At 40.8% G+C, this 144,179-nt stretch overlaps 2 protein-coding genes and 1 long non-coding RNA gene across 7 annotated transcripts; 2 read left to right on the forward strand and 1 right to left on the reverse strand.

Moving 5' to 3' along the window:
• The first annotated feature begins 1,063 nt into the window (after positions 1-1,063).
• dnm3b (dynamin 3b) lies at positions 1,064-25,541 on the forward strand. 2 transcript variants are annotated; one of them, XM_079648021.1, is made up of 21 exons: positions 1,064-1,364; positions 1,691-2,015; positions 4,291-4,364; positions 4,548-4,697; positions 5,550-5,753; positions 6,866-6,964; positions 7,138-7,298; positions 7,830-7,972; positions 8,141-8,276; positions 9,290-9,357; positions 10,376-10,514; positions 11,085-11,171; positions 12,173-12,243; positions 12,437-12,491; positions 13,996-14,109; positions 18,222-18,331; positions 20,139-20,253; positions 21,169-21,333; positions 21,786-22,018; positions 22,658-22,831; positions 23,974-25,541. In XM_079648021.1, exons 2-21 carry the CDS (start codon positions 1,855-1,857, stop codon positions 24,014-24,016), a joined length of 2,502 nt encoding a protein of 833 aa, XP_079504147.1. In that variant the 5' UTR covers positions 1,064-1,364; positions 1,691-1,854; the 3' UTR covers positions 24,017-25,541. The 2 variants fall into 2 exon arrangements, with proteins under 2 accessions (XP_079504147.1, XP_079504146.1); XM_079648020.1 differs by having other exon boundaries at positions 1,065-1,364; positions 22,655-22,831.
• A 1,483-nt stretch (positions 25,542-27,024) lies between these two features.
• On the forward strand, positions 27,025-54,576 carry LOC307018004 (SUN domain-containing ossification factor). 3 transcript variants are annotated; one of them, XM_079648016.1, is made up of 24 exons: positions 27,025-27,311; positions 30,996-31,110; positions 32,055-32,174; positions 32,739-32,971; positions 33,189-33,329; positions 36,274-36,415; positions 36,505-36,622; positions 36,713-36,837; positions 38,454-38,521; positions 38,617-38,724; positions 39,351-39,456; positions 40,378-40,398; positions 42,070-42,125; positions 44,483-44,565; positions 45,284-45,349; positions 45,435-45,500; positions 45,649-45,733; positions 46,163-47,356; positions 47,955-48,042; positions 49,520-49,624; positions 50,690-50,847; positions 53,115-53,191; positions 53,311-53,366; positions 53,921-54,576. In XM_079648016.1, the coding sequence occupies exons 1-24, from the start codon at positions 27,247-27,249 to the stop codon at positions 54,386-54,388; spliced, it is 3,864 nt and encodes a 1,287-aa protein (XP_079504142.1). In that variant the 5' UTR covers positions 27,025-27,246; the 3' UTR covers positions 54,389-54,576. The 3 variants fall into 3 exon arrangements, with proteins under 3 accessions (XP_079504142.1, XP_079504143.1, XP_079504144.1); XM_079648017.1 differs by having other exon boundaries at positions 36,277-36,415; XM_079648018.1 differs by lacking the exon at positions 40,378-40,398.
• An 18,944-nt stretch (positions 54,577-73,520) lies between these two features.
• LOC307018023 lies at positions 73,521-78,941 on the reverse strand. Of its 2 annotated transcripts, XR_013802324.1 has the most exons (8): positions 78,538-78,941; positions 77,770-77,844; positions 77,575-77,676; positions 77,299-77,397; positions 76,675-76,786; positions 76,326-76,493; positions 76,081-76,235; positions 73,521-74,842 (listed from the first exon to the last, which is right to left on the reverse strand). It is a non-coding gene; the product is annotated as an uncharacterized lncRNA (long non-coding RNA). The 2 variants fall into 2 exon arrangements; XR_013802325.1 differs by having other exon boundaries at positions 73,522-74,842; positions 76,081-76,493; positions 78,538-78,938.
• Positions 78,942-144,179: the final 65,238 nt, after the last annotated feature.

A 144,179-nucleotide genomic window follows, 5' to 3' on the forward strand; every position in this document is an offset into this window, starting at 1 on the left:
GTATTATGTAGTACATTGTAATCAGGCAAGTGTTCCAGGTTTAAAAAAAGGAATTTGATCTGTTATGTTATGAAACTGTAAGGGAATACAGTGACCTTTTTAGTGTCCTGATGATGTCATCCTGTTACATTTATTCTCCTTACCCAAGGATGGTTAAAAGTCAACAATCACTTCAAAGAATAATTTGTAAAGGGCTACTTTAGTTAATTAAACATTGTGTTTCCCTTTGCAATTGACATAGGCCTAATACACATTTGATAAGGCATTCCTTCTAATTCCGGGGTTGGTTTTATCCTAATGGCAGATAGGGCTGCAGTGGTAAAGTCGTTACTGCCACCTAGTGTCCCCCCAGCTCACTACACCATGATGCAGACTGGACCACTCTCCAGAGGCCTGGCCATAATGAAAAGGGCAAACAGGCCTACTGACTACATCGATCAGATTTGACAGTCACAGGAAGAGGGAGGCAGAGCTGTAATGTCTTCGATGCATGTCAAACCCCCATTCATTCAACATCTTTGCAGAAGAGCTGTATAATTAGATTTCTCATTATAGATCACTCAATGATAGGACATGTGGTGTGGAGGACACATTGTGAATCGGAACAGAGGTTGTCCTGGGAGAGGTTAAAGCAGAATGGCAGCGTCCATTCCACATGAGCGCCTCCATCAGCCCCCTGGCCTTTTTTTATCCAGTTAAAGCCCGTGGGCCTTTTGTTCAAACATGGATCGTGACAATGTCAAAGTCATCAAAAATATGCAGCTTAATATGGGACATGAAATGACTGCCATGTTCTGTAGCATGAATGAAACGCTAGGAACGACAGCTGTTTTTCTGCTCCTATACTGCAGGGGATCTGAAGGAGCGCGTCCACCTCTTCTGTTGCAGCGATGCGCAGCCGTGCCGCATGACTCACAACCAACGGCACGGATGTAAACAGGGGGCGGGCTCAGGTAGGCCAAACCTGTACCTGCTCAGCCAATGGGTGTGCCGCGTTGCCCCTCTTTCGTCTCAAAACCGGCGCTTCTCATTGGTCCGCCGCCGCGTCGATACGCTGTAGAGAGGAGCGAGGCTCAGCGTTGCAATTTACACCGCGGAACGCAAGGAAGAGGGGGGCGAGGAGAAAAAACAGAGAGATTAATCTGTCACATTTGTGTTCGGGATGAGACCGCTCTGACATTCAGCCGTGCGGAAAAACAGAAAGCCCACATGCGAAGACATTTTAATCACAGCAGTTGGGGATCAAGCTGATGCACCGCCATAGCAGGTGGTGCTTGTATAATCGTCCGGGGTCTCGTCTTTGCTGCCTGATCTGCGCGTCGCTTCAGCACTGGACAGCGACCATCGGAAAACACTGAGGCGGGGTAGGCTGCTCACAACACCAAACACCTTGTCATGATAACAGCTCACTGCATGCTATTGTCTTTTATTAAATATCAACCCGCATCTGCACGACGTTTGTTGTTGCCTTGGTTTCATGTCAATCGCGCGTGATTTGTGGATCCTTGTTTCAATATGGAGCCTCCACTCATCAAATGCCCTTGAAAGTAGAGGCTTCGTGTATGTTTGTGTTTGTGCGAAAGAGAGAGAGGTTATGGTGGTTCTGCTGAGCAACTGCGCAATTGTCTGTCCCTGTCTGTTCTCATCTCTCTCTTTTTTTTCTGCACCCCTCTCTTCTTTTGCTCCTCAGTCGGTGCGACCCTCGCTTGGCTCGGGGCAATGCGCGGCTAGATGACTTCACTCCACGAACAAGCACCGCGGTATCCTGGACTAATATAGCAGCGCCACAATCCCCCCCTCCATCCTCTCTATCTCTCTCTCTCTCCATTTATATTCTCTGATCCCAAAGGCACCATGGGAAACCGTGGCATGGAGGATCTGATCCCGCTGGTCAACAAGCTGCAGGATGCCTTCAGCTACATCGGCCAGGCGTGCAACCTGGACCTGCCGCAGATCGCGGTGGTCGGCGGGCAGAGTGCCGGGAAGAGCTCCGTGCTGGAGAACTTTGTAGGCAGGTAAAAATGACCACCACAAATAGGATAATCCCTTCGCCTGGTAACCTTGAGGATGACATAAGAGGCCTATGGGGCCAATCTCTCTCAGTGGAGAGTTCAAACCATCCAGCTTTAAGGCTGTTGTTGTGATGAGCAGAAACCTTCACGAGCAGAATATTATTTTATTATGGCTCCTGACAGAGTGGTATTTGGGTTACAGCAGCATCTTTGGGGATTTCACACTGCAGTCTTCCTCAGTCCTAGAAATATCAGTTCCCAAGCACCCTTTGCAAGGCATTAATCAGTTGACCCCCAAAAATATGATGTCATATGCTGTGTTGTATAAACTGCTGGTTGCAGAGATGCATCACTGCACGTGTTCATTTTAAAAACACCATCCATACTGTAGGCTATATGTCAGCTCCCACTCCTGAGAACACACATGAATATTCATCTTCTCGCTCTGGATTTTGGTCACTCGCAACAAATTAATTATGAGCAGGAGCTTTGTTTTTTTTAATTCAACGCAAGGATCAGGCAGCCAGGGGTGACATGATGTTGCTCACATCAAGTACAGTGTTAAATCAGTCCATTTGAAATACAGACACATCCCACAACAACTGCCCAACAATGTGGTTCCTTTCTGTGTTAGAGCACATGCATTCAAGAGGGTTGGATATATATATTTTCAGTAATTGTCCATTTCAGGATTTGCTGTAAAATGCACTTAAGTAATTAGTAGCAGTTCATGTGCTGTCGCAGTGTCTATGCAAATGTAATTCATGTTAAAAATTAAAGTGTCACTTCACCAGATTTCTACATAAAGGTCATTGACTCGCTATTGAGAGCACTATTAGGCCTCTGAAAGCAGCTGTATTATAATGTGGCTCTGGAGTTCGCTTTTCAAAATGTGTCACCTTGACAATGTCATCAGGGTCATTTATGATGATGTCATTAAGGTTGTTTGAATTTGGGCAAGCTCTTATTAGAAAACATTGGGAACTGGAGATGTTGAGGAACAGAAAACAGAGCAGGACATATAAGAAAAGATGCTGTTGAGTTGCATTATGGGAAGGATTGAATGCGTTTGAAGCCTGACCAATTGTAGGGAATTATCTTTGCTTCTGTTGCTGCAATTTCAAGCTTTTATTCATTCTGTCGCTCACAAGTCCCCCAATTTGTGGAAGTGCAACATGAGCTGGATTGTCTTCAGTGGCTTCTTTCTGTGCCGTTTTGAAATGCATGTGTGCAGCTCCAGATGGATGCATTGATTTGTCCAGTTCCAGCCCTCATTGAGAGTCATGCTGCTGAGTAATGGTCCATCTGTCCAGATCTGGCCCTGCACAGCGCTAAATGGACAAGTAGTGGGCTTGTCTTTATTTATTTTTAACCTCTTCCCACTTGAGGGAGCTCCGTGGGTCGGTATGTATTAATAAGGTTTTCTTGGAACAGACCTTTAGCACAGGATAGGGGTTTGAGGGCTGTGGTCAGGTGTGTGACATTGTAATCAGAATAAACATACAAGGAATTTGTTTTTGTGGTGCTTACATCCACACAATAACAAGAATTCAGTTGTCAAAAAGCAGGAAATATATAACTTTTTTTCAAAGGCTATTGTAAAATGACCAATTACAAATAAAAATAAAACAAGTGCAGTATATATAATTTAAAGTGGAACAGCAGTGCAATTTTAAGAGGTATTATTTTTAACACAAGTAGGGAAATCTAAAGCCAAATGTGCAAAGTGCACGGTATTTTATAAGAGAAAAGGATCACATGATGACAGTAAATGTAACACATCATGTCTATAAGGGAGTAAAGACAGTCTACATGTCAGTTGGGGTCACTGGCCTTGTAATGGACACATTATCCCACACACTCAAAACAAGTTGGTGTTGAACCTCTCCAAAAATGGAGACGTTATTGTTTAAATAGGAGGGCTCTTAATCAGGGACGCTGCTCTTTATTTAGACCTGTTGTTTATCAGGCCAGATTTTCCTCTTGTGTTGCAGCAGCAGCAGCTGAAAGCTTTAGGAGTTACTGTTTTATTTAAAAATGGCCTCCATTCCACTCATTGGACTGGTGCGAAGCAGATTAGTGACATTGAAGGGCCTACAGTGGCTGTCATTCCATTATATAAGGTATAATTATAATACATTTGCCCTTCAAAGGGAAAAGAAAGCCTCAAGATGAAGATACCATTAAGTCACAAATAGCCATGCCTGTAAACTCTTTGATGCATGTTTTATTGACTGTGGTTTGATGGAATGAGTTTTGATTGGCTGTCTTTCCTCAGGGACTTTCTGCCCCGTGGATCTGGCATTGTCACCCGCAGGCCCCTGGTTCTGCAGCTTATCAGCGCCACTGCAGGTGGGTGCGCACACCCCCACACATGCTAGCATTCACACTCAAACACAGCCTCCCCCTCTCCATTTAAAAAAAATGTCTGTGTTTTTTATGCTTTCTTTTTTTCCCTTCTCACACTGGCATCATGTTTGCTCTCTGCTGCCACCACTAATCCCAGTTATATATCTCAATGTTCCTCCCTCCTAGAATGGGCTGAATTCCTGCATTGCAAAGGAAAGAAGTTCACAGACTTCGATGAGGTCCGTCAGGAGATCGAAGCGGAGACGGATCGCGCCGTCGGGGCCAACAAAGGCATATCCCCCATCCCCATCAACCTGCGGGTGTACTCCCCTCACGGTGCGAAGACATAACTCAACTTACACTGTCAAGTATAGAGCTATTTCAGGGTCAACCTCATATGCATCCTGCAGGTAGCACCCACTATTATGACCTATTACTTCTTGAAAGGCTGAGATACAGATCGACGGTTATAATTGCTAATTATTAACAAGGCCTTTATGGGTTTTACACAAACATTTTCTTCTTAATGTTTACATTCTAAGAGGGAGATTCAGTATATCGTGCAGTCCTATAGGTAAAATTAAAATGGAGTGATAGTTCCCTGGTGATTCCCATAACATTTTCAGGTATTTCTATCCTGGAGGCCATTGCACCTAATGTTAGCAAGAGCAAATGCAGCCCAGATATAATGTAGTCTTTCATCAGTTTCATTAAAAACATACAGTTTTTTTTAAACAGAGACTAATTATATTTTGGTGATTTTGGGTCGGGGGTCTACTGTAACTAAACATATGGTTTTCATTTCAAATGAATTGTTCATGCTGAAGAGGACACTAGTAAAACATAAACCACTTAGCAAATAAATAAGTTAATTAAATAATGAATACCCTTTTTTGACTCACAATAGGCCACAGTAATGTTGAGCATCCATGTACACATTCAAGTACATGTTACAATGCACCTTTAAAACTGCGATTCAGCATTATTTATATACAAATATGTTTATTCTTTTTTATTAAAAACATTTTTGTACTGCTAATTATTACTTAAACATTAAATACAAATATTTTCTTGTGCACATTTGACTCTTAACTTAAATATTTTAATTTAATTTTTTAATTGATCTTTTATTTTATTCTAAAATGGAGCAACTGTAATATTTTAATTGTGATTCTTCCGTGTGTGCAGTGTTGAACCTGACCCTCATCGATCTGCCGGGGATCACCAAGGTGCCGGTTGGTGACCAGCCGGTGGACATCGAGCAGCAGATCAGAGACATGATCATGCAGTTCATCACCAGAGAGAGCTGCCTGATCCTGGCCGTCACCCCGGCCAACTCTGACCTGGCCAACTCCGACGCTCTCAAACTGGCAAAGGACGTCGATCCACAGGGTAAGGAGAGAGCGAAATGGAAATAAATGCAGCAGGTAAAAGGCGACCTTGTGGTTAGTGGGACTGACCTGAACAATACATTGATTCTCCGTCAGCTGTAGCGATGGTGCTTACCTTGTTCTCTGACCTCTCTGAATGTGGAAGCAGAATTGATCCACAGGGAGAGTCATTATTATTAGAAACACGGGGCTGAGAGAAAGGGAAAATGGAGGACAAGGAGAGCATCAAAAGATAGGAGAAAGAGGAAAATATGATAAGAGATTTCAATACACAAAAACTGAGGCTAAGGAGAAAGGAGAAAGGAGAAAGGTATTTGATACCCAAAGAGTTTGACCTTCAGACAGGAGGTGAGGACACAGGAATGGAAAATGAGTTAGCTTGGAAGAGGAGGACACATTCACCTTGTGGGTTGGGTGAATGATATCAGACTTGGAGAGTAAGGTAGAGGAATACAGGGGGAGCCAAGCCCAGAGGAAGCACATTGTCATAGTGGCCAAATGGAGTTACTATACCTCTGTGGCAGTGACAGAGCGGGATGTCATTTGGGCCCCAAAAATACTTTTAACCATTGGCTTACACTTAGAAAGAGACATCTGTGAATCAGTGGATAACAGTTGTAAGTGAATGACTCCAATCCGCTACGTGACGGGGCTTAAGGAAATGCGAGTGTGCATGCTCTACAGGCCCTATGGGTGCAGGAGATCGCTGGAAGATCCGGGTATTCTTTTTCCTGTGAGTCAGGCCATTTATGCTTCATGCACCACTGAGCAACTTTCATAGGAGTAAACGCCCCCCCCCCCCCCCCCAACATTTCATCCAGTTCTCTTCATACAGCCATGGGGGGGAAAGGAGGAAGGGATGCTAACGGAAAAAATTGCTTCAAAGGAAGAAGGAAGAAAGAAACATGGAAGAGGGAAAGACATAAAGGATATGGATGAAAAACTGCATTGGAAAAAAACCATCTGAAAACATTATTTTTTAAGAAGCTGGGTATATTTTCACTCTGTAAAGGTCACCCTAATGATGAATACAAAGACAGTGCCTTAAACTTCCAAACAGCATTTGATAAATTCTGTTACATCATCCCTGCCTATTTGTGATCCCTTTTCTAGGTCTAAGGACTATTGGAGTAATCACCAAACTGGATTTGATGGATGAGGGAACAGATGCCCGAGAAGTACTGGAGAACAAGTTGCTGCCGCTGCGAAGAGGTGTGTGTGTGTGTTTTACAGTAGATTGAGCTTTGCCAGGTCTTGTATTCTCTTTTCACTCTCAAATTCTCTCTGTGCACTTAATCACTGTATCCAAACACAGTCCTATCATGCCTTCTCTCTGTTTATCTCCACGTATTACCCCTGCCTTTACCTCTTTCATTCTTTTCCAGGTTATATTGGAGTGGTGAACCGCAGTCAGAAGGACATTGATGGAAAGAAAGACATCAAGGCAGCTCTGGAGGCCGAGAGGAAGTTCTTCTTGTCCCACCCGGGATACAGGCACATGGCTGAAAAAATGGGCACCCCTCGGCTGCAGAGAGTGCTCAACGAGGTGATCATAGATTTACTCGCAGTGCTTTTCCACAGTGCACTTTACATAATTAATAACTGGGCGGCTTTTTATTTCTTCACTTCCTTTGTACCGCACATCAGTGTGGGTGATGCGTGATTGTCAGTAGGTGGAAAATGCATTTGTTCTTTCTAGTTCGGCTCCGAATAATTTATCATTTCTCTCAGGCAGGCATTCCATATTTCCTTGCATTTTTATTGCATGAAAGTTATCTACAATTACTGCGAATGTAGAGACTAAATCTCCAATAACATAGTCGCTAAGAGGCTAAATCAAGCTTGTTACTTTTGGTACTCTTTGTCCCAGGAAGAAAACAGCAAACCTCTGAACAGATGGACTATGTATGTCATGATAAAAAATAAGGGCTAAAGAGCATTGAGGCTCCTACAGTGAAGAATAGTATTTTTATTGTTACATCACTGTACAGCCAAAATGCCAATGACATTTTTTTCCTCATCGATGCTCCCGTGTGATTGTATTTTGTTTAGTTTTGTCGGATTTGTGTCTCCACAGCAATTGACCAACCACATCCGGGACACCCTGCCAGCTTTCCGCAGCAAGCTGCAGTCCCAGCTGCTGGCTCTGGACAAGGAGGCAGAGGAATACCGGGGATACCGACCTGATGACCCGTCCCGCAAAACCAAGCAGCTGTTGCAGTCAGTGCCTACTTTTTCTCTGCATCAATTTAGTCATAAAGCTTGACTATCCTGCAATATATCTTACCTAATTCATTTCTCCCATGGCACCAATTTCCAATAGCAGGGTGTAATTTCTGGTCTTTTTTTGTATCATTATCATCTTATCTTTATTTGTGGTTGTTTCAGGATGGTGCAGCAGTTCTCTGTGGACTTTGAGAAAAGGATTGAAGGCTCAGGTGATCAGGTGGACACAGTGGAGCTGTCTGGTGGAGCCAAAATCAACCGCATATTCCACGAGCGTTTTCCCTTTGAGCTGGTCAAGGTGATATGTCGAACAAATTGTAGAAGAAGATGGCACTTAAAAAAAACAAGTGAAAACATCTGATGGGGTGTAGTTATTTTACACAACAAATTTGAAAAAACACCCATCCATCCATCTATTCTTCCCTGTTCTCCCTGTGTGGCAGCTACCAGCAGCAGGCGTTTAGCTTAGCACAGAGACTGGAAACGGGGAAACAGCTAGCTTGGCGAAGGCATCAACATCAACATCCCAAGGCCTCCAAAGCTCACTAACTCACGCTTTATAACTAGTTAGTTAAATCTTTACAAAGAAGTGAAATATATAAAAAAGGTTTTTGTTTTGATGTGCTGGATCAAGACAAGCTTGCTGTTTTCTCTTGACCAGAGTTCTAGGCTAAGCTAACCAGCTGCTAGCTTAAGGGGACACTCATCAACAGCAGAGTTTTGAATTTGCTCTTTTTCAGGGACTGATTAGAACCATATTTTATTAAACGTCATAAACAAAGGTAATATAGGACAAAAAACTAAGACCAGGCTTAGAATACTGAGCCTCTGAACTCGATATCTTTAATAGCTGTTGCTCTGAGTCCTTTGCCTTATTCTGTCTTGAGATAGTGAGGCTCATCTCTTGAATATTCCTGAAACAAAGGAAAGTGGATGGGGAACAGTTGAAATAATGACACCCCCAGTAGACTTCCTTTTTCTAATTTTAGGACAATTAAGTCTTGAAGGCTGAATATAAAACTAAATTAACCTTTTTGCAGAGTTTATTTCCTCCTTTAGTTTTCTTCTGTTTCCTCCCATACACATTTTATAATCTCTGTATCTTCTTACAGTCTCTCTTTAGTATACCCTCAGCATGATAGCTTCCATATGAATAATACATCTCCAAATGCATAGTGCAAATGCTGCTTTTTCCTCTCTTTTTTAGCCTTACAATTATTCTTTATCATCTCTGTCATCCTCTCTTTTGTCATGCCGTCATCTTTCAAATGTTTAAAGCTCATCTAAATTCCTCTTCTCTGTTCCCCTCAGATGGAGTGTGATGAGAAGGAGATGCGTCGCGAGATCAGTTATGCCATTAAGAACATCCATGGTATCAGGTAGGAATTTGTCCCCCAAAATATGAACATAGATTATCTTCAATAACCTCTGCTGTTGTTCCAGAGCATCTATTTGATATACCAACCAGTGATGCTATCACTACCCTTTGGCATTATAAAAACATTTATTCACAAGCTAAAGACAGACAAATATGTTGATTTTGAGCAGAAAACATCACAATAGAAATACAAATGCATGAATTTGGTTGATAATACATCCCTTTGATGGGAATTTATGAATAAGGGAGAAGCATGTCATTTATTTTTTAAATGTTCAGTCTAGCCGCTGTGTGTTTCTATATTGGCTCAGCACAGTGGCGTAACAAGGTTGTGATTGGCCCCGGTGCAAATATTGTTTTACAGTCTAATTTTGTCAGTTTAGCTGTTACATCTCCTTGTTCTCTCTTGTCCTTTCTCTTTTGGGCGCCGCTCTTGTGCTTTGGTTTGCTGTACATTATAAATGCAAGCTACTACATTTTTATAATGCTACCAAACTTGCTGCTGCTAGCTACAGTACAGTACAGGTTGATTAAACGGTTCGCTCGTCACGCAAGGTATCACATGACATGAAAGGGAGCAAGGTCATTGGACAGACAAATTACAAATTAATTTAGGTTGCTTGGTTACTTTGAAGACTGCGTGAACCGGTCAATGCCATTTTTTTTTTGTGGCATGGGCCCCTGGCCGGCTCTGGACCCCGGTGCGTTGCACCGGCTGCACCGTCAATAGTTACGCCACTGGCTCAGCAGTGGTTAGTCACCAAAACCAAAATAATAGCCACCCAAGCTAAAAAGCATTTGACATTTAAAGAAAACACCAAATTTAAGCATGAATTCCTTACAAATACAATAGCAGCTCCAATATCTATGCCTGGTTCTTGACACAACAAATTACAAATGTTTGCATTGAACCATTCTTTTACTTCGAAATGGACTGTATAGAGTACACAACCAAAATAAAGATTCACATAATTTCATCACAATTGTACTTGTTTTCCCTCCCTTTTTGTGTGTTTCAGGACTGGACTCTTCACCCCAGACATGGCGTTTGAGGCCATTGTGAAGAAGCAGGTCATGCAGCTGAAGGGGCCCTGCGTCAAGTGTGTGGACATGGTCATCCAGGAACTGATTAACACCGTGCGCCAGTGCTCCAACAAGGTAACTCACCTGCTTTATTTTCGGCATCGATGCAAATGTATATTTCTGCCATTGGGTTCTGAAAACAGTGCAATGCCCCACAACCACACTAAATTTAAACGTACTGCAATAAAAACAGCCTGCATGACTTGTTGCTTTGACATTTGGAAAATGAAAAAAGAAAAGTTGTCAAAAACCCAATTCAGCAGCAACGACCAACGCTTACAAACACAAATATTGATATATTTAGCTGACATACAAACCATGAAACGCATGGATATAATTGCCACCAGAATGACTTAGTTAAACTGCTCACGTGAACATAAATCATAGACGGAGTGCACAATCTGAACCACGTTGCTTTGAGACAAGTTACAGAGTTGAGATCTTTTATGGGAATTAGGCAGGAAACAAAGAAGGAATTAAGGAAGAAAGGGTAATTGATAGAGGATGGACAAATGAAAGAAACAGCAATGGAAAGATGAGCTCACATTTGAAAAATTCAGTTTTTTCGAAGTGTTTTATAATTTGTTCCACATTCCTCATTTTATGGAGTGAGTCATTTTAAGCTGTAAAATGTTTTTTTTTCAGCTGGAATGCTTCCCCATGCTGCAAGAGGAAACTGAGAGGATTGTGACTACTCATATTCGAGACAGAGAGGGTCGGGCCAAGGATCAGGTAACATCCTTAGTTGGTAATAACGGCCATAGATATTTGTTTACAAGGGAATGTCTGTGAAATGAATGCCAAGTAAACAGTTTCATATTAATATCTGTCATTGTATCCATACAAAACACATACTTTATGAGTAAAGCTTTGGTCTTTATGATAAAAATGAGGCTACAAGCAGCATTTTGTTAGCTTAGCTTAGCTCAAATACTGGAAACGTGGAAAACCAACATAGCAAGAGCTTTTAAGCTAACGTACTCACACATTATGTCTTGTTTGTTAAATCTTTATAAAAAGTCAAGTGTGAAAATAAAAAGTTGTGGTTTGATGTGCCAGACAATTTAGCTGTTTTCCCCTGCCTTGAGTCTTAATACTAGGCTAAGCTAACCAGCTGCTAGCTAGGCTCCACAACAGCAATGTTTTTTATGCTCTGGGAAATTGAAATAGTTAGTTACACATTTAAGTGTTTATTTTACTGATTTGTGTCTGTAGATTTCTACTTAATTTACCCATTTAGAATTAAATAACATCTTGTTTTCAAATGTAAACATTCAGTTTTAGAAAACTTCTAAGCTAGTGAAACAATCTTGGAAACAATATTGCCTTTATGTTAGTAATCAACTGGTTACGTTTAATGATGATATCTCTTATTTACAATTGTTGATTGTATAAGCCTATTGGTTTTCTCAAAATTCGTTTTTTAGTCAAAAGAATGGACAGTAATAGTATTAGTATAATTAATATTAATCGAGTGATTTTATGTAATATCTGAAATTCCCTCTTTAAAAACCTTTGACTGTTATATGTCTACAAAATGAAACGATTTTGAAAAACATTTTGAATCCTGTTCTGAAAAGTTATGCAAATTAGCAAATATTTAATAAGATGAGTATCAATTTTCTATGCCATCTCTTTGAAAGAAAGGGAATAGGAGTATTGAGGAAAACATCAAAGGACTGTATTTCTATAAAAATGACCTATTTCATGTTTAATATTTTGTGTTGTTACAGGTTCTGCTGCTGATAGACATCCAGCTCTCATACATCAACACTAACCACGAAGACTTCATTGGCTTTGCTAAGTAAAGACTCCATCTATCTGTTAGCATATCTCCACCATGATAGATTATTTATGAATAAACATGTCAGGCTGCTTAGAACAAATGTTTTGAAGATCCACTTAACCCTGTCATGTTTTTTTCTCCTCTTCATTCACCTCTCCCTCCCCTTCATCCACCCGTCCTCTCCCTCTGTGTTGTTGTTTGACCTCCACAGTGCGCAGCAGAGGACTAGTCAGAGTAATAAGAGCCAGAGTTCGGCTGTAAATCAGGTGAGCATCTGTCACGTCTCATACGACACACACAAACAGCGGAAGGTCAATGGAGTAAATGCACACCTACACAGCAGCAGGATGGCTACTGAAGAGAAAATACAACAAATGAAAGATCTGATCCTTTCATTTTAGTTAATCTTCACACACATTTTATGTTATGTACATTATACGTAGCCTTATGTTCTATTATATTTTATTATTATTTGATATGTTGCATCGTGTATTTTGCTTAGAGGCACCAATTTGTTTGTTTGGTCTTATGATTTGGGTTCTATTACTTTATGCCACCATCATCACTGGTGTTGTTGTTGAGACATTTCCCTTTGTTTGAACTCCCTTCCTGTGTCATCAAGGTGCCACTTTGCATTTCATCCCCATCCCTTAGTGAGAATCTCAGCTGCCCTGTTATGGGTGTCTGTTGGTGAGTATCACTCATTGTGGGTTATGGTTTTGCAATGTCATTTTGTGCCTGCAGTAACACTTCTGCCCATTGTGTGGTGTTCTCCGGCACCATGAACAAAAAAAGAGTCAGTTTTTCTCACTCTGGACGGGTTCAAGAAAGGCAAATTGGCTGTGTTAGCTACTTCTGGGCAGAGGCGTTTTTCTTTTAATTGCAGTAGAAAAGTTGCTTTTTTTCCCTAAAATCCCCAACATTCCTTCCTGTTGCAGGCCTCCTCTCCTCCCGCATCAGGCCTGATTGTAAGAGTTTCCTCTCTAAACGTTTACTCTCTAACACCCCCTCCACCCACCAGCGTCCGCAGACTACAAGGGGTTGCCAACCACAAATAGAAATCAAAAATGTCCTTGGTTTGGCTGTTAAATAATCATCTCTAAATCTGAAAAAGTGTTCTTTTAGTGACCAGGCACAAAACAGACCTCTTTTGTTGGCCAAAGACAGTAAGGCTTTGTAATGATTTGGGTAACCTCCTTAGTGAGTCTTAGGCGGTGCGAGACTGACAGTGATCTAACCTAATAATCACTTGGCACAGTGCCTGTTTGTGTAGGGCTTGTGGGGTTAATACCCAGTTGTCACACACACACTTTATTGTGTGCTTGAAGCACTTAACACAATGATCACTTAACCAGCTAACACTGGGCTCTGCTTGTGGCATTGTGGACACACAGTTCCTTGAATGAGACTGCACTGGCACACAGTCACATGCTAGGTCACAAACACACACCTAACCCCAACCTTCACACACATTTCATCGCAATTCATGCTTTGTTTTACCTGCACTGATGCATCTGGGCTAGCTCTAGCCATGATATGTTGTTTGGAGTTGATTTTTTAAAAGGCGAGTGAGTTGTTTTATCAGATTTATTAGGAAATATAATCAAAACAATGAGCTGAAAGACACTAGAACGCTTTGCAGTTCCACTTCAACTTTACAAAGCGTTTTATTGACTTTAAGCTCATTGTTTTCCAGTTATTATGGATGAAGAGCTCCTGTCATTTTTACTTTGGAGCAATTTCTGACTTTTGACCTTGCCCTCCCCTCAGGTCATTCGCAAAGGCTGGCTGACCATCAACAACATCAGCATCATGAAGGGAGGAGCCAAGGAGTACTGGTTTGTGCTGACTGCCGAGAGCCTCTCCTGGTTCAAGGATGATGAGGTGAGTTTAAGCTTTAAAGAAAAGAGACTAAAAATAAAAAGACACTTAAATGTTTAGTGTCTTTGAACTCATTTTTAATTTTTTCAAGGGTATTTGAGCAACAGAAGAGACAGATATTTCCTCTCTGGAGTCAGAGGGTGTAATATTTAATATTATTGATATTGAACACCTTAATGTTAAGATCAGGATGATGAGCCAATGAGATTTGGTCAGAATAAACTGATGTTCTATGGAAGAAGATTAGGGCTGAACGTGAACACTTTATTTGAGATCTGTGTTAATTGTCAGAATTTTGACGATAAAGTCAAAATTTGAAGATTTACAACGAAGACAGAAAATAAATAATGTAAAATACCAATACTTAAGACATACAGTACAATAAAACATTACAGGGAGGATTTGGGCAGAAAATAATAAATGAATGAAAAGAAACGTAACCCACATACAAGAAAACACAATCAAAGCAAAACAAAAGAAATGTGGAATGAATTGTTTATCATGCTTTCATCTTTTAATCCATCTGGTCTCTGACTTTAAACTCAGATTGAAAATACATTTTCCAGAAGTGACCCTAATCCTCCTCTGTAGTGGCCAGATGTTGTGCAGAATGGAGTCAGAAATGAACAATGAATTGATGAATAACACAGATCTGATGTTGAGTTTTTTTTTAAAGCAGAATTGTATTATTTTATTTTCATTATCATTGATAATACATCATTATATCTCACAACGCCATGCTGGTTTTGGAGAGAAGCACACTGGTTGCAGCTTTTGGTCCGTTCTTTAGGGCTCTTTGGCGGGCTGATGTCTATCTGCCTGTCTGTGCCTGCTGTACAGGTTGGAGGATATTCTGCACAGCAAGTGTAGATAGGCAGACACACTGCAACTCCTTCAGCCTGCTGCTGCTGCTGCTGCTGCTGCTGCTGCTGCTGCTGCTGCTGCTGCTGCTGCTGCTGCTGCTGCTGCTGCATTGTTAACCTTGTTGATGGTGCAGGTCCAAGAGAGATGCAATTTGGGAGAAAGGAGAAACTGATAGAGACAATCCAGTATCGATTGTTAGTCCACTTTAATATTTTCTAATTTCACTTATGAAGAGTTTTGATTCTTGTTTTCACTCCTTCCCATTCATCCTTCTCTTTGTCTCTGAGCTTGCCTTCCTTTTCTCTCTCTTTCTTCCCTCCCCACCTCTTTCCGCTGGGAGTTCAGGCATTCGCTTCTTCTCTCCACATGTAGAACAGTCCCAATCCAGAGCAAACGCTCACCCAAAATATATGAACACATGCTCAGCCCTCAAACGGCACCCAGGGGCCGCACAGCGCCGCGTGCACAGATTGTCATTCGATATGTTAGTGTGGTAATGTAGGAAATTATAGCCTGCGCTGGCTTCGCCTCGTATATTTCAGTTTTTACACCCCGTGAACTTTCTATAGTCACATGCACGTGTGAAAGTCCACGGCCCACCTATGCCAGAGCCAGCGGCCCACCGAAGGGAGCGGCTCACCGGGAAAAGTCCCGAATCTCCCGATGGCCAATCCGATTCTGCTCACACACATACACAACTGAAACCAAAATCATTTACAGACATATGTAAAAGTCTCTCACACACACACACACACACACACACACACACACACACACACACACACACACACACACACACGCACGCACACACACACACACACGCACGCACGCACACACACACGCACGCACGCACGCACGCACACACACACACATACACACACACACACACACACACACACACACACACACACACACACACACACACACACACACACACACACACACACACACACACACACACACACACACACCAACACCCTCCTTCTTCACTTGGTGTGGTTTGGAAGTGCTTGCATTCTTGGCAACAAAATTACACATTTCTAATCTAAAAATGTCGACAGAGAAACCCCTTTATTCAAAAATCAATATCCCTTGATTCTGTTTCTGACCTTCAACTTCATACGCAGCTATCACTTCAAGGTGCTGAGTCACTGTTTGGCTCTTTATAATGGGTAGTATTCAACAGTCCGCTATTTGACTTTTACTACTTTAACCACAAAGCAACAATAAAAAAGCTCACCTAAATGGACGAACACATCCTGTCTGTACATACTCTTTGTGCATATCCATCTGCAAACACTTTCCCTCACAGCTTTTTTGCAGTTATTTGACACCACAGCAATATAAATGTCCCTTTGCCTTAAAGTCTTTCCAACTCCATTTTGGCCACCCACTGAAATAAACTCACTGAAGGTGTCTGACTGTATTTTCAAACTCCTCTTTGATTGATTGGCCCAGGTTCCTTTTGGCCTGCGCTGGATGCTTCGCAGCCAAACACTCGCTCCTCCCTCCCCCCCTTCTAGTGGACCACATCTTCATCAGAGCACCAGGCTAGCAGCCTGCAAACGTACTCATTCATGCTATAAATTATGAGAGCTCGCCATTTTGTGCATCTAAACATCTTACAATTCTGAGGGGTTTTTTTCACAGCAAGTTATCAAATCGGCAGTTAGTGTTGAAAATGGTGATGTATGTTTATTCCAAGAACAGAAGTGAAAAGGAAGTGTTAGAATGAACAAAATACAGATGAATATAGTACATATATTAGCAGAAAGGGAAGGATTAAATAAAAAAATCACACACATCTCGGAGATCTGAAATGCCATCAGAGAGACAGAAGAGGGTCCGTGCCCAGTCTAACCAATGTGCAGACTACTGTACACCAGTATGATAATGAACAGGTAGTCTGAACACTGGGTAGACGGAGCCGGAGCTCAGAGCCGGGCCCTGAGCGCTGCGTTCTGCCGGTCCAGATGCTGCCGTGCGGCTCTGCCCTCCCTTCGCCCCCGCTCCATTTTGGCAGGTCCTTTCGGCACAAACCCCTCAAAATGTGCCTCATCCGCGTCTCCCAAAACTGTTTAGGTGTCTTGGCCATATTTGTTGGTTTTGGTAGACCTTTTTAAGCCCGGAGTCCCCTCGCGGTCCGTTTGGGTCACGCCGGCCATGAAGAGTATCCAGCCTTGACGTGGCACATTCGCTCAGACGACCGGGACAGACTGGCTGCACGTTCAGGGAGGGGATATTTCAAAAAAGAGGGAAAGAGAGAGATGGTGGGGGTGAGAAAAGGAGAGGAAGAGGGAGGGGACCCGTGTGACCATATATGGGCCGCGGTGACCCCTCGGGGAATACAACACAAGAAGAGTCTGCAGAGTTTTCCTGTCTTTCCTTCTTCTCATCCTCTTTAATCCTTACCTGCGACCATCTTCACGGACCTTCGGACCAGATGGGGGGCTTTCTTCTGCAAACCTTTGTGCAAATCCACTTTAGCGTTGCTTCTTCTCATCGCTCTCTCCTCCTCCTCCTTCACCCGCCGACTCTTTAACTTCTCCCTCCTTCCCTGGTTCTCTGTGTGCCGTTAAGCACTACCAGATGTTGAGTTTTAACGCCAGGCTGTCATTTAATCTCTCTCCCTCCTTCTCCTTCAAAAAAATCCGGCAGGAAGTGGGCCCCTCTGGAATGGAAAGAAAAAATATTGAGAAAATATAGAGGGGGGAGGGATAAAAGAAAAAAGACAGGGAGAGTTTAAAAAGATGGAGGCTAGGATGAAGTTAAAAACGTCTTAAAGTGTCCGTCAATGAACACATGTGTCATAGCCGTGCTTGAGCTTCTACCTCTGAGGTTGTGTTTGAGTGCCGGACCCCCAACCGCCGGACTTATCCCCATTACCCCCCCGACTTACTCGCTTTACTTAGGCTTTAGCTGCCAGCGTTCCCCCGGCAAAACGCGCCGTGAAGAACGACTGCATCTTGACCCACACTGTAATGACTTCCACATGTGCTCTCCTTCTCCCTTTTTTCTTTCTCTATCCTCCCCCCTCTCCCCCTTTCCCTACCTCCCACTCACATGTTCTCCCCCATTCCTTCTCCCTCCTGTCACCCCCTTTCTCTCTGCTCCCCTCCCTCTTTAAAAACCCCATTTCACCTTTCTCGTACGGCCACATTTTGTTGCACAAGAATCCATGGAAAACAACAAAATTGCATTAGTCATAAGAAGCGCTCACGATCCATACCGCCTGTTCTTCTCATTTGCAGGAGAAGGAGAAGAAGTACATGCTCCCTCTGGACAACCTGAAGGTCCGCGATGTGGAGAAGAGTTTCTTGTCCAGCAAGCACATATTCTGTATTTTCAACACGGAGTCCAGGTCAGCAGATCTTTCATTTCTGCACATAAAACCAGATTCCTTACAGCAATCACATGCAGTAGATGGAGTTAGAGAATACAGGGCCTGTGTGCTGCTGCGGCTGAAATATGTTTTAGATGTGTTTTGTACAGTATGCTTGCATGCACGTATGCAGGCTGGGAGAAGGTGAAACTATGTCTAAAAGATCTACAGCTTAGTTTATGAAGTTTGTCATTTGCATTTGTTTACAAAAGCAAACATTTTACAGTGATTTACTGCAACAGATAATAATACAAACTTGAAGGTCTTAAAGGTGGGGTAGGTAAGTTTGAGAAACCGTTTCGAGATACGCTTTTTGTTATATTCCATGGAATGCTCTTAACATCCCGATATCAATGAATATCTTAAGTGCTTTGACAAAAAATCCATAAAAAATGTAATTTGTGGAAGCCGTGGCGCTGTAAAATGCACGACCAATCATCTGAGCCGGCCCGGCTAAAATAACTGGATGGTCTACCTGCCTGTCAGCCTTCCATCTGTGCACAAACTTATCTCGTGCCCTCATTGGTCATGTGCACGTTCGTGTGTGTTGGAGGAGGGGCTCTGTAAGGAAGTGACAGATTTTTTCCGGTTGTGTATTTTCAAATTCTAGCGCACTCGAGCTGGTTTCTCCAACTTACATACCCCACCTTTAACGTGGTAATAGTAGGTTGATAATAGTTATTAATTCAAGGAAAATGTAGGAATTAACAAACAGGGAACTTTAATGATAACACATTTTATTCATTTGTAATAATCACAGTAAAGTGAGGTAAAAGATTAAATGTTTCATGGAGGTTAGCTTCACCTAAATTCCACATGCACAATACAAAAGAAAAAGAGATTCATACATATTCTCCCCTGCTGGAGATAATCAGAAGATTTTTCTATTTTATTTAAGCAATTAAATATTTAACTGTTATGACAAAATCTTAGTTTCACTTACATTCCAGAATCACAATTTAGAATTGAAATATACGTAAAATAAATGGAGACAAGCTACTAAACTAATTACAGGATTAAAAGCTAATTCATACATTAAACAAATGATAATGAGCTAAATTAGTACTTTACACAATTTAGACGATTAAAGTCTATACGCTTGTTCACAGAATATAAATCCACTTTTAGAAAAAGGAACTCTTTAGAATGACTATCCCACTCAAGTGTTTCTCTGAACAGAAACAATGTTCCCACTTTGTGCTGCAAAAGCATGGAAAGAGTTTCCAGAAGATGCAGTGCAGGCTCTTCGGTTTTTAAAAATAGATTGGTTCAATATGATGGTCAACCAATGATATTTTGGAAATGTGATAGCTGGTCTTTGATTATTTGTGGATTACAACATGTGGTGTGGAGATCTCTACAACCAGTAACCTATTCAATAAATGAAACGTATGAAAAAAAGCCAGGCCAGGACTGTAACCTATACATAACACGGTGAATCTGTATAAAAAGTCTGGATCAGGCCTGGACTCTGAGTAATCGGTGCAGAACGCTCTGTAAAAAGTTTGATGGTAATTCACTTTCTTCTTGGCTGAAGACCTAAGAAAGGGTTAAACAACAAAATACCCCAAATGGAAGGAAGCACATAACCTAATACTGTCAATACTTCCAGATGTCTGAGTTTCTATGCTGTTGTTGAACACTTCAACAACAGGGAACATTGTCCACATGTTTTCTAAAAAGATAATCATTCAAAGGGTAGTTAGTGTTGGTTATTAATATTTAATCATATGCACACACATGTGGTCTAAAATGGATGCATGTTCTCCTGTGTCATGGTGCTCAGGAATGTTTACAAGGACAATCGCACCCTGGAGCTGGCCTGTGACTCACAGGAGGACGTGGACAGCTGGAAATCCTCTCTCCTACGTGCCGGGGTCTATCCTGAGAAAGTCATGGCGGTTAGCAAACTCTTTAATTCTCTGATCAATGGCTCCTTTACCCACTAGGTTACACATTCCTACCTTTAGTTTCCATCTGTCTGTCTAGAGTGGGGATTAACTGTATGTATGTTAGGAGGCCGACCAGGAAGTTAACATCGCGAGGGTTCACTCGACAATAATCAATGCCATGGTTCCATTAGTATTTGGAGTATTTCAGAATATTCCAGATATTTTGACACGCATTTATTACTTACACATTTTGTTGAGCAGGATAATCGACACATATTAACACAACTCAGTTGAAGAGTGAATGCAATCACAAGAAGTAAAAATGCTAACATTAGCCTATAAACAAACGACATGGCGGTCTCATGGCTGTGTGTCACCACCGCTAAGCTAAAGGTCGCTAATTTCCGGTGTGGTGGATAAGTAGTTTATTTAGCCACTTGTTTGCAACCGCTAGCTAGACATTCACATGTGGTATGTTTACTGACATATTCTATGTTGTTGAACAAAACATAAAAATCTAGTAAGTTTGTATTAACCGCAGGCCTTTTTAGAGGCATCGAAGACCCGTTAAAAAAGAACGTTGACTTTGAGACAAGGGAAGCGGAAGTGGCAAAATGCTAACTCTTTCCTGGGCTTTAGGACTCATTCCCGCACCACTCTTTTCTTAATATATTCATATTTACTGTATTTACCTGTTCTTATTTAAATACATTTAGAACTCTTTCTATATTTATTTATTTTGTAGGGAAATACTGGGAATAAATACATTACATTTACATTTAAGATTTCATTTCAGAAAGAAGCCCTCTGTATCAAATAGTGATTGATACTATTAACCGACGTGTTTTGTAAACGTATGGCCCTCTTTTCTCATTTAGTTCTCTTTCATTGTTTGAAAAGTCTCTCTCCTTTCTCCCTCTGCAGGTTGAGAGTGAGACCACCGCAGCCACGGAGAACTTCTCCATGGACCCTCAGCTGGAGCGTAAAGTGGAAACCATTCGTAACCTGGTGGACTCCTACATGGCTATTGTTAACAAGTGCATCCGGGACCTCATGCCCAAAACCATCATGCATCTCATGATCAACAATGTGAGAAAAGATTACTCAGAAGTTCATTTCTATAGGACGTGTAGACATATTTCCTTTGCTGTTACTGTATAAAGGCAACACGCTACAGCCAACAACTAAACATTTTCGTGTACTGGCCCATTTTCTGAGATTCGTATACTTCGTAAACAATCCATTTAGGGGTGTATTTTACAAAGCCTATTTGCTTTTGTAGATCCTAAATTGTATTTATTTTACAATCAACTCAACTGTTAAATGGTAACATTTTATATTTGGTAATAAAACCAATTCTGATTATTAGTTAAAAGATATAACCTGTAATTACTTCTCTCTAAATATAACACTGTCATTAATGATCCCAATAGTAAAGTGTTAACCTTTGATGAGGAAAATGCCATTAGAAGGCATATGCTTTATTTATTCTATTTAACTATTTGAATACATCTCCCTGCACCGCCTCCTCCTGCCTCCAGGTGAAGGACTTCATCAACGCGGAGCTGCTGGCCCAGCTGTACTCTGCCGGGGACCAGAACACCCTGATGGACGAGTCCCAGGAGCAGGCCCAGAGGAGGGACGAGGTGCTGAGGACCCACCAGGCCCTAAAGGAGGCCCTGGCCATCATCGGGGACATCTCCACCACCACCTTCACCGTCCCCATGCCTCCGCCTGTTGATAACTCCTGGGTGGGAGGAGCAGGGGGTCGCAGGTAAAGTGGCTTTAGTTAAACTGATAACATTATGTGCTCTTTCTTTCCTGAACACAATTCATGGACATCTCCTTACGTGTATATATATATATATCCAAAATATATATATATATCTATATGAACATGACCTTAATATATTTTACGCTAAAGACACATAGACAAGCATTAATATTTTTCAAGTTAAAGTATCATCTAATGATATATGGACATGATCTCAATCATTTTTGCACTAAAGACTAATCGTATGATATATATAGGCACAACCTTGATTTTCTTTACTTTAAATACTTATGGAACAATATTTCAACATGACCTTAATCATCTTGCTGACTTAATTGCCGACATGATGCCAGCGTAACAAGCAGAGTTTTCCCTCACATTAGAGGACTTGGGCTAGGTCTGTGACAACCATTTGTCAAGGGTTGAATATTTGAAATCATTGTTAAATGAGCCTGTGACTCCATTTAATTTAATTTTGTTGGTACATTTTATTTATAATTATTCATCAAGGGTCTACATTACTATGTTATCATTATAACAGTGGTCTTAAAATGAAATTGCAGTTATTTCTGGAACAATAAGTTGTCCAACAAAATGAGTTATATTGCCATGCCTTCCTTTATCCTTTCCTTTCAGCAGGTCTCCTCCATCCAGCCCCACCTCCTCCAGGAGGATGTCTTCAGGCCAGCGCCCGGCTCCAAGAGGGGCCCCGCCACCACCAAACCGCCCAGGACCCCTGGGGCCCTTCAACAACACTGCTGAGAGCCCCCAGGCTCCCAGCCGCCCTAACAGGGCCCCTCCTAGCATCCCCAGGTAAACAAAGCCTTCACATAACTATTTGTCAGGATGACATCATGCTCTAACATACCTGATTGCTCTCTAAGTTGTGTAACAGTATGGTTAACATTGAACTCAAAATTATACAATTGGTTTGTCTTTTCAAGTATTGAAAGAAATGCTCAACATAAAAGCCTTTTTCGCAGAACACATTTTTACTTGTTGCAGAAGGATAAGAACAGGTGCAACTAATTAAAAGAACGACGGCTGAATTCAAATTAGCTGTTTTGATTTCAGGTTCCATCGTTAGTAACACCTGTGCTTTTCCTACTATGACAAGTCATACTGTGTGCTGTGATGAAGACCTGTTGTGTCTCAATATGAATACTTCTATATTTCAATGTGTTATTTTGAGTGCTAAAGTGTGTCCCAAAGCAAATCTATCGCAAAATGCTGTGCACTATAAGTACGTGGATGGGGCATTCAAAACAGTTAAACAGATGCGTGTGGAATGCTGGAAATGTATTGCACTCGACAATCACCATCTTGGCTACATAACCAAAGATCTTGATTGCTCTGGTGAACAAAGCACTATTGAAAATAACGTATACATGTGTTTTATTTTTCACAATTTATTAAACGTACCACTATACTGCTGTCCATAAGAAATGACCACAAACAACAACGTTAATAGCTAGCTAGCTAACAGTGCAAATGTCACTTCCATCAAGTAGCAGTGTGCAATTGAATAAAACAATATATGGTCAAAATTCACTCACTGTTCAAGTTTCCCCAGTATACTTAATGCACCATCGTTTGGAAAGTTTTTCCCTGAGTCGCTCTTCCCTGCCATTTCTAGTCTCTATAAGCTAAGCTAACAGGCATTTGGCGGTAGCTTCAGTAGCATGCAAACGTAGCAGTGGTGTCGATATTCTCATCTAACTGCTCATTTTTAGTATCTACAATCTTCACACTGATCATCTGGACTCTGTGTGAGAGACATTAGTACAATTTGCACTCTGAAACGTAGCAGTTCCTACATTTGTGTGAAGACTAATCTCGTCTCCTTTCTTGTCTCCTTTTGTCTTCCTTACTTTTTTCTTCTCACTCCTCTTTCGACTTCTCTTATCTGTCCGGTTCTCTCACACTTTTCCATTATCAATCACTCTCTACCCAAGCCGGCGGCCCCCTCCGTCTCCTACAAGACAAGCCCCACCATAAACATCTAAATGGGTTCCTCATACACTTATCTCCTCCCGTCATCCACTCCATCCTCTTCCTCCTTCTATTAGCCATGGCTCTGCCGACCTGGTCCCTCCTTTAGTGCAGACACTGACGTCTTTGACCCTCAATTTCCTGCCAGGTGACGATGTCCATATATCTATGTACAGTATGGTACTTGTCTTGTGGTGTATGTGTACGCGCGCTTGTTGCTCGCCTGTGGTCCAGGTTTGCTTAGCAGATCCACTACCCGGTATCAGTCCCTGGAAACCCCCCTTCTCCCCTCACAATCCCCCACTTGCTGCTTCTACATGACAATACGCTCAGCAGTCGTACTGCCCTACTCATTCCAAAATGCAGCATGGCACATGAGCTGCTTTTATTGCATGGGAGTGTGTGTATGTAGAGTGTGTGTGCGTGCGTTTCGTGTGTGTGTATACGGGGCAGGGACTAATTTGCCTATATGTAGGCTCGGGTATGATTTAGTATTGTATTAATTTATTGTATAACGCCCCACCCTTCAGTGTTAATTATCAGCTCAATGTTCTCTTAGGAACAGAAGGTAGTGTGTGTGCGTGTTTGTGCGCGAGTAATCCTGTGTATGAGTGTGTGTGAGGATGCATGTGCTGTCCGTCTGCACGTTCGTTGGCGTTTCAGTTGTATTCGTTCTCATGGTCAAAGCTGTTAAATGACGAATCATAAATGTAATGTTGGACTTTTGTGAGTTGTTCCTGTGTTGTAGTAGCAGCCATACATACATAGCAAGGCTGAGGAGCACCTTCAGTATTCTCTATATGGAAACAGCCTCAATAATGCATTTAACCTCGTCATAGGTGTCCACCTGTGCTGTATCAATGGTCAAGTTTTGACCCCTGCAGCCTTAAGCTCAGATTCAGACGCTGACTCGTGGGGAGGAAAAACGAACGAACATGCATTTACATGTTACAATTTAGCCTTATTCTCAGGTTTGAAACATGCAACTCCATGCCCATCACAAACTAGCACTCTTTCTCTTTCCTCAAATCTTCTAGCCTCTCTTATTTCCTTTTCTCTCACAGCCATCGAAAGCCAGTCAGCGTCTCAATCCGAGTTTAAGGTGGTGTCGTGCTTCTCTGTCAGTTTGTTATTGTGTATGTGGGCCTAAACTGTGTTCTGATGTAAATAGGTAATGATAAGGAGATACTGTACCTGTGGACTATTAAGACCTCATCAAGGATCCTAGCGCTTTAATCGTTCTCTGTGTCTCTACTCACTAAATGCTCTCTTCTCTCGAATTTAGACTGCCTTACCGGCATGAAATAAAATTCTATATTGCCAAAGCTAAATGTAGAAAGAGAATTGGATAGTTGAAAAAAAGAAGAAGAAGAAGAAGAATCTGCAGAAGACCAACATCGAAACGGTTCCAGTTGTAGAGAGTGTGATGGCTTTGTTTAGCAGAGGGCATAATGGTAAACTGGAGAATGCATCAGTTGTTCTTTTCTGTGTCTCTGTATCGCTCCTCAATAAACTTCTTCCTCATAATGTCTCACTTTGTCAAAGGGGCCTTTATTGTTGAAGCCACTAGGATTTATATTCAGGTAGAAAAGGGTGAAGCAAAAATAATAACTTACTCAAAACAATACGCTATGTCTTGCTTGCTTAATCATTGATACAAACATAAAATGAATGTATGTTTATAAAAGACAAATAGTCATTTTTAAGCATTCAGGATTTTTGTATTTTAAAAAAGCTATTTGTAACATTTTACAAATCCACAAATCTGGATGGTTCAATATTCCGTAGCTCTGACAGAACCATTTCTGACACATTTCACTTTTGAAATGTTAAAAATAAATTGAGAGAAGTTGCATTGCAATTGCAGCAATGCATTTGTTGTAAGTCTCTAATACATCTACAGTACACATCTTTACCGTAGGTTTCCGAAAAACAACTAAGAGTAATAATGACGGCTTCAATTTCATTTGATAGGATTATATTTTAGCCATCATTTTCATTGCGGCGAGGCAGTACTGCACACCTTGACAGCAAGTAAGTATTTATCTTTATTCCTGATTTAGAAACCAAATGAAATCAAAACCAATGCATGCAATGATGGCTTTCTTGCTCATTTGTTTGACTTTTGTGCATACTGCAAATTGTGGGAGAAAAAATACAAGAAATGGGATTACTGAGGAATAAATTCATATATTACTGCTAGCCACGTGATGGCAGCAGAGGCCCAGTTGAATCAAATCTGTCATGTGACATTATTTTTTGTTGCACATACATAGAGTTTTAATTTGCATCGAGCTAGATCAGAAATAAAACAGGAACTCCAGGGATGGATTTAACAACGGATGGCATGTTAGATGATGATAAGGTGTATGTTCTAAATGTCCAAATGTGTTTTGTCTCTTGCCCTCACTAAGGGGGTTTCACATCAGTTTTTTTTATGTGTAGATAGCTCCCTCTATTGACCTCAACATGCACGTGCATTATTGTCTCTAATCGGGTTTGGAGTTTGGAGCCTGCTGTACATCATGTAGCCTACTGTACAATTTCAGTTAAGCAAAGTGGCCGAATAAGAGAACATGACGATACTTTTTATTGCAGGTTGATAGGTTAACAAAAAGATATACATATATATTGCAATAAATGCTTTGATTTGCACATTATGGGTCGTTTTGAACAATATTTACAGATTTAAATAGTGCTAATTAACATCCTCTAACTTGATGCCACCGATTTTTCCACCGTTCAGCTAGGACTGCTCCTGCGTTATCCACCCACGAAATACCATATTACAGTGTCTCATGTATCAATGGTATTTATAATATTGTGGTCTTTTTTGTCATCATGAGCTATCATTTTCACAATTATGATATCATTTAAATGCAGGAACACTTCCTATAACCGTCCAAGTGTCCAACCGTCAAGTGTTGGCAGTGTTACGATAAGCACCACCCACTCGGGGCAACTGGTTCCATCAAAACGAGCGCTTCCAAACACACGCTCAGTTTGAACTGCGCAACTGCCCCTCTACTTTTTCATTGGACGGTTACACAGCAGGTTGTGTGCGTGGGCGACAGCGGCTAGCATCACATTCACACTTCACCCGTGAAAACAACCCCCATCAGCTAAGTTAACAGGAAACAACGGGTGCATTTGGCTTGTAAAAGTCCTCATAAGGGCGAAAAGGATAAACCGCGTTTTGTTAGTACGGTAAGGATGTCTGTCCCGGCAGGAGAGGGATGAAGATGACACCAATGTTATGGCGAGTTGTGTCAGTGTGGCTATGTGTAGCTGTGGTCTGTTGGTAAGTTGACTTAATATTCCCTATTTTCTCAAAATATGATAACCACAAGGTTAAACATACAAAGTAACATACTGCCAGACAAACGTGAGGGTTACATTTGCTACAGCACATTATGTTAGCCAGCTAGCTAGCATTAACATGGTGTTGTGATGTGGCACCTGGCTAACTCTTCACTTGTTGTCAATGTACGAGTTAGCTTGAGTTACTGAATGACTAGCTAGCCTGTTAGCTAGGTTTAAAAGCTATTTGACGTAGTAACCATCCACCTTAAGTCATTGTGGCTGATTAAACGTCGTTAGTAACATACGTTGTATAAGCTGCTAAAGTCTGTATCTCCTTTTAAGCACAGGTATTTGGTGAAGACTTGACCTAAACAACAGTACGCAATGTGTTAGACACACACTGCTGAGTCAATTGCTGATGCTTCCCACGACCCATCCTGTCACAGAGCTAACGTTAGCCTCAGATTTGCTCTTGACAGGATTACTGGCCTGTCACGTCAGTCCTTCTGAAAGCTGGAGGTTGTTAGGTCTATGTAATTCTGACAGAACACAGTAAAGCCAGCTGAGAGGGAGCTTATGGAGGAGGATTGTTGGCTGTAGCCATGATGTAAGAGGATAGTAACACAACACTTTAGATAGAGAGAGAAGGGAGGGGTATGATGTAATATGGTATTAACATCTATGTTAATGTTGACCTGACCTACTTTCACAAGCACTGCTTTGGCTTTCATTTCAGAGTGAAGCTGTGAGTTAGAAAAGCTTGTTATGACATTCAGTCACATGTAAACATTTTGAATATCTGGAATTGCGTCAGTTTATAGATTTTGTTGCATTTTTAAAGTTCTCAGACATGTCATAGCAGGCATAGCACAGGTGTAAATAACTACTGAAATGATGAACAGCTGTAGTATTCAGTTCAGGTTTAGCAGGCTGTTATTATGCAGGCTGGAACTAGAATAACTCCAATGTCAGACAAGGACGTATGCTTTGTACAGAACCCCTTAAAAATTTTTTTCCATAATATAAAAATGTATACTTATTATTATTATTATTATTATTATTATTATTACACATTTTTAAATCCTTCCAATATTTGAAAATCAAATTGCACTTGCAATATAAGTTGAAATAATTTGTATTTTCCCCAAATTGTGCAGCCTTCTGCTAAAATATTTGCTCATATTTTTTGTGGAACTATCTGAATTTGGCCAACATCGGAAGAAATGAATCACTATGAATGACTTTATCAAAATACAAAGTGTTTGTACTACCCATATAGCTGAATCTCTTCAGTGAATGAAGTCACCATAATGATAATCACCATTTGTGTGATGTCATATCATTGAATCAATCTTATCAGATTATTATAATTGGAGTAATCAATGATGCATCACGCCACGCAGCATTAATGTGATGGCATTTGAGAGTCACAGGTCAACTGTCAGTCAGAGGTGTGTCTCGGGACAAAATTGATGGCAGTGGACACATAAACCTTATCTTTGCCCTTGTGATATTTATTTATTGTATATGTTGCATAGTGAGCAGTCCATATGTCCAATCCAATCTGCTCTGTAAAATATTGTCTTTAAGTATTGCAAAGGGTCTGCTATCAACACTACTAAGGCTGTAACTATCATTTCATTGTCTCTTGATCTGCCAACTATTAGATCAATACTAAATTAATCTTTTGGTCTATAAAATGTCAAAAAGTAAAGAAATGTCCATTCTAATTTCTTTTTGTGAATAGTGATATCTTTAATCTCATGATTTTTCAGGCCAAACACAAACATATTTAGTTTAAAGGTCCCATGTCATGGCCATTTCTACTGATCATAATTCCATTGTTGAGGTCTACTAGAATAGATTTACATCAGTGGTTCTCAAACTTTTTCTGTCATTCCCCATTTTGAACAGGTGGGCCTTTTCAAGCCCCACCTGTTCCTCGTCGCTCCAATAAAATGGTAGGCCAAATTTAAAATTATCAAATGTATCGTTATATAACAGGGGTCCAACATTTTTTAGGATGAGAGCTACTTTTACTCCTCTTTTTTAGTTTCTTTGCAGTGTATATATTTAGCACATTTTAACATTATTATATCCTTACCTTTAAACTTTGTGTGCTGTTTGGGTCTGTGGGACCCGTTTTCAGTGTTTACTAAAAGAAAATGTATTCCATTTAATTATTTTAACCTGCTTTATTTGGGGGTGGACTTCACATCCTCTAGGGGGGCCCGGTTGCATGCACCCCCGGGCAGATTTGTTTTTAAATGTTGAAGTGAAATGCATCAATCTGGGGCACTTTGAGCACAACATGAATTTATGGACACAGCTCTCAGCACTCAGATGAAAGGGAGCTGTGTACTTTTCAATAATCCAAACATCTTTAGAATATGATCACAACCAATAACAAATCGTTTAAACTTGTTTATTCTTATCTTATGTTACCTAGTTAGCATTCTATCTTTTCATTTATGCATATTTTAAACTTTTTTCTTTTTTTTTTAGTGTCCTATAGTACACATTGGAATGATTTCTTACTTTATTTCTTACAACTAGGCTACATTAAATATATAAAGGTGTGCTCTCTCGCTTTCTGTCTCTCGCTCACAGAGGCTGTGTGCTCCTCGGTGGCGATGACGGCTTGCGTTAAAAAATAATAATAAACACAGGCCTATTTGTGAAGTGGGGGGACACAAACAGGATTTCGAAAAGTGTCACGGTTAAACTCCTTAGTGGCGAGTTGCTGCTCCACTGTGTGTGTGTGTGTGTGTGTGTGTGTGTGTGTGTGTGTGTGTGTGTGTGTGTGTGTGTGTGTGTGTGTGTGTGTGTGTGTGTGTGTGTGTGTGTGTGTGTGTGTGTGTGTGTGTGTGTGTGTGTGTGTGTGTGTGTGTGTGTGTGTGTGTGTGTGTGTGTGTGTGTGTGTGTGTGTGTGTGTGTGTGTGTGTGTGTGTGTGTGTGTGTGTGTGTGTGTGTGTCCGGTGGGCCGCTCCCTTCGGTGGGCCGCTGGCTCTGGCATAGGTGGGCCGTGGACTTTCACAGCGCCGCTGCGCTGGTACCGCACCCGCCGCTGCAAACACCCTTTGTGAGGCTCCGGCGAGTCCGGCGCTGTGAAAGCATACAGGTTCGATTCCGGCCTGAGGTCCAACATTTTTTAAATAAATAAAAAAATCTCCCGTTCATCGCGTCCATTCGCGACCAACCTATCACATCTCTGCGCCCCACTACTGGAGCGCGCCCCACACTTTGAGAAAAGCTGATTTACATTGTGCAATTTTCTAAACTCACATTGGTTTCTTATACAGCATCTCTGTATAGTATGTGTATTCACTCTCTGTCCTAAACGGCTTGTTGGAGCTCCTTCATACAGTCAGCTTGAGTAACACGCCACATGTTTGAGGTGTGTCTTCACTTTGACAACGTTCTCTGACTGCACGCAGATAAGATAAGTTGTGTCCGTTAGGATAGAGCCCCCTGGGACTCTCAGTGAGTCATACTGTGACATTGCACTGCAGCTTCCACTGTGTATGACTCACTGCAGTCAAATCCAGTGTTTAGGCTGCTCGATTCAAGAGTTCATACCCCTTCACAGTCCTGAACTTCTTCTCCAGATGGTATTTTCGCTTGTGCTTTAACAAGTGACCTACATTCATTATGGCACTGATGTCTTCTCTTTGTCTCTTAGGTACCCTAGTTGCTATGTCTGTTGCACGGAGATGCAGCAGGAGGCTCAGAGGCCCGTGTCCTCACAGGACCTCAGTTCCGAGGAAGAATCAGGGGAGGAGATTCATCCTCACAAGGTAGCAACTGCTGTAACACGACCATAGTGCAACCCACACTAAAGATTCAAAGGTGTTATTGTCATATTCACTCAAGCTACATTTGAGTTGTTGGCAATGGAAGTCCCATCTTAAGTTATGCCAGATCTTAATTCCCAGGCCCTACTAACAGTGCAACATAGGGCTGCTCAATTAAGCGTATTTTAATCGCAATTTAAGATTTTGGCTTGCAACGATTATGAGAACAACATAATCGAAATAAAACCATTATTTATTTTTATTAATTTTATTATTTCTTTAAAAATAAACATTTTTTTATTCTTTTTTGGTTTTTCAATTGAATTATACTTTAAGGTCAGGGTAATCAACTGTTAAAAACATACTACACATTTTCTTTCTCCAATAAATAAAAGATGTTTTCAAAGTAAATGGATAATCCATTTTAATAATCGTGATTATTGACCAAAATAATCGAGATTATGATTTTTGCCATAATCGCACAGCCCTAGTGCAACATACACTATACAAGAGAATGGTACTTTATTGTCAGGTCAAGTCTGACATTTTCCTTGCATCACAGCAGCTCCATTTAGAACAGGGACACATATTTAAGACAAGAAACAAGGAAACTGACTGTTAATATAAAATGTCAATCAGTAAGGATGTTTAAAACCCTGTTCAAGACATAAAGGAAGGGAATAGGAAGTAAAAAGTTCAATAAGAAATGTGCAAGTTATACAATGATGCAAGTAAACAGGTTGCCGTCTAACCTGAACTAACTCAAGTGATCATCAAGACTATTATATGTTTTTAAGCTCATTTAACCACACAGGAATCCTCCTGTAAAAAGTCCTCAAAAGTATCTGAATATATGGACTATAAAATCAATTTTTTTTAGTTTCTGTAACTCTGTGGTGTAAATAATATTTGTGTATGCGTTCATTTGTTTGTGTGTTTTTCTCTAGGTTGAGGAAAGCTTGATATTGCCTGCCCAGTCCCTGTCTGACAATGAGAAGTGGATGGAGGATGATCGGCAAAAAGAGGATGAGACGGCGCAAGAGGTGGACGAAAAACAATATTTAGAGGTACTGTCCAGTTGCAGCGGTTATGTAAATATAAAAGTGCAAATCAATTCTGTACCGTGATGTTTGCTTATGTCAGAGATCATTTCAAAGGTAAGATTTCATTATACTATGTGCTCCATATTAATGATTGTTCCTGGCACAGTTGAAGGTTTAAGTGCTATCATGCTAAATCCAGCTCTGGCTAATGGGTAGGGCAGAGCCATTCTGAGAAAAGATCTCCAATCATTATTTGGACTAATATTACAATTGTGATATGATTCACATATTTGAGGCAATTACCATTTTAACATAACTTTTCATTCTTATTTTCCTAGAAAAAAATAAAAAATAAAAATATTAAAATGGTTATCGTTTGTATTATGTGTGAGGATCTGTATAACATTTATTTTTATTAAAGAGGCCCTTTTATATTTGTAGTGTGTTGTATAGGTTTGTGTGCATGTAAATGGTCTGCAAAGGCTAGAATCCCTGTGTTCCCTCCAGAGGGAGATTCTCTGCCTACTAATAGGCAGATCACTTTCAACATCTTTCTCCACAGCTCAAACATCTCTGTTTATCCATCAGGCCTTTGGAGGGGAGGAGCTCACTGCAGACGAAGAATGGAAGCACGAAAAAGACATTTCACTACCTGAGACAGAACTTGAGCAAATCTCAGAAAATCCACCCCCTGAAACCTCTGCCACTCAAGACCAGGACTCAGCCCCCCCGCTGACTCCCTCTGACCCTGGCTCTGATATTACTGCTGAGCCCGAAGATAACTTCAACATCCTTAACCTTCAAGAAAGCACCCCAGACAGGCAAGATATTATTATATGGAGGCTTATTTCATGTTTTGTTTCCGCTGCGATCTACTTACTTTGCTGTGTCTCTTTCTGTTGTTCGGAAAATGCTCACTTCGATTTACGGTACCTTTTTATAAGAGCAAGTTGTTTTAAAGATCATTCGTTTTCTTTTTTTGTTTTACCGTGAGTAAAAAGGCTGCACGAGTGTAACATGGATGGTTGTTTCTTTCAGTGTTTCAGATGATGCAGCTGAAGTAGCTGACGTAGCTGCACCTGAGGTCATTGATTCGGACCCGCCTCCAGCTGACTGTGAAGAACTAGAGGAGGAAAAAGAGGGAGAAGGAGAAGAGGACAATCCATATGACAATGAAAGGTGGGTACAGGAAATCATGTGCCCTACTTAGTTAGACATAAAGCTATAAATAGCCTTTCTCTTGCATTTTTGAAAAGTTGGCTTTGAATGTAGGTCGTGAGCAAGGCCAAAACAAAATGTAAGTATAGTACAATTGTGTCATTTTCTTGACACAAGGGAACTTTCAATCAAAACAAAAGGCAGAATTTGGTGGTGTTGTGAAGTAGTGTTGGATCAAGGGGGTTTATTATTGCAGTCGGCTTCTCCCGCTGTACTTTCCTTGAGTTTTACCAAACATGTCTGCCTCTCAAGGAGCTTTTTTTTCTCTGACAATTGAAGATCCAGATCCAGAACTTTTCAGTGGATACAAATGTATCCACTGAGGTTTCCTTCTCTCCAAAAACTTAAAGCTCCTAAGATTTAAACCGGTGCAAACAGGCAGCTTCACGTTGAAAATCCTCCTATTGTTTGGCTGTCGCTAACATTTGCTTTGTTTGTCTCTCTGAGAGCCTTTATCCAGTTCAAATATATATTTAAAAACAACAAAGATCTAAAAAGTCTACCGTAAAAACGTAGCTTAAACTGCATAAAAGTAAACTTTGGGCAGACAACCACAACTCTTACACATGCTCTAAGACAGCGGTTCCCAACCTGTGGGCGGCGGCCCCCTAGTCGTCCGCGAAGGCATTGCAAGTGGGCCACCAAATAATTTTTAATTGTGTACAGCAGGGGTGCCCACACTTTTTGGGCTGTTGAGCTACTTTTGAAATGACCAGTTCACCGAGGTCTATCAACCAAAAATAAAATCCCAAATTGCAAGGGTTGCTGAATAACACGTTTTATTTATACATGGGATAACTACAATAGGGCTGCAACAAACGACTAATTTGATAATCGATTAATCTATCGATTAATTTAAACGATTAATCGACTATTCGGACTATTACTGTATGCCTTGCACAATTTCTCAAACGCTCTTATTTAGCCATCAACTTTTAGATTTAGCTTGAGGTTGTTTTAGGCATGTGGAAACTAACAATGAAGACAATAAAGATGAATACTTGATTCAAAAATACATATATTATTCAATTAACTTAACAAATTGTGAACAAAATTAAAATTGCTTTTTATTTAAATTAAATAAACAATATTTCACATCAAAAGAAACAACAATGTTTTAACAAATCGTATTAAATAATCTGAAGACAGAACTGTAAACAGAATAGCTGAAACTTTAACTAAATAAAGAGTATCTCTGTTACCTCTAATCATTAACCCATGTTTGTATCATTGAGTTAACTCCGTGTGTTGCTGCTAGCATACATAACACCTTACGTGGAAACGTTACTCGTGGATGGGGCTACAGAGCTGCTAGAAAGACAGTCGAACCCGGTGCATTCCTCCGTCTGAATGTGGTGCACTTTTGCTAAATGTTTAGACAAATTGCTCGTGTTACCGCCCTTACATGCTAAACACTCTTGGCAAGGAGCATTGTCCACCTCAAGACGGGTAAAGTTTAACCACACCTCGGAGCGCTTCTCTCCGCCATCTCCTCAGTGTGTTGCTGCATGTAGCAGCCGCGTGTGTGTAAACTGCCCCACCCCTCGCACACAGACGGGAGAGAGAGATCTCGTCTCGATTGGAAAGGTCGAAAATACACCATAGATGCATTTGTTTGTCTTTTTGCATGTTAGAAACGCGGGATAAGGTTTTTGTAGCAATAACATATGACCTTTCTCTTTCTAAACTCGCTACTCGGAGGGAAGTCGCTGTCATATGCCTTGTGAACACTCCGATAATGCCTCTCCACGTTACCTTTCTTTGGCAGAGGGACGTTTGCTTTACAAATAAGGCAAATAACCTTTGAATGTGACATCACAAACAAATATTCTTCCTCCCGTTCTGTGTGGAAGTGGTATGTCTTTAGCTTTTTGCTCAGTCCCGCTCTCATTTTGTTGTTTGTCTCTTGTTTGTCTCTTTAACTTAATTTGAGTTTTCCCTGCACTCTTTTTTTTAATGAATGACTCGCGATCTAATCGACCGCGGTCGACGTACTGGGCACCTCTGGTGTACAGGCTAAAGACACAAACATGGACATAACAATAACATATAGGAGATGACATTCCCATCTCAAACAAAAACGGAAGAAACAAAGATACAGTCAGTAGGACCACTTCAACATTTCACAAACAAAAATAGGTTGATAACCAAATACCACCAAAAACACAACATGGCAAGCATATTTCCCATTTCATGGCTTGTCGAGCCACCCTTTGATTTTTTTGGGGCAATAATTTTTTCCAAAAGAGATTGTATTTATAATCCACTCTTCAAACACCTTAAATTAAGATTACTCCTTGATTGACTTTTAAAATATGTATTTTAGCCAGAAGAATAGTTGTATTTATTAACTGTGTGCGTTCTTCATCTAAAAGCCCAAATACAATTTTAAAGGGTGTAAATTCAATATTTGCCGCCAAATAATTTTGCAAAACACTATAATATGTGTGGAAAGATTTTTGTTATTAAGATTTTTTTTTTATTTGAACCGCTTTTCCTTTCTCTTTCTCGATCCTCCTTAGCAACGGTCATTACAGTCCTTGACAGCGGTCTGTTCTACTGGATTTACGACATGTCACATGTTCTGAATTGACCAATCATAACTTTATGTAGCCTCTGTATTCTTTATGGTTGAATGTGGGCCGCTGCTCTAAGGGGATACGTTGGTGACTATGGGCAGCCAAATAACATTGACTTTATCCTTGATTGAATGTCTCTAGGTTTTGAAATTGATATTTTTGGAAGCCAATGGAATATTAGTAGTACCCAATTCAACAAATATATTGCCAAGTTCATGTCATTTAAGACATTTTATTGTGGACATTTTAAATATTAAACCTTCAAAAGACAAATTAGAATTTGTGACCCCTGAACAAACATCAAAATGTTTCTTTTGTTCCCACAGCAGTCCTCCAATCGTTCTGGAGAACACTTCCAATGTTCACACTGCAGGTACTAATACCCAAACTGACCCAGCTCTGAGTCCTCCTGCTGCTCACGGCACAGAGCATCTGGAGACCAACACGTCGCACGAGCTGGAAGAGCAGGTGAGGCTCTCAGATAACACGTGAACTACTTTCCTTTTGTCTACCTAGAGAGGTGACCCAGTGCTAATTGTTCTCATTATCTTTGACAGGATCCCAGCCCCCCTGCCATCACAGGCACAGATAGCAGCGCGAGCAGCAAAGACCCCGAGGACATCCCCACCTTTGATGAGTGGTCGCGCAAGATGATGGAGGTGGAGAATGGAAAGAGTAAGATTACAAAGTGTGAGGATCCAGAATTCCTGTGTGTGGGTACTGGATTTAAAAAAAACAACTTTTGTTATGTTTTCCTCTAAATAGCTCGGTCTACTCATACTTCTAACAACGGGGCTCCTCCTGTGGTGAAGAAAGTCCAGAAGAACTTCAATAACTACGCCTCAGTGGAGTGTGGAGCTAAGATCCTTGGCTCTAACCCAGAAGCAAAGGTACTGTGTGTGTATAAAGGAAATAGGGTCAGCAGGAAATCCGGTTATGTGTCCTGATTAAAGAACACGGAAACATACTTTTCAAGTTATGGTGATTTATATAGGATGTCGTTTGAACAATGATACAATAAGGGAAGTAAATGCAAGAAATTACAATTCAATAATTTTACACAACTATGTAAATATATAGATAGATAGATGTAATTACAAAGTTACAATGAACTGGTAGCATACTGCTCTCCATTCGGTTTACAAGCCATTGCTAACAAATATATGAAAGGTTACCAAACAATCACTAGGACTTTACAGGATTACAGAGTAGTGCAGAGATGAAAGATTTTTGTAGGCCGACCCGGAAGTGAGCATCACAAGGGCTCCCACGACAAAAAAAATAAATCCGATTTTTCAATAGGATTTCGGTATATTTTGCAGAAAAAAAGATCTGTCAAAAGCAAGTATGATTCTTACACGTTTTGGACATTTGGATAATCTGCACATATTAACACCACTTGATGATTTATGATATTTACAGGTTCAAACCCCACTGCAGTCAGCATGTCGTTGTGTCCCTGGGCAAGATACTTCACCCCAAAATGCACAGTAAACAGTATTGAGTATGTAAGTCGCTTTGGATAAAGGCGTCTAACAAGTAACATGTAATGTGACTTCACCCAGGCTAAGCTAAAAGGCGGCTAATGTTAGGTACAGTAGTCTCATTTAGTCACTTGTTAGCAACCACTGTTTTTACCATGCATAGAAGCTTCGGACATTGTGGGGTTTCTTTATTTAACTATAGATATTATGTAAGACATCTGTCTATAAAACATTGACCTCGAAAGGGGGAGGGTAGCCAGGGTGTCCGCGGGGTCTTGAAAAGTATTAAAAGTTGATAAATCAATTTAGCGAAAATTAAGGCTATTAAAAAGTATTAAACGGCATTTTCCAAGGTATTACATTTTGTAGCTTGTTTTAAATAAGTATATAAATTGTCCAAAGAGGTTGTATTCTAAAGTGTGCCTGAATGTAATCACTGCGTAGGTGTGTAGTCTGATTCTGTGTAGTTTATTCATGGCATCCTGTTGGATTAGACGTCATCTGAACAGGACATCGCACGCTCACTGCTTGATAGCGCGCGAAGGTCCGTTTACGCCGGTTGCTAAACAACATCGTTATGGGGAAATGCAAGTTTGCGTCCAAATGGTTGGAAGATAAGGAGGAAGGACAATCAATACTGTATAGTAAATGTGAGGTAAAGTGTGTCGCCAATGTAGCCGGTTAAAACTCAAAGTGGCGATGAGGTCTTAAAATGTATGGAAAGGGTCTTAAAAAAGGTTTTACATTTGACTTCAGGATTCCTGCATATACCTGTTGTAACGGAGGTGGAGAAATCCTTACACATTCCTGTGTTTTTAGGACTCTTTCCTGCACCTTCACCCAAATGAGGCAAAACAAATCACCGCCAAAGTGAAGAAACAAAACTTAAAAAGCAATACAAATCCAAACATATCAAACGTGTGGAATTGACAGTACAGTTACAACAATATGCATGATGCTACTGAGCAATCTGTCGACAAAACAAGCTCATATTGATTTTTTTCTAAATGTCTTCCATACAGAGCACTTCGGCCATATTGAAGGAGAACATGGACATGTACATGTTAAACCCCTGCAGTAATAAAATCTGGTACGTAGTGTTCATGCATCTCCTGCTTTCTATCCAAAGATGCAACCTCCTCCTTATTGTTGAAGCCTTTCTTTTTCTTTATTGCCAATGCCCAGGTTCATCATCGAGCTCTGTGAGCCCATCCAGGTGAAGCAGCTGGACATCGCTAACTTTGAGCTGTTCTCCTCCACTCCCAAAGACTTCCTCGTCTCCATCAGTGACAGGTATGCACTGCAACTATCATACATACCATATTTACTGTGGGGGAAACTTCTGTGTAGCAATGCAGTGGGAGTCACCGACACTCCCGACAGAGCTGGAGCTCTGATGTCAAACACTGATGGTTTATTTGGAGCTTCGGCCGGAGAATTCACAAAACAAGTCAACGAGTCAGAGGTTCTGACTTCACGGTAGAGTTGCCACGTCAATTCTGAATAACTCTCCCCCAGACCCATGTATTAGCTAGTTCAGAGAGAATAATCCACATTGTGCATAACAAGATAGAATCATAACACCTCTATCAGCTGACGCCAACAGGCAGGAACAGGGAGACAAAACACTGAGAGCACAGCAGTCAAGGTTAAAGGTGCGTGTGCTCAGTCAGGACAGTTTGAACTGATACACTGGGTCAAAGTTATGGACCTTGGAAAATATTTCCCCAACATTTACCAGTGTATTACCAAGCCTTTTGAAAATTTGCCCCAGAGTGTGTTTCATTATGGAAAAAACATCATGAATAATTAATATTTTAATTGATCAAAACCTGTATTCTTATAATGTCCATCCCAAAGTATAATCCTGAACTCTTAACCTGATATCCACTGACTATGTGGTGAATCTTCTCCTGTAGATATCCAACAAACAAGTGGCTGAAGCTGGGAACCTTCCACGCCCGGGATGAACGCATAGTCCAGAGCTTCCCTTTAGACGAGCATCTGTATGCTAAATATGTGAAGGTGAGCTTTTCAGTCACACTACCATACAGTACACCAGTCTCCATTCTATGAGCTAAAGTAGAGCAGATGAATCTCTGTTATCTCTTGATGCATGAAAGCATTTAACTGTTTCTGTACACTTTCTCTCTGAATCTAATTGAATGAACATTTTGACTCTTAACTGTAGAATGGTCTGTAGATTACACTACCTCTAAAGCAGGGGTGTCCAACTAAATTCCATCACGGGCCACATTCGCATTATGGTTGCACTTAAAGGGCCGGTTGTAACTTTAAGACTATATAAAAATACATATATAAATATTTAATATATATAAAAAATAATATATTATATTACATTATTGCCTCTGCATTGGATTATTATCGGATAGGGTAATAACTTCATAATTAACTACATGTGAAAGCAGAAGATAGGGCAAATAATTGGAAGTCTCTTCAGTGAGAATGTCACAAAATGATTTAAAAAGAAAAGCCAAATTCTGGAAAAAAAGTAACATTTTGAGAAAAGGTCAAATTCTAAGAAAAAAGTCATATTTTGAAGAAAAAAAGTCAAATTCTGAGAGAGAGGGAATATTTGAGATGCATTGTGGGACATGTAGTTTATGGGAAACATGCTTCTGTAAATCGGCATGTAACCGTATAATAAACATATTATATTCTTTGCAAGCTCTTGTGGGGCCACATAAAATGAAGTCGCGGGCCGGATTTGTCCCCCGGGCCTTGAGTTTGACACCCCTGCTCTAAAGCCATATTCTAAATATAATCTGCCGCACATTTAACATTTGGCTTTACATTCTAGATTTGGACATTTTGCATCTAAAGTGAATGAAATGAAACCATCATAAACGTTTTGGTCCTGTTTGAAATGCACGTGTATATCTCTTTAATTCTTTTCTCTTTTTTCCCCTGTCTCTCTTGCTTCAGATGTTCACCAAGTACATAAAGGTTAGCCTGCTTTTCTTGTAGAGGTCTGTGAATGTGTGACTTGAATAGCAACACTAAGGGAAGGGTGTATTTTGTGGTGTGATCAACTCTGAACAGATTCACTTGCTATGCTATGCTAGCTGCTGCTAACTTCAAGAAATACTCTTTGAATACAATCATATCAAACATAATGAGACTATGCTAATCCATCAGCTGTTGTGTGATAAAGCATGCATGAAATGATCTAACTTGCCCTTTACTGAGATGTTCCTCAGATGTACTCACATTGGTCTCTAAATGCTTAAAGAACCTGTGACAGCATCCCAACAACTGTTGTGCAAGGAAATATTGGGCTACTAGTCATCTCGAACCGTCAGTTTAAAAAAGAGGCTGCGATACCGTTCCGATAAATATCAATAATTTCGAACATCGCGGGGAAATTCCTTCGACTCCTTTTGAAGTTTTGGGGGAAGCAGGAAGTGACGTCAATGCGGGAACGCTTCACTGTGCGGCGAGAGAGCCAAACACGGACAAAGTGTGTTGTCATGCATATAAATGGTGAATTACTGAGTTTAGGCACGTTAATAACGTTTTAATGAAGTTGACTACAGTATATTCGTATTTGTTAGTGCTTTCATGTCAATTCGGTGAACATAAACATAAATGATCGTGGTGAAGATGATGATTAAATTAGGATTAAAAATCGGTAGTGAGAGCTGCTGAATTTCCTCCCGTCGGATGTGATATAAAAACAAATCGATTATTTTTGTAGTTGTAGTACACCAACATGGATTAAACGTGTGTTTTTTTTACCACAATGTTGGGGAAATTAATGGATAAAATGCACGGATTATTATTATTATTATTATTATTATTATTATTATTATTCCCACTCCGATCGGGACACTAGGTCCACCGTTTCCCCGCAGCGAGACTCCCCCCGTTGACAGTTTACGTGGGCTGGGCTGTGTGCAGTGGGGACGAATCCCGATGGGCCGGTACCGAAGTGGGCCGGTCGGATAAGTCACTAGCACATCCCCCACTCCCCCCGTTGAAAATGTACTAGCGGTACCGAAGTGGGCCGGTCGAGAGTCCCGGGATGATTTTTAGTCCCAGTCCACCACTGGCTACATGACCGTATGATCGCCCATATTGACGCACCTAATTCCTAAACTTCTAACAGATACAACATAAACCGATCCTTCAGCCTCATATGAGCTCTCAGACACGTTCAAAATTAAACTGTCATCGCTGTCTGAGCTTGCTGCTGTGTGCCCCATCGTGCATTTACATGCAGATGCTGGGATCCTAAATGGTGCAGCTGGAGCGCTGTGCCCGCAATGACGTCACACATAATTTGGCGGGACTTGAAGAATCCCCGAGAAGATCCAGAAAATGGTCAACATTGAAGGGCAGATTAATGGTTATCAAAGTACCAATATCCAAAATCAGTTCAGTAACGGTTTTCAAGGGGATAATATTTACTCAAATTGATGGGTTTGGATGATGGGGGAAACTCGTGTCACAGGCTCTTTAATTTGAGCCTTTTATACTGATTCACAGTCAAACTAAATCACGGCTCTGCTGTTTTGTAAATAATGAAACCACTGCGGCTGGTGTTAATCTGTGTGTGGCTAAATACAGCAGCCATTTCAATTATAATATTTAAATGTATTTTTCCTTTTCTTTTAGGTCGAGCTGGTCTCTCACTTTGGCTCTGAACATTTCTGTCCCCTCAGTCTCATAAGGTATGTACAATTGTTTTTTTTATTCTTAATTTGAAGTCCCATAGTATTTATATAACAGTTTGCACAATCGTTACTAGGTCGGTCTATACAGTGTTTAATCTTTTTCTTATTTCCATTATAAACAAACACAACCAAAGCACAAAAAAAACCAGGAAGTATACAAAAGAATGACATTGTTTCCATTACAGAAAATCCAATTATAATATTGTACCCTTCATCTACTGATGTAATGTCTGGGTTATTGTACTATGCTCTTAATATTTATGTAAAGGTAAGTTAACTAACACATTCCAACATTAATTTTATTTGGATTTGAATATTGTAAGCAAGCCCAGAGGAAGTGAGCCACCTGTTAAAGCAAATGTAAGTAGATGCCAAAAGGTGGTACTACAATGACTTACATTGGGAAAGAGACGTCTGTAAACCAGTGCAATTTTAAGAAACATTTAAGATATATTTTGGGTGTGCCTCTAGATAAACAGAGGTGAAAGGGGGAGACAGAGGGGATGACATTGCCTGAAACGTTCTGCGCACTCGGGATTTGAACCCAGATACTTGGCAGTGGACAGCGCTAGGGGCCGCCAGCTCTAACTTCTGATCTATCCGGTGGCCCGAATAATATTTGCTTTAAGTTATTGAAACTGAGCAAAGAATGGCAAATTTGAGGCGGGGCTTAAGGAAAACTCAAGTGCGCTTGCTCTATGTGCCCAAGAGCCCGGATGATTCGGGGACCAATGAATCTACATTCTGCCCATTTTGGCTTAATGCGTAACTTTCGTAGAAATGAACGGGGCCCCGCCTCCAAACTGTATCCAGTATACATCCATGATTGTTGGTTGTCTAGACCAGGGGTTCCCAAAGTGGGGAAAAATGGAAAATGGAAAATTAAAAACATTTAATTTTTTAAAAATGTATAATTGTTTTTAATTAATAATAACGGGTGCATAGACATTTTTCAGGGGCGGACTGGCCATATGTAGAATTTCCCCGTAGCGAGGCTCCCCCCGTTGACAATCCACTAGCGCAGTGTTTCTCAAGCTTTTTCATACCAAGGACCTCTTAACCAATAAAAAAACACTCGCGGACCACCTAACTCCACAAATATCCAAAAACAATAGGCCTGCTCACCACTCCAACAGTACATAACAGCCTAATAATGACAGCTTAACCTTCTCTATATCGCCTCGTTCACACAATAAATCAACAATACAAATACAACTTCAGATTATATAAGCATTTAGTTCAAATGCGATTTAAAATGCGCACAGGTTTTACACCTCTTATGAAATGTAAACTACATTTATTACAGAGTTTATGTCCGAGACAACAGACTCACAGATCGTTGGCTACTGAGAGAAATGCAAAATACACCGCATGTAGTACGACACAAACCTCCGCTGTGGATTGTCAAAACAAAAAATACTGTAAAACTATGGTTGCAGGCCCAAGTTTAACTCTCTGAGGTCTAAGCCATTGTTTCACATGTTAGGCCGCCTGGGCTTTTTTGTAAAAATGCTATTAAAACATGAACCTTGGTGACCATCGGGCTGGCCTGCATGGTCTGCCTACAAAACTAAAATAAAAGAACGTTTATGCAGCCCCAATAACAGCCTCTGATCATCAACAGACTTCATGCAATGCTTCATTGGATGCATATATTAGATATATAATCTCTATCTAACTCCTAACACATCTAAATTTACTTCCAGCATTGATAAATATTCATAAAATACATCCATTGTTTATTTTATACGCTTCTTGAAATCCTAAAAACACGTAGTTTTTCTAGAACAGATTACAAATCCCCTAAAAATGGTTAAAACAAGTGGCAACATGTGTGACGAATGTGTTGCGCTGGGCTATATCATGCAATGGAAAGTGAAACTTAAGCTCGCTCCATTGCGGAGATATTCCTGCGAGAGTGCGGAAAACTTAAATAAAATAATGTATTCTAACATTAGGCTTAAAGTGTGTTTCCTAATGATGGCTTGAACTGCATGATCTCTAGATGGTGTCAAGTGTTATTAGGTAATATTCAGCAGGTGGTCATGCTCAGTTCACATTCCCCCTTCCTCACACTATCAAGCCTATGGTGGGAATCAGGAGGGTGAATGCAGCTGTTGCTTCCACTTCGGCAAACTGTATAGATAAATCTGGCTGTAGCCTGAGCACAAAAGCTGCTTCAGTAATGGAAACTGTTGAAGAAAAGGAGCAGCTGTTCGAGGATTCTCCGACACTGTGTGACCTGTGTGTGTTGTGGGCTTTAGTCCGGATCACTTTAAGTGGCTAGTGAGATCAGATGTCACTGTTACATGAGCTTGGTTCAAGAATGATTCTGATGTATTTTATTTTGACAGAGTGTTTGGCACAAGCATGGTGGAAGAGTACGAGGAGATAGCCGAACCCGCAGAGAGACCCGATGATCAGGATGATGATTTGGGTGAGAACTGAGAACAACATCGCAACTGGAGAATGCACTGATTTTTCATTCTTGGCTAGTTTCGTTTTCTGACCCTTTTCAGGACTATAATTGACAGAATAAACAAACATTTGTATTCTTATTCAATTGTTTTGTTGACAAAAAAAACATTTCCAAAACTTCAGTAAGTACCTTTCTCACTCAGACAAATCTATAATGTAAAAAAATGCTCTAGGCTAACATGTTTTACTTTCCCAGGAGAAAACGGTTGCAACAACTTATTTATTTAACGACATACCTAATGCTTTTACATCAAAACTCCCACTATGACATAAAAAAATATTAACATTTTTTTAAAAAAAAGTACAATAAAATAAGTTACGAAAAATGACTACCAACTTCGTATTTGCAGTTGCATCCATATTTCCATTACATATCACACTTTAAATATGTGTTTAAGGAATAATGTAAAATAATTTAGAACGATCAAATATATATATTACTAGCAGCGACCAAACATTCAGTATATTTGTAGATAATGAATTTGGTACATTTGGAAATGTTCGCAGCATGCAAGACACACTATATAAATATGTAATTCCCCCATTGAGTTGAGGGTTAGAAGTTAAGTTTATAGTCACTTCATAAAATCATAGTGGTTTGACTTTCACATGTATCTTTGTGCTTTAATGTTCCTGCAAGTTATTGATGTGTTTTTAAAGTGCCCTGCTCCTTACAGATGATCCTGCTGGACACACGCCTGGAGAAGTCGAGTTATCCAACAATCTGATTGGATCAGCAAAGGGTAAATATAGCAACTTCGCCTGCAAAATTATTCCTACTATCAACGTGGATCGCTGTATTGACTGCTCTTTACATTTCCTCCTCAGATGTCATTTTAAACATGGTAAATAATATTGCTGTCAATGTTCTCGGCGGAGGCCAAGAGATGCAAGGTATGACCCGTGTATTCAGCTCTCACTTCAACTTTCTTTAAGGAGATAGCATTCACTACTTTTAAGATGTTGACAATATGTTGGCCTTGACTACTGTGGGTTGTAATTATTCATGTGTACACTCAAGGTTGTCTTTTTTAATTTGTAGGCAACGTTTCATCTCTGGAAGTGAACACGACCGAGCCATCACCCATACTTGAAACCACTTCCCAAACTACAGACCTCACTACAGTGTAAGTCTAAAAACATCTTTCATAAGAAATATAGAAAACACAACAGTTTGATGAGGAGACAATACCACCCACTCAAGCAAATCATACATATAACACTTTTGAAGTAGTAAATGAAATACAATAGTAAAACAGTCAGTTTGATCTTTCATAATTCCTAATCGACAAACCAAACATTTTGAAGGATACATTTCATGATTAAAATCATAAAATGCATTACATTTGTATTAAAACAACCTGCCACCTCACACATAACATAAATTAATCAATTAATTAATGAAAAAGAGTACAGTGACAACAATAATAAATGACAACAAAACGGAGCCAATAGGATCTGTTATAATACTTCATCCCCTTAACCATAACTCGCAGATGCCTTATTGTGCACTTAATTCTCTTGATTTGATGTACTTTCTTCTCCTCCTTCTGTAGTCCACAATCTGAAGTGGAAGATATCTTCCCAGACCGTGATAGCCCTGCCACTGAAGCCCCATCTTCAGAGACACCCACTGCTGAAACTATCGAACAAGAGCTCCCCCCAGTGGAGGAAAATATCATCGTTCCCTTAGAGAAAAATGCGGAGGAACACATCAGCTCTACCATCATCCTTCTGGATAAGGAGGAGGAGCCTGATGAAGAAAAAGAGAAAAAGAATGAGCAAGAGATCCAGATCTACTGTTCACTGCTTTCTTCTTGCTCTTGCGCTGCTTCCCTGCAGGAGTATCTCCACCAGCAGTGTGCCGCCCTACTGTCCAGAAAAAGGAAATGCCAAACGGTGAACAGAAAGCAAGTGATTCCTCCCATCCAAACACCTTCCTGGCAACTTCCTTTATCCCCCTCTGCCTCCCCTGAACCTCACATTGAGGAAAATCAGCCCCATGAAGAAGAACAAGCGTCTGAACAGGAGCCAGAGAGCGGCGCAGAAACACCAGGCACCGACGAAGAATCTCATCAAGAGTGTATGTCGGAACCTCCTCTGCTGGAGCCCAGTCAAACCTCCATCCTCCCTACGGTCGCTGATTCATCCCCTGCTAAACCAACTCCCATTGTGGAGACACCACAGATGTCCTCTGAGGAGCCAGAGAAGAGCCAGGATGTGCTGGATGAAGAGAAAATAGAGCCTTCAGATTCTCTCTCTAGCTCCATCTTTGTAAAACCAAGCATGGACGATGCCTCTGTGGCACCGACAGAAGAAAAGTCTGACGTTGAGGCATCCAAAACGGAGATAGAAGCCCCTATCGAAACCCAAGATACGACAGATGAATCCCAAGTTCTCCAACCCGTCCCCTCCCCTCATTTAGACCCTGACCCCCCCATAGTACCTGGAGGTGGTGACATTGAAGCTCAAGACTCTGTTATCGAACTAGAACCCTCCGGTGGTCACATAGTCGTCACAGAAACAAAACTAGAGGATTTTGCGGAGGATTTATCGTCATCATCATCAGGTGGAAAGCCGGCCGCCTCGGACATCTACGCAGAGACCCCCAACGGCACGGAGCCGAACGGGAACCCTGTGCACGGAACCAGCCAGAAGGAGTCTGTGTTCATGAGGCTCAACAACCGCATCAAGGCTCTGGAGATGAACATGTCGCTCAGCGGGCGCTACCTGGAGCAGCTCAGCCAGAGGTGAGGAACAGGGATGTAGACAAAGAAAGCAGCTTATAGTTGTCGTCCTTCTTGTATAGAGTAGAGGGCCATATTTCGCAGCTAACTTTTGTTTTTACAATTGATTTATCTGCCAGGTTATTTCTTGATTGATCATGTGGTCTATAAAATAGTGAAAAATCCAAGATTACTTGAGGTAATTGTTTTGATTTGTCGATTGACATGATAATAATCACCAATTGTTAAGAGTAGTTAGTAGATTAGTGTTAAGAAAATGTTCATAGCCCTGTGAAGACATTACATTGGTCTGTTTAAACTGTTCTCAAATGTTTTTAAATGCAACTGATGTTTTTAACTATTTGTTTGTTTATTCAATATATATATATATTTGTTTTAATTGGCAGATTAGTGGATGAGGAAATTATAATTGTCAATTGCGGTCCTAGATTTCATTAAATGTTTTGTTAAATCGGTCCAAAACCTATAAAAATATCAGTTGAAAACAGCAATTTTCAGCCTCTTTTGCATTAGAATTGCGACTATTTTTCAGTCAATGGTCTGATCGCCTGACCGTTGCAGCTTTAATATCAGGATTTCTTCTACCATGTTTTGATTCAAGGTACCGAAAGCAGATGGATGAGATGCAGAAGGCTTTCAACCAAACCATCATTAAACTCCAGAACACCTCCAGAATAGCAGAGGAGCAGGTGAGTGGTAAAGGGAAAACATGTTACTCCAGGTAGATGCCATGAGGGATAATCGCTTTTTGTCAGACTCTCTTAAATGATTATCCCAAAATCAGTTGGTTAAAAAGGAAATTGGTTGAAACAGTGCCTGTACCAAACCCAATATATTTTTCTAAAATAAATGTTAATTTAAAAAAAAAAAAAAGTTCATTTTTAAAAAATAAATCTACTAGATCAGCGGTTCCAACCCACGGCCCCCTAGTGGTCCGCAAAGGCATTGCAAGTGGGCCGCCAATTTTTTATTTTGTGCAGGCTAAAGACACAAACATGGACATAACAATAACATATAGGATGCCATTCCCATCCCAGAAAAACAAAAGCAGAAGAAACAAAGATACAGTCAGTAGGACCACTTCAACATTTCACAAACGAAAATAGGTTGATAACCAAATACCACCAAAAACACAACATGGCAAGCATATTTCCCATTTCATGACGTGTTGAGCCACGCTTTGATTTTTTTGTGGCAATAATTTTTTCTAAAAGAAATTGTATTTATAATCTACTCTTCAAACACCTTAAATTAAGATTACTCCTTGATTGACTTTTAAAATATGTATTTTAGCCAGAAGAATAGTTGTATTTATTAACTGTGTGCGGTCTTCATTCACAAGTCCAAATAAAATATGAAAGGGTGTAAATGTAAATTCAATATTTGCCGCCAAATAATTTGCAAAACATTATGATTTGTGTGGAAACATTTTCATTATTAAGATTTTTTTTATTTGAACCTCTTTTCCTTTCTCGTTCTCGATCCTCCTTAGCAACGGTCATTACAGTCCTTGACAGCGGCCTGTTCTACTGGATTTACAACATGTCACATGTTCTGACATGACCAATCAGAACTTTATTTAGCCTCCGTATTGTTTATTTGTGGGTCGCACATTTTTTTGTATTCATTGAGTTGAAAAAGATTGGGAACCACTGTACAAGATTATTATTAAAAATGCCTAAACAGCGACACCTGCACGACAGACAAAAGGGGAAAGTGCAGCCTGTGTGAAGTGGTGGTGGGCAGAGGAGGACGGGACCTCTTATATTATTCTCTATCTAGTTTTGCTGACGAAATATCAAAAATAATTTAAGTTATTTTTGGGTATTCTACTCAGTGATCTTCCAAAACACAATATTAACACTCTGAAGGTCCAATGGTCATTTCTTAAATTCATTTGAAGTTCTCTACCCGTGTATTGCACCTGCTTGTGACACACTGGCAGCAATGCAATAGATAGATTTATACAGTAGCATACCAAAACAAAAATTGCAAACTATTTTTTTAATGCATCACTGAAAGAAAATGCATTTTATTAAGGAAGTTTAACAGTCCAATTGTCTTTGTTATCAGTTTTACATTTAATTTCATGCAGAGCCTGCAGTGATTTATGTTACACTAACACGCCACATGCTGGTAAACGGTGCCTTCCTTCTGCCCCCCCAGGACCAGCGTCAGACCGACTCCATTCAGGTGCTGCAGGGCCAGCTGGAGAACGTGACTCAGCTGGTTCTCAACCTGTCCGTCAGAGTGAGCCAGCTGCAGAGTGACGTAGGTACTGCTGCAGGCACAAAGCCTTCGTCTGTAATCAGGAGCTTTTACAGCCTCATATGAAACCAAGTAAATATACTCTTTTGGTTTACAAAAGAGATTAGTCATCACTCATCAGCATGATACATGGTCAGGGGTTTTTAGGATATTTTTTTGGCAGAGCGAGGCAGGGGTTATGGGAGAAAGAGAGGTATGACATTCAAAACGAGTCCCTAGGCTGAAATCTGACCTGTAACGTAGCAGTTACGGGTCAATAGAGAGGTGTAGAGATGATGTTGTTTTTGTAGGCCGACCTGGTTGTTAGCATCACAAGGGCTCCTTTCACAAAAAGCTATCAGATTTTTACATTGGTCTTTTTAATATTGCAGAAAACAAGATCTGTGACTAAAACACGTTATGATTCTTACTTGTTTAGCAGGATCATTTCCACATATGTACACCATTTATATGATGATAAAATAAATAAAAATGTAAGCATAAATGCATCCACGGAAGTAAAATGCTAACGTTGGGCTATAAACAAACTAAACCACTGCTTAGCTCAAGGCATCTAACGTTGGGCATGATGACATTAAGAAGTTTCATTTAGCCACCCCTTATCTACCACTTTTTTATGACACTCTTTTACACACTTTTAGGACATTCACCAGTAGGGTGTTTAGTGACATATTTTATAGAACAAAATATGAAAATCTCTTAAGCTTGTGTTAAACACAGACCTCCTTTCAGGTTTAAAACAACAACAAAACTGTTGACTTTAAGAGAACCAAAAGTAGTAAAATGCTAACTCATTTTCGAGGTTGAGGACTCATTACTGCACCACTCTCTCCGTCACCACTTGGCTATGACATGCTCCAACCCTGACAACAATTGGAAACATTTATTTTCAGCTACTGAATGGGTTGACGTTTTACTGATTTAACTTCTGAAATAAACTTCTGAATGTCTACGTATGGATTAGTATCAGTCCTTCATTTTTATTCCCAGTATTTTTCTGCCTCTAGTTTAGTCCCATCAGACGTTGCTGCTGTTGTGCTAATGATGTAATGGATGTTCTATCTCTAGGTGTCAGACAGGCAGAACTACCTGCTGCTGTCTCTGCTGCTGTGTCTGTGCCTCGGCCTGCTGCTGTGTGCCAACCACTGCCGCTTCTCCGATGGTCCTCCAACCTCAGACCCAGAGCCCCCCCCATCCAAGAGCTACACCTTCTGCTGTCCTGAGAGGTAACAAGGCATCAGGCTTACTGTGGAAAAAGAACAAATCTTTCAAAAGATTCACAGGGGTAGAGGCCTTTACACGATGGGCTTTTTTGGGCTTGTATGTCAATATCTGTTGTGGAGATTTGTCCTTGAACAAACAAAACAAAAAAATGAACAAAAAATCAAACTGCAGCTCAAACATCAGGGGCCTCATTTATAAACGTTGCGTACGCTCAAAGGATGGCGTACTCCAGTTTCTAAGCAATCTTAGCGATTTATAAAAAACAAACATGACGGGAAATGTGTGGTCCTCCACGGACCATCCGTACGCAGTACACACAAAAACGGGAAGGACGAGAAACTGCAACACCGTTGGCAGAAGGAAGAATGGAGAGAAATATGTGAAAATAATACCATAAATATAATGTTACCTCATTTATCATAGGCCTATATGAAGAATTCATTTTCAAAAATTGATTAAAGCCATTCTTAAAATGATTAAACAATCGCCGGTTTGAGACTCCTCAGTGCACACAAAAACCTAACTTGGAGAAATAAATAAATACGTTAATGTTATTGATCACCCCTCGATTATGTTCTCTTGTTAAGAAATGTATTCTCATAAATGATGCGTTAAACAGAAGGACAGAATTACTTTAAACTGACGCCGGTTTGCTTTTCTCTAGGTTGTATAGATACAACCTAGAGATTTAACATATATAACGTATATAAAACATATATACGTATATGGTTTTTATAAACTGTCAAGTTTAATCGTGTTTTATGCCGTCAAGACTTGATAAGTTGCTCATAAAACACAGGAGGTATGGAAACTAAGAACACCATATTTGGTCAATTGTACAGCTGATATTACACAACACATTAGTTGTATTTCCTTTAACTGGATAGAGTTGCTGCGGGGGAGGTTATGTGTATTTTGTCATTAACTTTTTTCGGACCTCCATGCTGCTACTCTGGTTAAAACTGCATCAACCAAACAATGTGATTTATCTCCACCTCCCCAAAAGAACTAAAATCTGACACGGTGTGAGATGTCTTTTTTTAGCTGTTCTGTCGTCATTTCCTGTGATCTTCTTCATGCAGTCAGTCAAAAATGAATATTAATACGGGGAGTATCTTTGACTATTTATAGGCAAACATGGGCGTTACGTGAAGCCCGCAAAAGCTGCGCCGCATTTTGAGTTGATTGTGATTTATAAAGGGAAACCGGCGTAGGACGTGCGTGCGCAGTGTTGTATAAATCGGAATATTTGTGTGCGTATTTATTTGCTTTGTCCTACGTAAGCCACCTTCCCACTTGAAACCTACGCAAAGTTTTATAAATGAGGCCCCAGGACACGCAGGTTAAAAGTCTATTATTCAGGCAAGAATTGTATTTGTTCATTTAATTTCCTTTCAACGATCAAACATAAAAAGAACAGTTTTTCTTTTACGTCCTCTCTTGCGATGGAAACAAAACACATGTCTTTACCTTTCTACCAATACATACCAAACCCCCGGTGCCTGATGCCAAAACAGAAGCTTAAACAACTAGTCAAATAACTAAAACAAATACACTTAATCATGATCAAATGACTATTTACAAAACTCATATACAAATCTGAAGGCCTTTTTTTGCTTTCTCACTGTGAAATAAGGCATTAACCAATCACCTTGGGCGTAACGGGTCCCTTTTCGTGTGTCTTTACAATAATTAAAAAACAACACTGAGACTCTATAATCTGAAGATTTTGAAATCTTTATCCTCCAAACAGATCCCAGATCCACTCCTTCCATTTTTTCCTTTCACAATAAAATCCCTACACTATAATTATCAGAGTATGTATTTATTTTTTCGAAGACATTTTTTGGAGCAACCAATTTACTTGGAGCAGGAAGAGGAGGGGATGACGTCAGAAAAAACCCTTACCTGGTTTGCCTTTTTTCCGCATGTTTCTGTCATTTATTCATCTCGCCCCAGCTGTGTGAAGACCTTAAAAATGAAATGCTCGGATGTATCTCTGCATACGGTACATGGAGGCTTAGAAACATCTCTAATGGGTAGGGTAAGAGTGAATAAGCGCTGAGTGGCATCTCCAAATGGGCTGTTAGAGCTAATGGCAGAGGTTACCGCGCCTCGAACGGCTCCTTTCATTAAGCCAGTTTATTGATACGATTAATCATTAAGAGAATCGCAGCCTGAATCTTAAGTGACGACATAGTCGTGACTCATGTCCAATAAAGGTGCTACATACCGTCTATCCGTTCAACCGTTGCTGTTTCCTTTATAGGCCGTTCTCTTCCTGTGGTGAGACGGGCCTGAAGAGGAGTGCATCCTATCCACTCATACAATCACTTATCGCTGAAGGTACGTTTCTACAACATGAGGTCTATCAGGGTTTTTTTCCGTATATGTTGAATATCTGATCGATCTAGTTATGAACCGTACTTTATAATGGGGAAACTAACCCGTTGTTTGTCTTACAGGCCCAGACATGCTGCATGCCGGGGAGACACAGAGTCTTTGTCCAGCTAACAGAAAGGTGTGTAAAGATGATTTTATCGTGGAACTATCCAGAACTTTCAGGTCTGCTTTCTGTCCCTGAGTCCAAATAAAACACAGAGAAGCAAGATGTTTAGTTATAATGCTCCATATATCTGGAACCATCTCTCATAATCTCTGTGTGGGAGAGAAACTCCCTCTGGAGGGAACTTTAGGATTTTAGCCTTTGCAGACCATTTACATTCACACAAACCTATACAACACACGACTGCAGGAGAGGGAAAATGCCAATAAGCAAAGAAGGCCCTCTTTATATCAAAACACTTTTCGTATCTTACACGGCACTGTCACTTTTATACTTGTATTTAATTTGAGCTTGTTTTATTTGTATACTTTTGGCTTTTCAGTAACTGTTTTTAAAAGTATTTTTATGTCATGATTTTATGTGTTTCTGTTGCACTATATCTTAATGCTTTTTTTTTTTTGTAAAGCACTTTGAATTGCCCGTTGTTGAAATCTTCTATACGAATAAAGTTCCCTTTCGTTTTTGAAATACTGGTTGAAACAGTTCTCTCTCTCACCTTTCCCCTGCAGAGGAGACGTCGCAAGATGAAACCCTTGGAGAAAGTGGAGACTCTGAAACCCTCTTTCCACGCGGCAACAGAACTTTGTAACGGAGCCGTCGTATGTAACGGTGTCCCTGTCTCTACACACCCTATACCCTTCACCAAAAGATTACTTCAACCTATGTTCAGAGACTCGCCGTCAGAGGGCAGCTCGGAGGGGTCCTCACACTCCGACGACCCCTCCTTTTGTGGCATCACCACAGCCTGCAACCGAATCTGTGACGGGCTCCCGCAACCCAGGACGCGGGCGGAGAAGCGGGCGTTAAGACGCGGGCGTCCCAAGCCCAGCTGCGCCGTGGTGGACCTGATCCAGGTCCCACGCAGGGGCAGGGCCGATGAGATACCCATCTCTACCATACACGACCTCATGAAGAGGCACACGGAGCAACGCTCTGGGACGTATGGGGTTAATGTTCCCCTCTCAGGTCCTGTTTGACAGGACTCCACTCCTTCTCACTTACTCTTTCCAAAAGAGGGACAATGTTTTTTCAGTAGCCACAGGCAGCTTTGAGCTTCCATACGAGACAATCCCTTCACTTTGTTTTTTTGTTCATGTTCGCGTCAGATGTTTATATTTGTTAAACAAGAAAAATCAAATAAATGTCTTCCCAGCTTTCCATTAAAGCTTTTCTCTTTTGTTTGGAGTTATTGAGTCTGACTGTTGACCCTATACAAAATGATTTAATCTATATTTTACTCTTGACATGCTGCACACTGACCTCACCCTGTTGACAACATCTCTAACGTGTAGAAATGACTGTTTTCAAACAACCATCGCAGTTTTCCATCAGTACCTTATCACTCTACTCATTCAGGTCTGACCTCTAAGTTAACCTGCTCTCAGGACATCGCCTCAACATTTCAAGAACAAGCTAAACACTTTTTCTCTTGTCAGTTCACGTTCAAAATAAAAGCACATGAAATGAACATGTATTTGGACTCTAAAACCCTAAGATGACACATAAAAGGATTTAGGATTTGTATATTTAGTTGGGAAAATATACAATTCATACAAAAAACAGTATTTAAATGTTCTTTTGTAAGATATTAATCCATTGCACCTGAAAGAGAACTCAAAACATGAAAGTATATCAATAAAGAAACACCTTTATTTGAGTTATACTGTAAACAGCAACAGGTGCTTGAATTAGCTTAAATGAACTCGTCTTCAAAATGATGCTTGAAATATTCCAATTCCAAGCAGTTATTGAAATAACAAACAGGAAGATTGAGTATTAGTGGCTTGTTGTGTTTTTTCTCAAATTGGTGTGTTTAACACTGCAGAACAAAACACTGGAGTATGTTGGTTTCAAGAGGTTATCGGACAATTGGGGCAAGTGCACCATAACCCCACCTGTTGTAATCGGAAGGAAAATGTTGTAAGTGGTACTGAGTAATTTACATTGATGTTGTCATTCAATATGATTATACAATGTTAGGTTAGGTTACCGTCTTGTCGGATACGACTGTTTTAAAATGATGTATTAATTAAATTTGTCCCGAGTTTAGTGTGGGAATCTACCGTGCGCATGCGCAATGTCAAACAATATGATGCCACCGACCTGGAGATTATTGCCTGTCGCCACACTGCAATTTGATTGGCTGTGGACTATTTTCAAGTATAATTGCTTCAGTCTCCTTGATTTGCATTATCTTCTACAAACACATTTGAAAGTCTTTCTTTTGAGGAAAAACACTTTAAATAAAAACACCAATGTATCGACAAGCTGGGACTTGTTGGACTTATGTTTTAAACCAAAACCATGTTCCAAAAAAAAGTTTTAACATAGAGAGGTTCCTCAGGGAAATGTAGTTTACTGCTAGCTTGCAAAAGGAATAGGCCTACGTTTTTTTTTTCGCAGCACATGGTACCGGTGGAAGAGCAGACATTTTTTTGACTTGGAGTATCTTTCTTTGAGAGGATTACCAAAGATGAAAGAAGGAGGAAAACGGATTAACGTCGGGCTAGCTCTGGAGAGCCAACATGGCTACGTCACGTTGAGAACAGGTCTGATTATCAACCATGTGTGTAATATTGCAGTCTATCAAATTACTTTCCAAAGTAGTTGTTGCTCCACAATTTCCCTATATAAAAACACCAGCGCATGTTACACAGAAACCTACCGTAGTAAATTCTCTGTAAACAAGATGGTTGTTGTGATTGCTGTACGGCCACAATGAAATAGAACATGCAATCAACGTGCTATTTGTATGCATCATATTGGATGAAATTGAACATTTGTTATTGTGGCTGAGAGACAAGTGTAACTTTAGGAAATGTCAACTCTGCATATTTTTCATGTTATTATGCATGTTCTCGGCTCACATGTTGGTTATTACAGTAACTGGGAATTGGTCTAGGTCTGAATAGGGAACTGATGATTTCTCTTCATTGAGTCATCTGCCTATTATTTTGTAGATTAATCATATGGTCTATAAAACAAGTAAGGAAATAGTGAAAAAGAATCCATCCAGTTTCTCAAAGTCCAAGGCGTTGGCTTAAAATGTCATGTTTTGTAAGTCTGAATCCCAAAGATATTTACATAATATAAACAGAACTAGCACATATCTATATTTACGAGTCTGAAAACAGCATTTTTTTTGTTGCATTTTTGGATGCAAAATAACCTAGACGACTATGTCTGTTGATCGATTAGTCGATTAACATAGACATTGTTGAGTTTTTAAGTTAGTAACAGTTTTTGGTAGCACTTTACAATAAGACTACCCTTATAAAGGGTTTACGAATAGTTTTTCATTCATTTATTAATTAAGTTTGGAACAATGTATAAGTCATGAATAAGCTTTTATAAGATATGAGAAACAGGGCGACTGTGACCGGTTGCTTGCCAAATAGTGAGCCCACATTTATCTGTAGCCTACTGCTAAGCATTATATTGGCTTATTTCCTTTATGCAGCATATGGAGGATATATATCTATATGAGTGTTAAATATGTTCTTTATTCTCGCGTCCAGGAGAGAAGCTTTAAAATGAGACTAAATTGAGTCTCTGAGAAGATTCAAATGGGATACGTTTAGATTAAAAAAAGGCGCGGTAGTGTTACAGACAGAATATTGTTCAGGCAGAAAACAACTGTGATCTGGCTCTCATGAGCAAGAGAAGAGGAGTGATGTGTCGGTCGCGAACGAGCCAATTCTTTTGAACGGCTCTTTGGTATGAACGAGGGGAACCGAGTCGTACTTGGTGAGAGCCGTTCTTGTTATCGTTCAATTGTTAGTCCGCACTCACTGCCTGCCAAAATCCACTCGCCTGTTAAAAAGCTTGATTTTGTTCCCCAAACGTATTCTGTGAAGACCCGCCCCTACTCTGATTAGTAGGTTTCAGCAGGAGGAGTGAGATGGGGTGGGTCTTAACGGAATACGCGAGAGAGAGAAGTCATAACAAGTGGTAGGCTACAGGACAGGTAGACGACGTGTTTTTCGGATGGAAAATGAGCCAAACGCGAAAACGCAGCAGCATTTTGATGCACTTCAACCAAAAAAGCGCACCATTTGTAAAGGCAAAATATCCTTTAAAGCAGGGCCAACAAATGATCTCCATCGCCACTTAAAAACACAGTATCTATATTAAGAGTTGCGTGAATTTCATTCAAGGCAAGGCAACTTTATTTACTTAACACATACGGAGGGTAAATTCAAAGTAGTACATTCACGGACATGAATGACATGGATATGGCGCCACCTTGTGTCGTGTTTACAAAGCAGATTATTGACATTAGGTCTGGCAATACAGTCAATCATTATCCTGGTGATTATTTCACAGACAAACCAAGTAACCCCGCCAAAAAAAACGGCTCTTTTGAACGGCTCTTTTGAACGGCTCTTTGAAAGGAACGGAGCCATAAGATCCGGCTCCCTTCAAAGAGCCATAAATCCCATCACTAGCCGGCGAATCACTCGTCCGGTGCTGCTATATATATCCTCTGCTGGCTCCTCCCCGCCAGCCGGCTCGCCTCGTCTCTAATGTCCGTTGTTGCATTTAAACAGAGGATTGGTACTTTTCACATTCAATATATTCTTAACCCGCCTTTTCTCCTCATATTCTCTTTCATCACTTTTCATGTAACACATTCTAAACGCTGTAATCAATACTCCAAAAATATACAGAAAATACTTCACGGCTGGTTTGGTTTCCGGATGTTGTCACATAGTACTCGTCTGTAAACAATAATGTATTCAAATAAACTGTACTTTCATTTAATATTCAGCATGGTAGTATCTCGACATCTATAGTTGTAGTGTTAAATCAGTAGGTTTCGGTTTGCACCACTCCATGTCATTTCGCTACTCAATTCAACTCTTTAGGAAATCGTATATTAGCCACATGCTAAATGCTAAACGTAGATGATTGATTTTCAGAATAAAAGCTTAACTGCTTGTGCACAAGAATTTCTGTTTTTTCAGTATAAAAGAGCGTTTAAACTGACGGTATGTTTAAGCTACATTATACCATCAAAACATTGATTTTAATTTCTAACAGTCCCTCCTTACACACCTAAAAGGTGTGTATAATACTGAAATCAATGAGTTCTTCATCTGAACTTCGCATAGTACATATCTTATATTACAAACATGCAATCAAAATGGAATGGTTCAATAGGCTTAACTTTACAAAAATACAAAATAAATTATTTGCCTGTGCTCAAACATAAAAGTTTTCCCTTGTGTATAACTTCTAGTGTTTGCATTCAATATCATTCTTCAAAATAGCAGCAATGGCTTGGTATCAGAACATTTCTTCCTCCCTCCTTTCACAGAAACCGTTCCCATACCACGCTCAGTGTTAAGGCACTTGTTTTTACAAAGTGAAAAGAAACAAACCATTTTAGAATAGCAATGATTTATACAACATGAAATCTACCATATTAGAATAGTATAAAAATAATAAAGTCAAATAAAATGGACTATCTTAGAATAGTGTAAAATTAATTGGAATAATACAAATATATACTATCTTGGAATAGTATGAAGTAAATTGAAATGGATTCACTCCATTTTAATTTTGCTCACTTCTTCACATAATTTAATCATTTGAAGAATCACATCAGCTGGACATTCATTGATCAATCTCATCTCCGAACATCCATATCATTTAAACTAAGTCATCATTGTCATCAACATCTGTACGGGGTGGGTCATCTTGGTCTGCTAGCATTTGTAACTGTCTCCTCATGAGAAATGTACCCTCCCTCCTTTCATACCATTTAAGGTATGAAAGTAATATGTTCTCTAGAAGGGGCCGTTGTGCGTTCTACTCTGGGGTACGGCATTCTAGACAGTCATTTCTGGGAGAAGATTTTGGTCAGTGACAACAGTTGTAGAATTTCATCACTTAAATGTTCCTACTAAGTACCTTTGGGTGGTCTGTTCTAATGCAGTGATAAAGTCCCTGAAATGGTGTGAGAACCGGTGGAATATCAATAACTCATTATACTAATTTATTTTCAATTCTTGTCTACTTAAATAGCTATGCTAACCCCTTTAACAGTGTGTGGAACCTTGGGTGCCCGAGCATGTGATAATTACTTCCTCCTTTAACAAGGATTTTAAAAACAGAAGTCATTTCATTAATGGTTTGTAGTTTAATTCAGGAATTTACACTTATGGCAGATATGTTTCTCCTTTAAATAACATCTCTAAATGTCAGGTCATCACTGATTGAATGGTGTCTTTTAAAACTCATACTCTGGTGCCGTGCACTCCCTCTGAAGCTGCAAGTAAGATTTAAAACATCTGCAGGGTGGGTCGAGCGATCCCTTCTCCCTGAACGATATTTGTTGTAAAATATGCACCATCACAATGAGTGATCCAAGGCCCCCCATGTATTACTCCCAATTATATTAGTTTTTTTAAATTAAAATGTGCAATCTCTCTTTGCCCAGTGTCTTTTTAAAACTCTACATCTTGGACGGAAAACAAATGTTATTTCCACCTTAATCTTCCCTCCTGAGGTAATAACCATGCTACAATGGAGAAATCAATACTCTAGATTGGAACACTATCTTTGGCTTGGTACTAGCTCTACCTTTAACATTTTCCATACAAATAAAGATTTGTCTGCTTTTATAGAGTGGTTACTAAAACCATGCCTTTAAACTGTAGGTCTATACTGTAACAAATTAAATCTTCCCCAAATTCACACATGAATAAAAAACTCTTGTTCATATGATGAAAAGATTGAATAATATGTTCTACCCTCAGTGTGTTTTTAGGGTTATTTAATAGTTTCCTCTTTTTTTCTTTATAAATTCACCAATTGATTAATTCATGGCTAATAAATCTTTTTCTTTACGTATTTCTCGTTGGTGAATAAGTGTGTTTATGTGTAAACTCACTCACTCCCGTTTTCCTTCTCTCCCCCGCTGGTTGTCAAGCCACGACCCCCTCACATTCTGCCGGACCATGCCAACTCCTCCGTCCTTTCCTCTCCTCCGTGCACCTTCTCCTCAGTCCATCCGCTCTTGGATCCTTCCGCTGTAACTCTTTTCAGTGTCCAATCTGCTTTGCATTTCATCTCCTCCTTTACAGTCTCTACTGGTTGCATGGAGGGCGTATTCCGCTCTCATGTCCCACACTCTGCTCTTGTACCCAAATCTTGTGGCTCAACTTGGAACTTCATGTCCTGTGGGGGACCGATGAGAGTGTGCCTTTTTATGTCACCTGTAGTTCTGGATTCCTCAGGTGGAGATGGTTCAGCTCTGCTTCTCTGTCTGTTCGATGGAGGAGGAGGAGTCTTCCGTGGTGAGGTCTTTTGTCTGCTTGGAAGTTGGGGTCGTAGCGTTCTGACAGGCGGATAGATAGAGAGATCTCGGGACGCATTATCTATAGTTAATTCTAACACACTGAGGTAAAATAAATCCAACCTTTTCCACTCTATTTTCCTAATCTTACTATCCATCTTAGTTGTTAAATGTCATCTAAACACAATTTATGTCTACTAATAATTTTACCATATCCCTAAACATTGCTTTCACCCACTGTAACATGTTTACTCCAATTAACTCTTTCAGGAAACCATTTTCTTCTATAAATTTAAATACCTACATGTTTCAAGCACCACATATTTCACACACTATAAAAGAACGTCTCCATATTTTCTCCATCACTTTAAATCTCACTGTTATTTAGAACCGTAGTAACTTTTGTGACTGGACATATCTGCAATGCCGCCACTATCTGCTGGGGAATCTTGTTCATAGAGTTTGTACATACAAAGCTGTACTTGTGGGTTAGTAGCCTGTGTCTAACAATCATTTTCAATAATTGTGCTCAGGTCACCGGTCGGTTGTTCATAGCTTAACAGGGGGTGTTTCTGGTACGGACTAAAACATGGATCCAGTGTATTTAGAGATTCCCCTAATCTGTAAATCCCCATCACTTACATATCCCGATCACTTAAACCCATCTCATCATTTGATACAAGAACTGCATATAGGGGGGGTGAATCGTCTTGATTATAACCGCCTCTTGTTTGGGACCGAGTATTTCTAACTCCTCCTCTTGTTGCTCAGCTGATCTTTTGGCTCTGGGGATAAGTGAAAGTCTCTGAAACCCAGCTGGAGTCTTGTTAGTGATGTGGGCATTCTCTATGAGGGAACTAATGGTTCCATGTTTTACTTGATATTGTACTCCCCTTCCAACCAGAAAGTTTCCAAGTGTAATGAGCACAATCAACAATGCTATTCTGCCTCTTATCCCTAGGGGACCCCACAATTGGTTTGGCTTTGTTCTTGTCATCATCTCTATTTTATCCCTGGTTGTGTCCGTTACAGAATTTAAATAATGAGTACAAAAATAACATATACAAAAAATTGGACTCTTTTTCAGATGTAAAACAAAAAAATAGGTTTTCACATTAATGTACAATCTATAGACAATTTGTCTTTTGAGCTGTTTCTATCTTTATCTTATTTCTATTTATTGTTTTGTTCCAGCTCTGCCAAATCAGTCCTAACTCCCAATAATGTTCTGGAAGTTGCCAGTGAAGGGTGACAATGTGTGAGGTGGTGTCAATTTGCTCCTTTTTCTTTACCTTTAAACCGGAGCGCGTGTGAAGTTTGTTACAACTTTTCACGCTTCCGTCTACCGGGGATGAGCCCACTGTCTTTTGTGAACTTTCACCCTCACCCAATCACCTGGCCGAACAGGAGTCTCTTCTGGTGTCTCGTCTGGTATCTCTGTAGTTTTCCTAGCCTGCTGTGTTGAGAAAACTTGCATAATGTTACTCAGAGTTCTGACATATTCATCCACTTCTATTTGTCTAATATCTAAAACTGGACCACTCCCTCCTTGGAAAAGGCCCAAGCATCGGCATACCTCTTGTTGTTATGAGACCTATTGTTGACTACATTTTATTATTTATTAACTACAACGTTACTGAAATCAACATATCTGTATAATCATGACACTCCCTCCTTTGAGCATAAAATGCTCAATTAATATTGCAATGATTACCGTATTATGAACAGGACATGTAAAACCCATAACGTTGCATTAAATAAATATAAATTCTCCGTGTACCCACAAGGCGTACAAAAATATCATATGATGTATGGCTTTCTGATGGCATAAATGCATATTCACAAAACATTTTTCATTAGCACTTCTAATAGTTTACTTGTTTCAATAATGGCTTTTGTAATGGTATTATGCATCATCGTTGCTGCGAAAAACAATACCCCTGATGTCGCTAATGCGTCTCAATAATTCTAGGATTAGAGGATTTGTTGACACTGTTGAACTAACATATGATAAAATAATATTTCTCCAAACTGGAGGGAAAATATGAACTCTTCTCACAGAGGGTGACCTGCATGAAGGGCTTGTGCCCCTCACTCAAATGAGATATTGCCTTACCCACTACACTATAAATCAGTAAAGTTACTCAAAAATAAATAAATAAAGACTGATTCTTGAAACTGTTGTAAAAACCCTACAACTTCTTCATCCAAGCCCTTAATCAGTGTTATATTATTTAATCTGCGGCTCATGCCTTAAAACAGATACTTCAGACCGATTATAAAATTGTGTTTATGAGAAAAATGTAATTGACTCCATAAATCACATAATTGTTTGATTAAAAACTGCACTTCTGGCTAACAATAAATGAAGTTCCCCTTTAAACACAGCCCCGGTCTTCTGACGGGGTCTATCTATGTACTGGCTGGAAAATGTTGGGCCAGTCTCTGTCGCTCCGTCACTGTTCTCCCGATAACAGTCACTCTCTAGTTCAGCTGGGTTCTTGTTGACTTCTTCACTGGTTTGAGACAAGCGACCCTATCGGACACCTCCCTTTGTAGCCAGACTTCACCACAGCAGAATCGAGTTTCTGTTTTCAGGTCTGGACAGCTTCACGTCAGGTGTATCGCCGCCCCTTGCATATTTTGGGTGGAAGCCCGTCTTCTTGACCTCACTAGTTGTGTGGACACAATAGTTTTCTGTGTGGGGGAACAACATCACTCATAATGTATTTTCCTTCTCATAATTACAAAAATAGTCTGCTAAATGTTCTACTCTGCTACTTCTAATCTGTGGCTGCTCTATGTGTAAATGCAATATTCTACTCACTATCTTTTAAATAACATTCAACCTCTCCCTCCTGTGGTGACATATGTGGCTCTATGTAGCTGGATTTCAAAATACTCTAGTGCTGAAGATGCGTCACCTGATGGTCTGGTCCTCTAAGCTTCCTCATTGTTGTGGATGATACCAGGCTGTCAGTGGCATTTGGTTCATGTTTGGAAATCCTGTACGTCTTTGACATCTCTGGGACCCCCTGCCTCCGTCGTCATCATGGAAACTGCATGGTGGGCCGTTGTTTGGTGCATGTGGTGGGTATTTCATTTGTTGTTGTGGACAATCTCTAGCCCAATGGCCCAGCTGATTGCATATGTAGCATCCCTCGAACCGGATAACTTTTCCTCTGCCTCTGCCTCCTCGGAAACCTCCTGGTTGTTGGTTCTCCATCTGATTCTCTGGCACTATCTGAGATTCAACTGTTTGAGATGTCTGCCCTGCATTCTCTGGTTCTTCCTGAGCTTGAATTGTTGGAGGAATCTGCCCTGCCTTCTCTGATGTAGCTGCCATTTGCCTTGCTGCTTTCTTGTTTTTATTAGCTTCGGTATCTTTCTCAGCCATTTGTATCTTCAAGAGTCTTAGTTGTAATGTTTTAATTTCTTCGTCTTTTTCCCTCTGGGTTGCTTGGTATTTCATATTGTGGTAAATGCGCTATACCCATTCTTCAATGGGTATAGCGTCTAATGCCACCACATCTCCCAGGCTTGCCTGCACTGATTGGGGAAGCGCGTTAATGACCGCGTTCTTCCACAGCATTACGACAGACGGTGAAACGTCATGTCGTTCTCCAGTGCAGTCCTCCCACACTCCTTCACATCTCTTCAGGAAGGCATACATGTCTTCCCCCGGTTCTTTTCTCAGGCTGTTGAGGGCATGTAAACTCTGTGTTGTAGGGTTAGATTTGAGGAATGGCAGCCCAATACCTCGACCTGACTTTGTTGAAGAAAATGTAATCTGGAGAGTTGGTGCATTTGGCCTTGGAATCCACTGCTCTTGCCTCTAGTCTTCCTTCTATCCGTCCAAGCAGTGCCCTCATGTCTCCCAAGCACAGGTGGTCTTGGACTGTGTATTTCTCCAGATCATTCACCCACTTCTGACCTCCTTGTGTAAGTGGAGGTAGTTTTGCCGCTAATGCTTCCATGTCTCTGTGAGTCCATGATTGGTATTTCAATCCTCCTTCTCCAGCCGCTATCAGCGGTAGCATGAGTGTTGAGCAGTTCTTGAGTCTTCCAGCTTCAGTTACGGTTGTGGTGTCTGGAGAACCTTCGCCTTCTCTTCTCTTGAGTTGTGCTTCCATCCTTTTGCTGAGGTCTTCCATCTTTCTGTTGAGCTCCTCTTCCATTCTTCTGCCGAGTTCTTCCATCTTTCTGTTGCGCTCCTCTTCCATTCTTATGCCTAGTTCTTCCAATCTTCTGTTGAGCTCACCAGATAGGAGTCTTACCTCATACTCCAAGTCTTTGACACGTGTAGCTGTGGGGAGACCGTCCAACTCCAATACTCCTCCTAAAACACCTAGAGTTGGAGCTTGTATTGGGGGTTGAAAGAAACTGTATTCTTCTGTCATGTAGGGAGGAGGCGCATCTGTCAGGCTTGGAAGGAGCTTTGAAGGTTGGATTACTGGAGCTTCTTCTGTCTTTTCTTTCTTATCTTCCTTTGCTGTGAGCTCTGCTCCTTGAGCCACATACATGCTGTTCGTTGATTCTTGGCTGACATATTTTAGATGGAGTACCAGACTTGCAACTCTAGATTTTCTTTTTTCAGCTCTGTTCATAGCAATGTTTTCAGGTCCATAGCAAGAGGGTTGTCCGGCTTTGATCCATGCTTTTTCCTGTTGTAGGTATTCAGCATTCTCATGTTCAACTACAGCTTTTCTATGGGCTTTCGTTGGTCCAGGCTGATCATCTGCTGGAAACAGTCCTCTTGTTTGCCATTGTTCCAACAGTTTCTCCATTTGGTTCCATGTCTTTTGTCTAAGATTTGGAACTGTTATAGCATCTGATCTGATTTTTATCCTTCCCTTAATATCTGCTGTTGAGCCTGGCTCTGCGTCTAGCCTCAACTTCGTTTGTTTTGGTGACATGTTCTCTAATTATTTATTAACTTATCAAAGATGAAGCACTAATCTTCTGACGAGCACCTTCGTTGCTGTTCCTCCGAACTTTAAATCAGTTTTTTTTTTGAAGTTGCTCTTGGTTTTATTAATTTTGTTTTTGTAAGTTATAGAATTAAAAAAAAAAAAAATGTTAGGTAAAATATTAATAAAGTTAATTATTATATAAAAATTATGCAAATTTAAAATATGAAATGTTAAAATAAAGTTGTACCGTGTATGGTTTTGACTTTGAAATATGAATATGGTTCAAATCCAAATCGCCTGTGTACAGTGCATACCGAAATGTATGGAATTATGCTAATGTCACTACTTGTGTTAGCTTCAATAAATTGGTGTTTGAAAAAGTATTATGTAAAGTTTCTTCTCTTATAATTAGAAACCACTTGCAATTCTATCTTGGCGATCAAGCATGTGGTTATTTATAACACTTAAAATTATACTTCACAATGTTATGGTGTTTCTTCTATTTGTGTAATAATTCTGTACTACCACCAGAGTGCGCTATTTTAATTTCCAGCTTAATCCACTAGAGAATAGCTGTTGCAAAACTTATTTTCCTTAAAAATATCTTTAAAATAGGAAGAACATTACACTATGGTTAAACAACACAGCACATAACCGCCAAAACACATTTGCAAACAAGAATATCCCAAAACCAGCCAATACACTTTTACCAGCAGAAGTACTTCCAATAGTTCTAACTCTAACAAGAAGTATGATGTTCTTTAGAAGATGGAATGCCTAGCCTCAGTGTGTTAAAGCAAACAGAGTACTTCAATTAGCATTTCATGAAATGGCGACTGCCGTGTGGTTCACTGTAAACATGAGGTCAAGACAAGATGGCAACTGGTTTTCCAACCTTTGACCTGAAGAACAAAGGGATTTGAGAAAACACCTGGAGTTGAAATAATGGTGGGGTGATATTTTGTCTAGTAAATTCAACACACAACACTGTAGTTTAAAATAACATTTCTATTTAGTTTACAATGATAAATGGGCCTTATACCCTTACGTCATAGCCCTCTACCCATGTACGTAAATGTTTTGACTTTAAGAGCCAGTATGGTCATCTCTTCTGTTTAAACACACTATTTATGGGACAAAATGGGACGCTATCCAAACACAATCAGAAGAATATCGTCTATCTAACACACGAATGTCGCACTTCTCGTCGTAATCCAAAACGCAATGTCTTTTTGAAAACAGAAATAAAGTAACCACTGAAAGCTTCAACCTCCTCAGGCCTTTTCCTTGAAAAATGACTTTTTTAAAACAGCCTCACATTGTTGTTAACACAAAACACTCACTCCAATAACCTTAGCTTCAAACTTTGGCTGTGTCTTTGCCTCAAGCAGTCCCGACTGCTTAATGGCCTAAAACCATTCACGTTAACTTAAAACGCAACAAAAGACACCTATAGAAGTGATTGGCCTCTAGCCGACATGTAATAACAGACAAACGAATAACATGCAGGGTTAAATAGAACAAAATAAATTGAACTCACCCTGCCTGTGACCAAGCAACGCCACGTGTGGTAGGATACCAATGTTTATCAATTTAGGCTTGTTTTAACTTAAATGTAGGCAGTCTTTCTCAGGAGTCCAATTTACCAGACAGACACACACTCCTATTGTTCACTATGTAATCTATTGAAGATTTTGAATAAACAGGTACTTCTTTACCTTTCTGTATGGGCCCGAGTGTATGTCTGCCAGCATTGTTCAAGCTCCTTTGAAAACTGCAACTGCACTCCCGGTGAAACGAGATCACGTCGTCCGGGTCACCAATTGTTAAATATGTTCTTTATTCTCGCATCCAGGAGAGAAGCTTTAAAATGAGACTAAATGGAGTCTCTGAGAAGATTCAAAGGGGATACTTTAATTGTTAAAAAGGCGCGGTAGTGTTACAGACAGAATATTGTTCAGGCAGAAAACAGCTGTGATCTGGCTCTCATGAGCAAGAGAAGAGGGCGAATCCCTCGTCCGGTGCTGCTATATATATCCTCTGCTGGCTCCTCCCCGCCAGCCGGCTAGCCTCGTCTCTAATGTCCGTTGTTGCATTTAAACAGAGGATTGGTACTTTTCACATTCAATATATGCTTAACCCGCCTTTTCTCCTCATATTCTCTTTCATCACTTTTCATGTAACACATTCTAAACGCTGTAATCAATACTCCAAAATATACAGAAAATACTTCACGGCTGGTTTGGTTTCCGGGTGTTGTCACATGCTACTCTCGTCTGTAAACAATAATGTATTCAAATAAACTGTACTTTCATTTAATATTGAGCATGGTAGTATCTCGACATCTATAGTTGTAGTGTTAAATCAGTAGGTTTCGGTTTGCACCACTCCATGTCATTTCGCTACTCAATTCACCTCTTTAGGACATCGTAGATTAGCCACATGCTAAATGCTAACCGTAGATGAAGGATTTTCAGAATAAAAGCTTAACCGCTTGTGCACAAGAATTTCTAGTTTTTCAGTATAAAAGAGCGTTTAAACTGACGGTATGTTTAAGCTACATTATACCATCAAAACATTGATTTTAATTTCTAACATGAGCCATCCGTTCTGCATTATTCAATCATCTAAACTATATATTGTTAGTGACACATTTACAATGAATGATGAATACACATTTGCACTTGAAATGTCAGTATGATGCTAAACAGTAGGGCTGTCCCAAATACCATTTTCCGGGCTCCGGATATTCGGTAGTAATCAGCAGCGAATATTCGAATCCGATACACCTGACAACACGCTGTTAAGCAGAAGCGCAGAAAGAGCATACTATTACGATTTATATTTATTTATTGTCTCAGTACTCGCAAACATTAAAACTAAATGTGTCCTGTAGGGTAACTGTAGGGTCTGCTGTATTGTTGAGGATGTTGATGGCTGGGATGCGTGGGGATGCACCTATGGACACAAGTTATTATTAGGCTGAGGCTGAGCTACTCAACTTTATGCCATTGCCTTAGCCCCAGATGTTCCCACATTACTCCTATTATTTTCACTATTCGGATAAAATAAAAAAAACTAATATAAAAAAACAATTTGGTTGCTTGCTTGCAACTATTTTCCAAGCAAAGTAAGTGCATGTTTTTATCATGTGTAACGTTACTGTTTAAACGGCGAATAAAGCAGCTCCATGATGGCAACTTGACAACAGCTAAGCTAGGCTACTACTTACAGCATCCAGGTGACTTTTCAGAGTTGTTGTGCCACCATGGTAGGCCAGTTTCTTATTGCATATTTGGCACATATTCTTATTACGGTCGTCCAATTTAAAATGGTCCCACACAGCTGAAGTCTTCGGCATTTTGTGGGTGAAACGAGGTGAAGCGTGCCGTTTGCGTTCGTGACTATGAGTGAACGCGATGTCAGGAGCACAGGCTGAGATTGTATGTATTTCCGCATTTTAACAGTGCAATTCAAAAGTACAAATATAGTATAAGAATATGGCAATTCGCCTTTATTAATAGCATATATTTAGAAACAAATATTTAAAATAAAAAAACGAATATCCGAATAATGAAATTGAAACCCGAATAGTTGGCCAACGAACGAATATTCGAATAGTCGAATATTCGGGTACAGCCCTAAACAGTTAACATTTCAAATAAGACCCAGGAGGTTTTGAGCTTTGATAGCTGTAAGCATTCACCCACTGAGTACTCTGACCGGCTTGTGCTTGTGCTGTTTGTGTTGACTACCAGATGCAGTACTGTATGTGTTATTTACAGGAACATGAGCAGCACAGTAAATAGTGCTTGGTTACATCAAAACATGAGGTCAACTTAACTGTGGGGAAAAAAGACCAGCATTATGGCTGACATCTCTCATCAGGTCACAGATTATGGTGTAACATGTTTTATATATGACATGCATATGCTCTGCTTTGATTGGCTGAGTTGCTTTGAACTGATTTTCTTGTTTTTTTTGGATACATCGTTTTGCAAATCCAAGCTGCACAAACAGAAACACACACACTTCAGTTACACAACATTCTCAACCACACAGTGCAGTAACAACATCACTTACATACAAGCACTCGTACAAATATTCATGCACCAATATTTATATTGAAGCTGAAATAATTGGGATGTTTTGGTTTTCTTGACATAAATAAGAACGTTTGGTCTGCAGGTGACAAACCACTGAACTACTTTAATCTCTTTTATGTAAGTGTGATGTTGCTTTGTCCAGCAGGGGGCAGTGTAATCTTTGGCTAAACCTTCTTTGCATGATTTTCGATCCTACCCTCACCATTATTCTCCATGTGATGAGTCATTACTCAGGATGGAAGTAAATTAGTTCGAGGGCTAACACTGCTCTCCACCATGCATATTCATCTGCTTTTGTTTTTGCCACCATGGGGCCACTGAAACTGCTCCCCCTCATTATCACATTTGTGTTTCTTTTATTAAAAATGCACTTGTTAGACTCTGGAGTATTCAGACCAAACAGTGTACATTTGAAGTGTCTCATGGAAAACAGAACACTGGCTGGCTTGTTTGAAGACAGCATCTTTTGATGCAAGGCATTTATCATATGGCTCCAGCTGTGCATTTCAAGTCAGGGGAAAAAAACTGGATTAATTCCAATACTTTTACACACTGTCTCTTTCTCGCTGCGGTCAGGCACGGTCAGAGCTTGTGAGAAATTAGGTTAAAACCTCTTTATTCATCTGACCCGGTTGAGTAGCAGGAGCCTTTCAGAGATAAGCGTGCCTGATGTTCTTTTCCCCCCTCATTTTGTTAACAGAATTCCTAGCTTTCTCTTTTCCCTGCCTCGCTCCAAAGATTATCTGTAAATGCACGGCTGCAATCCTCTTTTCCCGGGCTCTTCATCCGTGGTCTTTCATGCACGGAATATATTCTCAGTGTGATTTTGCATGTGTATATTTTTATTTAGGCATATAAAGGTGCCTGCTCTTTACTCTTTGGCCTTATCCTTTAAACAGAAAAAATGCCTTATTCTTGGCAGGCATACGTATTTTTAACACTATAAATGCTTATTTTACCCATAAAGGTCCTTTTAATGTCATGGGAAATAATACCACTTACCCTGTGAAAACAGATGTGTAACTTATGTCCACTGTTCATGTGTTGTATTCTGTTATTTTCAGCACTCTGCTATTACCTATAGTCTCGGTATGTTTTTTATGTAACCCTACATTCATAAAGCCCAAAGATCGCATAAAGCTTAGCAGACTCTTCACGCTAACGAAGGATCACTTCTAGGCAGGGTTGGGAGGGTTACTTTGTAAATGTAATCAGTTACTGAATACTCCATACTGAATACATGCTCTGAAAGTAATCAGAATACAGTTACGTATTCAGATTACTTTTAGAATACTTTTGGAATACTTTCTTTTTCCATAACAGATGGGTTTGTTTTGGTGAACAGGAGACACTTGTTTTACTGCTTTAATGGCTTATCAAGAACTCAAACACAACATCTTAGTGTCATTCTGGACAGCTCTCTCTCATCTGCACCCCACATAAAAAACATCACCCGGACTGCATTCTTTGTACTGTCTTAAAACCTTTCCTTGGAATATGTTATGAATTGTAAGGTGTCCTTGGGTGCTTTGAAAGGCGCCCCTAAATAGAATGAATTATCATTATTATGTATTATCTGAAACGATGTAATAACTTTTAAAACTTGTTCCAGTCACCTGCCCCATGCATTCAGCTGCAGCAGGCCATTCACTTTGATTTGATCCCGTTATAAAATGTCATCATTTCGACAATAAATAAATGCTACATAAACGTTATCTTGCACATTTTATCTAACCATCTCCGTTTCTAACTTTCAATATATTTTAAAAGAGATCTCTCTCTTTCTCTCATCTGCGTGCGGGGGCGGGGCCTCACAGACACCCTGCATCTCTCGAGGTTTCTCAATTCTTAAATGTCCCCTCGTCGATTCCCCTCCTCGACTCTTATCCTCGATACTTAGTCCCGCCCACAGGAGATGCGAGCGGAGGACTGAGGAGGGGAACCGAGGAGAGAGGAGGGGAAGCAGCAGGCGGTTAGAGAAATGAGAACTCCTCTCCTCTGAGTGGTCATTTTAAAGAGACGTCCATTAATGATGACAGAAGGCACAGCAGCCCTCTGTCTGATGGACAGATGTGTTCATGACAACTTATATATGTACTTTGATTCATTGACAGTGCGGTATAATCAGACAATAACAGGCTACAGATCCGGACACACACACACACACACACACACACACACACACACACACACACACACACACACACACACACACACACACACACACACACACACACACACTGTACCACACAAACCTACAGCTCCTAAAGCATAATCAGGCTACAGTCGTTGTGTATTTTATTAGGCTATGTGAAGCACTAAATGGTCTTAGAAAAATATGGACTCTTTGTTTGTAGATATCTACTAAACTAAATCAAATAAAAAGAGTATGCGTGTTATACTGAGTGATATATATTATACACACTGCTCTGCTTTCTGCACGGACCTCACAGCTGTTCTCTCTGGAAACATCGCAACGCGATGAAAGCAGTTTCTAAAATAATATCCAGGGAATGCATGCAGAGCTGTCATTGGCTGAGATAAGTCTGGCCGTGCGTCACGCCTCCACCGTTCCCGGAAATGCATCCGCGGAGGAGCCGTGGAGGACCATCAGTGTATCCTCGATTATAGCTCCTCCAGAGAGTCTCCTCGACGCTCGATCCTTGGTCCTCGATGTGCATTTAGAGAAATGAGATGTCCTTCAAAATGGCGCGCTGAAATTCATTTCCGGGTCACTACCGGAGGACCGAGGAGTCGAGGAGGGGAAATTTGAGTATTGAGAAACCTCTTCTCTCTCGCTCAGACATGCTGCAGCGCTGTGCCGTGTGCACACAGTTCTGCCGGTAATGAATATTACATTTTGTGAGGAAACTTTTCCACCAATAATTCCAATAAGTATTCCAAATTGTATTCACTTCAGGTTTACGAAAATAACTGTAATCAGATTACTCGTTTTTCAAATGTAACGCCAGCTGAATATCGTTAGCCTACTTGATTTTTGTATTCTGATTACGTAACGCCGTTACATATATTCCGTTACAACCCGACCCTGATTTTACGCTACTGTCCCGCAGCTTCTGCCTCTCTGTTGGACTCTGTCGCAGCGGGGCTACTGCTGTGGTTAGTGTTGCCAACTCCATAGTAAGGAAAGTAGCTATTGGCTGTCCGAAAAGTCGCCGGAAGTCCCTAAATGACGTCATTGCCTAATTTGCATATCATGTAATGGCGGTAAAAAAACGTTCCACCCCCTTCAAGGAGGATCAAAACTTGAAACCAGAGTAAATCCAGACGACAGTAGATCAGAAATGTCTCTATTAGAAAAAGTAGAAAGTAGTTTTAATAGTTTTTAGTAGAAATCTCCCTTACAATAAAGGCAGTATGCCCGTGTGCCATCTCCAATAAATGGCTTCAACCATCCTTTAAACTCAGGTTTTGATTCCCAATCCTTTCTGTACTTTTGTGATTACAGTTTAGACTGTGACATGATGACCTACGTGAATGTTTAGCTTGACACAGAGAGACACACACAAAGTGGACGAGGTGATTAAGTGACTGAGGCTGTGTGTGAGTCAATGCAAAGCAATATGGAATGCCATTTAAGCCAAAATTAAATAAATAAATATATATAAATAATTAAATAAATACATATATATATAAATATGCCTATAAAATAAATTCTGAAATAAATAAATGAGGCAATAAATATGTATACATGTACATTTAAATACACATTTATTTATTTCATGGGACTTTTATTTCATAATGACACATTTATTTATTTATTTCAAGAGACTTTTATTTCATAATGACACATTTATTTATTTCAAGAGACTTGTATTTCATAATGACACATTTATTTATTTCAAGAGAATCGTATTTCATAATGACATATTTATTTATTTCAGATAACTTGTATTTCATAATGACGCATTTATTTATTTCAGGTGACATGTATTTCATGATGAGACATTTCATGATGAGACATTTCCATTCCTTATATGCAAATGAACGGGGCGTGGTTAGCTCACAGATCCAGAGACCCAGACCAAAGCAACAGCACCACACTGACTACTCGATAAGAGGAATAAAATGGAGGAGAAGGACTATAAGGCAAACTACTAAATTCTCAGAGTCAGACATCGCATGTAATCTGATACTCTAAATTTCACCCGCCAGAAATGTTCGCTTCTTCTTCTTCGGTGTAAATTGTCCATTGGCAACCAGTTGACTTCTTCTTCTCTCGGTTTTTTGGCGGATTGCAAACAACTTTAAGGTGCATACCGCCACCTACTGTACATGAGTGTGAATCATCATATCATTCCATCTCTTAACTCATGGACGTATCTATGATCTGATCCAAAAATAAATAAATAAAAAACATAATAAATAAAAGAAAACAAAACAACAATCTATGATCTTTCCTGACCTAATGTTAGATCATTTTACCTACCCCAGTTTCACTAAAGGTCAACAGTGCCTTTCTGGTAGCTCTTTCTCCCTCTCCTTTTGTTCCCAAAATACAAACCACATTCCATTCCCTCTCTGCCACTAAAACGTTATCCTTTAGTTTTTCTCTTTCAGATTTATAGATGTTCAACATTTTCTTTAACTCCACAGTTCCTACTTGTCACTGTTACTTTTCCCCATGAAATGCATCGTACCATTCAAAGCTGTGTGATTTATTCTGAGTCTAGCTATCATCATTTCCTCCCTTCTGTTTCTTTCTTTATAAATATTTGTATTTGCATTTATCTATCACCAGCTTATGTTAGTATTAAATATACAATGTATTTGGGTAACTATCAAAAATAAAGACATTGTATAGTGTTCATAACAGTATTTTTATTTAATAAATTATACTTAATACAATAATATTGCAAAAAAAACCTACATCTAAATAAATATATCATCTAAAATAGATGCATTTGATTTAGAAAGAAAAAATATAATTCAAAATGTAAACAGCAACAAAGAAATTATAAACATTATTTTTCTTTTTCTTGTTAATATCCATTATCTTCTCTGTTAAGTATCTTCCGGTCTTTGCCAATCTGGCCAGCATTTCTTGGTCCTCCACGTCTTTCTGGTACAGCCACTGCTTGAAGCAAACTGAAAATAAGAAATAACAATGTTTTAACAAATCGTATTAAATTATGTGATGATAGAACTGCAAACAGAATAGCTGTAACTTTAACAAAATAAATAACTCAGTTACCTCTAATCATTAACCCATGTTTGTATCATTGAGTTAACTCCGTGTTTTGCTGCTAGCATACATAACACCTGACGTGGAAACGTTACTCACGGATGGGGCTACAAAGCTACTAGAAAGACAGTCGAACCCGGTGCATTTCTCCGTCTGAATGTGGTGCACTCTTGCTAAATGTTTAGACAAATAGCTCGTGTTACCGCCCTTACATGCTAAATTCTTATTGCACTTTTGGCAACGAGCATCTTCCACCTAAAGACCAAGCCCCCAGGAAGTGCGCCGGACTCTGAGGAAAATATTCGTTGTGTCCAAACGGCGGTACTACAATTTCCTTATCAGCCTGTGACGTCGACCGGCCCAGAAATACTTTTTCCCCTTGAGTAACATTGGGAAAGAGACGTCTGTAAATCGGTGGATAATCTTTTTGAAACTAAATAAACTACCCAGTATGAACTATTGTATAGCCCTAGAATCATTAAGTCCTTAAAGTTGTAAAATGCACTAAAAGCCGAATCTAGATTTATTCTCTCTCTCCATTCTTTCTAGTGAGCCGAGAGTGTGTGCTCGGGGGGCGGGGCTTAAGGGGCGCATGCTCTGTGAGCGCACAAACGGATTCTTCTGCTCTGACAGCCAGGCATGCTGGGTAATCTGTGACGTTTCACTCTCTCTGTGTGTGTGTGTGTGTGTGTGTGTGTGTGTGTGTGTGTGTGTGTGTGTGTGTGTGTGTGTGTGTGTGTGTGTGTGTGTGTGTGCGCGGCACGCGTGTGTTTCGTTGCATGTAGAAGGTTCTGTGTGTAAACTGCCCCACCCCCTCGCACACCGACAGGGCAGAGAGATCTCTCGTCTGGATTGGAAAGATCGAAAATAAATCATAGACGCACTTTGTAGTCTTATTGCATATTAGAAACGGAGTTGGCGACAGTAAGACTGCGATATAATGTTTATGTAGATATAATACATATGACATCTATTTTTTAAATGTCTCCAGTACCGATAAAAAGATTGATAACGTTGGACCTTAACGGTACCACGGTACCCATCCCTAGTTTTAATTATTACATCATCAATATTACATTTCAAATAACCAAATACTTGGTATCTCACAAAGAGCAAGTTTCTAGTGCTGCTAAGAACATACCTGGTGATGGTGATGATGGTGGCTCTTCGCTGCAGGATCTGGTCGATGTCCTCCTAGCAGAAGCGATTGCCTTCGTCGTTCTCGTCCTTGATGGCGGCGTAGGCTCCTTTCCTCAGGAGGTCCTCGATCTCCTTCTTGGAGAACTGCTGGACCGGCTAAAGGCAACGCAGAGAGACATACTGCAACAGCGACTGACCCAAAAATGACTTGGCATCTAGAAATATGACAGATTTTCTTTTTCTCACCACGTTGTTGTTGCCTTCTTTGTTCCCACTCATGCTCTGCAGGACGGCACGGTCCAGCCCGAGCTTCAGACTAGCTTTATCCAGCATTTCCCTCTCATAGTTTCTAGTGATCAGACGGTACACCTCCACCGCCTTAGACTGGCCAAAACAATGACACCAAGCTTGAGCCTGAAATAAAAAATTTAAGAGGGGTCAAAAGACCATCATGTGCAGCTGCTGTTCAACGTTTTTAAGCATTAAATGGGAAAATATACATTTAAAGAACCGAGGGAATAAACGGAAAGACTGTTGTTGTTGTAGCCCTATTGAACTATCTCTAGGACAGACAGAGCAGATATATATATCGTACCTGCAGGTCATTTTGAGGGTTCCAGTCAGAGTCGAATGTCACACAGGTGTCCGCAGCAGTGAGGTTCACAAGCTCTTTATCAGGTGTTTGATGTGGGCTGGCATGATCCTTTCTGCAGCGATAAATAAAGAAAACAAAGAAGACATTATTAATAATAGTAATGATGGTAACAACAATAATATTAGTATAACTATTTATATAGCACTTACACAATTGCAAAGTGATTCTCACAACAAAAATAAAGAACAAAACAATATCAACAATAAAAAAACTAATGATTATAGGAATGGTAAGAGACAAAGAAATGATAAACATTCTGAGAGGCAGACTACAAAAAGGTAGACTCAATGGCTCTTGATGACATCAATGAGCAGTCCCAAAACATGCTGCTGTATAAAAAGAAATAGGTCCTGATTTCTTCTATTTAGTGTTGGACGATTTGTTGTATTGATTGCTGATGGATGTTAAGATATGTTTTACAATTAAAACAAAAAGATTATTGTATTTGGAATCAAAAAGTTTACAAATCGTAGTTTTAATAAAATGACTAGCAATATAGGGTTTATTCAACAGCGGTAAATCATTAAGTTGCTAAATTAACGTACACTGAACTGTAAAACTTACCACTATTTAGGAAATGACCTGATCAGAAGGATTGACTAGCAAGACAGCAAAGAGGTGGAGGAGGTCTCTGTCATGTACAACCATTGGTAGATGTTACACCTGAAAGAAAGATAAGGAAATAAGAGAAGACAGGAGGACAAACATCCTCTTAAGTAAAAGACCAAATCATGTCAAGCTTTACATCTTTCAGTCTTTACAATGCACTGTTGGAAATTACATTCCAAATGCTAAATTCAAACTCAATACCATAAATAACTGGGTACCAAAGTGCTTTACCTGATAGAACACGTTCCACACGGAGCAGCAACCATCCGCTTGAGCCTTTTGCTGCATATCATCTCCTCCCTCTCCACTGTTTCCAGTAGATCTCTACTGCCTCTGTCCAATACAACAGAAATGCCCCAAAACAATCATATTTAAAAAGTTAAAACAATAACTTGCTTTTGGCATTCAAATGTATTAGAATCTCACCTTTTTCCTTGATGTCAGGAAGGCGTTCCCTTCAAGTCCGCAACCAGTCATAGCATAGGAGTTCAAATTCAAAGCCTGAACGATGACAAGAGCGAGACTTACATTTGACAAGATAAGTAATACCAGAGCAGTGTGTACGACATGCAGAGAACAGATCAAATCCCTGACAGACTCACACACTTTGCTGATGTCCTCATCTGATAATGATGTTTCATTTTTAGCAGCAAAGTAACATTACTCAAGGTATATGTTGGACCCAACTCATGAACAGTATGTTTTGCATCTCCTCAACAATGGTCTCTATAGTTGAGTAGAAACAAACTGTCCCTACAGTTTCAGGTAGATTAACAAAGAAAAGTTTGCAATGAAGCAAAAAAACCCTCTTTGTATTAAGCTAGCTGCCACAGAAAGTACAGCTTAACATGCTAACCTGGTAGAGTTAACTAACGTTAGCTAACTTAATGTCCAACTAAAAACCTCTAACGTGCATTACATTGACGATTTTAAACACAACTTAACTCTCTCAACTTGTAAAATAACGTTAATTTAACATACCCTTAATAACTACATCACGTTTTTCAGGGGCAACACAAACTGCAGAAAACGTTAGCTGCTAACTGTTGTTAGCTAAGACAGCTAGCTCGTAACAATAGCCTCCTAGCAAACTTAAGGTTACGTTAACATGAACTTAACGTTGTAAGAAAGCAAAACGAACCTTTTAGAAATATTTTACTCTCAGACTGGGTGTAATTGTGTAGCGTTGCTTACCTCCAGAAGGACTTTTAGCTGTTTCCCAGTAGAGACTAGAGAGAGCTGTCAGAGCGGATGCTCTCAGAAGAGCAGCATTGGGGAGACCAGATAAGACCAGAGAAGAACCAGTTAAGCACCAGAAAAGCACAAGAATGGTTCTTGAACCTGTTTGGTTTGTTGGCAGTTTGCAAACCACTTAAGAGTACTGGAGTGTGAAACAAAAGCTATTGAGTCAGTGTTGAGGTGCTGTTACTTTGGTCTGGGTCTCTGGATCTGTGAGCTAACAACGCCCCGTTCATTTGCATATAAGGAATGGAAATGTCTCATCATGAAATGTCTCATCATGAAATACAAGTCACCTGAAATAAATAAATGCGTCATTATGAAATACAAGTCATCTGAAATAAATAAATATGTCATTATGAAATAAAAGTCTCTTGAAATAAATAAATAAATGTGTCATTATGAAATAAAAGTCCCGTGAAATAAATAAATGTGTATTTAAATGTACATGTATAAATATTTATTGCCTCATTTATTTATTCCAGAATTTATTTCATAGGCATATTTATATATATATGTATTTATTTAATTATTTATTTAATTTTGGCTTAAATGGCATTCCATAAAGCAAAGGCAGTTATTTATTATAGTGTGACAGTGAAGAAACATTTACATTTTACATTTAAATCCCGCTCAAAACCAGGACGGCTTGGCGCATGCGCAATTCATTTACAGTCTCGACGCGGGAGGGTGCGGCTGTCTCCTCTCTGCTCTGACTGCAGCTGAGCTGCTGCGGGAGGCAACTAGCGCCTGTGAGTACTTTGGGAGGGCAGAGCAGGGGCAGAGGGGCTCACGGCAGTACCCGAGGCTCGTTAACTGCTGAACAATACGTGAGTCTCCAAACACCAGAAAAGTCCCTAATAACAGCATTACAAGTCGTTAGATTAGTCGTTAGTCGCTTTTGACAAAAATAAGTAGCCGGAGGGTTTGGAAAGCCGCCGAATTTAACGAGAAAGTCGCCAAGTTGACAACACTGGCTGTGGTGCGGAGGATCAATTATTGTTCAAAGCAGGGAAGGTTTCGCAGTACGCAGTCTACTGACCCGCAGCTGCTGCTTCTCTGTTGGACTCCGGTACTGCACCTTACTCACGAGACGTTGTAAAAAAAAAACATCCACAAGTTGGGTATTTACTGACATATTTTATGACGTAGAACAAACGTGAAAATCCTATTTCTAGCCTAAAACATATTCAGAAAAAAGGTGACTTCGAACCGGAAGTGCTGACATATTTACTCATTTCTGGGTTTAAGGACTCATTTCTGCACCACCCTATAGGGGACATGCAAATATGTTGGCTTTTACCAGACAGGAAGGGTCAAAATAAATGACACTGGTTGCACTATGGATATGTAGTACTTCTTATGCTTGACTACAAACAGCATATCTCGGCAACAGTTGCTTTTAATTCTGACCTTTCTTCTGTCTGTCTTTTGTTAGTTCCCCACCTTTTTGGGGCTTTATTGTTCAATTTGGGAACATCATTTGAATCAGGGCTAACAGGGCTCAACGCTAAGTTTTAAAAGTGGTTACCAGGCTGGCAACCAGGCATCAGCTTTTGGTTGCGAAAACTGAAAATACGGTTGCCATTTTTAGACATCTTATATTTTAAATAATTAAGATACTATACAGTTATACATCAACTTAATAATGAACATGTGACACAAAAGAATGTTCAAATGCTTTACAATAAGTAATTAACACAATTAATTTAAACTTAAGTGGTAGTAAACTTGTCCACCCTCAATTGCTTGTATACTGAATACCAGTAGTGCAGCTGTTGTTCTTCACAGATCACTAGTTTCTTGGTCATCCGTTGTCTACCTTTCAAATGTGGGTTTTTCTTGACCTTTGTGCTGACCCCCACCATAGATCCATTGGCCCTTCAGCAAGTCTTGGATTGGCCAGACTAATACATTTCTAATGTTAAATAAATGAAAACCATTCACAGTTAAGAATGAGATATTAATTATTAATGCTGTAAATTATTTATTCATATGTCTAACTATATTTAAAATGTGTTACCTTTTTATAGAAGTGATTATATTTGTATGCCAATATTTTTCCTATGGTAAAGTTTCGTTTTGCACTTTTATTTTGGTAGTAATAAGATTGGGACTCTTATTTTGAAGGAACTTTTACCGGAAGTGATGGACAACATTCCTCTTTGCTTTTCGTTCGGGTTCATTTTGCGCTTTATCAGTTAAATCACTTTGAACATTCGTTTGAGAAGTTGACGGGTTGGCCGAACTTTTTACCCCACAGTCAAACAATTTAATTTGCTTCGTAATTTTTTGTAAAACAAACACACGGTGCACCGCGCACGTACATCGCTTTCTGGCTCCGTAATCACACCAATGCACGTGCAACCTAAGTATCAGGTTCCGACTGGTCACAACAATAATTAAATATCACTCTTAATACAACCAATAATTAACATTTATCTATTTTGGGGTGCACATTTAGCTGTTTGCTGTCCTTATTTCTTTATGTTAAAAACTGGTTGCCACTGATGGCAACCAAAGGCCAAGAAGTGGTTGACATTTTTTCTGAATGGTTGCCAATGGCAACCTGGCAACCGTTACTGTCGAGCCCTGGCTAATATTATTATTTTTTGGGCATGCTTTCAATATGGCTGTACAATAGGTAGTGTCAATGGTTGTTGAGCGCTCCACTTCTTTTATCCAGACGGAAATATCTCAACTATTACATGTATTTCCTCTAAAATCAGTTGTCTAATCCTGTGGGCGTTAATCTGATGCTCAGGAGCTATAGACATTTTACCTGCAAAACTCTTGTCTTCCCTTGTCAGCTTACATTGAACAGAACCATCTTGACATTAATCGTATATCTCATGTGCATTAAAAGGAAGTGTTGCTCTAAAAATAGGGATGTATCGAATGTTGTAAGACTTACCTGGTCACCATCAAAAGGACAAGGTTTGTGTGTGTGTGTGTGTGTGTGTGTGTGTGTGTGTGTGTGTGTGTGTGTGTGTGTGTGTGTGTGTGTGTGTGTGTGTGTGTGTGTGTGTGTGTGTGTGTGTGTGTGTGTGTGTGTGTGTGTGTGTGTGTGTGTGTGTGTGTGTGTGTGTGTGTGTGTGTGTGTGTGTGTGTGTGTGTGTAGCTTTTCAAGTGCCAGTTCTCATTGTTCCTGAATGTTCATCTGTCCTTCCTTAAAGGGCAAACACCTGAACCCTTTTTTTCCCGATCTAGATTCCTTATTACGTCACTTTTTCTCAACATATCTTACATCTCTTTACAGACTCGCACCTTTTAGATCAGGGGTACTCAAATACAAATCTTAAAGGTCCAACATTTTGTTTTCAATAAGACAAAGGTCCGTTTATTACGGTCATTCAAACTTTTAAACAATTACAACAAGATTCTTAACACGAGGTTGCAAAAACAAAAATAATCTGTATGCAGCAGTTTTCATTGTTATTGTGTCTGTGCTTGATCCCTCAGAGTCGCAGTGTAAGAGCTGCAGTTATGAATAAAGGCAGCTGCACCCTCTTTCATTCAGCATTCCCATTATTGCTTTATAAATGTCTAACCCCCTTCTGTGTCCACTGAGGTTCATCAGGCCCAACACATCCTCAACAAACTCCCCCTTTGCCTCATCATAAAAACTCACAACTGAGCAATGTCAGTGGTGTCAGTGGACTCATCCACAGCTAAGGAAATGCACTGTGCTTTTCTTATTCCATCACAAAGTTGATGAATCAAATCATCAGCCAGTATTTATGTTCTTCTGGTTGCTGTGGAATCTGAGAGGGGGATTTGCTTGACCTGTTATTTCCTCTTTTAGTTTGCCTTCAAACATGGCCTCCATCACTTCAGTCATGCATTCTTTTATACTTCAGTTATGATCCAGGGGAGAGTCCTTACCTGCTGGCCTAGTTCAATCAAAGTGGTTACTTTTTTTTGGCTGGGCAGTTTTGCACACCGTCTTATTTAACTTTCTCAGGACTTAAAACCTTTTTGGGGGGCAGACCCCCACAAAGAAAAACATATATTTACACACGTAAGGTCATCATCTTAACAGTTTTGTTTGCTCATCCGTGAGCAGAGCATCAAGTTGACATGTCTATTGCAGCTGAATGCGGCGATTACCATCTTGTTCAGCAAAACGCCTCACAAACTGATTAAGATCAACAGCTTTAGTGCGTTTTGATTCAATGCTGAGTACAGCCAACCTGACAGTCTCTTCTCTGTCATTGTAGACCGCACCTCATTCCTTCATTACTTTGGTCCGAATGCTTCTCGTTTTGCGCCGTACCGTTCAAATGAAATCGCCGCCAATCATATTTCCACGCTCGCGCCAGGGCCGGGGGAGGGGTTACAAGACGTACGTCTAGTGCTGCATTCACTTGCACTCGGACATTAGAGACTTTCTCTCATAAATGTCCGATGAGCCACAACTTTTCTTTCAAAACAAAGCTGCCAACTGGGGTGGCAGCTGGGGGGGCAAGGCCTATTTTGAGGGTAGCAGTTGCCCCCCCATGCCACCCCAGTAGGTGAAACTAGGCTACTAGCTACAGTACAGATGCAACTAGATGAGCTGTTAATTCTCGCTCTGACTTTTTTTTTTTAAACACACGCATTTTTCACACCCGCATTCCGCGAAGACCCGCCCTACCGTTCCTCTGATTCGCAGACTGTTGGTGGGGGGGAAAAACGCTGACGCTGAATGTGATTGGACCAATGCGTTGACAGACACACACAGACAGTGGAACAGTCGGACATGCAGAGCGCTGTTTGTTGTTGGACATAGCGGAACACTTTTGACTCGTTGCGTTGTGGCGATGTCTCGCAGATAACACATATGAAAAGTATAATTTGCTCAGAGTCCAGAGACAGTTGTGGTTCGGTCCGGATCCGGACCGGAGTCCGGACTTTGAGGATGCCTGTTTTAGATGTATACTTTTTTCCGAATGCTCTTACCGTCCTTTAGCTTTCCTCTTTTCTTCCCACCATGCATTTTTCCATCTCAGTGTGGGAGTGGGCTCTGTTGGAAAGGAGTGGAGGATCACATCAGTGTGAGCATAAACCATTGGAGGAGAACAATCCTCTTGAGTCCTTTTGCTTTCTTAGATTTTTGTGAAAGGGGAGTAGGGTTTCTTTGATGTTCTGCGGATACCATTTGAGACCACAGCATTATATGCGGATTTACAACTTCTGTCATTTCCCCTCCCTGCAGCGCAGCGTCTTCATGAGCGTTATTGCCCATTTCCTTCTTTTCTTCTTTAAATTGGTCTTCTCATTATGGTTTTTCTGCGACCCAATCTCCGACACTTCCTACCAGTGTTGGACATCACAATAAACACACTTGTAGTTGTGATTCAGTCACAGTTAAATCTTCTTCATGGTTGAGCCACAATGGATTTCTGACAGGGTCGTTTAGCAGGGTGCTTAGCGAGAGGCCGATAAGATGTTGGCAGCCAATTGGAATCAATTCGGCCATGCCTTACCCTCTGTAAGCTCTCTGTCGCACAACACCTATTCCCATGCACCATGGATATATAAAGAGAACTGCACATAGCATTGGAGGCAGGGTCTTGTTCATTCCTATCAATGTTGCGCAGCTTTAGGGCTTCACAATTTATCGAAATGTCATCAAAATCGTGGACTGCGGACTAGCACAATATCGCAGCAGCAAATCTCAATATCTGGGAACATAGGTGACACTACCTCAATAAGGTACTGTATGGTGATGCTAAACAGAAGACCCAACCTTCAATTGGTGTGCTTCAGACCGCAACATACCATAATCACTTTAATAATTTGTTTTAATGATAGTGTGAATAATGTTTGCTCCGATCATTTCGATGTATCGCAAATTGCACTTTTATTTATTTTTTAAATATTGCAGCCCTGTTAATGCACAATAAAATGGTCCGGGGACTTGACCATACGCATTTAAGCCCTGCCTCCGATCCACTCAACCTAGCGGGTGTTGATTTTTCAAATGAACTGAGAGGGATTATAATTCTAGAACTGACTTTTAGCGTATATGTAAGTTGTTTGAATAAAGGCATAGGCTAAATATTAAAATATTAAGGAATGTAATGTTTAAATAGTGACCTTGTTGTGAAGTTGATTTATCTCCAAAATAATTGAATACTGCTTTACAGAGCTCTTTTTCCCAATGCAAGTCAATGGGAAGAAGTATTTCTGACAGCACAAACTGGCAAGAAAGTTGTAGTACCACTGATTGGCCTTTACAGAAATGTGCAGCAAAGCCTGGCTAACTCAATCGGTGTATGCCAGGCGCCTATCATTAGGCCTGGTGCTTATTCTGGAAGTATACATTGAAAAGCCGCAGCAGACATGTCACATTGGATAAGGCCCTTGGTCGTAGATGTATATGAATAACGAACTCCTCAAGGGGAAGCTTCTGCTTAATGTTTCATGGACTTGTTTCCTATATAGCACTCTTGTCATCTGAGATTTGCCTCCATCTGATGTGACACTCAGAAACATGAGGTGTTCCCTGCGATCGTGGCTCATCACACACAGAAGCCCGAGATGTGTGAAGGAGTGGGTAATAATGGATAGAATTTCACACACACACACACACACACACACACACACACACACACACACACACACACACACACACACACACACACACACACACACACACACACACACACACACACACACACACTCCTATATCCCGCCTTCACGTGGCACAGACCCGACATATAATATTGAGTCCACATTCACTGGGTCACTCTGTGTTCTCATGCCCAGCCCACACATGGGTGAGACACAGCTGAGACACACACAGATGAGATGTGACATGTTGACTAAATACACGATGGGATGCACACCATTCAGCCTAGAGTAAAGAATGATCGTGCATGACGTGCACTTTCACAGAAGCGCACAGTCTAACCTTTCCCCCGCTGATGAATGAGTCACAACCCAGATGCTAAAGGTGACTGTACTCCATGTGAGCACGTCTGACTTTTCAAACCATATCCCATATTGTTCTTCATTGTTTGTCAGTGTTCTAATGTATGTGCATTTAATCTAATTTGTGAACAAAAGCATAAAAGATGGAGGATTTTTACATATTGCATCACATGCGTTTTGATCTCAAGTTCCACCTCTGGACTGCATTTAAACATTTAACACAATCTAATGTCAATGTTTGTAATAGTTATATAACGTTAAGAACGGGATTGAATATTAATGTTAATGGGTTATGTAATTCATGAATTAATAGTGAAGTGCTAGTTAAAAATTAGACTGCACCACCACCACAAGGTGGGGTAGGTAAGTTTCAGAAACCGGCTCGAATGCACTAAAATTTGAAAGTACACAGCCAAAAAGAAACCGCCCCTTCCTTCAGACTTCCTTACAGAGCACCTCCTCCGCGAGAGCCGGCTGCAGTAACGTTACATATCATGCAAAGCTAAACACATCTAGGTTAGCAATACTACACAGCCAAAGCAACTCCGATATTGACTCTGGTTTGACTTCTCCTAGTTTCCACTTTCTTTTTGTTCTTAATTTGCTCCGTTAAATTTTTTCTTTTGCGACCAGTAGACGATGTTGAACCTAACTCTGCCATGGTGAAAGTGGCCGCCTGTTGCTGGCGAGTCATTGAAGTACTGCTGCAATGCACGTCCAATGACGGCACGCCCAATGAGGGCACGAGATACATTTGTGCCTGCACGAGATGGAAGGCTGACAGACAGGGCGGCGATCTTGGTTGTAGTTTTTACAGTATTACGGGTTCCACAGATGACATTTTTTTATGGATTTTTTGTCAAAGCACTTAAGATATTCATTGCTATCGGGATGTTAAGAGCATTCCATGGAATATATCAAAAAGTGTATCTCGAGCCGGTTTCTGAAACTTACCTACCCCACCTTTAACATGAGGACATGAAAAGTAATGATGAAGAATCAAATAAAAACAATGATGCATTGGAACTAGTATCAATGTAAAACAATGTGTGATTAATTAAGGTTCACAAATGTGTTTCTTCCTGTTGTCATTGAATTCAATATTTATAATTTCAACCTTTTCTGAGGACATAAATGAACCTTATGACACATGTTTAATGATCCAGGCGATCAATACATGACTATTATTACTCATGATCTATATAAGATGGTTACTGTACAGGCAGTGTTCGGCAGCAGAAATGTGATATTTCTAATTGAGTAGTTGCATTACAGTTACTTACCCACGTAATGCTCCGTTACTTCGACATGTGGGTGTTGCCTTGTTTGATTTGTAACCAGTTTGATGGAAGGTTGATAACAGTTTGGTCTCTGCGTTCATTGGCGCGCTAGCTTGGCGCGCTAGCTTGGCGCATGGACTGAAGATGGTGGGGGGGGAGGTTGTTAGACTGTATGAGTCTGAGGGTTTGTGAACTGCACAGCTGAGGACTGCACTTGTCGAAAGCTGTGTTCAGTGAGCAAGGCTAAGCTAGCTGCTGATTGGTCAGTGAATCCCTTCAGAATGTAGGCCGCCTGCTTGTTAAACCACAAGGACTTACTTTCTACCTTCTACAGTATGTGTTAAAAACAAGAGAGGGGGGGGATTTGGAGTTATTGGAAAGCACCTTCATCAGACCTGGACAACATTAATGTAAGGCATGCTTTCTGAATGTATTAAGCATGTTTTCATTAACGAGTAACTTTACAAACACTGCTATACTGCTAGCCAGTTTTCGTATTTTACTCTTTGATACACTGGGACTTTTTCCTGCACATTTTTCCAAGCTGCCGGTGTTCTCTGAACGAATCCACAGTCACTCTCATGCTAATCTTTCCAACAACGTAATATGTTTACATGTGGATTGCACTTCAAGCCGGCCCTGACCATTTTGCAAACAGGCGCGTGGCATCTTTGGCACACGTTGTTATGTTAATCCAGTTTGATATACAGTACAGTGTACTAAAGTAAGGGTGGAAATGGCCCCTTGGACCCCCTACTTCTAGCGCCCTCTTCAGGACCTACATTTGCATCGCCAGTATCTCCTTTTGTCTTATATTCAATGTAGAGATTCAAATTGTAAAAAGGATTATTCAGGTAATGATTTTATGAAGCCTAGCATGAAGTGTTGGTTTGTGGTGGAGAGGGCAAAAGGAAAACACTTTAATAATGAATGGAATAATGGGGATATAAGTGTGATGTACTACTTTGAATGGAAAATGTTCAGGTTCATATCAGTATGTAGTGCCTCTACTGTGACATGTCTCCATGCTTTAATGTTCAGAAAGCTCTTTATTTTTCTCATACTGCCTGTGCTGCAGCACCTCTTTTCACCCTCTGTCTGAAACCAGAGCCCAGTCTGCTCTGATGGTTAGCTGGCCGGCTAGAGAGGTCAACGTGTTGGAGCGCTAGTAGCCAATAGAAGCATATGGTATTACGTAGTCTTTCATTTTTGTATAGCACTTTGGGTTGCCTTGTGTTGAAAGGTGCTAAATTTAAATAAACTTGCCTTGCCCTACATACTGATGTCATTATGTTATGGAAGTAAACAAAGGAGTCCAATGGAGTTGTTTCAGACGGGGGGGGAGAAACTCCATTGCAGACCATTTACATGCACAAACCCAATATAACACACTACAGGAAAAGGAAAACCCCTACAAATATAAAAGGAGCCCTTTTTAAAAGTACTAATATCTACATTATTGGTTATTTAGATGCAAGTTGATCAGTAGAGATGGTAGTGAGTGAGTATGTGAATATTATACACAATCCTTGTTTTTAAAGTTTGTTACTCAGAGGTTTAAGTTAGATGAAAAGCACAAAGAGGACAACATCATTAAATCACCTCACAAAACAATAAACGGTACATATGAGCCCTTTGGTGAAAGCAATTTTATTCAAATGATCGTTCTCCGTTAGAACCAAATCAACTCGATTATCTTTCCTGACATTGCATTGTTGCTAACAAAACCTAATTCACCAGGAATCTAGACAATGACTGCATGCTCTCATGTGTCTCTGTAATGTGCTAATTAGTATTTCAATGAATATGAGTCTCTCGTGTAGCTGCCTATTGTAATTGTGATTTATGGTGCTTGGAACAAACACTGCAATATGATGTAATGTTGCCTCGGGGAAAAGACTCCAACACAGATAATGTGAGTCAATGCTGGAGAGCTGGAGTATTAAATAGACATTTTAAATGACTGTCCGTCTGAAATCACTATAATCCAATTAAGATTCCAATATCAAATCTATTCGCTGAAAATGTGGCGTTTCGTACGTAAAAACCTGTACACTGGAATAATGCAACACAAAGTAGTTTTGCTTACATAGTCTCCTAGAATGCAGTTTGAAGGCCACTCCACCAACTACGAGGTCAACCCCCCCCCCTTGATAGTCACCATGGTTACACAATAGGGTTCCTGGAGATGAAGATGTGATGATGATGGTGTTGGTTGTCACAGTTTGTCCCTGGGGCTTCTGCTTTTCGCATCAGCCCCCCCCCCCCTCTGCATCCCGACCTCTGTCACCTCCCCTGGAGGGGGGCACTCGCCAGGTGAGAAAAGCACGCAACAGGAATCAGAAGCACCGGCTCCACTGTATGTGTTCCCCCGAGCAAGGTTGTGTTTGGCTGATATGTCTGTCCTTTTCGCTCATTTGATACCAGGCAGGTTCTTTTTCTCAGACTGAACCAGGGGAGGGGGATGCGCTCGCGGATATGAAACTAGCAGAGAGGAGTTGCTCATAATGAGATTTGACCATTTCATCTTATTGAGCCAACTTTCAGCACATTTCATAATGTTTAAACCGGTTGTGTATTTACCGGTACTTGATTTGTGTGAAGAAAAAAAAGACAAGTGTGGTGATGTAATAAATAAATGCATCACAAACTGGTAAAAGATATTAGAGCGTTTCCTGCTTTATTTGAACTTGATTTCTAAATTATTATAGTGCGATAATTTTCCGACAAAGCGGCTGTCACGTAAAAGCCCCGTGATTGCCCTCTGTATAATATGCGCATACAATATTAGCATACAATATGAGCATACAATATGAGCATACAATATGTTCGTATGGTAGTATTCTTGCTGCTGCTATACTGCGAGCACTATGTGTTCCTTCAGTGTTCAACGTGTTTGCTATCTCCCATTCCTGTACAACTTCAAGAAATGGACAAATCCCTTTCCTCCATTTTTACTTCTAACTAATAGTATGAGTGCTGTTGCCATCAATTACTTACAGATGTCCAGTCAGGGCAGTAAATGTAGCTTGTGTCAAATGTTCAGGTTTTTTGCCTTTTCACTGCCATGCAATTGACAACGTTGACATCCCTAGGTTAAACATACAAGAAAAATAAACGTTAATAATGGGATAAGGCACTTATATAAAGTGAACTTTTGGAAATCAGAAAAACCCCCAAAGTCAATAGGTCATAACAGTTAATAGGAAAAACGACTTGAAATATCTTTAGTGAAAGAGAGCCCCACAGTTGGCTGTGAGACGTTCTAAATGAAACCTCTATCTGGCGATGCAGCTGGATGTCGTTTCTCAGGTTCATATCCACTAGTCTTGTAATGGATTATGTTGATGCCATGTCGGCCCTCAGCTCATGCATAGTGTAATGAAGGGGGATTATTTGGTTTAAGGCTCCAACTAGAAGGTGGTAGAGGAGAAAACATCCCTGCAGGTTCAACACCTTGGTTCAGACTGATCCAACTCAACAACTGTTTGTGCACAATTTCACAGCAATCAGACAATCATGGTCTCAAGCCAATCAATCATAAATTTATAAAGCCCAATACCACAAGTTGTACTTTTCTCTCAGGGAACTTTACAGTTTGTAAAGTGGATAAATCCTACCAACCTTGGTAATCCCATACATATGCGCCTCACACTTTGTAAACCGCTGACCTAGACACACCTTGAAGCGTATCCTGCTGTTTCATCTCTAAATTGGATGGTCATTTTCAAAATAAACATTGTCAGGCTGTGTTGAAGAAGACTTGCTTTAGCAATTGAGACCATCAAATGTAAAGGAAAATGTTTACCCAAATAGTCAATCAAGTCGTTATATAGGTACATTTTTCATAGACTTCAATACAATTGGACTTCCCTTGCAGACACTAAGAAAGAATGCTGTTAGAGACACTTCTGCTTGGCTTCACTTTTGGACACGTGATTGCTGCTTTGTTTTCGTGGTATTAGTTTTTTTTGTTATAGCTAGGCTAGCTAGATTCAAGATGATTAGATCTGGTGTTATATTGTCGGTGCGCTCTAATCCTTAAATGACCCGCTCTGTAAATAAACAACAGTTGTAGACATGTAGACTCTTTTTCTAGTATTTTTCTAAAGCCTAAGAAAGAACCTCCACTCGCATAGATGCCTTTTATAAACCTTCTTATGGAATCTGGAGTGGCATTTTCTTGTGGACCACATGGTCTCATCTCTGTGCATGTGGTATGTATATATACATTTGTGATGTGTATGAGTTTGCATGTGTGCATGTGTTTGCTCCCATAGAGACCTTCTGTCTGTCGGGCCAATAAATGCTATTTTCTGTTCAACAGTCAGATCTTGTGTAGCTGCTTGTACATAGAGACAGAATGCTAAATGTGGGTTATTTAACATTCTAACTGTGCTTAAATAAAAAGACAATGGGCTCTCTAATAAGCGTTCTCGTGCCAAAATGATTAATTCCGTTTTTTTCTGCACTTCGGGTCCAAGTTCATTAAAACGCTCCGTTAATCTGCTTGTGCGGGTGGCCAATCAAAATGAGGTCTTGGACTTATTTTGGGTTTGGGCTATTACTAATCACTGCACGCTGACCGACTGATCAATATGTTGTGTGTACCATTACACAATGCAGTGTCCCTCGGGTGGGGGCCATTTAGAAAACACAGGACATGTTTTACTTGTATTGTAAGGCTATTCAGGGACCCTGAGTAAAAGGAAAAGCCAGGTTGAGTGAAAGACAATAGCTCTGATGCATCATGGGTAGTTAAGACTGCACACAAGTGGGTCGGGAGCTAGTGTACTTGTAGACTCCTTAGGGTTGCTTTCTGACATACACCATAAGCAATTGAAGTCCTCCGGAGTTACTTTGTGCTACAGTCCTATCCACTCGAGAGCCTTGACATCATTAATCCATTAAACTTTAAATTCCAGAGGATTTCTAGTCCTCCTGCTCCCAGATTAGCAGTTCAGTGCGTTTCTGTGTCAGTTCACTGGGTTGAAATTAATTTCTCGACTAATTCAGTAATTGCACGCCAAAGCTTCTCTATCTGTGTGGAGCATAAGTTCCATCACGCTGCTGCTATACTGCAGGCAGGTTAGATGTTTTTTTGGTGGGGGGGAAATTGCGTTTATGTTCACTCTGCAACACAGGCTTATTAATACTGTTTTGGCATCATTAACACAGCAGTCTGCTTATGCATTGAGAAATAACTTACTGACGGGATGAAAGCCGGCAGAAAAAAAGCATTTCCTATTCAACATGTGAAACCCAGATTGTGGAATATTGCACGCTGTGATCCGTCACTGCGAGAATCAGTGTGTAGACACTGAAACATGATAATTTGCCCAAGCTTTTAACCACTTTCTCTGAATGTCTAACTGTAATTGTGAGCACTGTATTATACAGGAGGGCTGCTCTGAATAAGTGCTTGATTCACTGCTTCTCCCATTATGGATAAGCCCTTGTGACACACTGATGTAGAGGCTATTTCTTTTCATATGCTGTCATGTGTGCGGCGTGAACAGGCTCTTAGTTTCTGTGGGTGGCGTGGGCGGTAATGAAGGAGGGGGATGATGTGGGCACATGTGTGATAATGAGTGACTCTCAATCCTTCTCTCTCTCCTTCCCATTACAGTGTGAATCACTGTCTCTCCCTTGGCGCCTGCTGTACTCTAGAGAGGATTTAGACACACACACACACACACGATAGTTTTTCGCTGGCACGGGACGGCTGGACACTGTCCCCGCCAATCACCCGACATGTCTGACATCTTGCCTCTCAGCGTGACTCGAGCTCGCCGGGGTCGGGGGCGTCGTACGAGCAGCGCATCACCCAAAAAAAAACGGCGTCTCCTCGGCTGTGTATCCTTTAGCTCACAGCCCTTTGAAAAAGATGACAGCGCTTGAAATGCACATCGCCGCTGTTGTGACACTGACTAGAATTACACTAAATTAGCAGTTTGTCGTGAGGTGTAATAACAGCGTTTGTTCCCATGATGCCGGCTTCGCTGCCGTCTTGTACGAGGCCCATCCGCCTGCAGAGATGTGCAGCTCTGTCTTACAAGGCGCACGTGAACATGAGGTGTACCCTGTTATCACTCCTCGCTCTCTCACACACACACACACACACACACACACACACACACACACACACACACACACACACACACACACACACACACACACACACACACACACACACACACACACACACACACACACACACACACACACACACACACACACACACAAAGGTACTTGCCTGAGGTGTGAGAGTCGTGATAATGGTGTGTCTTGCAAACCCAGTCATCACGTGTCAATTCTGACAGTCGCCGCTCGCCTACTCTGTTGGCATTCACAGGCATACACACACCCAGTGTTGCAAATATTTGATTATTGTCACAAAGGTATGAACAGCAGAGAGAGGGCTGACAGCTTGGGATGAGGGAAAATATGTTGTCTTCTCACATGAGCTCACAACACTCAGAAGCACATGCTATTCAGATATTTAGGAGTGTCTTGAACGTATTGTTGCCACATTTGGAAATGTTTACTTCCATCGCTAAACCTCTTTCTTTTGATATTTTTTTGACAATTGAGCGGCATCTGAGGTACACTGCCTTGGGGTCCGGAATAATTTACGATAACTGTAAAGTGTATATCTACAGATGGTGACCATTTGCGCCAATAAAACACACATAGTGTCTATTAGCTTTGGCCAAATATAAATTCTGATATGATCTTGACACTTGTTGTCGTTAGTAACCTTACTGAGTTAATATACCAATCCAGAAGATGGGTCATTTTCTCATAGACTTTTGGACAATTGGACTTGCTGACACTAAGGAAGGATAACGTTTTAAAGCACTTCCACATTGGCTATACTTTTTTGAACTGGAGCATAGTGCTTTGATTTATTCATATGTATTTCAATATATATTGATATATATTGATATACATATATATCATTTTGTTTGGTTTTTGAAGACTGTATTATTTCAGTGCAAATGTTTATCTATTCATTGCTATATATAGCATAACATAATTTTTGTTTTCGCCCCAAAAATCCACACATTAAATCACTTTTATGACTTTTAATTATCGCTCAAGTTAGTCTATAAACAAGTATAACTAAAGGGAACCAGAAGTGGTAAAATGATAACTAATTCCGTGTTTTATGACTTATGTCTCTAACATTCTTTAAATCTAATTCAAATGGGTTTATAACTATACAAATATATAACATTTGAAAAACATTGCAGTACAAATAGTTTGAATCAATTAAATGTGGAATAAAGCCTGTGCTTAATCAACATTATGCTAATGAGGGGGTCATTTGGAAATTAATTCTATATTTCAAGAGGACCCTAGCACCAAGAGGTTTGAGAACTCCTGTATTAGAGCCCACATTCTCCACAGAAAGCGTTATAATAAACATTGCCATCTGTTGATAATACCTATGGTATGATCTCAGGTCTTGGGGTGGCTTTCCACACTGGCATTTGTGGAGCTGGTGCTGTGCAGTTGGTAGCACTGTGTTTTTCTCATCATCCCTAGTCATCCCTAATCCTGTGACTGCAGCTGTACACACAATGGATAATCCCATCATGACTCAATTGTGTGTGGAAATAAAGACACACGTTGCCCATGAAGAGGAGTTATTTGTTAGGGCTCAAAGGGGGGCAGGGACTGTTGTGTGTTCACAGAGGATGAGGTGAATAGCATTGCATGTTCACCTGCCAATACGTCTCCACTTGGATGGCGTCCAACGCTGCTCCTGCTGCCATTACAGCACATAGAAAGGCTTTTTTCCCCTATGAAAAGAGAGTCTCCCTCTTTTCAAAGGACTGGAGTTGTTGGATAATACAGACTAATGTGCACAGTGTAAGGTTAACAAACTCATCACATGGCAAACACTGGCTTTCCTGGAGGAGAAAAGCTCTTATCCGGTCTATGCCTTTTTAAAAGAAGGTTTTATAGAACACTTAATGTCATTCTCTGCCATTAGAGTCTATCAATGAAAACTACACTGAACACAAATATAAACGCAACACTTATTTTTTTGTTCCCTTTTTTCATAAGCTGAAATCAAAGATCTAAGCCTTTCTCTATGTACACAAAAGCCCTATTTATCTCAAATACTTTTCACAAATGTGTCAAAATCTGTGTTAGTGAGCGCTTCTCCTTTTTCCGAGATAATCCATCCACCTCACAGGTGTGGCATATCAAGATGCTGATCAGAGAGCATGATTATTGAGCATGTGTGCCTTGGGGTCAGAAAACCAGTCAGCTTCTACTAGAAACGTTCTAGTGTGATCACCATTTTCCTCACGCAGTGCAACACATCTCCTTCGCATATTGATCAGGTTGTGGATTGTGGCCTGTAGAATGTTGATCCACTCCTCTTCAATGGCTGTGCGAAGTTGCTGGATATTAGAAGGAACTGGAACACGCTGTCGTATACGCCGATCCAGAGCATCCCAACCATGCTCAATTGGTGACTTGTCCGGACAGAATGCAGGCCATGCAAGAACTGGGATGTTTTCAGCTCTAGGAATTGCAACATGGCTCCATGCATTATCATGCTGCAACATGAGGTGATGGTGGTGGATGAATGGCACAACAATGGGCCTCAGGATCTTTTCACGGTATCTCTGTGCATTAGAAATGCCATCAATAAAATTAACCTGTGTTCGTTCATAACATACGCCTGCCCTTACCATAACCCCAGAACCACCATGGGCCACTCGATTCACAACGTTGACATCAGCAAGCGGCTCATGACGCCATACACTCTGTCTGCCCTCTTGCCTGTACTGTGAAAACCGGGATTCATCCCTGAAGACAACACCTCTCCAAAGTGCCAGACGCCATCAAAGGTGAGCATTTGCCCACTCAAGTCAGTTACGACAACGAACTGCAGGTGGGTCAGGACCCCTGTGAGGACGACGAGCATGAAGATGAGCTTCCCTGAGACAGTTTCAGATGGTTTGTGCATAAAGTCTTTGGTTATCCAAACCGATTGTTGCATCAGTTATCCAGGTGGCTGGTCTCAGGCGATCTCGCAGATGAAGATGCCGGATGTGGCAGTCATGGGCTGGTGTGGTTACGCGTGGTCTGCGGTTGTGAGGCCGGTTGGATGTACTTCCAAATTCTATGAAACATATTTGGAGATGACTTATGGTAGAGAAATGAACATTCAATTATTGGGCAACAGCTCTGGTGGACATTCCTGCAGTTGGCATGCCAACTGCTCATTTTAGAGTGGCCTTTTACTGTGACCATCCTAAGGCTCACCTGTGTAATAATCATGTTGTCTGATCAGCATCTTGATATGGCACAACTGTGAGGTGGATGGATTATCTCGGCAAAGGAGAAGTGCTCACTAATACAGATTTTGACAAATTTTTGAACCATATTTGAGAGAAATAGGCCTTTTCTGTGCATAGAAAAAGTCTTAGACCTTTGATTTCAGCTCATGAAAAATGGGAACAAAAACAAAAGGGTTGCGTTTATATTTTTAATCAGTGTAACAGAGGGGGCAACCACATGAAGTAGCAGTCAGTTTTCGATGGGTTAGGACTCCTTTAGTGTTTTTAATCAGGACACTTTTTTTTACCAGGTTTTGTTTGAAAAGCAGAGGTTTCCTGCTTTCCAAAACAAAAAGCTGTCGTTGTTCGACCCTAACCTTAACGAATTACTCTAACCCTAACCTAACCCTAACCCTCAAATCACTGTGCAGTACGGCAGATTAAACTCTTTTCCATCTCTAATGCTGTTAGACGGATATAGAATTATGGGTAGATCTCATTGGTAATGTAAGCTCAGCTTGTTTCTCAGATAACTCGATATCCAGAAGTTGGATGGCTAAAAACCTTCATCTGGTTAAAATTTATAGAAACAACCAAGCTATTTAGTAATATTGGGAACAATTGTCTTGGCTTCAAACTTGTAAAAGTCTTCTGGCAGACAAGCACTATGATGACACATGTGCAAAGTGGATTCATTGCCATTATAGGCAACCAAATGAAATGGACTCTCTTCTTGGTTAAAATAACCAATTTCGCAGAAGAGGTAGAGGCATCACTTGTTAGACCTAGCCGGCAGTATGCAGCCACATTGCAGTGTTGTTCTTGTATTTCTGTATTTTCGAGCAATGTAAAACTATTTTTACGCTTATGCACGCATGGAAGTCCTTTTTCTGTGCAAAAAAAGCAGACATGTTGTATAACATAAAATCTACTATACCTTTTTGAGGAAACAGACAGAAGTGAATTAAAATTTCAATCAAATATTTTGCAAGCAGGTTATGTGCTAAGGGAAAAAGGTCCAAACTGTAGCTGGTAATTTCATGGAAGGATTTTCTTGTTTACAGAGGCACAGAGTGGAAGCTCGGTACAACCAAGCTGTCTGTGTTGATGCCTCTCTGTGGTTTAAAGAGCCACTGACCATGCTACTATGTGTCAGCCTGCCGTGACCTCCATTTCTCCTCCTGCTTCACTGAATTCTGTGCACTGGCTCAGATAATGAACCAGCCCAAGGGGGACAATTAGCTTCTTAATGTGTCTGATCTGATAGACGTTTGCTCTTGTGAGTGGAAATCCTGCGGAGGAGTGAGCGCTGCCACGCTAGGGCCGTCGCTGCCTATGAGTCTGGCACCGTGACACAAAGAGGATCAAACCTAAAACACAAGCCTTCTGTCTGACACCGCGAGAAACACGAACCCTGCAATGCATCAGGGATTCACCCGTCTGAAGATGTTCTGCTCCCCCACAGATTCCCTCTGCACTTAACACTCGAAGCCTGGCAATTGCCTCGAGGAGCCGAATCCAGTACCTTTTGTCTGAAAACCCCCTTGACACACCAATCAGGCAAAGAGGCAGGGCAGACGCTCTGAATTTTAATCAAAAAGAGAATATTGAGTTTGTGGAATTTTGAATATGTGCCTCTCAAACAAAATGCTCTTTGATATGGAAAGCTACCACTCCTCCCTCCCTCCGTTATGAATACAATTATGTGTCCTGTCAGTACAGTTAGGTAGCCGAGGGCACTTTGACCCTCATTACATGAGCTGTACATATGAGAGAAAAGCCTCTTTATTTGCCCTTCATTCTTTATTTTCTCCTGTACCCCCCTCCCAGCAGAAGGGGAGGTGCGCCACGCTTCTGTCACGGCGTTAAATAGGTTGTGAGGAGGTCGGGAGGTTATAAGATTAACAGTTAGAGTGTAATAAATTACCTATGGTGTGTGACTCAAGCTTCATTGTGATTAAACACCTACAGTGCAAACTGGAGTCAAGAACACACCAGCCAAATTCCTTTTTGGAAGTCAGAGATGTTGTGAAATCTGTTTGATCTTAACAGCTTTCTGTGTTCCTGAACGCCTCCAGTTGTTCTGCTTCTACAAGTATTTAAAAATAATGAGATATTTGAACAAATGTATCCCATTTTAGTCTTTTTTTTCTTGTATATTGCCTTTGAGTTAAGAACAGAGGATGTTCTTAGTTTGTATTTTCAAATGAAATAACTCTGTGAAGTATATCAAAGGATGAATATTGATGTGCAGTTATCATTTAGGGGACAATGCAGTACATTTATATAATACAACCATATTTTTCGAGGACATGTGCGTTCACACAGTGTAGTAAGGATCGTTTATGAGGAACAAGCGGTCTATTTCGGTCATATCTGAACACACAATGACATTACACTTTTAATCTGTAAGCCGTTTATCAGATTTTAAAACTGAAGACACACAAGTTCAGCCGTACATAATTGTCACTGGAAACGTACCTAACATGTACGTTTTAATGACTTATTATAACAATGTGATCGCATGATTCCTTTTGATATGACTGCAGATCTGCTGTAAGCAGCTAACTTCGCTAACTTAGTCATTTCAAATATACTGACAACACTTTATAAACGTCAACAAGCGCTCTGGCAGCTGTGTGATGCACCTTTCAGTGTCCCCTGGTTTTCCAGGTTTTTTTAGTTTTTTTAGTGTGTTTTGTGTTCGTAGGGTTTCGCTTATGCAGCACTTTAAATATACCTTGCGCATGTTTCAAAGAGTTAGAAACATGAGTTGCTTCATTTGCATGTATTTCGGCATTTTTTGTTTTTATGTTTACATCTTTTTTTAAAGTGCAGCGCGTTTCTCCTAATGGAAGTGTTATTGGCCGTTGTAGCGCGTTTGCACTGGTCGGCCACCGAACTAAAACACATTCACGATTCACATATAAAACAAATTCAAGTTTAAAATATGAAAACTGATGTAAGCATCTTGAAGCATGAGCATTTATTTGAAATTGTGTATTTGCCCATAAGGCTGATACAAATCCAATATTCACTCTGCTTTTAGCTATGCGTTTGGTTCTCCACCAACTCGAGGGAAATATCTGTGCCTGATTTCATAAAACCACTTAGGCTAAAGGATGCTTGGGAAAATAACGAGTTGCATTAAATTACCATAAGCGGAGGGAGAATAAGGATGTCGTAAGTAAAAAACATTTGATCTCAGTTTTTGCCCTTAGCTACTTAAGTATTTTTTCATGTCTTGCAAAAAGGTCCCATACCCGTCTGATAAAAGAGAAACATTTTTTGAAAAAAAAGATAATGGCAGAGTTTATGGTAATTTAAGAAGAACAAGATAACAAGACCTATTGTTCAGGACAGGGAAGACCAACTGGGAGCTACTGTATGAACGAACTTGTAAGACTGTTTTATTGTTCATATTATGATACCTACATATCATATTCTTTTCATCACTTGTTTATTGTATTGTCTTTGTTGTCCATTTTGGAGAAGCTATCTAACACTGACAATTATGCTGTCAAGTAACGTCAAAGATGCTTATTAAAAAAGATGACTATCATTTTTGCTGCCAATAATAGGAAATAATGACTTCCTGTCTCCAAAGTTTGAGTTGTCTAATTCATTTGTTTTATTTTGCTAACATTAAAGGTCACCTTTTATGCAAAATCCACTTGTTCATGTCTGTTATATAAACATGTGTGCCCTCTGTGTAAAGAGATTCTACAAGTTTCAGGAACAAAGACCCCCCCCCCCACCTTATCACCTGAATCCCCTCCTAGAGCATTGAGTTCTTTTGAACCAGATATCTCTCAGAGGGCCGTGGGGAGGTGCTCCTTATTTCCATCAAAAGTAACAGACAGAGAATCAGCACTTTTGAAACAGGGCTGAAACAGAGGGGATTATGGGATGCTGCAATGGGTGATCTGAACTTTGAGATTGTAGCCATTGTAGACCATTTACATGCACATAAACCTATATAACACTACAGGGAAGCGAAAACCCCAAAAACATCATATTATACTGTATATTAATTATACAGTTGCAATCAGAAAGCTGAGAGGCTTTATGCATCACTTGATATAAAACCCTTTAATATAGAAACATATTTAGCACAAGGGATGAATTTAACAATTGTACTAATGCAACTATGTATTAGCTCTTTACCTGCTAAATGCTCCACGATCTTCCCCGGGTATTTTCAAAAATGTTCTGCTTTTGGTAAAGGACAGAGTTCAGTGAATTTGGGTTTTTCATTTCTTAGCAAACCTTTATTTAACCAGGTGAATCCCATTGAGATCATCGATCTCTTCTTCAAGGGAGACCTGCAGCAACTTTTGAACTTTTGGAAGTTGAAATGGCTGCCTGCTGTGGCTCAAAACGACTCAATGAGAGGAGTGGCACTCCGCCAGTCCTCGGTTGATGTGTGAAGCGACCCCTTCACTCACAAGCCGTCTCCATTTGATCCATTGCTAATATAAAATATTGATTATAGAAGCTTTAGAGGCATTACAGTAATGTGCTGGCTTTAACGACGGCCGTTAAAACTGGGTCATCTTAGGCTATTCTCCCCATCTGTATGCTAATTACCCGTCGCAGTTACTCACATCATTGAAGTTAATGTAGACTAGAGCCATAGAAGTGGATATAGTTACTGTTTCACATGCTGTGTACTGACCCGCATGATGAAGAAAAGTGATCTTCATGTATAATCCATTTCAGCATGCCTCTGAATCTGAATTCGAAGCGTATAACAGTTTTTTCACGTTGATTCATTTAGATTTCTTACGTAAGCCAATATTTCCCACATTTGTAGTTATTTCGTGTTGGATTCAAGGATTCTTTCTATGACTTTGAAGCTTTGCACCTGTCCTACACTTATTTCCAATGCTTATGAATCTCCATTCCTTTAATGGAGACTAAAGATTAAAGGTGACCGGTGATTATGCTGTGAGGGCCCCTATAGGCTCTTTCGCCTGAGGGTAATATTTCAAATGACTTCTTATACTTAATTGTACTGGCACGCCACTTTCCCACCCTTCATTTCACATTCCCTTTATGCATTTCCTCCTGTTACTTATTCATTTCTTACCCGTTTTTGTCTTTAGTTTTGAAAAGTGCTTCCCACGAATCATCGGCGTACATCATTCTTTTACATTAAATGCACAGTTCACGTTGAGCCTCATAAATGCACATTATGACACACGTTAAATGAAGATGAATTAAAAGAGATTGAAAGGGTTTTATGTTTTGCCGAGGTGAGCAGAAGGCTGTAATGTATTTCGGCTCTGCTCTAACAGCTTCAGTATGTGTGTGTGATGCTCCAGGTTGTGACACTCTGTCGGCAAGAGCATATGGCGGGCTCTTACTCCGGTTTGCGGACCCTTTAATTAGCGCAGCAGTCCAAATGAGGTTACTGCAGTGAAGGAAAATAAAAGAAATCCAATGAAAACGAGCAGGGGAGAGAGGAAATTGAGTGTGTGTGTGTGTTTGGGGTGGGTGATGTGGGGCAGCTGTGGGGGTTGGGTATCCTAAGTGCACAAAATGTTATGTAATTCAGTGCCTGGTTATGTAAAGGATCAATAGTGTAAGAAAACTCAAGTCCCCCCCCCTCCCTACCTCTCTGCACGCTCACATGCTAATCATTGTTCTCCTCTGAAGTTCACGGCTAATTGTTTCTCAGGAGAGGAGCCTGGCATCCTCCGCCGCTCGTGCTGTGGAAACAGAGAAGCTGTTGCACGCTGTGTTGTCAGACAGAAAAGCACAGGAGGAGCCGCACAACTTTATTAATAAAAGGTTTCCCCCCCTGTGCTTTTTTAACATTAAAGAGTCAGTTCTTACGAAGTGGCAGAAGACTTACAACTGACCTTGTTAAGTAATAACACAGCACGCATGTTAGTCCTTTGCTAAATCAGAAATCTAAAGGGATGCATTTATGTTTCATACTTTTTGTTTCATGATTCTGCTTTTAACCGTAGCGAGACATACGTGGACCAAAAGCAGCGTGAAGGACGATCTGCAGGCTCCCTTCATGGTTTTGCTTAAGCAGGCCCTATTATGCTTTTCTCTTCTCTGTAGTGTGTTATAGGTTTTTGTGCATGTAAATGATCTTCAAAAGATAAAATCACAAAAATCCACTCGCACACAATCCCCCCCCTACGCCTACATTGGATCCTTTTGTTTACTCCTGTAACGTAGTGACATCACTCTGTAATACTTGCAATTCTATTGGCTAGCACTCCAACACATTATATGTGATAGGCTAATGGGCGGGACACCTCTAAGCGGTTGACCAATCACAACCGAGCTGGCCAGTTAACCAATCAGAGCAGACTGGGCTCTGGTTTCAGACAGAGGGTGAAAAGAGGTGCTGCAGCACAGGCAGGATGAGGAAAATAAAGAGCTTTTTGAAAGCCATAGTAGAGGAACAAAATATAATATGAACCCTAAAGTGAGTATACTAGGACCCCTTCAAATTATTAAATGTGTATGCATTTTAAGGTTCAATGTTGGACCAAATGAGGCAATATGGTAAATCTTGAATAATGGTAGCAACAAGGGATTGGGTAATAGAGGATTATTTTGTAACAAGATAAAAAAAAAACACCAGCAAAAGGTTGGGAGCAGGGAATTTTCACTGTTGGGATCATCGTGAGTACATTCACTGAGTGACTTGAAAAGCTGTCATGGTGTAAAAGTGAAAATAGAGGCTAATTTTCAAAAAATAAAGAATTCATTATTATCGTTCATCAATCATTTATGCAGGGGGCCTTATGATTTATTACCTCTTTTAACATGGTTTGTTTTTCAATCAAAAAAGGATTTTCACTATCTGTGATTCTGTAAAAAATGTGTATCTTTTGATTTTCTTTTTTAGATCCAGTCAATCCAGTATGTATTGGTGTGATTTTTGGCGATTTTATGTATATTTGTTGATTATCCGGACAATATTGTGAATCGCAAGTAATTTGGCCAGAACCATCAGGAGATTATTTTTCTATTATCGATTAATTTGGTTATTACTCTCTCAATTAATAAGTTTGTCTATAAATTATAATAAAATAGATAACAGTCAATAACACATTCGAATCCATTTAAGATCTAAAAAAAAAGCCTTTGACAGACCTTTTTTTTTCACAATTTTGCTCAACATTTAACCAACTTTCAGCTGCTATAGTCCATGTAAAAATACAAAAAAATCTCACCTGATTTCTTCAGCCCTCTTTTCGTCTCTGCTTCAGGCTACATTAGCCTCTGTTAGCATAGCGCACCCACATTTCCAATCTAACGCAAAGTTGTTGAGTTTCAGTAATCAATTGGTTTTGACTTTAGAATACATGCAATTAACAAGACTATCTCTGAATAAACATATCAAAATCAATGCAGTTCATTTCAACTATCAATCATTTGTTGGACAATGCTAAGCCACTATTAACCCTTCATTTTGAGTCAATGGATACATCTCAACTGACATCCAAATGTGATTTATACTGAGAAAATAGACACTATTCAGATTTTGAGTGCTGTGAGGAACCCCAACTGAGTACAGTGCAGTGAACAATTGACATTTCCCTTGAACTGAATGTCTATATATGTGTGTGTGTTAGAAAGCCAACATCATGCACTGTGGAACTCTACATGACACCTGTCAGACCGGAAGATGGCTGTTCTCTGTTTCCAATTCCCCTGCTCCATCAGGGCGGCCTTGTTCCTTTTTCTCACTGCAGAGAGACGGATCACAGCGTTTCCTTCTTCTTACATCTCTCTTTCATTCTCACTCTCTTGTGTTATTTCCGCACTTTTGCTCTCTCTTTTACACCCCAACATCTTTTTCATTCCCCCTTCTCTTAAGTCTTATTTCCTATCTTTTTCCCTCCCTGCCTTTCGTCTCTTTCGGTTTTCTGCTCCCTCTTGGCTTTACCACCTGACTCTCAGTTCAGCTGCTCTGGGATTGTCCCTGATCATTCGACATGAAAATATCTTCTCCTCACTGCTGCCCTGTGTTCCCCTCATCTCGACCATGTAATATTAAAGTCAAGGGGGACATCCCCTGCTGTTTTCAATGAGTGCTTGTTCGCGGCAGAGAAGAAAAAAAGACGGAGAGTATTAGAGGGGAAAGCGATGTCACCCACAGCCGAGCCGGCAAGATGAATGCACTCTGACTAAATCTCCCCTTTAGCCACTTATTATTATTCACAAAGTCCAGACCCTGCTCTACCGCAGCTCTAAAGCTGCATATTAAATGTGAGGCGTGCATTTGTAGATGGTCAACAAAAGCTATTTAAAGGAGAGGCTGAGACTGAGAACAAGATCTGGCTTTTGATTAAGCACACATTACCACATTTAAATGACAAGTGTCTTTTTATTTGCAATTTCAAATTTGGGTCGGTCATTGAATTTTTGGAAAACTCTTTGAGGAAATGAAAAAAACATACAACGACACTACTACTTCACATTCAAAACCTTTCCTTTTACTTGTATGCAGTCCATTATTTCCAGGAGTTCACAGATCTCTTCTTTACTATTTCAGTTTTTCCATGGTAGTTTTTCCAATGTCCAACCAAGACCTGGTCCAGGAGGGTCACTTTTCAACCAGTTCCTTGTAATAGCCTTTTTACCTTCAAGTATCAAGATTAAAAAAATGAAACAAACCGTACATACTGTAGGCCGGAGTCACTAGGAATCTTGGGAACACGTAATATTTATAATATTAGTGTTGAAATTAAAAAATGCATGACAAATTGGTAAAAGACATCTAACTGTGTAACAGATTACTAATTGATCACAGATGGCAACTAGACTCATTTGCTTTAGATGTGTTAAAAAATGGAGGCAAAGGCATTATGCTGAAGCATGCGCAGTTTCTCGAAGTTAGGAGTAGGAGATAGCAGAAAAGATCTCCACTGTAGGAACAGATAGTGCTCGCAGCAAGAACACTACCATATGCCTTGACTAGCACACATTATACAGAGGGTGACCCCAGCGGATCTAGATGACAGTTAGCTTGTCATGTCGATGCTTTAGTTAAGTGTCGGAAAATTGTCGGTCTTGATGCCATTAGTTCAGAAATCATTGCATCTATTTTAAGATCTAACAATAAAATTGCTTTATGATGTCCAGTGGTCTTCAGTCAGCTCAATACAGGCATCTTTTGCCAGTTCCTCCAGTTCTTTGCCTTTTCACTGCCATGCAATTAAAACCCACGCTGGAATTATGGGAGGATATCTGAATAAGCTAAATAATTTGCGCTTTTTTACATTTATTATTAAGATTTCTATATTAATCCGGAGCTACGTTGCATTAACATTGACACCCTAGTTTTTACATGCCGGGAATAAATGAACCTTTTGCTTTCACCCATTATCAAGAAAACCATTGGTGACTGCCTGCTGGAAGAAAATGACTTGTATTAAAGGTACCTCTGTAGTGCAGCCCACCAATGAGGCTACATGGCAACACGTGCAATTAACGCAGGACAGATGGTCCAAGTTCACATCGTATCAATGACGGGACTGACATGATAGGGAGGGAAGTCCGCCTGGCCCCGTGAGGCCGCCACGCCTTCACTGTCACTGATGCATGGTCCACGTTGACACGTTTGATCAGGTGACTCCATGCAGAGCAGATCCACTTTGAAATTGAAATGCATGCCAACAGTACTTACTTACAGAACCCCTCCGTGTTGTGCAACACAGGTGGATACGCATTACCAAATCTATAACCCTATTTTTCTCTCATACATTATGCATGTGACATGCCATTAGTGAAGACAAGAAGGGGTTGGGCCAGGGAGGGGGTTTAATGAATTTTTCCGATGATTATGATGATAGGAGGATTTGCATTTGCGGGAGGTGACATTGTGTTTGTTCTGGAAAATTGGTTGAGATTAAGGTTCATGGTCATGCCGTGCCTGTTTCAACTAATGCTGTTATGAAGAACTGGAAAACATCCGGTTGTGCTTGTGTTTCGTGATCGTTGTATTTGGTTAAATTAATTAATCTCTGCAGTAATCCCGACCTTGTTATGTTAATTTGCATACCAATGAAATATGTTATACTGATTGCTGATACTGATTTAATACAAATATGATACTTCGTTTCACACGGCATTGCTTCAGAGTCCATCATGTCATATTGTTGTACACTGTTTTGTATTTGTTGATTATAAGTTAGAATACATTAAATAATCTTAAATAGCTACCTGTTTTAACAAAAATGTCGATTTTGGCATCTTCTGTCTTGTCCATGTATCATTACATAGTAAGATATCGGATAAGTTTGACCCCTCTTCGTTGAACTCGACAAATGTTGACAAAAATATTTCAATTTAAGGTCCAAGTACTTCCTAGTTCCAGCTCTTTCAACTGAATTACATAGGTCAAATTGATGGACTTCTTGCTTTTTTACTCCTTTTCTATTACCCCTAGGACGGCAGGACACCATTAGTCCCAAACCCTAACGGTTCTTATGATACCCATGGTTCAGTAGAAAAATAAAGAGATGTACCGTCATGTTTTTGAAACCCGGCATCTACTCAGTAAGGAAGGTTAAACCGTACACCCCAGCACGTGCACTCCGCTCTGCATCGGCCAAACAGCTCGCTGCACCCGCACTGCGAGGGGGACCCAAGTTCCCATCAGCAAAAACTTGTGGGTTTGCTATCCTGGCTCCAAAATGGTGGAATGAGCTCCCCATTGAAATCAGGACAGCAGATAGCTTGCACATCTTCCGGCGCAGACTGAAAACTCATCTCTTTCGACTCCACTTCGAGCGATTGAATTACTAACAAAGCACTTATATACTGATAAAGGGCTGGCTTATCTAAAGCCAGTTGAGTAGCACTTGAAATGTTTGGCTCTATGAAACCTGATGTACTTATATGATTCTGTTTTCTTCAAGGTTGTATCTTCCTGGTCGAATGCACTTATTGTAAGTCGCTTTGGATAAAAGCGTCAGCTAAATACAATGTAATGGAATGGAATGGAATGATCGTTTCCTGTGTCATCCTTACTTGTAGGTAACATTAATGTCGGTACCAAATATTAATCAGAAGTCAATCCATCCAATAATAAAGACAATGTCCTTCAGAATCAGTAATCTCAAAGTCATGATGGTGCAACAGTATTTTTAAAAGTCAGAAGTCAACAGGTTTCCGTCCGTTTGGAAACATGAATGTCTTTACCAAAGTTGTTGAAATATCGTCATTGAAACCAGAGAACAAGTTTGCATTGCTTAAAAAAAATCATAATATATTTATATTTTGACACTGCTTTGATTGTATTTACCAGTGAAATAGAGGGGAAAAGTTTTAAATGGATTTAATCAGGATAATAGACTACTATTTTATAATAACATACTGCTGAGCCACTGCATAGAAAACAAGTTCAATGGTTTATTAATGCAAATGTTTTCAAAACTAACTCTAGGTGGTAAATATTTTATATTGCCCTGCCATTGGCAGCTGAACCAAAAAGTTAATTTCAGCCTCTGTCAGTCATAGATTTGTTATACACGATAATGTTGTAGCTTGCTCCTTCCTCCGTCAATGAAAAAGACATCAGAGGTTACAAACTGGTTCCCCCATTTCCAGCAGACTGTTAATATTCTACTAGAAGCTGTAGTTCTAAATCAAACAGCCTTCACAGAGTCGAATATTTATATCTCACCCTGTGTCTGTACGGCTTCTGCGCTCACCAGCCGTGATTACAGCTGAAGTGTTGCGATAATGACCTTGCTCCGGGTACTCAACAAAATATTAATTAGAGATTGCTGTGTTTATGAGTCAGCTGGGGTCGATACACAACCCAGGCGCGCAAAACGGCCAACTGTTTGGATGTGAATTCACACACAAAATCTGGTGTTTGTCTAAGGCTGCTGTTACAAACCACACCATCATTAGTCAGTTGTTTCTCATTTTCAACAATAATATCAAAGCTATAAAATGAAAAATCAATACAGTCAACAAAGAAAGGGAATCTTCTCATTGGCAGTTTTTAATTGCAAGCTTGTGTGACTGTATCATGTTGATGATTCCCTTCAGGACCTGCAGCTATTTGCACGGGAGGGGAGGTGTTTGAGTAGATAGCATTATGAGCATCCTTGCTAATTAACTGTTATTAGTTTCCTAACCAAAACCTGCACCCCCTCCCCTTTCTCTCTCTTACTCCCCCTATCATTCCCGCCCCTCCTTGTCCTCGACAGTCTAATTTGTATTCAGGTGGCCTCCCCTCCTCCCTGTGTGTGACTCTGCAGAGCAGGTGTCCGTGGCTGTGGCTCAGACAATGATAGGCCCCTGATAAGCTGCCTTGCACAGACTGATAGATGGGCAGAGACCCTGTGTTTTTCTGTGAGGAGAATGACATGTTTTCTGCTGCCGGTTCTGCAGCTATGGAAGGTCATTTAAATGCAGTGAACATAAACTTGCAAATCCCCATGGATGCAAAGGCCTACAATACAGTATGAATAAAGCATGTCTTAGGTACACGGTGCATCACTTTGTTTATTCACTCGTATAAAAAGGTTGATTATGTTTGTCAACTCTTCATAGATTAAATAAAGCCCTGTGGAATAGTTGATCATTCTCTAAATACAAATATTCACTTTGTTCCTGAGATTTAGATTGCAGGATACAATTTCCCCTCATACATAAAGCTACAGTACAGCTAGTTAGCTTAGCTTATTTTAGCTTAGCATAAGGACTCAAAACAAAGCTTAAATGGCCATTGAGTAAAATGTAGGTGGATTTATTGGCAACATTTGAAAAGTTTTCCTAAAATTATAATCGTAGCATTGTTGTGTTTTTCGTTTCCTATAATGAGCCCTTAGCTACACTGGCTCAAAACCAACATGATGCTTTTCACATTCAAGCTACCGTTGAACGCTAACAACTGCCTGAAAGAGTCACAACAGTTTTGCGTTCTGTAGCTCACACTCATGTAAGGGTATTCAGTTGGATGCAAACTGCGACCACAAGGCTAGATGCTTTCAAATCCTACAAACTGCCCCTTTCACACATTAAATCCGAAAAGAAATTAAATACAAAAAAACATTAAATTGACTGAAATAAATGTCACTAACAAAGATTTTTACACCAAAGTTGTTGTTAAAATAGATTTTCTTTAGGGTGTTTGTGTTTTGGCATGTTAGGACAGAGCCAGGATAGTTGTTAAACTTGCATTCTCTTTCATATCGAGCAGGGGAGGGAGGGGGGGTGGAGGGCAATGCTCTCGTTGCAAACAGAAGACAATTCCATGGAAGTCTCTGAGAATATATACCTTCTTCTTATTGATTTCTTACCTCAGTAACCCTGACCAGTTTATGACCAGGTATGGTTTTATAGCTGTGTAGTAATGTATATAGTTTATGTGAGTAAAAAGGACAATTAGGCAGGGTATGTTTTAGAGTGGTGTGGGTACCTTGTGACTGCATGGTTGCTACCACTGTGTTGTGTTTTGGGTGCTCTGTGTTTTTGTCATTGTTTACTCTTTCACAGAGTGTTTTTTTTCTAGGTCAAGAAAGCTATTTTCGACATTTCAGTCGTCCACAACTGTATAGTTCAGCTTTTGATTGTACTTAGCTCCACCTCCACCATCTGAGTGCAAAATAACTAATATAGTGACAGCCAAAATGGCAGACTTCTGGCTTCAAAGCCAATATAATCAATAGAGGACAATATGGTGACTTATTCCACTTCATATACTGCTTATTATTATTACATTACATGTCACTTGTTAGACGCTTTTATCCAAAGCGACTTACATACTCAATACTGTGGACAATCCCCACAGGAGCAATTTGGGGTGAAGTGTCTCAGGGACACAATGACATGCTGACTGCAGTGGGGTTTGAACCTGTGCTCCCCTGATCCAAACACCAATGCACTAATCCACTGCGCCACAGCTTATACTGTTTCCCCCTTTTCCATTCATTATTCGTTCTGTTAGCTGTCATATTAATCGCACACACATGAGAGGGGTATTGATATTCTCATCTATCTCAAGAAATGCTAATTTGTAATTTCCCAAGATGTTATTCCTTACAGACAGTACTGCTGAGAACAAGATTCAACAGCATACAACTCTTAAAAACAGATGTAAATGCTGTGTTTTGAATGTTGATGGTGAGTCCGTCCTTTTGTACACATTTGTATCACAGACTGTATCTCAAAGCCCTCTATAGCCACGTCTGGCAGAGAGCGCTGTGTTATCTTTTAGCAGTTGTCGGACTTATGGACAGATCCCTTATGGTCGAAGCGCTCCAGTTTTCCCGAAGTGAAATGATCTATGTGATGATATTGTGTCTCCTGATCCTGACATCCGGCAAGATACCACAGCGATTATCTCCTGTAATCTTTAATAATGTCCCAGGGAGGAAGACGGAGTGCAATAAGCTGCATCTGCTCTAACTGGCCCTGGCCAAACAATATAGCAGATAAAGTGTTAGCCTTGATTCCTCCCATAGGTTTACTGTAGTGGTTGTTGTATACAGTATGTATATGGGTAACTGAATGGTTTCTTATGGCCTCAGGGTCATTAAATGTTCCAAAAGATTATTTTATTCGACAAAACTTTGGATTAACCAATGTGTACATATATTGGTTACAGAGTGTTTTTTTATAAGCAGTATTTGTTAGATCGTAACTTAAAGATCAGTATTTCATTAAGGCAAACTTTGTGACTTTGGTCATGGGAGTCATGTTTGTGTCTAAGTTTCTTTAACAAATTAGACCTCAGGGGCTTGTCACTCCCCGCTGAGCTGAGACATTAATGTCACTGTGTGCATCTGGGTGTATAATTGAAAAATGACTACCGGTACATATAAATTAAATCTGCCACAGCAAGGCAACGTGATGTAAATGGGAACTGAAGGAAAATATGGAAATGCTAACGCTGAAACAGAACGTAAATTAAGACATGTAGTTTGGACCAGCCGTCCATCTTTGAACAAGTTTGAAGTTGATTTTTTACTTTTTGCTGCTACTAAACTCTTAATATGTGCTGCTATTATAGTTGGTGGAGACCAACATCGGAGCTAAAAAAGAGGACTTATGTGTACATGTCACCATGAAAAACTGGCGATTCATAATGTATAGTTTCTCAACATTCTCAATGTTGTGTGTACAATTTATATTGCTGTCCCCAAGTGGACAGAAATCTATGTATTGCAGACCAAGATTGAATTATCTTTTGTAAAGATGAAAAGATGTGTTTTCTAGTTTTTTTTCTCGGCTCAGTTATACTTATGTTTGTTTTGTCCATATCACAATGCTGTACACCAATTGTTGAAAAAGTATAATTACATTTGACAGCAGATACCAGTGAAAGTTAGGGCTACAACTAAAAAAAATTCATTTAATATCATATATATATATATTAGTGGTGGGCATAGATTAATTTTTTTAATCTAGATTAATCTCACTGTATTCTTGGAATTAATCTAGATTAATCTAGATTAAAATGGCTCATTTGAATTCTGCCGAAGGCATTCAGAATATGTGTGCTACCCAAATAATGACTAAAAGTAAGTCTTTGAGAACGGGTTTCTCAAGCCAGGTGGTGCATTAGACCAGGGGCTCATCTCCAGTTTCCAAAATGCATCACAAACTGACAAAGACAGACAAAGTAAATTAGAATAATTTCACTACTAGTAGTAAACAACTAGCAATTATCAAGAAGCAAACATAACGTGGTGGTAAATAAAAGGCTACAAAATTAAATTATGTAATTTAAAATGACATAACGTAGCATACCTAAAGCGAAGGAGTGAAGTTCCCAGCTAGCATCGATGAGGTGTAATGTAACGCCGAGGTAGTTGTCGTTGTTAACGGACGTCCAATGGTCCCCAGTCAGTGCTACAGACCTCGCCTCTACCATCTTCTCAACTTTCGTAGCTTTCTCTTCTGCGTGCTGGTCATGTATTCTCCTCATGATAGTTCGCCTCGCAGGCAGTTTGTAAGATGGGTCACCTGTGGCCGCCTGGAGAACAAGCTCGAGCCCGTCATCTTCAACCACGCTAATGGGCCTGCAGCTGGTGGCAATCCACTGAGCGAGGAGACTAGTTAGCTTGGCTGATAGAGCTGTGCTGACGGGCTTGCCTCGGTTGCACTCAAACATAGTTGTTTGACGACGAGTCTTCCCCCGCGCTACATCAGTGCTCGGCCCGGCATCTTCCGCATTAGCTAAGGGATGCTTTGCGTTTAGGTGGTACTTGAGACTGGATGAACTCCTACAGTAAACTAATTCCGCATTGCACAAGGTGCAAACAACCTTATTTTTGTCGAGGTTTCCATCGGGAAGCTTCTTAAAAATAAATGTCCCCTGAAGCAAACCCCGCGGCTTCATTCCTGCTGTATCCATGTTAGCATGTCACGTTTAATGTGGCTGATTTGACCGGGGTCAGATCCATAGACAGTAGAAGAAACACAGGTCAAAGACTCGATCTCGCCCCCTACAGTGCAATTCGGCTAGGTATACATCCGCGCTAAATTATCAAGGTGAAAGTCATCATCGCTTGCGTAGTATAGACCCAGCTCCCAACCCAACTTTGAGAATAGATTAACGGCGATATTTTTTTTTATCGCCGACAAGAGTCTCACGTTAACGCAGCACGTTAACGCCGATAACGGCCCACCACTAATATATATATATATATATATATATATATATCATAATGTAATATCACTTTAATATCACATTTTTCAGGCCATCTCAGTTTTTCAAAGTCCTAAGTGTTGCATTTAAATATATTCACTTTAATATGACACATAATAACATTTTTATTTAAAAGGCTAAAAACAACCTTCTTATTTAAAAAAAAAAATGTATTAATTAACAAAATATGTTGGTCTTTCTGGTAATCTAATCAAATAAAACATCACATGGCAATACCAGACTTTTGAGTTTAGAAGGTAACTTGCAAGGCACTTTTTTAATTGTATATTATTACTTTTCATTATCTTCTTATCTTATATGGTGCTCAAATATCAAAATGCATGCAGGTATACTGTACTTAATGACGTGAAAAGTCACCAGGAGCCAAGACAAGCTGTCTGCATTATCTTCCTGCGGAAATAAAAATGGGCAAACAATCAAGAGCAAGCACTAAACCGACAGTATTGATCATGCAGAGGGGAGTGGGGAAGGAGGGGGTGGCGTTTGTGGGTGATGGCGAGGTTTTTCAGCCATGCTGATGGGCTCATGTTTTTCTGCCTCTGATCATGGATGAAGATTCATGGTGGCCATGGCGGCTCCATGTCCGTCGCAAATCCAGGAAGGATATTTATGTTGACAGCAACTCCTTCTCCCACCAAGCCCGGGAGGTGGATCACACGAGCTGTCACTCAGATTGATGTCTCCCCTGGCGGCACAAGTTAAAAGGAAAGGAGGAGAAGGTAATGAAGAGAGGGTAGAGGATGGAGACTGCTCCCAGGGTTAGAGACGTATAAAGATGTTCCCTCGCCGCTGCATATTGGTATTCAATTTATCATATCGACGTTCACATACATACAAAAAAACATACAGTTTCTACTGGGAGTTGCACCCAGAGCGATGTTGTGGAGAGCAAAAAGAAAATGTAATGTCATACACGTTGCTTCGTTGCATTCTGTTGCAATATTCATTATTTGTACCTAACTGTTATCCAGTCCAATCATCTTCAAAATGGGATGCTTGTGCAGGTGCGTCATTCAAGCAAGAACACATTTCCCATCTCTGTGTGTTTTCATACGAGAAATGATTTGCTATCATATCACGGCCCCGCATTGTGCAACAGGCAATTTGTTTGTTACACGGCGATGGCTTCTACATAACGATGAGAGGAAACACAATGTAATTTCTACCGTCATTTACGGGACAAATTGTTCAAATGGAGTAATAACAACCTCGTCTCCTGCCCTCGCCCTCTTCCTCATCCTCTCTTGCATCCTTTCCTCGCCCGTTCCTGCCCTATTCCTTCCTTGGAGAATGCATTGGGAAGCATGCAAATGAGAACAAGTGAACAAATGAATGTTTCATGAATGCTTTTATGATGAGAAAATGCAAATGAGGATGAGTGAGCGAATGAATGTTTAATGAACGCTTGTTTAATGAAAAGGACTTATTAACTAGATTGCTGACTTAGCATTGCAGGCCTACTACGCATGAAAGGATCGCATTATATTTTGGCAAGGAGGTGATACAACACATTTAGATGAACAAGCGCCGCTAATCGGTCGGACCTGACTGACAGGGACGGAGACATATTGAATTAGCATTTAACTGTCGCTCTCCCTCGCCCGCCCTCTATTTGTTTTGGATAATGCCGCACAGACATACAATCTGATGGAGTCAAATTGGACGGGCCGTGCCAACCGAGCCACATTTTTTGGCTTCTGCGTCTGAGCTGGGGATCGAGGCCGCTCACATGAGGGAGATATATCACTCACCTCATTAGCTATTGTTGTCATATTTCCCCACGTCTCACACAGAGAGGTAGAGGAAAAAAATAATTTCATTTCACCCTCATGTCCTCTAGAATATGCTCAGGAGAGTGAGATGTGTTTTGTGCTTCTTTCACTGCTTTGGTGCATGATGAATGTGTGTGTACACCTTTAAATGAGTATAACCTTGGGTGTGAGTGCTTACCTTTTGCCTGAAAGTACCTCTAATCGTAATGTTTAGAGTCATTGTGGTGCAACTCCTCTCCCTTTATGGGATCTTCCTGCTGCTTTCATTACTCTCTCTAGACTGAGCTCATCACGAGGTAAACCCAGAAGGTACAGTTGGTTGAAACCATGGTTGAAACACTTGAGCAGAGTATTTGCTATTTTTAACTTAGATAAAGTAGCATAACACCCATTGGGTCCTTATATCCTACTATTTGTTTTAGTCGCACATGCTATTTCCAAAAAGACAGTATTTTAGGGCTGAATCCAACATTCTTTTTATTCAAATTTTGCTGTTCAATACAAAGATTCAACTCTTGACAGCGCTGAGTGATATGTACAACCGGTCAAAATAAAACATAGTTCTTTGCAACAGATATTTTGTGGACGGATGATTCCACTCATCGACTTTAAGGAGGCAACCCTAGACATTTCCAAAAATATGTTAGTTAAATAAAGTGATCCACTCTTGCCAAAAGTATCTGACATTACAGTATGTAGACATTATTTACAATGGGTGTAATAAAGAACCAGCTAAGGCCAGAGTTGGTACTTTTTTTGGTGGTCCGTTGGTTCGACCAGTCTTTTCTCATGAGCTTGATATTTGAGGAAAGTATTAATGGCCTTTTCCCCACATTTGGCCCCCTTGTCCACTTTATTTTGATAGTCAGATGTGTCTCTGTGCTCAAATCTGTCCCATTATCGTAATATCTCAGGAACTCCTCAAGGGAATTTCTTCAAACGTTTAGATCACACATCTACTTCTGAACACACAGTTGATGATTGAACCAAAACACTAAAGTTGTGGGCCCAAAGTCCAATACATTGGGCTGAATAGTATTACATTACATTGAATTTAGCTTTTAACCAAAGCGATTTTGTTTAAGCACAAACATAACTCCACAGATCTGAGGGTTACTGCACTGTATGCGGATAATTCTCCGTGGGCTTATCATTAAGGTCAACGCCTTCACGTTACACATTGTTAATTCATCCATTTTCTCTCAGTAGATATTGATTAGTGTAGATTCAAGAGAAGTTTTTTCTCTTAAGTACATACAGTACATAGTAATTCGTTCCATTCTGAACTTTTCACTCGAAACAGCTTGAGGGTTCAAGAGTACATCGTGTCCTTCAGGTCGGCCACTGAGTGTAAACAAAAAGGCTCATCTTCTAATGGCAGGGTGGCACTGTTTCATAATCCCTGAATGAATTTGAATCTTTCCGCTTTAAACGGGACCATATTATTCCAATAATGGTCATTATCCCTCATATTAGCTTAGTGGAGAGAACACGCCAAATGGCAAGGGCCACTCTGTCTCCTATTTGACCTTCCACACCCACGCTAACACTCGCCGCATATGTTCTCTTTTCCCCCCTGCCCTCCCTCTATCTACCCATCTCTCTTTCTCTCTCTCCCCCGTTGCTACAGTTGCGTTAGTGGGAAATGGGGCTTAACAAAAATATTGTCAAACTGCCTGGAAAGCCGAGGGGAGGAAGCCGGGCGAGCATATCCAAATAGCCTCGATTTGAATTGCTAATTTGAGCTCCGAAAAAAAAAAAAATAGTGTTGACAGAGCGGAGCAGAGGAGAGAAGGTCCTTAAAAAGGCAACGGTGTTAACTCTTGGGTGAGCGGCTACAGATCAAAGCTTTTTAACACAGGGCAGACTTAAGCTTCTACCAAGGACCTCAATACACACCTCTCGGTTTCCCACTAATTCTGTCCCCTCGCTCGCTAGCCTCCACAATCCCCTTTTCTCACAGCTTGGGCTTTTGGATGAGAACCGCCACTTCCTCAAAGAGCCTGCAAATGTGCGAATGTACTGTATGTACGACAGAGACAGAGGGGAGAGGGGGGGAGAAGGCGAGCTTTGTTAGAGATGTCTAAATTGGGTTGCCTTTGTGCAAATCCATTGATCTCTTTCAAATGAAAAGGGAAACATGTGTTGTCCCTCTAATAGGCAGTCCACAAAGGAGGGAGACACACATCAAAACACATAATTACACATGTGGAATAGAGGTCACTGTTGGAGACGCACAAGCACAACAGCACATGCACCCACGTGTTTACTTTAAAAGTAATCCGGGCTATCAAGTAACACAGTCGGATAGGGCTGTACCAAAAGGGCTTCATTCATACCGTTGATGTGGAAATTCTAAATGAACCTCAAAATACTGTGCCGATTTATTTATTTTTTTATTTATTGTGACTTGCTCAGTTGTAGATGAAAATTAGGCTACATTTATGTTGTTTAGTTCACATACTGTTATTCAACTTGTGCAATCAAAACATTTACAATGACTACAGACCGTTCGAACATCCTCATCCAAAAGTAAATAAAAAAATAGACGGATATATTCATTTCCAGATTTCAAAAGATGTTTTTATGCCATTAAATATTCTGCTTCAATACATATCTGTTGGTATTCTGTCTTTCAATAAGCACATTTTCACATTCAGTCAAGAAGAAAATCGATTTAAAAAATAAAATACTCATAATGGTCCAGTTTGTGTCAAAGTGCCCGTTAAATACAATAGTTTGTCCGAAGATTTATTTAATTTAAGTTCCGGATGATGACACTTAAAATATGTAGACCGAAGTTTCATTCAGAAAACCTCAATAGAAGCTTTGAAAGTAAAACATTCTCCCCAGTGAGTGACGTGCTTCCTTTAACACAAGTTTTACTGTAGTTATGTAACTCCAGTCAGGCTGAGTCCTGACCGCAGCAGACCAGGTTTGAATCCCACCTGCTACCTTTTGCATGTTGCCCCCTCTTTCTTCCCCATAATATTTAATTATCTGTACGATTGAAATTGGGCAAAAGAAGCCACAATAATTACCTAAGAAAAAATACAAATATAAATGTTCCTCGTTTAGCATCTACAGTATATATGATAACAGTATTTTTTGCGTTATAATCCTACATCATCCTGCGCAGTTCATCTAACACAGGGGTACCCAACCTTTTTTTAACCGAGGGCTACTTTTAAAGTTGCCAGCCGGCCGAGATCTACCAGTCCAAATAGAGAGGCGTAGCCATTACTGACAGCCTACTACCAGGTAAATACACACTTCTACTTGTATAAAACTGACCTTTGTACGATTAATACTTAAATACTTATACATATACATAAAATACTGCAGATCCTTTATCTTACCTCTTTCTAATCTACACACATACAAGTGTTTAACTGAAGCTACACAACAGTGTTGTTGATACAGAGTTGGAGTTTATTTACACGTCACATACTACACTGGGTAATGTTTTCAAGAAACATTGAACAGTGCTGCCACATATGACACAGGAAAAAAAGAAAAGACTCTGAACCCTTTCTTTGCCATTATATAACAATAATGTTGCTTCAAAAGTATAAATTAGGCTTACTAATAAAACAACTCAGATCTGAAGCTACACAGGAATCTGCGGCCAAAGTGCAATAAAAAAGACAAAATTAATAGAATCAAAGCCTTTTTTTGTTGCATTTTAGTAGAGTATAAAAAGAAATGCCTTTAAAATAGGATGCAAGCAACACTAGTTTCTTAACCTGAATTGATAATAGACTATAATCAATTTAAACAGAACAGATCTTAATGTTTGCATTCTTATACCATTTTGTGCAATAATTATAATGAGTAAGTTCAAACAAACTAAAACTTACAACTGATTAATAATGGTATCTAACTTGAGTTTTTATTATATCAAAAACCTGTTGAAATGCTACTGTTATTTTTACTGTCCCCAAAAAGCACGCCGGCAGCCTCCAGGAATGCTTCTTTCACAACTTCGCCATCTTTGAAAGACTTCATGTGTTTTGCAAGAACGTGACTGACACGATAAGGTGCTATGGTAGCAGCCTTGCTCTTGTTGTTGGGCCGGGTGAAAATGGACTGCTGTGCATTTACAGTAGCTGTCCTTTCAGGTCCCTCCCCTTTTGGGAGCGTAGTGCAGAATTAGGTGGGAATTCAATCAATCAATCAATTAATGTTTATTTATATAGCCCAATATCACAAATGTTACATTTGTCTCAGTGGACTTCACAGTTTGTACAGAATATCAGTATGACAGTACGACACCCTCTGTCCTTAGACCCTCACATCGTACAAGGAAAAACTTCCAGAGAAAACCCATAGTTTAAAGGGGAACATGGGAGAAACCTCAGGGAGAGCAACAGAGGAGGGATCCCTCTCCCAGGACGGACAGACGTGCAATAGATGCCGTGTGTAAATTGAAAAGATAATACATTTACAACATAGGTAGTCCAAATGTTTTGAAATGCACATTGTGTGTATAAAAGGAAGATGAATCCACGAGGATATCCATACATACTTATGATCCAGGACCACAGCCACGACTCAAGATCAAGGACACAGGACCGCAGGATTATCCATGACTCCGGATCCCGGCATATATAATATAAAAAATATATAAGAATTCCGTCTCGTAGCGTTTGTGCACTGTTCTAAAATGCCGCTCCTAAATTACCCTTCTTCGATAAAGCCACGCTCGCATTACCGATGAGACAGATGGACTTTAAAAAAATAATCATCCTCGGAGTGAAAATTATATATTTTGGGCTTTTTTGCTTCTGCCATAATTGTGGTCTTGTGCGGACTTTCACTCCTGTTGAAGCGTGCCACTAGTACCCAATCTGCACCCCTGCCCGATCTGCACTGCGCATGTGCGAGATGTCCATATTGGACAACTCCATACGGCAACTCAAATAGGACATTTAACGTCTAGACGGCTGCCCGATTTGCACCGTGCATGCGCGAGTCATAAACGTCTAAAATATCTATACAACAATCTTTTTTTATTTTATTTTATTTGAAATAAAATGAAGGACATTCACAGTAGTGTTAATTTCGTCAGCTATTTTTTTATTTAGTTTTAGTCTTATTCCTGTGTTAAATTTTCTTTTTCGTTTTAGTCATATTTAGTCACCTTCATCCTGTTTTTATTTAGTCAAGTTTTAGTCGACTAAAAGTCTGAGCATTTTAGTCTTATTTTAGTCAACTAAAACAGTAACTATTTTAGTCAAGATTTAGTCGACTAATTTTAGTCATATTTTAGTCAAAGAAAACTAATTATTTTAGTCTACTTTTTGTCAATGAAAACTCAGATTATATAGAACATTTCAGTCAAACTAGTCTAGCCAAAGACCAATAATTTATCATTTTAGTATATCAATAAATAAGATTATATCTTGTCCTTATTTGATGAAAAACACAGGTTGATCGATTAAAAAAGCAGCTTTGCAGAGTATCTGGTCAGGTTTGTGGTGTTTTTACCAGCTGTGTTATGGCCACATTGCTTCTCTTCTGATGAAACAATGCATTCGCTTTTTTTTCTCCGCCTCATTGTAGCGAAAATGGGCCCAAATATCACATAGTTTCTTTCTCCCAAGCAGACGTGGCTTTAGACTTTTTCGTTGTCAGTCATTTTGACGGACAGGATTGTAACATTTCCGTCATAATCCATTATTACCCGTCGAGTGCACAATTTATCACTCACTCGCGCTGACGGGGGGGTATTCGGTTAGCGCGAGTGCGACCACTGCTCCCAAGCCCTGTTGTTGCCATTTTATTTTCTGTTAAATAAGGTTAGTTAGACTATGAGCTAGACCCGAGTCTTCCTGACAGTTCACATTGTGCCGCTGCCCGGTGTAATTCAAATGTACCGCCGCGCGCACCACAGACACATAGCTGCTGCCCTGCCGCAGCACCCAAAATGGAACTTCTGGGAGAAAAACTGACTATCAGAAATGTAACGTTATCTTTGATAATATTTCGTCTCCTCATTTTTCGCCAACGAAAGTAAAGAGAGATTTTGGCATAGTTTTTATTTAGTAAACTACATTTTCGTCTCGTCACTTTTCGTCAACGATATCGCATAATCATTTCGTTGCAGTTAGTAGGCTTGTTTGAGACAAGCGAGACCTGCGCAGACCTGCGCAATTTCGATCAACGTCTTGCTGTGTCATTTTGTCCGACTTGCTCTGGAGGCTCGCTCACATGAGACGTTGAAATCTCGCGGGACAAAGACGCCCGCAGCCTTGAGAGCGAGGCGCGGCGAGGCGGCGCAGTTCTTCTCCACGGGCTGCGGAGGCGAAATGCTTGATGGGAAACGACTCGCTGGTATCTCGAGCTGAGCGCTCATTGGTGGTTTTTACCCCGTGCTGCTGATGAAACTCTCCAATTGGCTCGGCAAAAGTTGTTGTTTGGTGTCAGTTTTACGTCGCCACTTCCATTCACATTTTTCATCATTGTTCCACAATGTTTATCATCATGTTAATATCTATATATGTTATACTATACTTGCACTGCTTACCGTTTTTATACTTTATATATCTTAGCATATTCATATACACTGGTCATACTGCTCACAGGATGCTGTGTATATCTAGTGTATTCTTACCCCTCACTGTTTATTCATCATTCACTTCATTCTATATTTTATTCTGTAGATTGTGTACATTACTTTTCACTTTACTGCTTGTTGCACTCCTGGTTAGAAGCTAAACTGCATTTCGTTGTCTCAGTACCTGTAATCTCTGCAATAAAAATAGAGTTGAATCTAATCTTGAGCAGGAACAAATGCATTTACTTAGTAAATATCTGACATTAACAATTAAACACATGTGTGCATTCTTTATAAATGCAAACCGAGTCAAGCCGACTCCGGAGGTGGCGGTATGCACCTTAAAGTTGTTTGCAATCCGCCAAAAAACCGAGAGAAAAAGAAGAAGAAGGCGAAGCAGCAGAAGAAGAAGAAGAAGAAGAAGAAGAAGAAGAAGAAGAAGAAGAAGAAGAAGAAGAAGCCGACTCGGAGCTGTCCGACTTCAGGCGAGCTTTTTGAGACCTCCCCCGGCTGCGATCGGCTATTCTCGTCTACTTTCGAGGCGAGCCGCAACGCGTCTCAAACAAGCTTAGTGTTTACTGCCGTCGGTGCCGTCTTGTCATCGCCCCGTTTTCGTCATGGAAAAAAAGGTCATTGACGAACATATTTCGTCATAGTTTTAGTCGACGAAATTAACACTAATTCACAGTTAATGTAATTAGATATAAATTATGAATGCAGGGTCGGCTCTAGAACAAATCGAATGGGGGGGCAATCATTTACCAAGGGGGGGCACACACTGCCGTCAACAACCAACACACAAATACCAACGCAACTTCAATTTCAAAAAACATGCTGTAAAGTCTATTGTCTTTCACACACATTGCAGGGCTGTAGTGCTATTTTATAGCGCACCTATGACTTGTGCATACATGCACGGTTGTGGCACGACCACCAAAACAGAAACATATGGACATAGGCCACCATATAAAAAGTGTGCAAATATATTTAGTATCCTATCCATGTGAACATGTTTTAGGTGGGGGGTGGACCTAACCTCCTCTAGGAGGGTCTGGGGGCATGCTCCCCCGGGAAGATTATTTTTTAAATATTGAAGTTAAATGCATCAATCTGATGCACTTTGAGAGCAAAATGAAGAGATATATGCATAGCCTACATCTCTCAGCATCCATATGAAACAGAACTGTAAGTAGATTTACTTTTTCTTTATGAATATTTTACTAATCACTCCCCTTTTAAACTGTATTCTTGTGTTACTGTCCTATAGTATTTCATATGCGTTTTTCATTTATTCTCGTATTCTTTAATAACTATAATGATCATATAAAGGTAGCCTATTCCTCGCAAATACTTGTTTACATAAATGGTGACCAAACCGTTTGAGGCCCACTGAGATAACCTACACTAAAGTTAACTATCTAAACACTGAGAGAGTCCTTACCTCACTGAGCTAACGTTATAAGATCCTCTCAGTCTGACAGGAGAGGACACTCCTCCACCTTGGTGTAGAAACAGCTCTTTATATCCGTTAGCATAGCTAGCTAACCAGATGCTAACAACAATATTCCACGTTACCGCTCGCGCACTGACCAAATGCGCTCGTGCCACACACACACAGAGCCGAGCTTGAATGAAACTCAGAGACCCAGAAGTAGGCTACTTGTACTGTATTGTATATCATATTATTTTCGATGGCTTTACTGTATGATTAGTATAACAGATGAACAGATCGCCACTGGGCTTTCATCTAAACACACAGCCACGTAATGATAACAAAACAAAGGTCGGGGGTCATTGGTCAAGCAACACACCAATCAGAGAGCAGCAGTGAGCACACCTTAGGCTGTGTATCATATTTGTATTCTTTATTTCTGATTTATTTGATTTCACACAAAAAACCTTTAGTGGAACGTTTTCACTTAGGCTATATGATTAAAAAAAAAAAAATGGCAAAGTGGCAAGGCTTGCCCACCCTGCGTTGGGGGGCACAGTGACTCATTTGGGGGGGCATGGCCCGCGAATGACCCCCCATGACGCCGACCCTGGATGAATGCCATTCATATTGCATACATTCACAGTCAATATTTCTTCAGTATGTATGATAGCTTTCTAACAGAAGTTAAATCCATTTCTCACTTATTCTGACAATAACCCAATAAAAGGACCCAATAAAAGGGGTTGTTAAACACTAGTGAAGTCACGTTGTAATAACAATAACTCATCTCTCTCGTTCAGATGAATAATGTCAGGTTTTTTGAGTGTTCTTTTTCTGCTTTGCCAAATGCCACTGTTACGACTGGAGCACACAAAAACGGATAGGACCCAAATGCACGACTCCAGACAAAAGATGATTCAAAAAAGGTTTTTACTGCGGTGATAAACAAGGTAATCCATTCACAAGGTTCAAAAGCGATCTGGCACTTGGCACAGGGAACACACAGAATATATACACATACAAGGGACTCCACAGGTGCAAACAATAAGGGAGGGGCAGGTAATCATGTCAGTGAACAAACTGACAAGGTAGGAGTCGAACTACCTGAAATGAGAAAGGAAATAACAAAGTAAAACAGGAAATGGCCGACACAGACTTGACAATATAAACTAACAGAGAAATAATATTAACAAATCTGCTGTCGGCCGCGTCCTCTCTTCCTGACTGCTAGCAGTTTCTTGACGTCGTATATCAGACCGCCGTCTAACATCCGGGGGGGAGGAGGGGGCTTGGATGGAGGAACCAAACGACTCTCCCGAACCGGTTTGACTTTGGCAACATGAAAGGTAGGATGGACTCTCAAGGATCTGGGCAGGCGCAGGCGAACAGCCACCGGGTTAATAACTTTAGTTATGGGAAACGGATCCACAAACCACGGAGCCAGCTTCCTGGAGGCCACACATAGGGGTAGGTCTCTTGTAGATACCCAAACCTTCTGCCCGGGTCTGTAGGCAGGTGCCGGACGACGATGTCGATCTGATGTCTTCTTCATGCGAGCAGCACTCTTCAGGAGAACCTGGCGAGCTCCTGCCCAGACTCTGCGACACCGCCTCACCAGGGCATGTGCTGACGGTACAGTCACTTCCTTCTCTACTTCTGGAAAAAGAGGAGGTTGGTAACCATAGGCGCAGTGAAAAGGGGAGAGACCCGTGGCAGATGTAGGTTGGGTGTTGTGGGCATACTCCACCCATATCAGCTGCTTGCTCCAAGTTGTGAGATTCTCCAGTTCCTGGTTGATCCTCTCTGATTGACCATTAGCCTGTGGGTGGTAACCAGATGTGAGGCTGGGAGTGGCTCCTGTCAGGCTGCAGAATTCCTTCCAAAACTGGGAAACGAACTGCGAGGGGCGGTAACCCTCGAACCTCCTGGTGGACACCGGTGGTCAGGGAAGCCGTCCGACTGAAGAAGGAGGCCTTCAGGGATTTGTTATCCCGGGGGACTCCCGAGGCAGTTGCAAGGCACCAACAGGCCCGAAGGGCAGCAGCCTCAGCCGTGGCCGAGGTAAAGCAGTGGGTGTGGGAGAAGTTCGGAGAAGAAATGGAAAAGGACTTTCGGGCGGCACCAAAGTTGTTCTGGAAAACTGTCCGACACCTCAGGAGGGGGAGGCAGGGAACCATCCAAGCTGTGTACAGTAAGGATGGGACGTTGTTGACATCAACTGATGGAGTGTTAGGGCGTTGGAAGGAGCACTTTGAGGAACTCCTGAAACCAACAATTCCGCCCTCTATGTTAGAGGCAGAACTGGAGTATGACGGGGGATCGACACCAATCTCCCGGGGGGAGGTCACTGAGGTCGTCAAACAACTTCACAGTGGCAAAGCCCCGGGGGTGGATGAGATCCGCCCAGAAATGCTGAAGGCTCTGGGTGTTGAGGGACTGTCATGGTTGACACGTCTCATCAACGTTGCGTGGAAGTCGGAAATAGTACCGAAGGAGTGGCAGACCGGAGTGGTGGTTCCCCTTTTTAAAAAGGGGGATCAGAGGGTGTGTGCCAATTACAGAGGCATCACACTACTCAGCCTCCCCGGGAAAGTTTACTCTAAGGTACTCGAAAGGAGGGTCAGGCCGATTGTCGAACCTCAGATTGAGGAGGAACAATGCGGATTTCGTCCTGGTCGTGGAACGACGGATCAGCTTTTTACTCTCGCAAGGATCCTGGAGGGGGCCTGGGAGTACGCTTATCCAGTCTACATGTGTTTTGTAGACTTGGAGAAGGCGTATGACCGGGTTCCCAGGGAGTCACTGTGGAAGGTGCTGCGGGAGTATGGGGTGAGGGGGTCTCTACTCAGGGCCATCCAATCTCTGTACTCCCAAAGCGAGAGCTGTGTCCGGGTCCTCGGCAGTAAGTCGGACCCATTTCAGGTGAGGGTTGGCCTCCGCCAGGGCTGCGCTTTGTCACCAATCCTGTTTGTAATATACATGGATCGGATTTCGAGGCGTAGTCGTGGGGGAGGGGGTCTGCAGTTCGTTGGACTAAGGATTGCACCACTGCCTTTTGCAGATGATGTGGTTCTAATGGCTTCATCGGTCTGCGACCTTCAGCACTCACTGGATCGGTTCGCAACCGAGTGTGAAGCGGCTGGGATGAGGATCAGCACCTCCAAATCTGAGGCCATGGTTCTCAGCAGGAAACCGATGGACTGTCCACTCCAAGTAGGCAATGAGTCCTTACCCCAAGTGAAGGAGTTCAAGTATCTCGGTGCCTTGTTCTCGAGTGAGGGAACAATGGAGCGTGAGATGGGTCGGAGAATCGGAGCAGCGGGAGCGGTACTGCAGTCGCTTTACCTCACTGTTGTGACGAAAAGGGAGTTGAGCCAGAAGGCAAAGCTCTCTGTCTACCGCGCCATTTTCGTTCTTACCCTCACCTATGGTCATGAAGGATGGGTCATGACCGAAAGAACGAGATTGCGGGTACAAGCGGCCGAGATGGGTTTTCTCCGCAGGGTGGTTGGTGTCTCCCTTAGCGATAAGGTGAGAAGTTCGGTCATCCGGGAGGGACTCGGAGTTGAACCGCTCCTCCTTCGCGTCGAAAGGAGCCAGTTGAGGTGGTTCGGGCACCTAGTTAGGATGCCACCTGGGTGCCTCCCTAGGGAGGTGTTCCAGGCACGTCCAGCTGGGAAGAGACCAAGGGGTAGACCTAGGACCAGGTGGAGGGATTATATCTCTTCGCTGGCCTGGGAGCGCCTCGGGATCCCCCAGTCAGCGCTGGTTGATGTGGCCAGGGAAAATAAAGTTTGGGGCTCTCTGCTGGAACTGCTACCTCCGCGACCATACCACGGATAAGCGGGAGAAGATGGATGGATGGAGGTAGTGCAGGCTGCCACATACTCAGTAACCTCCTTCTCCATTTTAGGCCACCAAAACCTTTGCTTTATCATGTACATAGTTCGTTTGATACCTGTAATAATAATCAAGTCAGAGCGAACAGATGGGGGAACAAAGAGGCGGTTAGGGGGACCACCGCTGGGTACAGTTTTTCCCTCTAAAGCTCGATTTACCTTAGCCTCTAAAGAGTGGCAAAGTCAAGACCACTTACTTCCGCATCATGGGACCTTATTCCGAAAAAATAATACATTGAAGTCAATGGAGAGAGAAAACTTATCTTTTGATCCCGTTTGAATTGTGCCATGAATTACACATATGTTGTTTGTCAATCTTAAAAAATCCTTTCCATGTAAAAGAATTCAAAGTTTGTCTTAAAACTGTTGAAATATAAGACTATGAAAAATATGCAACTGAAAAGACTACAAATCCCAGTCGCGTAAGTGCTGCCATAACTGATGTATTCCCTCCAGATAGCTAAAAATACATTTACTTAATGTACTTACTTACTTTAACAAGATGCCTGTGTGCTTTGTACCAGGTTGTTATCATACCAGTAATAGTACCTCTTGCTCGTTCTCAACTAAAACAAAACACGAGAGTGTACCTTGTTAGCTAATGTTAGCTAGCTGACATTAACGTTACACATTACACTCGTGTTACTCACCGAAACCTTGTAAAGCCGGTCCCGCATGCTGGCTCTTACGGAACCGACTAACTCCCCTTTTTTCCGTATGTACAGCTCTCAACATGCCCAGACTTGTAGTGATTTTCACCTCTTTTAATACTTTTCGCCTCATTCTGAAAGAAAGAGGTGAAATGTACCAACGTGACGGCCATCTTGGTGTTGGTGACGTGTGCAAGACCAGAGTTGTAGTTCATTGAGCGCTTCACACAAAGAAATGTGTAACTTTACAGTTTTACGACACATTTACATTTTTTTTAAATTATCTTTTCAATTGACAAACATCATATGTGTAATTCGTGGCACAATTCAAACGGGATCGAAAGATAATCTTTCTCTCCCCATTGACTTCAATACATTATTTTTCCGATATAAGGTCCCATGGAGGTCCACCGGAAAGGGAGGGACTTCGCCACTCTATTGGCCATGTCACCCCTCCTATCACCTGAGTGGGCGGTAAAATGGATTCGGTCTCCTTGGAAAGAGCCTCTGGGTCAAAAAGCCTCGATAACGCGTCTGGTTTGGCGTTCTGTGAGCCAGGACGGTAGGAGAGAGTGAAGTTAAACCTATTGAAGAATAAGGTCCATCGTGCCTGTCTGGAGTTTAACCTCTTAGCCTTGCGTATGTACTCCACATTTTTGTGGTCTGTCTACACAATAAATGGCTGTTTTGCCCCTTCTAGCCAGTGCCTCCACTCATCCAGTGCTACCTTCACGGCTAATAACTCTCTATTGCCTACATCATAGTTTCTTTCAGCAGCAGTCAACTTATGTGAAAGGTAGGCACATGGATGGAGCTTACTGTCTTTCTCTGCCCTCTGTGAGAGGACCGCCCCGATGCCCTCGTTGGAGGCATCCACCTCCTCCACCGTGAACTGCCGTTGAGGATCCGGGATGTTAAGTATTGGAGCTGTTGTGAACACTTTTTTTAACTTCTGGAAAGCTTGGTCTGCCTGTGGGGCCCAAACAAACTGAACAGAAGGAGAGGTGAGTACATGCATAGGCAGTGGTGGGTGTAACGCGTTACAAAAGTAACGGAGTTACAGTAATATATTACTTTTTGTTGTAACGAAGTAATGTAACGCATTACTAATGAAATTTGGGTAATATATTACCCGTTACAATGCTCAGTAACGCAGTTACAACACATTTTAACCCGAAATTAAATGGTGTTTTGTTGAATGTACTAACATAGCGAGACATTCCGACACCAGACAAATTGTGCGGGTAGATTAGTAAACCTGGTGTGTTTACCCTTCAGGCTTCGCGTCGGGATCTTCGGGATAGTTTAATGTTATGCACCCTCTATTCAAAAAAGAGAACAGAGCGAAAAATGAAAAAAGCGCTTCCACAGCAGTGACACACATCTGTGGATAATCAAATACCAAAATGGTTAAAGCAACCATCACTAAACGCCAGCAACACTGCATTTACTGCAGACAGTAGCAACAGGTCAGATGGGGACATCACGTTACCCTCCGTTGTGGACACTAGCTTACTCCCGCCTGACTCGCCGCCCTCGCCCCCGGAGCAGCAGTCTTCGTCGCCCGAAACTACGCCGCCCCTCTGCGGCCCGCAGGTGCCAGGATACCACGGCAAAACAGAGCCTGCCCAGGTATGTATATACAAGTACCCGCCTGTACAGTGGGGTTAGGCGGTCATTTTGCAGCTCGTGGTATAAAAATAGACAATGGAATATGCATGTGAAAATAGAGCCATATTCTGCCATGCCTGTATAAATGTTGGGTCAAAAATAATGCATACAATAGCACAGATGCCTTCACCACGAATGGCTACAAAAATATCTCATATCCCAAGCTTATCAACTAGCAAATGTTGCAGCTGAAATGTTCTCCAGGTCACAAAGTCAACCTCACATGATGATGTGATACCAGTTTTTAAGCAAAGTAAATATTCTCTTCCCAGAGATGGGACCAAGGTGATGATGTAGTACATGGTTTTAATAATACTTTTGCTTTTCAATGTTTGCCATTTCATACCATGAGCTGGTTCAAATCATATTTGCCTTGATTTACAATATGTTCTCATTTGTTTTATCAGTACAGTTTTGAAGATTTTGTGCTTTTCTTTGCCATAGCCCACTTTGTAATATATGAAATATTTCAGGATTGCACTTTTAACTCACTTGAAATGTTCTCACTTGCTTGGTTTCAAAAGATAACAAATGCCATAATCTGTTCATTGGGGACCATCAATGCTATTTTTCATTGCTGTTGCCGGCCACTATTGCTCATGTAAACCTACTACTGCTGCGCCCCCTGTAATCTCAGAGGCACCCTGATTCATTTTGTTCTGGAACCGGGCCTGTACATGGCCATATACTAAACAAACTACAGAGCCCATTCCGTGTCCTGTTAGTGTTTACTTTCTCTCTGCCTTCTTCTGGTGATTTATCTGACGTCCAGCGCTCCGTCTTTTATCCTCTTTTCCTTTCTCTTTCTTGATCCTCCTTAGAAATCTTCATTATAGTCCTTGACAGTGGCCTGCACTTCTGTATTAACAACTTGTCACATGTTAAGAATTTTCAATCAGAATTGAGTATTCAACTAAGCCGTGTAATACAAGTTGTTAGTAGCCTTAAGGACCTACAGTTGTTATGCTATACCACATTGCCCTTCACTGGATGTACAATAACTACATTTTAGCATTTAAAATACCTAGCCATTCTTTTGCGGTTATTTTGGTGAAAGTAACTAAAAAGTAACTAAAGTAGTGTAACTCATTACATTTCAGAGACAGTAATATTGTAGTGTAACTTATTACTTTCAAAAGAGAGTAATAAGTAATATGTAATATATTACATTTTGGAAGTAACTTGCCCAACACTGTGCATAGGTGAAGCAATAGCACTAAAATAAAAATAAAAAAACTTCCTTTAGAAGTTAGCAAATCCAAGGAACTGTTGGACTTTTTTCCTGGAAGAGGGTGTGGGCCATTCAGCCACAGCGCTCACTTTAGCAGGATCCATCATTATCTGGTCAGGACCCAGGATGAAACCCAGAAATGAAGTGGAACTGACGTGGAACTCACATTTTTCAGCCTTTACATAAAGTTGATTGTCCAACAACTTTCTTAATACTTGGCGAACATGCGGAACGTGTGAATCTTCATCACGGGAAAAAATCAAAATATCATCAAGATAGACAAAAACAAAATGATTAAAAAACTCCCTCAACACATCATTTATGAGAGCCTGAAAGTGGTAAGCGGTACGCAGGTCAAGTTTTGAAAAAACTCTAGCACCTTTCAAAAGTTCAAACACTGAGGTCATAAGCGGGAGGGGGTACCTGTTCTTGATGGTTATGTCATTTAGGGGGCTGTAGTCGATGCAGGGTCTCAGGGATCCATCTTTCTACTCGACGAAGAAAAAACCAGCCCCGGCGGGAGATGACGAGGGACGGATGAGGCCCGTTTTTGAGAGAGCCGTCTATGTACTCCCTCATAGACTCTCTCTCTGGAGCTGAGAGAGAGTACAGTCTTCCCTTGGGAAAGGGGGACCCAGGCAGGAGATCGATGGCGCAGTCATAGGTGCGATGAGGAGGAAGGGATGTAGCTTTAGTCTTTGAACACCTCCTTGAGATCTCGGTAGCAGCTGGGCACGTTCGAAAGGTCGGGGAAGTCTGAGTCTTGATTATTTTCATCTTCCCTCTCATTGTCTATAATGGGCTCTCTAACAGTTTCAGCCGTCTTGCCCCTGAAACACGAATGAGAGCATTCGCTTCCCCACCCCAAAACTTGACCAGTCCGCCAATCAATGTAGGGGTTATGTTTGCACAACCAGGGATAGCCCAGAATTACTGCATGCTGTGCAGAATCAAACAGATGGAAAGTCATATGCTCTGTGTGTTCATGATCAATAGTTATTTTATGAGGCCTGGTTATATGAGTCACTTTGCACATGAGAGTACCGTCAAGAGCGCTAGCTTCAAGTGTCTGAGTCAATGGCACGGAGGCAATTTTCAAAAGCTTAGCTAACCCCCAGTCCATTAGATTAGCGTCAGCCCCTGAATCTACAAATATTTTCAAAGCTATGCTGTGCTCATTATTACTAACCTCAGCCTGGGTCATGGAACGTGAAGGGAAATCTGCGGTTGTCAGTTGGCTCACCAGCACCCTCCCTCTTACTGGTGAGCCCCGTCTTTTAATGGGCAGGCTCCCAGGAAATGTCCCTGCTTCCCACAGTAGAAACATAAACGCTCCTGGAGACGCTGCTGCTTTTCCTCGGGAGACAGCCTGGCCCTTCCGAGCTGCATGGGTTCCTCTTCTGTGTTCCATGAAGCAGGTTTCACGGTAGAGGAGGGATTGTGGGTCCGAAATCCGGGTCGTAGTGGAGATCGTGCAGGAGGTGACGCTTTCCTGGCTTTCTCCCTCCGTCGCTCTTGCAGCCGAGTGTCCGTGCGCATAGCCAAGGCGATCATACTGTCCAAATCCGGCGGAAGATCAAGAGGAATAAGAAGATCCCGCACACAGTCACTGAGTCCGCTGAAAAACATATCATATAGTGCGTCTTCATTCCAACCACTGTCCGTGGCCAAAGTACGAAAATCAATGGCGTAGTCAGACACACTCTGATTCTGCTGGGAGATCTGTGTCAAGGCTCTGGCAGCTTCTCTCCCCGGTGTGGTTCGGTCAAAGATTTTTTTTATAGTCTCAGTGAATAGTTTTAGTGATTTACACACCGGAGACTTCCGTTGCCACTCCGCCGTAGCCCAGGCTTCCGGTCTTCCCGTGAGGTGGGACACAATGAACGCCACGTTGGCTGGATCGCTGGGGAAAGCAGCAGGCTGGCAGGTAAAATGCAGGTCACACTGCTTTAGGAAAGGACTGCAATTGCCAGACTCGCCTGAAAACTTTGCAGGAGGAGCAAGAAGAATCACGGAAGCTGGCATGGGAAATTCAGCTGTAGTCTCTGGGGCTGGGGCAGCCACGGCGGGAGGAGCGGCGTGCACACTATCCAAACGTGTAAGTACATTATGGACCCGTTCAGCCAGGTGATTGATTTGCTTCGTAACTGCGCCACGAAACTCACTCTGGCTGTTAGTCAGGGACATCACTCCCTAGTTTAAGGCCTTCATGTCCTCCTCCTGTTGTTGCAGGCGTTGAGCCTGAGATCCGAGCGCTACTCTCAGGGTTTGGGAGTCGACTGAATCCATTTGTTGGCCAGATCGTAATGTTACGACTGGAGCACACAAAAACTGACAGGACCCAAATGCACGACTCCAGACAAGATGATTCAAAAAAGGTTTTTACTGCGGTGATAAACAAGGTAATCCATTCACAAGGTTCAAAAACGATCTGGCACTTGGCACAGGGAACACACAGAATATATACACATACAAGGGACTCCACAGGTGCAAACAATAAGAGCGGGGCAGGTAATCAGGTCAGTGTACAAACTGACAAGGTAGGAGTCGAACTACCTGAAATGAGAAAGGAAATAACAAAGTAAAACAGGAAATGGCAGACACGGTCTTGACAATATAAACTAACTGAGAAATAATATTAACAAATCTGACGAGATAAAACAGCCACTGTGTCAAGAGTTGCCGTATGTAGGACCATCTCGCACATGCGCAGTGCAGATCAGGCAGGGGTGCAGATCGGGTAGTGACAAAGCGGACAACGTCAGCTAACTAGTGCCCACTGCCCACCAGCCACACCCCGACACATGGGGTCACGCTAATCACAAAGCTTTGATGCGTTCAAGTGCATTATTCTGGCAGAGGAAGATTATGTTATAGGACATTAACGATAAAACAGAATATTGTTGTTCTATTTTTAGACACATCTCACGTTCGACTGGGAATCTCCCGGTCGATCACGATCGACTGGTTGGGCACCCCTGATCTAACACATCCAATAGGATAGAGCCAGACCCTTTACAATGTGAATGCAGCTTTAGACAAAGGTAATTCAAGAGTCGTAGACCCTGACCATTGTGACAAATATTGACCTTGGAAAAGTTTATTTTCCTATTTTTAAAATGAGTTTTAGATTGAACAACAACATGCACAGACATCAAAGAAATCATGTCTGAAACCCTGTTAGAAATTGACATTAGTATGCATCTTTTGTAATCCAATCACAAGTAGACAGCTCTTAGTATCTCAGTTCAAACCTGGCATTTGAACGAATCTACACAATTGTTAAAATGGCTGCACATGCATCTTAAATGACACTTTGTGATCTGAACTTGCTCAATATACACATTATTTCTCTTTCAAAAGACAACACTATTATAGTCCTGCATTTCTAGAAATATTCTGGAAATTGAGACATTTCACTATTAAACAAACAGGGTGCTTGAGGCCTCATCCTCCACTTCTTGACACCATGATGTCTGTAGACAATACTGATTCAGTTCATGCTAAGGTTTAGCCATTTAGTTGATATTAACTATGAAATTGTACTTATACCAAACAAACTTTAAGCTCTTTTTAAAAATGCTCCTTGGCACATCCAAGAAAAGCAACAGTAAGTGAGACTTTTTTTTGGCCAATTTAATGTTGAATTCTCTAATGGAGAGAATAAAATAGCCCCAAATGGACACCTGCATCTCAAACCCTATCAGAAACCAGATACTTCAGTCAAAGACTAAAAGCTTCCCATTTCTGGCGTCCTCCCACATCACACTCATAATTCCTTCACTCTCCCGTGTCCCACTCCTCCCCCTATGGGAACCACACATTACAACCCAGATAAATCTGTCTGCTGTGGTATCACACAGAATAAAGTGTCCAAACCACAACATGACTCGAGGCTACACTGATCTTTCCTCTGTGAATAAATAAGGCTGCTCACATCTCATTTTGGCGTAATGCCATATGGATTTCCTTTTGATCACAGCACTGATGTGAAGGAGTGTATTATATATAATTAAAGACAAAGTAGTGGGGGGAGTCTTGTAAATGGTGGATTCTGCACTAAATAACTTCATCGCCATGTTATCCATCTTTGTCGGTTTTAAAGTAATAACCTTGAAGATATTTGTCTCATTCTCTTCGTTATGGTGATACAAGGTGATACAGTTGTGTTTGAGTTCTCACTCAAAGAGCTTTTATTTTTCTGTTGAATGTAGCCACAGCTAGTTCGTAATACTTCAAATGCAAGTACTTTCATCAATTGGCCATCGATCTCCGAACACTTTGGTTGTCAGAATGATGACGATAAGCCATTGGTGGCCAATATTTAAGGTGTCGCCAGCAGATATCCAGGCCAAGACTTACTGTCTCTTTGCTACCCATTGTTTAGTAAAAGAGGCAATAACAGAGTCAGACTTCACAGAAGACATATGTGACCCGCTCTATCGAAATCAGTCGGAAGTCGCAACGGCTCATTTAAAAAATAAACCTGGATTCGCATAAATAAAATAGTTTTTCGGGGTTCGGGTGTTTTGTTTGATTTTAAATAAACAAAGTCTTGGCTTTCAGAATATGAAAGTTTTATTTCCAAAATCACACGATAAATACATGTTTGAAGCTTGTAAAGGGAAGATGGCAGCTGTCCCTCGCCACTCTGCTCTTCCTTAGCGCCGCCCCCCACCCTCCGGCTGAAATTATGAATGTAAGCGTATAGTGATCATAGATAACACGGCAAGGTCCGTTACAGTTTGTTTTCATCTGATTTCAAATAAACAACGTCTTGGCTTTCAGAATATTAAACTTGTTTTGGCAAATTCAGATGATAAATACAACTTTGAAGCTTGTAACGGCATAATTACAAGCGGAGAACGGAGTAACTTGACGTCACAGCAGCCATAACAACAGCCGGTGTTTCTCGTGAGTGTTTTCCCCGGGAAACAAACACAATACACACAAACACAAACATAAACAAACACACACACACATACATACACTCGCGAGCTTCCCCCAGACCAGTAATCCAAACGAAAATATTTTCCCTCCGTACTACTTAGAGTCTCTGACAGGGTTGACCAACAATCTTTGAGCTGATCTTTAACAGGTGGAGCAGTTTTGATTTTAAAGCTGCTGACAAACATTTGTACCAGGTAGTGTTGCAGTACTGCAGAATAGACATGATCACAGATGTAAAGAACAACAGAAGAATTTCTCTGCTCGCCACAAAAGACCTAAGACGACGGAGAAAATAAATTCTTTGTTTTGTCCTTTTGCACAGATATTCAATGTGATCCTTCCATGACAGCAGATGGTCAATCATTACACCCAAGTATTTATATGAAACTCCCTGCTTGATTTCATCTGTATGGATGACAATGGGGACTTTATGGGAGTCAGATTGTGAGCCAAAGATTATTTCCTCAGTTTTCTTGGTGTTGATCTCAAGAGCATTGTTATCAGTCCACTCAACCACCTGATGTACAGCCTGTTGGTGCAGCTCGGGGTCGTCTGTGTTACTGAGCAGAGATATTATTGCAGTATCATCAGAGTACTTAATGATGACTTGATTTGGTGTGTTGGTACGACAATCATCAGTGTAGAGAGTAAAGAGCACAGCTGAACTCACGCAGCCTTGGGGGGCCCCTACATTGGTTGTGATGGCAGATGACAGGGTTTTGTTAACCTTCACAAGTTGCTCTCTACTAGTGAGGAAAGCAGCATACCAGTAAATAAGGTATGGATGTACTTCCATTTTGGCCATTTTTGTCAGATTCTTGACTAAATCTACAAAAACAAAGTACTTCACTTTAATCCACAACATTTTATCTTTTCAGTAACTAGAAACAACACAATTCCAATAAATGCCAGGATGCTTAGAAGCTCTCATTCCTGGGTGTTTGTTTACCCTATGCAACGATTAACAATTAAACAGTGTTTTTCTAAGAAACAAAGCGTTCTATTTCTAAATGAATTAACAAACAAGTTTAAATTCTTGAGGAATATATTATTATCAATATATACAATTCTTAATATAGTGCCTCTTGCTTGTCAATTAGGATGACATTGTAACAGATAATTGTGACAAGGTCATAGCTAACGTTAGGAGTTAGACACTTAAACCTAGTTGGCTAGCTTCAATACTTTCTGAAATGTTTCTTGAATTACAGCAGCACAATTTGCAACATCAACAAATGCAAAATACCTTGGTTGCTGATTGGCTAATGGTTACAGAAGCCAATACATCGTTAGGACATCATGAAGTGGCCAAAATCTGATCAGCTCATTTACAGGCAGGTTTTTATATAAATGGATCAGGAGGACACACAGAGACAAATGTTTATAAAAGACATGAAAAAGTGGATTTTGCACAATAGGTGACCTTTAACATAACATTACAATCACTGAAGACATATGTTCAAGAACTGCATGTTCCAACAGCGCTCAACAGAGTTTGTTCCAAAAGTGCAATTGGCCGCTTAAAGTGACTATTTACAAATGCAACCTTAGGAATCAAATGTGTTGTATGTTATTTTTATTTTCAAAATGTGTCTTTCTAAACTTCAGTAATGTTGTATCTCTCGCTATTACAATTATGAGCAAGTAAAGTAAATCAACGAATGAGGTACCCTCTCAGTTCCGCAGTACTGTAGCAGATCTGATGTTTGTTTTAACTCTGTCTAGAGACTTCTATACACTGGAGCTGACCCAGGCTACATGGAGCGTAATGTAGGTCAGATGAGTGAGCCGCGGTGCCGGTTCACAGCGCTGACCCAGTAACGAGCCCTCGGTCCTGTTCCTCTGTCAGCCCACCTTACCTAGAGGTTAGGTTAGTCCCTCTGACTGTGTCATACAGCGGCCAGGCGGAGACATCCAGCTGCTGATCATCTGCACCAGCAGCAGAGGAAGGCAGCTGCTTCTCACTGTTGGGTCTGGAAAATGGGTCATTATTATATGCTTATTGTAAGTAATGATCCACAAGATTTCTGCAGTCTGATGGGGCGGGGCAGGGGATGTGGTGATACTGATGATCAGTTACAGCTCCATTCAGCAGCCCACATGCTCCCAAACAATACCATGATCCTGTTTGATTAAAGGTTACAGCTAGAGAAGGGACTCATTTATCAAAAACAATGTCTTAATTTGAACAACGCTTTTGGTCTGCTTGACATACATATATCAAACTTGTTTTAATCAGCATATGTGACAGCTGTTTGGGTACAAAATAAAATGTGGCTATAACAAAAATTATAATAATTTCAACCAATGCAAATACATTTGGTAAAGTAAGATATGCCAACTCTCTAACGTGATACAATTTAAGTGTTAAGTTGCATTCACATGATACGCAACTTGCTCTTTGCTTATTGCAAGGTTGGCCGCAGAGCCTTGCTGTAAAAACAGCTAGTTAAGTTTTGTTACTAAGGTTACGTTCTCTGCTAGCTTGAAACGCTACATATAGCTGTCAGCTAATTGGTAGTGCGATGAAAGGTCAGCGGTAAATGAGGTCAAAGTTTAAATAATTGTACCTTTTGGGCGCAGTGTTTGGCAAGCATTTTGAGCGGTGCGTGGCGAAGAGGGTATCACTTTCAAATAGCTGGCAGCACGGCTTCCTCCATAAAAACACAATGGCAACATTAGCCCAGAGCTGGTTTTTTTGTATTGAGTTTTAGAATAAACAATAACATGCACAGACATAAAATAAATCATGTCTAAAACCCTGTTAGAAATTGACATTAGTATGCATCCTTTGTAATCCAATCACAAGTAGACAGCTCTTAGTATTTCAGTTCACACCTGGCATTTGAACGCATCTCCACCATTGTAAAAAATGTGTCCACATGCATCTTAAATGGCACCTTGTGATCTGAACTTGCTCAATAAACACATTATTTCTGTTTGAAAGACCAAATGCTTTGTAATTAATAGTCCTGCATTTCTAGAAGGTTTCTGCAAGTAATTGGAAGCGATGGATTCCTCTATTGTTAGAGTATTACGCATTATGCTGTAATGACCTTGGAAAAGCTAAAGAATCACCTCTAGTAGAAATCCATCTAATAATTGTTGAGACATTTCCCTCATTGGCATCATCCTTCACTTCTTGACATCATGATGTCTATTGAACATTTCCTGGGAATCCATCTCTATGGTTAAAAATAAATATTTCTCTGTATTTTTTTCTCAATTCCATCTTGTTTTTCTATTTGGAACACGATGCTCTATTGGACTTGTCTCTGATTAAGTTCATGCTGGGGTTTGTGGGGGGCAGGTTTAGTGAATCAATTTTACTCATTCCCAACAAACTGCTTCTGCCCCTTTTTGCTCCTTCTTAAAAATCTCCTTTGTTGTCCAACCAGAAACACAATAGGCTACAGAGTAAAACATGGTGTTGTCTGATATTTGTGAAATACACTTTATTGCTATCTATCGCGAGTTAGATTAGAAAGTAAAAACCACTCTCGTGTCTTCACAGTAAATATAAAGCTGCAGCCTGTTAGCTTAGCATAGAGACTGCAAACGGAGGGAAACAGCTAGCCATACTCTGTCAAAGTTCTCTGGAGTAAAAATACTTCCTCATAGAAGTTCGAAAATAAACATCTAATAATTTGAATTCAGTACTTTGTGTATTTAAAAAATATGAAAAAAGACTTTAAATCAATATATGCATTTACTTCTTTAAACCGTATACAACAACATTAAATAAGGATGTCAGTTTTAAAGTTACCCCTATTAGGATTTTATGGTATGCCATGTTATGATTACAACAACCTTTTCACTTCCCATTAAAACTACTGTCTGTGTCATGTGATATTTACTGCATATATGCTCTTTTCCCCCCTCACAACAAATACTGCGCTGATAGGAGCAGCAATCAAACGGAATGTCTTGAAAAAGGTCAACCTCTTCGAGCGTCACGACATCATCACCGTGAAAAGGTAAACACGGGGGGGGGGGGGGTTCATGTGTGTTTTATACCATACCTGTTTTTTCTCCTGTGAAAAATTGAATTAGCAGGTGGTACATTAAGCAGCTTATGTTTATTTTACGATCATCGCCCTCCCCCCTCTTTCTACCTCCGATTCCTGCTCCCACTTTTCTGACAGATGTCGAATCTCTCCCCGAGCTGCTCCACCTTCCTCCTGTACCTGCCTGGGAGGTCCACCATGGCTCTGTATGTTTGTCGACTTAATGCTGGAGCAGGGCTCTAATCTGCCATTAAGACAGGCGGAAGAGAGGCTTACTGGTGTTTCTCTTTACAAATCCACTTCCAGAAAACCCCCGGCAGAGATGCTGCACTGCATCCCAAAGGATTATTGACACCGACGGGAGGAGGGAAAAAAGGTCAAAAAGAAAGTCAAAGTGAGGGAATGACAGAGGTGTGAGGATGGATGGAAGGCTTCAGGGGCAGTAGCCAAGCAAGGTGAGAACACAAATGTGTCTCTGTGTTCAAGTCCTTTTGTGCATGTGAATTGTCTGCAAAAGCTAAAAGCCCAAAGTTCCCTCCAAAGGGAGTTTCTCTCCGACACCTGCCTGAAACGCCTCAATTGGACTTTGTTTGCTTCCTCAAAATAATGACATCACTATGTAACACTTGCGCTTCTATTTGCTATCACTCCAACATATTGTATGCTAAGGGGCAGGACATTTCCGAAACATCTGTAAGCGATTGGCCAATCACAACAGAGCCGGCTAGCTAACCAATCTGGTTTCAGACAGAGGGTGAAAACAGGTGCTGCAGCACAGACAGTATGAGAAACATAACAACCTTTTTAAACATTAAAGCATGGACATAACATAACAATAGATGTACAAAATACAGATATGAACCTGAACATTATCAGAATATGTCCTCTTGAAAAAACTGTAGGCCCTGAAAGTTGTCAAGGGGTGAACTCTGAGGCATGAACTCAAATGCATGACTCAACTCAGACTCAGGTAGTGTTCAAAATAAAGACTTTACTGGTATTGTCTCAGTCAAAGCAGGGAAAAACAATAACACTCTTTCGAGGAAAAACAAGGACTATGATCATGAGCTTAGAGGAACGTAATATGTCCGTGGAGTAGGCTTTTACGTGTATCCTAAATGAGGAATCGAACTGGCAATGGACAGGAGGGGACTAGCACAATATATACACAGGGTAAGGGGAAACAGGTGGAAACAATCAGGGCGGGGAAAACAATCACGGACACAGGAGACAGATAGGGGCGGGGAGCGTGAAGGCCTGAAATGAGAGGGAGAATTACTTATTGGAATAAACATAAAGCACAGGACAAAGGGACATGACAAAACTATCATAAAGAATAAACTTTCACAATAAGTTTCTTAGACATGACAAAAGTGGTACAATTTGCTAATGGACAAATGTATCTAATTTTCAAATTAGATAGCAAATTGGAGGCGGGGCTTGATTAATACACCAGTGCACATGTTCTATTATAACAATATGATACATTGTTTAGTTATAGCATTTTTCAAGGACTCAAAGTTGCTTAATGGACCCCATGGATGGGGAATAAAGGCGTAAGGTCCAGGAATGATCTGATAAATGTTAATCTCTACAGTCAGGCCATTTTGGCATTAAGTCCCACTGAGCCACAGTCATAGGAATAAAAAAGCCCCCTCCTCCAACGCTGTATCCAGTTCTCTTTATAAATCCATGGTTCAAACATTGAATTTGCTTACATGGGAACACACAGAGTGAAAAGGAAAATGACACAGGAAGGCAGGGGTGTAAGAGCAAGGACAAAAGGGAGCATGGAGAGAGGCGGTGGGGCTGTGTGGCTGCTACATTTAATATCTAGTATCCGCACCACGTTTACTTAATGTTCTGAGCAAATATCAGTTACTGACAGGTCCCAGCTCTGCGTCTTAACCCCTTTCAACCTGTTCAAATACACAACTGATTCTCTCCCTTCCACCCTCCTCTCTTGGCTCAGCCTTGGTTTCTAACGGGAGCCAGGCTGTGCGGCGGCCCTCATACTGTCACTGTGCTGCAGCCCAGGCATGACTAACACCTTTCTGAAGGCTGTCCATCTGTGGTGGGGACACCGGAGAGCCAGAGCACAGGGGTCTGAAACGGAGCAGTCCTGACAGGCAGATGGCTCAGCTCCTCCGTGCCAGGACTGTGCCCAGTTCCTCTCTCCATCCCCACCAATCTCCCCCTCTTGGCTCAGTCCATCTGTGGACCGGCCTTGAGGGGAATGGTTGGACCCACCTGGGCTTGACACCGGGGGCCAGTGTCCTTTTTTAATTCCGAGTCAGAGGTCTGTGAGAGCCTAAAACGTACTTAAACTGCCCACGCTCATCCGAGGAGCTGACCCCTTCTAAAGGTAAGTGAAGGTTGTTGTGTTTTTTTCTTCTTCTTTCTCCGACTGCTTTCCGTGGGCAGTTGCCATGGCTACGGTAAAGTAAGCGACCACCTGTGGGCTCGCTTCTGAAGTAAAAGAGGGAAGAAAAAAAAGAGACAAATCAACAGACTGCAAAGTGATTGAAACCTGGAATAAATCCAACATTTCCGAGACTCAGATGAAAACATCTTGATTCAGCAGACAGGAAAGCCTCTGGATCAGACGGATAGGGGACTGGGACACAGTGGGCATCGGCAGCAGATTTTAGCCAGGGTCAGAGCAGCCTGAACCCCCCCGAAGCCACGCTCACCACAGACTCGTCTCCTGCAGGACATAAATCTTCAGAGCTGCTGTCTTTGCAAAGAGCAGATTTGATTTCTCCACTGAACAGAATCCAACCCTTGACCTTCCTCCCCTCAAAGCCCTGGTAGCCCCAACCTGTTGCTATGGTTACTGTAAAGCGAGCGGTGGTGCTTGTAGCTGCAGCCCGGCAGGATGCAGAGCCGCTGTGAAACATTATAGGAATCTATATACATTTCTACAAGCCCCCTCGCGAAGTGTAATTGAATGTAGTCAGGGATGCGGCCCCTGTCAATAAATTACCTATTTATTTCTGGCCTTGAACAAGGTGACTGCGTGTAATACAGGCAGCGCAGTGTGCAGCAGAGGTGTTTGGAAACACAGTCAAGTCCCTGCTGCCGTGTGTGTGTGTGTACTCTCTGTGTACGTACATGTGTCCAAGCGTGTGAGGATGCGTTGTCTCGGTGCCATTGGGTTTCCTCGTGCCAGCGCCGCAGTCTGGTGAGGCAGAGCGGCGTGTCGGCTGCACAGCTGCGCGCGGGCATCTCCCATTGGTCGAGGTTAACGAGGGAGAGAGCACATCTGCATCGGAGCAGGCCACGGATGAGTGAGGCCACAGCCGAGGCTGTCATGCTCTCTCTCTCTCTCTCTCTCTGACTCGCCTGCATGTGCTCTTATGAGAAGTGCACGATTGTGTATTTATTTGAATCTGAGGAAGGGTGTCAGTGTGCCAGTGGAGGGGAGGTGTCATTTAATCTAGCACAGGAGTTAAGCATGTACGTGCATGTGTGTGCATGTGTGTGCATGTGTGTGCATATGTAATATTGCCACCCAAGTAAGCCAATGTGTGGTTAGAAAATATCGTTATTTAAATGCAAATGGTAGTTAAATATAACCAAGATCTTATAAAAAGAAAATTGCCATTTTTATTCTCCTGCTCCGGGAACCGCCTTGGCCGAAGTCTTTATGATTTTGGGAGGACGTCTGTCCTCACTATTTTCCAATCTCAGGAATTACATGAGACAATTTCTTCAAATTTGGCCCGTACGTTTGTGGACAAAAGTCAAGCTAACTGTAGCCTCACAGAACACAACTTCAGCCAAAACTTGATAAATTATTAGCATATTATCACAATTTCACTCATTTAATTGGATAAAATAAGGAGGTTATGATATTTTGGATGTGAAATGCAACTTGATTGAATGTTGGAGGCAAACAACTCGAAGCAGATATTCTAGTTTAACCATAATTTGTCTAATTTTACAAAACAATGCCAACTTAAAGTCCTTATACTAGGGTTTCCTGGAACTTTCAACCCCATCACATGGTCTTCAAACGTAAATGTAATTTGCACGGTTGACATGTAGAATATCTGTTAAGCCTTAGCTTCGTAAGTAGCTCGTACATTGAACTGCTTGAACCGAACATATTATCCATTATGTCAAACAAGTAACAAGGAAATGTAATACTAGACCCTTAGACTTATTAGTTGGACAAAAATATCCAGCCCATAGTCCGTCTCCTAGTGTTTTTCATAGCTTTGATCACATGGTCTGCATGAGCAGGGCTTAGTAGCTTTTATGTTATTTTATCCATTTAACCTGGATCCAACATGCACTGCTCAAAATAACTGTATTTTGACCTTTTCAAACAACAATGGAGCTTTTAGATCCTAACATTAAAGGAAGCTGTATAAAAGATTGCATTATTGAACACTTCCTTCCCTGTAGGACCTGGATTTGGGAAATAAAGTCAATAAGCACATGGTGATATAATGAAATGCATAGAGGCTTACTGGAATAGAACGCTGCCATTGTATGTTGATGTTTATTAATAACACTTGTGCTTTTCCTACTATTGCTGCATTCACGCATTGTCAGCAGAAAAGGAAGACTTGGTAGCACTCCAGCATTATTTCCAATGCTATCCTTGCAGTCACATTAAATAGCCTAAATGAGCCACTTATGTGGATTTACAGTTCAACCCAGATACAAACAGTAGAGCTTCTTTTAATCAACTGTATTACTGTTAATAATAGGCTCTATTCAGATGTAACTACAAGCAGATGTGGCTTTTGGACCATTGTGAAACAGGTTTGTTGACACATCTGTATTTCCTTTCTTCAAATGGGAGATAACTTCGCTGTCAAAGGTTCCTGATAGCTCCGTCTCAGTTTTTTCCAACTTTGCTGCTCATAATTCCTGTCTTGAAGATGGGAGATGTAAATGCTGCATATGACATGTCAAAATGTCTCTTCGGAAATAAGATCTACATGTTAGGTTTGGAGTACTCCAGTTCCTGTGATCTCCTGCACACGTTCCATGTCACGTCTGCAGTGGGTCCATAACTTAAATGATGCAATAGTCAGTTGGGTAAAGTGTTGGACAGAATGTATCATCGCTCTCACTGGTAATCAGATAAAGAAGTTCCAGCAATAGCGATAGAGTCCAGGAGGTCATAAAGCTGCAGTCATTCAATCTGTAGAGGAACACCCCTGAACTGATACAGAAGATCTGGATAATGTTGGAATCATGAATGAATAAACATGGCTGCTGCATGTTTCAGGTA

The sequence above is a fragment of the Notothenia rossii genome, assembly GCF_949606895.1.
Source record: "Notothenia rossii genome assembly, chromosome: 9".
NCBI classification, from domain to species: domain Eukaryota; kingdom Metazoa; phylum Chordata; class Actinopteri; order Perciformes; family Nototheniidae; genus Notothenia; species Notothenia rossii.

Bases quoted from the DNA above. Each gene is read 5' to 3' on its own strand.
- dnm3b (XM_079648020.1), top strand. From the start codon at position 1,855: ATGGGAAACCGTGGCATGGAGGATCTGATCCCGCTGGTCAACAAGCTG. The intron at 6,965-7,137 runs GTGTGTGTGTGT...ATTCTTTTCCAG, and splicing joins GTTGCTGCCGCTGCGAAGAG to GTTATATTGGAGTGGTGAAC. The intron at 12,244-12,436 runs GTAAAGACTCCA...TGACCTCCACAG, and splicing joins GACTTCATTGGCTTTGCTAA to TGCGCAGCAGAGGACTAGTC.
- LOC307018004 (XM_079648016.1), top strand. From the start codon at position 27,247: ATGAAGATGACACCAATGTTATGGCGAGTTGTGTCAGTGTGGCTATGT. The intron at 45,501-45,648 runs GTATGACCCGTG...TTTAATTTGTAG, and splicing joins CGGAGGCCAAGAGATGCAAG to GCAACGTTTCATCTCTGGAA. The intron at 49,625-50,689 runs GTAGGTACTGCT...TTCTATCTCTAG, and splicing joins TGAGCCAGCTGCAGAGTGAC to GTGTCAGACAGGCAGAACTA.